Below are 144,179 nucleotides of genomic sequence, written 5' to 3' on the forward strand. Positions count from 1 at the left end.
TTTCGACGTCTAGTGGTCCACCTATCCACAGTTGGTTTTACAGTGGTCTCGTTGTGTCTTAAAGAGTCCTTGGCTATGCTGACTTGGGGACGCTTCATATGTCATGTGCACTGACTTGTACATGATGGTGCTGTACGATCGAGCCTGTGTGGGCCCCACCGCCAAAACTTCGGACGAAATCTCTATCATATGTTTGTTCCAGCTTATTCTGCAAGCCAATCCTTTGTTTTGTTTTGACTTGTGGTATTCGAGTTGCTTCAATGTCAAGTGTTGATTCCATACCTTCCCTAAGTGGTATTCTCATACTTCTATGTGAATACCAATCCTTCTTGATCATCAAGGTTGTCTTTTCAATTCTTTCCAACCGATGTTTGTTTCATCCGTCCCCAATTGCCTTCGTTTTCCCGCCCATCCACCCCTTTTTTCTTCAAGAACTCAGATTTCTTAATCAAGTATCGATCTTATTGATGTGAAGTCTCTTCATTCTTTTCTTCTATGTTCTTATCGGGTGATTCTTAGGAAGATTCTAATGGAGCTTCTCCATTATCATTCCTTGTTCTCTTATCTTCCCTCATGTTTTCAATGCAATCTTTCGGTGTTGATCATATCCTTCTTCATTATCATTCCTCTTTCTTTTTATTATCATTTTGTTACTGGAGTTCTTCATGGAGGCTCTACATCTTGGTTCGTGAAGGATTCCTTTCATTCTTCAATTGTCCTCAAGATTTCTCTCAAAGTTATGATGCGCCAAGCTTTACTCTAAAATGAACGTGGTGCTCAACACATGTTTGTTTTTAGGAGATCAATTATTCCTCTTCTTGCATTATGAAGTGAGATTCTTTCTACCTTATCTTTTGAGGTGGTGCTATATCTTTTCTTGAAAATTTCTATTTTCGTTTCGTGATTCACGTGTTGTCAAGAATGAGATAGTTAAATCCATCAATTTGTTCGAGCATGAGCTCTTCTTAACCCATCAAACTCTTCATTGGAGTTATCTTGGGGTTATATTTTACCTAAAGCTTTCCCTAAGGATTGTTGCTATTTATGGTGCTTATAAATGATCCAAGTTCTTCATTTATCCTCCTAGTGAAATAAGTTTCTCGTCTCCTTGTTGATAACAATCCTATCTATTGTTTTCGTTAGTGGCAGAATTTCACCTCAAGATTTCGAGATGTTTTACATAAGCCCACAACAAGCTTACTCTTTCGTTGTTGGTTTTCCAACAACTCCGTTCGACCCTTCTCCTAAAGATGCTTTTTCAAGCTCATTTGAGGTAGAAGATGTTGTTTTCTCCTCCGTTCTTTTGATTCCATTCTTACATTTGTTCCGGAGGCATTGTGATGTTGCTCTCTTCGACCCATCATCTTGTTTTGTCAAGATTATGTTCAATTCCTCCCATTTATAGTCAGAGTGCTATCCAAATTATATCATTCTTATTCCTTCTCTATCTTGTTTTAACCTAAGTGTTGTGTCTATCATTCCTATTCTTACCGGAGTCTCATCCAAGTTCTTTCATTTTGCCAAGTTCATATTCTTTACCTTCCATTTCCAACCGGAGTGTTGTCGTAATTGATCTTTATCGTTCCTTGTACATCTCGTTTCATTCAGAGTGCTTGTATGTACCTCTTGTCAATTGTAAAACTTTTCTTATGTTTTTCAACCTATCATGGTTCTCATAATGTTCCTTGTTCCTCTTTTCTAACAGAGTGTTTTCAAATTTCTTCATCTTTGTTACATTCTTTTTTTCAATTTGTTCAACCTCTCAAGGTTCGTGGTTTCACTCCTTTGTCCAAGAAGAAACTTAGTTTTACCTCTTCCTCTTCCTCTTCCGTTTTCTCTCCGGTGCCATCCTAGATCTCTGGACAAGATCCTCTTGTAGTGGTGGAGTGTTGTGATGCCCCGAGACCGACGCGCCAGGTGTCTTCCAATTACTCGCTGTTGTTGCCATGTCATTCGCTTGCGTGTTGCATCTTGTCATGTCATCATGTGGATTACATCATCATGTTTTCAAAACTTGCATCCGTCCCGGTCTCCAACTTCTTTTCGTTGTCCGTTATGAGCCCAGACACACTTGCACGCGCCCGCGACACGTCCGAAATATTATTTTATAAGTGGCCGGAAAATGTTCTCGGAATAGGATGAGAGTTGGTGTGCGGTCTTGTTATGTTGGAGGTAGGCCGCCTGCCAAGTTTAATAGCATTCGGAGTCCGTCTGATGCCCCAACAAATAACTATAGCGGCATTATAGTCGGTCAAACATCGGACGTTTTCGGTCTCCAGAAACCGTGCCGGGCTGCATTTCTTCCCTCTCCTCTCAGCCCAACCCTCTACACAGCCCTTCTAGCCCATCTACCTAACCCCCTCTGCTCTGGACCGTCCGATCGCGATCGAACGAAACCCCCCTCTCCTAGACCCATGCCTATAAATGGACGGCCTTCCTCTTCTATTATTGTCTAAACCTAGCCCCTACCCTCTCCCCTAACCTCCAGCCACCGCTTCCTCCTCGTTTTCAGCGTGGATCCACCCCGCCGCCACAACTTGGTGCATCCCCACTTGCTGGCATCGCCGTAGCCGCTGGCCTCCACCACTCCCGCGCCTCCACACGTCCTCCTGCCCGCTCCCTGCCGTCGCGGCCCTGGAGGCCCATCGTGGGCCTGCCCCGGGCCCGAACCGAGCCAAGCCAGCCCGCTCGCTGTCGCTACTCCCGCACACGAGAGCTCCGCCAGGAACCGAGCTCCCGCTCGACCCCGTCTCCCCGCGCCGCCTGCCCGACCCCGCTGCCTTGCTGGAGGCCGCCGCGCACCGCCACCAGCGACCAACTCTGGTGAGCCCCGACCTCGCTGCCCTTCTTCTCCCCTGCCTCACTAGCTCTCCCTCTCGCAGCACGCCGCCGCAGCCATGAACGTCGCCGCCATGCTTGCAGTCGTCGTCGTTGCCGCGTCACCAACCCGTCCTTTGGCCGGATCCGAGATCCCCATCGCCAGATCTGTCTGTTCCCGTTGTCGCTGACCTCTGCCTTTGCGGTCCCCGCCACCAAGTTCCCAGCGTTGCCACCCCTGGCTTCCCTCGATCCAGCAGGATCAGGGATGAGGACGACATGCCTCTGGGCCTCGTGGACCACAAACCACCTGAGGCCCAACGCACTAGCCAACCCACCTCCACCGACTTGGGCCATGGCCCATGGACAATGGTGAGGTCACTCACCCCAGCGCCCAGACCACTGTTTAGGTTTGGCCCAACTCTATTATTTTTTTTGCCAGCGAATTTATCTATTATCCAGTGAATTTCAGTTTTGCAAAATAGTCCCTAGACTTCATGCATTTACTAACACCACAACCGTGCATCGGGTTAAAATTATTTATATATGAAAAATGACTAGAATTTCATCTAGTTTCACAATATCCAACTTCCATGCATGTTTGAGATGTTTAACTTGTTGTTTGCATTAATTTGCTCATATGCCATGTTAAAATGATTTAATTCATAACTAAATAACCGTAGCTCGGTTTTAAATAAACTTTATATGTAAATGGGGTGGAAAATGCCTAGTTTAACATGGTGGGAGTACTTTCAATGTTTAACAACTCTAAAATTGTGTTTAGGTCAGAATAGTACCAAATTGATAATATGCATACGAGGATTTTCCGGACTTGTTGCTTGTTGTTCCGGCCTTATTTAAACTTGCCTAGATAGGTAGTTTTATTATTGTTTCACCTCTTGCCATGTTAATAACATTTAATATTGTTGGGTACATAACTGAGAGATAACTAAATAAGTCATGTGGTGTTTCGTCAATATGCAGCTGGTTGCATATTGAGCTCCAATTAATTTGTAGTATTGTTTGTGCACTTTCCCATGCCATGCCTCATTAAACCGGACATGCATCATACTTGGTTATGCATCATGCCATGCTTATAGGATGGTTGTTTACTATGTTGTTTGCTTCTTTCCGGTGTTGCTTCTTCGGGTTAGTTCCAATAACATCACGTTTGTGAGGACCCATTCAACTACATCCGTTTGTCTGCTTCATGGACTCATTCTTCTTCCTTGCGGGATCTCAGGCAAGAAGACCATACCCTCGAAATAACTTCTATCTTTGCTTGCTAGTTGGTCGCTCTATCGCTATGTCGCGCTACCTACCACTTGTTATATCATGCCTCCCATATTGCCATGTCAAGCCTCTAACCCACCTTCCTAGCAAATCGTTGTTTGGCTAAGTTACCACTTTTGCTCAGCCCCTCTTATAGCGTTACTAGTTGCAGGTGAAGTTGAAGTTTGTTCCATGTTGGAACATGGATATGTTGGGATATCACAATATCTCTTATTTAATTAATGCATCTATATACTTGGTAAAGGGTGGAAGGCTCAGCCTTATACCTGGTGTTTTGTTCCACACTTGCCGCCCTAGTTTCCGTCATACCGGTGTTATGTTCCTTGATTTTGCGTTCCTAATGCGGTTGTGTGTTATGGGAACCCCTTGACAGTTCGCTTTGAATAAAACTCCTCCAGAAAGACCCAACCTTGGTTTTACTTTTGTCTAACAACCTATTACCCTTCCCTTGGGTAGGCCAACCCGAGGGTCATCTTTATTTAAACCCCCCAGGCTAGTGCTTCTCTAAGTGTTGGTCCGAACCGAGCCACCTGCGGGGCCACCTCGGGGAAACTCGAGGGCTGGTTTTACTTGTAGCCTGTCTCATCCGGTGTTGCCCTGAGAACGAGATACCGGCGACTACTATCGGCATTGTCGGCACATCGGGTGGCTTTGCTGGTCTTGTTTTACCATTGTTGAAATGTCTTGTAACCGGGATTCCGAGACTTATCGGGTCTTCTCGGGAGAAGGAATATCCTTCATTGGTTGTGAGAGCTTGTGATGGGCTAAGTTCGGACACCCTTGCAGGGTTTGAACTTTCGAAAGCCGTGCCCGCGGTTATGTGGCAGATGGGAATTTGTTAATTTCTGGTTGTAGAGAACTTGACACTTGACTTAATTAAAATGCATCAACCACTTGTGTAGCCATGATGGTCTCTTTCCGGCGGAGTCCGGGAAGTGAACATGGTTCTTGTGTTATGCATGAACGTAAGTAGTTTCAGGATCAATTCTTGATGACTTCTAGCTTCTCGACCATTGCATTGCTTCTCTTCTCACTCTTATTTGCATGAGTTAGCCAGCATATATGCTTAGTGCTTGCTGCAGCTCCACCTCATTACCCACTGGTGAGGCCCCCTGGTGTGTCCTTAGTGCCAGAAATTCTCAAATATTTTATAAAAAATCATACTAAATTTCCACAACATTTGGAGAACTTTTATTTTCGGGACATTTTTATTGCATGGACAATTCAGAAAATAGACAGAAAAAACTATTTTCACTTTATGTAATCTAACTAACAGAAAGTAAAAGATGGGTACAGAAAGTTGTGCTTTCTAGATTCATCCATCTCATGCCCATCAAAAGGAATGCATTAACAAGGTTGATCAAGTCTTATTAACAAACTTCTTCCGAATGACATGAAACCGGAGAATTTTTTAATAACAAAAGGTTACCTCAACGGGTATATGCATGTCCCCAACAATAAGAATATCATATTTCTTTTGGACAGTAGGAAGAGGGAATTCAAAACCTTCAATAGTAATAGTTGAAAATTTTCCAATAGAATTGATACTATGAACTTGAGGTTGTTTCTTCAGAAAGTCTACCGTATACTCATTACCATTAACATGAAAAGTGACATTGCCTTTGTTGCAATCAATAACATCCCCTGCAGTATTCAAAAAGGGTCTACCAAGGAGATCGACATACCATCGTCCTCAGGAATATCAAGAATAACAAAGTCCGTTAAGAATGTAACGTTTGCAACCGCAACAGGCACATCCTCACAAATACCGATGGGTATAGTAGTTGATTTATCAGTCATTTGCAAAGAGATTTTAGTAGGTGTCAACTTATTCAGTTCAAGTCTATGATATAAGGAGAAAGGCATAACACTAACACCGGCTCCAAGATCACATAAAGTAGTTTTAACGTAGTTCCTTTTAATAGAGCATGGTATAGTTGGTACTCCTGGATCTTCAAGTTTCTTTGGTATTCCACCCTTAAAAGTATAATTAGCAAGCATGGTGGAAATTTTAGCTTCAGATATTTTTCTTTTATTAGTAACAATGTATTTCATATACTTAGTATAAGGAGGAATTTTAAGCATATCAGTCAAACGCATACGCAAAAAGATAGGTCTAATCATTTCAGCAAAGCGCTCAAAATCCTCATCATCCTTTTTCTTGGATGTCTTAGGAGGAAAGGGCATGGGTTTCTGAACCCATGGTTCTCTTTCTCTACCATGTTTCCTAGCAACAAAGTCTATCTTATCATAACGTTCATTCTTTGATTGTGGATTATCAAGCCCAACAGCAGGTTCAATCTCTACATCATTATCATTACTAGGTTGAGCAGCAGCATGTTCATCACCAGATTGTGTCTCAGCATCAGCAATAGAAATATCATTAGGATTCTCCAGTGTATCTATAACAGGTTCACTAGAAGCATGCAAAGTCCTATCGGTTTTCTTTTTCTTTTTATTACTAGGACTAGGTGCATCAGTATTAATTCTATGTGAATCTTGGTCAACTCTCTTAGGATTGCCCTCAAGATACAAAGGTTCCTCGGTCATCTTACCACCTCTAGTCATAACCCTAACAGCATTATCATTGTTCTTATTACTCAACTCATTAAGCAAATCATCATTGGCCTTAAGTACTTGTTCTATTTGAGTTGTGACCATGGAAGCATGTTTACTAATAAGCTTAAGATCATTAATAATCACCCAAGTGGTCAACCATCTAAGCATTACGTTTCAATTGTCTACTAACATAAGCATATCAAACTCATCTAAGCATTGACTAGCAGACTTATTATGAGGAATACCACCTTATCAAATCTACGGAGAGAGTTTACCTCTACTACTTGTGTTGGGTTATCAAGACCATGTATTTCTTCAATAGGTAGTAAATTCTTAACATCTTAAGATTTAATACCTTTTCTTTCATTGATTTCTTTGCCTCTTGCATGTCTTCAAGACTAAGAATTAGAATAACCCTTTTCTTCGGAGTTGGCTTAGGAATTGGTTCAGGAAGTGTCCAATCATTATCATTACTCAATATATTATTCAATAGCAATTCAGCTTGCTCAACAGTTCATTCCTGAGAATTAAACAATAACTTAGCATCACCCTTTAACGAGAAAGGAAACAACTTAAGAATATAGTAATAGCAATTTTTTTCCTCATGAGCAAATAGGGTGGCTATATCATTCAATTTAGTAAGATGTGCCACAACAGTTTCAGATTCATAACCATAGAAAGGATCAGATTCAACCAAAGTAATTAACTCAGGATCGACAGAGAATTCATAATCCTTATCAATAACGAAGATAGGCGAAGTAGCAAACATAGGGTCATATTGCATTCTAGCATTGAAAGACTTTTCTTTCAGCTTAGCCAACAGTTTCTTAAGATCATCCCTATCATTACAAGGAAGAAAGTCTCTAGCAGTTTCCTCGTCCATAATATAACCCGCAGGTACAACATGCAATTCATATCTAGGGGGAGAATCATAATCTTAAGTTTCAATAATATCATTAGTTTCGGTAATTTTGTTCTCTCTAACCCTAGCAAGTTGTTCATCAAGAAATTCACCAAGTGGCACAATATTATCAAACAGAGAAGTAGTTTCATCATAAGCATCATGCATAGAAGAAGTGGCATCATTGATAACATGCGACATACTAGAATGAATAGAAGGTGTAGGTTTCGCAAGTTTACTCAAAATAGAAGGAGAATCAAGTGCAGAGTTAGATGGCAGTTCCTTAACTTCCCTCGTAGTTGAGGGATAGATCTTGGTTTTGTTGTCTTTCAGATTCCCCATAGTGATCAACAGATATAAATCCCATGTGACTCAGACAATAGAGCTATGCTCCCCGGCAACAGAGCCAAAAAAAGGTCTTGATAACCCACAAGTATAGGGGATCGCAACAATTTTCGAGGGTAGAGTATTCAACCCAAATTTATTGATTCGACACAAGGGGAGCCAAAGAATATTCTCAAGTTTTAGTAGCTGAGTTGTCATTTCAACCACACCTGAAACACTTAATATCTGCGACAAAGTATTTAGTAGAAAAGTAATGGGGAAGTAATGGTAATAGTAGAAAAAGTAATAGTAGCAGTTTTGTAGCAATCTTAACAGTGGCAGCGGAAAAGTAGTGGAGCAAAGAACAATATGAAACGAGCTCGTAGGCAATGGATCAATGATGGATAATTCTGCCGGATGGCATTCATCATGCAACAGTTATAACATAGGGTGACACAGAACTAGCTCCAATTCATCAATATAATGTAGGCATGTATTTCGTATATAGTCATACATGTTTATGGAAAAGAAGTTGCATGACATCTTTTGTCCTACCCTCCCGTGGCAGCAGGGTCCTATTGGAAACTAAGGGATATCAAGGCCTCCTTTTAACAGAGAACCGGACCAAAGCATTAGCACTTAGTGAATAAATGAACTCCTCAAAGTACGGTCATCACCGAGAAGTGTCCCGACTATTGTCACTCCAGGGTTGCCAGATCATAGCACGTAGTAGGTGACTATAACTTGCAAGATCGGATCAAGAACACAAATATATTCATGAAAACATAGTAGGTTCAGATTTGAAATCATGGCACTCGGGTCCTAGTGACAAGCATTAGGTATAGCAAAGTCATAGCAACATCATTCATGAGACCCTAACAAAACTAACTCGATTACATGGTAAATCTCATCCAACCCATGACGGTCTAGCAAGCCTACGATGGAATTACTCATGCACAGCGGTGAGCAACGTGAAATTGGTGTTGGAGGATGGTTGATGATGACGATCGCGACGATTTCCCCTCTCTGGAGCCCAAAACGGACTCTAGATCTGCCCTCCCGAGGAAGAACAGGGCTTGGCAGCGGCTCTGTATCATAAAACGCGATTAATCCTTCTCTTTGATTTTTTCTTCCCCAACATGAATATATGGAGTTGGAGTTGAGGTCGGTGGTGGTCTATGGGGCCCACAAGGATAGAGGGTGCGCCCTCCACTCTTGTGGACAGGGTGTGGGGCCCCTTCAGTTGATTCTTTTGCCAATATATTTTTATTTATTCCAAAAAATATCTCCATGTAGTTTCAGGTCATTCTGAGAACTTTTATTTATGCACAAAAATAACACCATGGCAATTCTGCTGAAAATAGCGCTAGTCCGGGTTAGTTCCATTCAAATCATGCAAATTAGAGTCCAAAACAAGGGCAAAAGAATTTGGAAAAGTGGATAGGATGGAGATGTATCACGTAGACCTATATGGTATTTTAATTACAGGAAATTCAGACGGAATCTGGACATCATCAAAACGGCATGTAGCCGTGGCGTGTTCTCAGGACCCCGTGGAAAGAATTGGTGAAGTTTGGCACAAGTTTTGATGATCACTGCTTGCAAACAGGAGCATCTCACAAGAAGGATCATGGTTTCCAAAAGGAGATGCGTCAATTCAAACTCGAGTGGCCGATGACTTCATCGTTTGGCCTCATAAAACTTTCACTGTATGCAATCACCATTATACCACGGGTTTGATTTTCTAATGCATTTCAGGTATCATTTTCTATATTTAAGACATTTTTTCAATTTAATATGCAATTTGTGGATATAAATAAAATCACAACCGGTATTGCATGTGCTGTCGAAAGGGATGAGGATTGTCGTTTGATCTGGGGGCATCCAACGGTGTAGACGTACGATCTGTGGGGTTTGGGTTCTGGCCAATTAGAACGCACAACTCATATTGCTTGCGCGGTTTTGTCAACACACGGCTTTCATGAAAGAACCATGTGCTATTCGCAAACCAGATTGCATATCTTCTATTCATACATACTGGAGTGAGATTAATTGAGTGTGCGACTTCTATGGTATAATAATAATAATAATAATAATAATAATAATAATAATAATAATAATAATAATAATAATAATAATAATAATAATAATAACAATAAATAATTCATATTCATTGCCTGAGCTGAGAGCATATCAAGGTCAACATATTAACGGTTCTTACATCAACAGAAAACTAGGCATAACTCAAAAATTCAGCACACGTGACAGTTCTAAGTTGAACTATTAAGTTGCAGGTGTCGGATTTTGGGTTCCGGCAAAACCCTTGAGGTTCGAACACTAGGGTGCGCACAAAGACCTCTCCCCCCCTCTAACTTGCACACATCATGATCTCACGGCCTAGATCGACGAACCTAAAGAACAAGAGACACAAGAGTTTATACTGGTTCGGTCCACCGATGTGGTGTAATACCCTACTCCAGTGTGGTGTGGTGGATTGCCTCTTCGGCTGAGGATGAATAGTTACAAGGGAAGAACAGCCTCCTAAGGAGAGGTGTTCTTGTGCTTGGTCAGTTGATACGGTCCAGGATCCTCCCCCTTTCTAAGGTGGTGGCTAGCCCTATTTATAGAGGCCCGGGTCCTTTTCCCAAATAATAGGCTGGAAGGGATCCCACAACGGCCAGTTTGAAGGGGGACAGCTAGTACAAGCTATCTTGACAAAAGTAGTCTTCGCTTGCCAAAGGCTCCGGTGGTGACGCCGTCTTGGGCTCCACGGTGACCTCCGTCCTGCTGTCCTGCTAGTCTTGGTCTTGTGGCACTGATATGGAAACCTTTTCCTGATGAATTGGGACTCCTCGTCTGCGCATGCCCCTTTAGTACCAAAGAGGAAACAAGGACACTCCGCGCGCTGGCGCCCGCCTGGTTCCAGTCGTCATGGCTTGCGTCACACAAACCTCGTGAGGTATCCCTTGCCTTGATATCTCCGCCCCTCACGAGCCGGCCTGGTGGGGCCGCCCCTGAGAAGGCCTTTCTTCGTCCACCTTGTGAGGCTTGGCCCCTCGCGAGGGTCTTGAGCGTTTGTTGGTGAAGATGGGCCGTACAGGGCTGTTGATGGAGCCAGGCGGCGGGCCGCAGGCGGGCAAGTCTGGGGACCCCTATTCCCAGAAACCTGACAGTACCCTCCAGGCCCAAGGCGCGCTCGGGCTTGGCTTCGAGGCGAAGCCAAAGGGCAAGTGCGAAACACCGCGGGCCCCAACAGCATGCGGCTACGGTTGGCGCATGGCGACTGATTGGACGTGGGCGTCTTCGCTTCCCCACGCAGCCTCGGCAACTACCCGTATAACAAAAAGGTCGGGCGGACAACGCTTGCCTTCATTGCTTTCCTTCGCTTTGTTCCAGATCCCCTCTCCCACTCCTTGCTTCTGAAATCTCCAGATCTGCTTCAATCCCCTTCCGAGCTTCCGACCAATGGCACCCCGAAATCCTAAGGTCGTTTCACCGCCTGCCTGGTATGAGCCGGCTCTGGACGCGCCCAACATCTCGGAGAAGAACCTGGCCGCCACGCGCCTGCTGATGTCGGGGGAAAACAACGAGAAGGCGAAGACCGAGCTCTGGGCTGGCTCCGCCATGTCGGAAACTTCGAAGAGCTCCTTCTACCCCTTCTTTACGAGCAGCGTCCTCGCTGGCCTGGTTCCCCCCTTCTCCGAGTTCTTCTATGCAGTCCTCCAACATTACAGGTTGCAGGCCCTCCATCTCCATCCCATCTTCGTTCTTCTTTTGTCGATCTTTGCCTTCTATTTTGAGGCGTATGTCGGGGTGATGCCGTCCGTGGCACTGCTGCGCCACTTCTTCTTCCTCCGAATCAATGGCGGATGCACCTCGGGGTGCGCCAACTTTGTCGCGACCGGCAAGGCCAACGCGATCTCGAAGGCCGGAAAGAAGGCCGACGGCTTCAGGAGCAAGTGGTTCATGATGGACACCAAGTGCGTCCACGCACAGTTGAAGTTGCTGATGGAGATGCCCCAGTCTACCGAGGGTGGTCCCGCGCAAATCTTACTGATGATCGGGCAAAGGCGGTGCTGCAGAAGATGACCGCCGACCTCAAGCTGGGCAACGTGAAGGCGGCGGAGCTGACAGGGGCCATGCTCCTGAGGGAGTTCATGAAGCTGTGAGTGGCTGCTCTCCAAGCACGCTCGCGCCCCTTCTAGACGCTCGGGCACAGAGAGGACAAGCTTCACCTGAGCCCGGAGGCCTTGTCCAAAGGGGAGCTGGCCATGGCTCACCGCCTCTTGGTCAGGGATGACCAAGGGTATCCGCCGAGTGTCCACGCTCCCTTGTTCCTTCAGAAGGATGGGGCGCTAGTCGCGGCTGCCATGCCCACCTTTTACGGGCGCGACCTGGTGTCGCCGGCGCCCCCTGGAGCCCCAGTGGCGACGGCGACGGTGGACGTGTCTTCTGGCGATTCCCGCAGGGATGGGGAAGAGGAGGAGGACGAGGAGCGCGACTCAGAGGCGATCCCCAAGGGGATGGGGGAGACCTCCTCCTTGCACAAGGCCGACATCCTCCACACCCTGCCTGATGACGACGACAAGGCCGGCGTCCTCCCGGAGAGGGAGGAGCCGGACGTGGTTCCGATGAAGGGTAGGTCAGCGCTGCACTCCCGGGAAGACACTCTTGCCTCGACACCGCCTCGAGCTGCTTCCGGTCCATCTGCTGCCCCTACTTCTGCTCCTGGAGCCTGCGCGCCTGCGCCTCAGGCTGCATGGCTCTCCGCCTTCAAGCTCACGAAGCAGAGGGAATACGCCGTGGTGGACCAGTAAGTGTTCCTGTCATGCCTTGTTCTTGCTTCTGCTGCTCGTCCTTGACTCTTCTTCATTGTGCAACTAGGCCGACGCCCGTGGCGAAGAGGAGAAAGGGGGACGATTTGGTACTGCTCGATCCCAGATCACCTCCTGAGGTCGCACCCCTCTCCATGGATAAGGGCAGCGACGGCGCTCGTGCTACTCCAGCCCGATCATCCTCGTGAGGCTTGGTGGAGCATCCTCGGGAGGAGTCAGCCCCCGAGGCCCCGCTGGCTCCTGAGGTGCCAACGTCCGGCTCGAGCGCTAGGGTCCCAGAGGCTCAGGAGCCTCTGGCCTCCCAGGCCATGGTGACGATGTCGCCTCCTCCTCCTTATGCCGCATTGCTGCCTCTGGGTTCTTCTGCCTCTCCTGACGTCCTGGAGCGCGCTCTTTATGCGATGGTCCTGCTATGAGAAGATCTTCAAGGCATTGAATGTCGCCTGGTGGCCGGGTGCCTGGAGCTGGTCTCTGGGTAGCTTCACTCCGATGTGTCCGTCCGGGCGACACTGAGCCAGGCTGTTGTCGACTCCGAGAAGGACAGGGAGGCTGTCGCCTAAGCTATGGCCGCCCGCGAGGTGGTGTTGAAGGATGCCGGGGCTGCCCAGGACCGCTGCCGGTCGCTGGAGGCCAAGCCGGAGACCATGCAGAGGGAGCGCGCAAAATAAGCCCGAGGCCACAAGGTGGAGGAGGAGAAGATGAAGGCCTAAGAGGACGCCGTCAAGCATCGCAACACCGAATTGGAGCAGTTGGCGAAGGCACAGGCCAAGGAGCACAGCCGGCTGGAGGAGCTGGAGCAGAAGCTGAAAGCGGAGAAGGCCGAGCATGACGTCAAGGCAAAGGTCCTAGCTGAGGACCACGCGGCCTTCAAGCTCCTTGAGGAGAGGTCTCAGACGGCACTGTAGCCACTCTACGAGAAGGGCTTGGAGGAGCCGCTAGCCGCCGATGACGAGGGCCCCACCGAGCTGCTTCCTTATCTGGTCGGTGCGTTGGAGGACGTTGTGAGTGGCATCGTCCCCATGGCAGAGGAAGAAGCCCGCGTTCTTTCCACAGCTACACTGACGCGCGTCTTCGACCACCTCCATCTCCACGATCCTGCCGCCCGCCTTTACGAGCTGGTGGAGCCTGTGAAAGACGAGCATTGCAAGGCCGCTGCTGCAGGTGTGAAGGGTCAGGTGGAGGCCCTGCTGAAGAGGTTCCACGCCTTTGCTCCCGCGCCCCCGACCAGCGGTGCTATTGATCCTGCAGCTCCGGCTGGTGATACAGGTGCAGGCAATGCCGTTGAAGAAGAAGCATCCCTTGTAGGCGACTGCGGTGTCCAGGGATGAAGGGACAACTTGCTGGTGGTTCCTTTCCTGTTTTTAGTTTCTACAATATGCATCATGCCTCGTGTGGGTGTTAAACTGGCATTTGGTTTCAGGAGAACAATATGTCTTGTAATATTTGCTTTGAAATGCTGTGATTTCCTTTCCATTTGCTTTCTGTTCTACGTCGGCAGGGCCCAATCCCGTGCATACCTCAGACATCGTTGGGCCCTCTGGATCACCAGGACGGACCAAGGAGTGAGGGGCTACGTGATCAGTTAGGCTCCTGAGTCGCGATTCTCAGGAGTCCCCTTTAACACGCAAACAACCTATAGAAAGGAGATCTGGGAGTAGGCCTAGTGTTCTACGTCTCCAGGGCCCGACCCCGCTCATACCTCAGCCGCCATTGGGCCGTCCGAACCACCAAGACGGACCATGGTGTGAGGGGCTACATGGTCAGTTAGGCTCCTGAGTCGTGATGCTCAGGAGTCCCCCTTGACGTTCAAACGACCTTCATGCCTTCGCTCCGCTTGGGAGGGCGCGCGACGACCAGGTCCGAGGGACCTGGCAGGGTGGCGTGCGCTTGGGTGTGAGGCAAGCGCAGCCCCCATGCCCAGCCCCCTCACGAACTTCCTCGAGGGGAGGTGTTGCAATGGGGCCAGACACTGAGCTCTGAGGCTCCCTGAGGTTGATACGGCCGTGAGGCCACCCTCAGTTGTTTATCACCAGCGCAGAGCATGGCGCTTCCGCACTTGCACGGGCATAGCCACTCCTCGGCAGTGTCGACTGCCAGCACAGAGCATGGTGCTTCCACTAGCACGCGGGAGGGGACTCCCTACTACGGAGAGCCCCCGGGGCGTGTATAGCCCTGCCCTGACGTGTGGCTTGCACGGTGCGGCCAGACGAGGTGTGTCTGGGCACTCGTGAGCCAGCGCGGGACTCACGAGGCCCTACCTCAAGGGGGTTGCACCTGGTCTTGATTCTTGATGGCTGTCACGTTCCTGCGAGATGGTTAGACAACCTGCGCCGAATAAATTTCCTGAGGTTATCACACGAGAAGGCCGAGCACCAACGACCCCAGGAGGTGACATGAACACGGCCGGCCCGCCAAACAGAGCTCAGCCTTTGGATTTATCAACGCTGCGGGGACGGGACTGAGCACAGACGCCATGCCTAGCCTTCTTATGCAGAGGATCCTGAAGAAATACGATCGGCGTGCGGCTCCCATGGTGGGTGAAAATCAAGCAGGCAGTGATGACCACAGATAGATTATGCATGAAGAGCGAACTAGCTTAGGTAAATGCAAGGACGATACATGCCACTGTGTCGAACCCAAGCGGCCTGGGGATGACGCTGCCCGAGGGGCGCCCCCAGCAGGGTGAACTAAAGATGCAAGCGGATACATGCCGCAGGGACAGACCCACGTGGCCTGGGAATGATGCAGCCCAGGGGGTGCTCTCAGCTTAATAAACATGGAAAATGTCACCTGGTTTGGTTGTCGAAGGAGTGTTGGGGTAGCTAAAGACACGTGGAGAAGGAGTCGCTCCTCACGAGCCGTCGAGACCCAGAGCCTGGGGAGGCTCTAGAGGCTCAGGTGGCCTCCCGAGGACCGTCTCCATCTCCGCCAAGACCACATGATGCCTGGCCTCCTGACCCGCCAGGATGCTCCGTAGCTTGTGCCGGAAGGAGGCTGCCATGCCTGGCAGGTCGAACGGCATGCGAAAGTAGCTGTGAGGTGGACCCTCACACCGTCTAGCACGTGAAGGCCAGAAGCGCTCCTGAGATGCGGCCCTCTTGAGCCCTGGGATGTCGATGCAGACCCGCAGCTCACCACCCTCGCCGGGGTGGGTAGCAGCGCCAAGTGGGCGGCGGTCGCCGCGTATTGCTCTTGCTTCCTAAAGCTCCTGAGTGGTCTTGGTGATGAACTCCTGAAGGTCGTGCACTCCTCGCCAGGTGTCCTCCCGAGGGAAACATGCCCCGAAGCACACCTCCACGTGGTGCCCGAGCACCTCCCTCGTGATCCTGCCCAAGGAGGACGCCGGGCACGCCTCCCTATGTGAGGGAGGTAGGCGCGCGTGCATTGATCCTGAGGTGGCGCCGCTGGAGGCGCTGCTCCCCTGAGGCCCAGTGCGGAGTAGCTGCTTCTTCTTCTTGGGGTTGGCCTTAGGAGGGTACTACATATATGCGCTGCTAGGGTCCTCAATTGCTGTAGCTTGGAAGGCGCACTCGAGGGAGCACACCGTGTCTCTTTCTTCGCAGGGGGACTGTGATGATTCCGCCGCTTCCCGGCATCTTGAGGACATTGTAGCCCTGGTGGGTGACTACCATGAATTTGGCTAGTGCTGGGTACCCAAGGATGGCATTGTACGGCAGGCGGACGTGGCCGACGTCGAAGTCAACGAGCTCGGCGTGTGTCGAAGGTCACAGGGAGACGAACTTGCCCTATCGGGGTGGTGGAGCCGTCAGTCACTCATGAGAAAGGATTGGTGGGCTGGAGCTGATCGTATGGCACTAGAAGGCGGTTGAACGTCTCGACAGACAGGACACTGAGCCCTGCGCCGCCATCAATGAGGGTCTTGGTGAATTGGACATTGCTGATGACGGGTGAACAGACCATCGGGAGCACGCCGGCGGTTGCCGCGCATTTGAGGTGGTCCACCGAGCTAAAGGTGATGGCGTACTTGGACCATCTGAGCGGGCGTGTAGCCTCGAGCTTGGGGAGGGCTGCATTCACCACGCGAGAGAACTGCTTGAATATATGCTGGGAAGCTGGGGCCTGAGTGCCATCCAAGAGGCAGGCGATGGCGCGCGGCTCCTGGAAGCTCACAACCCCTTCGTCCTGCTGATGGTCGTCGTTCCTCCTTGGTGGTGGCGGAAGCGGTGGGAGACCAGGGTTGCCCCGAGGACGATCCTCGCAAGGCTGGTCGCGCCACTCTTGGCGAAGGCCGCGATCATCCCAACGTCCTCCACCTCGTCCACCTCCTTGGTCGTAGCCACGGTCCTTGCGCTTGGGACGTCGAGCGAAGCGTCCATCTCAAATGGCCCTAAGCTCTTGACAATCGTTGGTGTTGTGGCTGCGCATGTTGTGGAAGGCGCAGAACGTACGACTGCCCTTGGACGACTCGGGGAGGTCTCGGCCGCACTTGGTATCTGTCTCTGCCGCGAGTACAACCACCCCTTTGCGCTTCACATCATTGACCTTGGCCTTCTTCTCCTTCGGATCCATAGCAGGGAGCTCGAGGAGGGAGAGACGCCCCTCCTCAGCTATTGCTCACTTGGTTGCTATGTTGAACAACTCCAAACTCGTGCACGACTCCTCATGGATGGCGAGCTCCTCCTTCATCTTGATGTCACGGACGCCATCAGAAAATGCTGAGATGATGGCCTCGTCCGTCACCTTGGGGATCTTGAGGCGCACGCTGTTGAAGCGCTGGATGTACTTCTGGAGGGTCTATACTGGGTGTTTCTTGATGCGGCGCAGGTCACCCGCGGTCGGGGGGTGGTCGCGAGTGCCCTGGAAGTTGGCGACGAAGCTGTCGCGCATCTGATCCCAGGAGGAGGTCGAGCCCGGGGGCAGGTTCAGGAGCCATGAGTGGGTGCCGTCCTTGAGACCCATGGGAAACCAGTTCGCCTTGACCTTTTCATCACCGTTGGCCGCATCGATGCTCCGCTCGTAGAGCTGCAAGAACTCCACTGGGTCGGGGGTGACATCATAGCGATGAGGCAGATCTGGCTTGAACTTTCCCCGCCAGACGACGCTACGCAGCTCAGGAGTGAAGGCGCGGCAGCTTGCCGTGGCCACCGGGACCCGCCGGGGAGGCGGAGCTTAATCTTGGTGTCCCTGCGCTGCCACGGCAAGCGGCGCATGGCTCTGCCGCGGCAAGCGATCCTGACGTGGCGGTGCTGGAAGCGGTTGAGCGTTTTCTTGCGGATGGGGGATCTCTTGGCAAGTTCTTTCTTTATGAGGGGGCACACAACGCGGTGGATCACGCCGCGGGACCGCACATCTTGGAGCGAGGACACCGTCTTGACACGGAGGAGGCGGAGGCTCTCCATGAGCCGCACGCCTTGGCGCGAGGGCACCATCTTGGTGCGGAGCGGGCGGAGACGCTCCGTGAGCCACATCGCCCGCAGCCGGGGGCGGGCGAGGCAGCGATAGGGATGGTGCAGGAGAGCCCCTAGCGGCGCTGACGAGCTCAGCAATGCGGTCCAACCAGACCTTGTAGAGGTCGTCGACCGAGCAGTAGCGCAGGAGCTCGCGTGCCATGAGCAGTTCGGCCTGCGCGTCCGTGGGTGCGCAGCGAGCGTGAGACGAGGAGCCGGCCGGAGTCAGCGACGGGGTGGCGGTGTGGCCGTCTCGCCATACATAAGGGTGTAGTTAGGAAGCTTCCTGCTCATTTGCCACCGGGCCGGTGGCGGCGTTGGCGGCGGGTGATGGAGAACGACGGGGAGGTCCGCCAACAGGGGCTGTCTGAGCGATGCGGGTGGCGAGAGTGGCCCGGCACTCAGTGCGCGGCCGGTGAGCGTCGGCCATGAGCTTGGTGGAGTGACAAAGCGAGGACTGACGAAGGGGAAAGCTTAAGCGCACCCCTACGTGGCGCACCAAATGTCATATTTTGGGTTCCGGCAAAACCCTTCAAGTTCGAACACTGGGGTGCGCACAAAGACCTCTCCTCCCCTCTAGCTTGCACACATCATGATCTGATGGCCTAGCTCGACGAACACAAAGAACAAGAGACACAAGAGTTTATACTGGTTCGGGCCACTGATGTGGTGTAATACCCTACTCCAGTGTGGAGTGGTGGATTGCCTCTTGGGCTGAGGATGAATAGTTACAAGGGAAGAACAACCTCCTAAGGAGAGGTGTTCTTGTGCTTGGTCATTGATGCGGTCCAGGATCCTCCCCCTTTCTAAGGTGGTGGCTAGCCCTAGTTATAGAGGTCTGGTTCATCTTCCCAAATATTAGGCGGGAAGCGATCCCACAACGGCCTGTTTGAAGGGGGGCAGCTAGTACAAGCTATCCTGACAAAAGTAGTCTTCGCCTACCAAAGGCTTTGGTGGTGACGGCGTCTTGGCCTCCACGGTGACCTCCGTCTTGCTGTCCTGCTGGTCTTGGTCTTGATGCACCGATATGGAAACCTTTGCCTGATGCCTCGGGACTCCTCATCTACGCTTGCCCCTTTAGCACCAAATAGGAAACGAAGACACTGAGTGCTAGCGCCCACCTGGCGCCTGCCTGGTTCCAGTCGCCATGGATTGCGTCATGCAAACCTCGCGAGGTATCGCTTGCCTTGATCTCTCCGCCCCTCGCGAGCCGGCCTGGTGAGGACGCCCCTAAGGAGGCCTTGCGTCATCTGCCACGTGAGGCTTGGCCCCTCGCGAGGGTCTTAAGCGTTTGCTGGTGAAGATGGGCCATACAGGGCCGCTGATGGAGCCATGTCGCGGGCCGCGGGCAGGCAAGTTTGGGGACCCCTGCTCCTAGAACGCCGACAACAGGGTAGGCATAAAAACTAGTCTTATGGCTTAATTCCCATGTACATGGGGGAACTGGGATCATTACGTTGACCCCAAATGAACTTGGGTTTTCTAATGATTTTACGCTTCTCTGTTAGAGTGGTGCATGATCCCTTGGGTGGCAACTCAGCAAATTCATCGTACTCGTCCTCATCGCAACATCCTCGACAGCCCGTACCCTCCTCTTTCCATGCATCACTACATGGCAGTTCTTATGCAAGGGGTCTTCCGTATAGAAAATCTGGGTAGCATCGCTGGCAAGAATGAATAGGTCCGCGTGATATGCCATCATTGTCCTGTTAACACAGGTATTCCTGTAATCGTCAACCTTTACCTGACTAAGAGGGATACATGTGCACCTGAATAATGCCACCTTAACTTTCACATAGTTAAGCTCCCAAATCTCTTTGATGGTTCCATAGTATATCCTTTTATCAGCTTCATTTACATTCATGCATTCTATTCGAACAGAGTTGTTCTCATATGAGGTCTTCTCATCGCGTTCCTTAGCGTAGAACGTGTAGCCATTTATTTCATATGCTTGGTACATCAACACCGTAGGTGATGGCTTTTGTGCCAACCACGTAGCAATGTCATCAATGGATCCTTGTGCCAAATAAATTTTTAGCCATTCAGTGTAGTTAGTGTGCTCCTTCATCTCCACATCTGATGGATACACCATTGTTAAGAAACTTTGGCGTATCTCCGCCAATTGTTCTTTGACGTAAGCACTAAGAACTGGGCTGTTAAGCAGTACTGTCTGGCCGGCTTTCTCTGCCAATTCTGAGGTGCAGCCTTTTGCGCGCCAGCAATGATGGACTTACCATTCAGCCTTCCCTCGTGGCGAGATAGGGGCAAACCTATAGGTCTTTGTTTCATGTATTTGGTGCTAAACTCAACCACCTCCTCTGCGGTATAACCTTGTAGGATGCTTGCCTCTGGATGGTTTCGGTTCCAACAATAACGCTTCAGTATTCCCATGAACCTCTTGAAGGGATACATGTTGGAAAGAAAGACAAGACCACAATACTTTATCTCGTCGACAAGGTGCACCGTAAGGTGGACCATGGCATCAAAGAATGATGGTGGGAGAAACATCTGTAGGTTGGACAATATTCTTGCAATATCCTCTTGCATATGATCCAACTCTTCAGGATCTAAAACTTTCTGCCATAGTTGGTTCAAGAAATCACAGACCTAAATGAGTGTGTTTCTTATATCATTGTCCATCAGATTACTAAAGACTAGTGGGAGGATTTGTGTCAACATTACGTGGCAATCATGTGTCACAACTTCATTTTACCTGAGATCACATCCACGAGACTTCTGATGTTTGCGGAGTAGGAAGAGGGTGTATTAACAGAGAAGAAATAGGTGAAGAACTATGTTGCTTCTTTTGTACTAAAATTGTAACTCTGGCGAGCGTTGATGAATTTGTTATCATCTTTTGCTTCACTCTTGTGTTTTGATATCTCAGGAAGCATATCGAGCCATGCACTGTCACCATCCTTTGTTTTACCTTTAATCTTGAGCAGAGTACCAAGGATGCTTTCGCATACGTTCTTCTCTACATGCATGACATTGATGTAGTGACGTACATGTGGAATCTCCTAGTAAGGTAATTTCTAGAACATTGATTTCCTCTTAAACACATGACCCTTGGGTGTTTGTTTCATCGTCAAAGCGTTCTTCTTGTCAAGCACAACATTAATTTGTTTAGCCATGTTGTGGACCACCGCCCTAGCACAGAGTCTCGGGCCCACATCTACCGCTCCTGTACCATCAAATTGAGCTTTCATCTTTCGGTATGGGTGATTTCTCTGTAAGAACCTACGATGATGCAAATATACGGTTTTGCGTGAGTTGGGAAGAAATATGCTAGCAGTCCAACCCATGCATGTGACACACCCTACATCTTCCTTTTTTTCTGCCCCGATGTGTTGCCTAATGCCGGCATATCTTGAATGGTGTGCAGCAGCATTGCATGTAGATCGAAAATCTCCTTTTTGTAAGCATCAGAACATTGTACAACAGGCGCATCTATCCACACTGTCAGCAGTTATTCTACCAGTAGCTGAAAGTAAATGCCGATGTCATTTCCAGGTTGCTTCAGGCCTTGCATAATCATTGACATCATAATGTATTTTTTCTTCATACACAACCAAGGACCTAGGTTATATATGCACAGAAGCTCCGGCCATGTGCTGTGATTGGTGCTCATATCGCCAAAAGGATTCATCCTGTCAGTACACTCCCCGAGCCTTATACTTCTAGGATCCTTGGCAAAGTCTTCAAACTTGTTGTTGATTAATTCCCACTAAGCCCCATCTTTCGGGTGCCTCATATATTTATCCGCAGTTCGCTCATCATGATGCCACTGTAATCTCTTTGCCTCTCTAGGGTTTGCAAACAAACGCCTCAACCTTGCAATTAAAGGCAAGTACCAAACAACCTTGAACGGGATTCCTGTCTTGATCTTGTCGTACAATTTGTACTTGTACTTTGCTATCCTCCACTTGTATTGTGCATGCTTGCATGTGGGACATGCACGCTAATCTTTGTACTCACCACCGTACAATATACAATCATTAGCACAAGTGTGTATATTCTGTACTTCAAGTTCCAACTGGCAAACAATTTTCTTCGCTTTGTTCATGCTTCTAGGGAGCACATTATCTTCCAGAATAATTTCTTTGAAAATACCTAACATCTTCGTGAAGCCCTTGTTTGATAGACCATTTGCTGCATTAAATCTGAGAAGCGCCAAGGTGGCATTCAACTTGGAATATTTCATTTTGCAACCTCGATACAATTCTTTCTTGGAGTCTGCATGAATGGTTGGCAGATCCTTGTTGTGATGCCCGGATATTTAAGCTACAGTGAACCTCTGCTAATGATGCCACGTCACCTTGATTACTGTTGCTAATCTCGTGTTAGTTCGAAACTGGTTCGAATTCAAATTCAAAATCAAGCAAACAATAAAAGTTTTCAAATATTAAAATTAAAATGTTCGGAGTGAGCCAAATTATGTATCGGTAATTATGGTGGAGAAACCACACTTTTATAAAATGTTTAAATTCTCAAATGGGAATGAGACAATAGCATAACCAATTTAATAAATGCCTTCTATTAATTATAAAATGTTAAAATATTTTATTAGGGGGTTTAAACATTGGTAACAGAGGTATAATTAGTAATACTGATTTTAGTACAACTTTTATGTTTTTATAAAACTTAAATAAGATGAGACTAAAAATAAAAAAGTAAAAGGTAAAATAAACAAAAGGAAAAAGAAAAGTAAAGAAAAGTAAAAAAGTAAACAAAAATTAATAATTTAAAAGGCTCCCCCCTCCACTGGGCCGAATGGCCCTGCCGGCCAAAGCCGGCCCAGCTCGCCGGCCAAGTCGACCATGGCCTATATGGCCCTCCCCACCCCTGGAACCCTAACCGATCCCCCACTCTCCCCACTGACCCTCGTATGTTCCCTCTCGCCTCTCGCTCCTGATCAGGATCGAGAAGGGGAGGAACGAATGCCAGACACTGCTCGCCGTCCTCCCCGTCACTGGCGTCAAGCACCGTCGCCGGATCTCCTCCCCACTGTTGCCGCCTCGCCTCCTCGTCCACTCCCCCATGCCGCTTCAACGAGCCTCGCCACCCGTCCCCATGCATCAGGGGTGAGCGCTTTCCCCCTCTACCCATCCCCATCGCTCGTCCCGGCGACCACGCGCCCGCCTGCCTCCCGCTCGAGCTCGCCATGCGCTGGCCCCAGCCGTGAACCCCGCGACGGCCGCTTCCGCGCACATGCGTGCCCCTATCATCGTTCTACATTGCCCTGTCACCACGGGAGGCATGACCCCTCACCCGCGCACGCTCTGCGGCTGCCCCCTCCCACGGGCGGCCCCACTCCAGCCACTGCGCCGCTCATAGCCACCCGAGCACCTACTGTCACTGGCCTCACTAACGTGCGCACGCAGATGCTTCCCCCGTGTGCTGCCCAACATTGCCACCGCTCGTCGACCTGCTGCCCTCCGCCGGCACCGTCCACGACCGGGTCACCGTGGCCGAGCTCCGGCGAGCCACCCGCCGCGCCATGGTTTTGCCCGTTCGAGCACCCACTTCCCGCTGGCGCCCGTCACCTGTTCGGGTATTACCTGATGCCTGCACCCGCTAGGGCCTTTGGCCCATTGACAGCCGGGGCCCACACCCCAGAATGATTTTAAAATAATCATAAAATAAATGTTAAAATAAATAAATAAGTAATTAATTAATGAGTTAATGAAGTTAATTTATCATGTTTAACTAATCTAATTAAAATGAATTAACCTTGTCACTTAGTTAGTCTAAAAACATGCTTAGTTAGTCTGAGAAAATGACGAACGGGACCCACGCGTATGTTGACCCAGTCAACAGACGGTCGACTGATGACATCAGGCTGACATAATAATTATGCTTTATAATTAATTTAATTATGTTAATTATAAAGTTGAATTAAACTTTGATCAATAATATAAAATAAACAGTTTATTAGATGAAAATACTTTGTACATGAAAGTTGCTCAGAACGACGAGACAAATATGAATACACACTCTGTTCATCTGTCACATGCCTTGTAACACCCACAATGCGGCTATACCTCCCACGTGGTGTGGCACGACTTAGAGGCATTGCCGCATGGTAGGCTTGTCGCAAGAGGGGTAATCTTCACAAATCCCATTGATTGAATAAGAAATGGATAAAGAGTTGGCTTACAATCGCCACTTCACACAAATACAAGTTTAACATACATCATCCAGAATGCAATCAAGGTCCGACTACGGAACCAAAATAATGGAAGACAACCCCAAATGCTAGATCCCCGATCGTCCCAACTAAGCTCCTCTACTGATCAACAGGAAACGAAACAAAACAACGATCAAGATCTTCATCGAGCTCCAACTTGAGCTTGGTTGCATCATTTGCACTGGTATCATTGGCACCTGCAACTGTTTGGAAGTAATTGTGAGTCACGAGGACTCAGCAATGTCACACCCGCGAGATCAACACTTGTCGGATTTCGGGTTCCGGCAGACCCTTGAGGTTCGAACACAGGGGTGCGCGTGGAGATTTCGCCTTCTACCTACCTGCACCCCTCCACCTTGCTAAGATCTAAGCTATGGAAAGAACAGCACAAGAGACACAGGGTTTATACTGGTTCGGGCCACCGTTGTGGTGTAATACCCTACTCCAGTGTGTGGTGTGGTAGATTGCCTCTTGGGCTGATGATGATGAGCAATACAAGGAAGAACAGCCTCGCGAGGGTCTCTTCTTGGCTGGGGAAACGAACTGCTAGGAGGAGTCCAGTCACCCTTCTCTCTCTCTCTTCTCGATTACGATCCGATCTCCCCTACCTTGTGGGTGGCCAGTCCTATTTATAGGCAAAGGCCCTGGGCCTCTTCCAAAAATATTGAGCGGGAAGGGCGCCAACAATTGGCCACTTTGAAGGGGAACATCTGGTACACTTATCCTGACTAAAGTTGGTCCTCGCCTGCCAAAGGCTCTGGTGGTGACGCTGGCTTGGGCTCCACAATGACTTCCTCCCTGTCGTTGGACTGGTCTTGGTCTCATTGCACCAAAACGGGTGCCTTTGCTTGATGCTCTTGCCTGCGCCCTTGCTCCCTTTGCACCAAAGAGGAAAGAAGGACACTGCGCGGGATGGCGCCCGCCTGGCACCCTTGGTCGTCATGGCTTGCGTCACGGGCACCTCGTGAGGTACCCCGCCTTGATCTCTCCACCTCCTCGTGAGCCAGCCTGATGAGGCCCTGCCTGAGAAAGCTCCGTGTCGTCTGCCCCGTGAGGCTTGGCCCCTCACAAGGGTCTTGGGTCTGTGTTGATGAAGATGGGCCGTGCTAGGCCCCCCTTTGAGCCACGCCGCAGGCCGCAGGCAGGCAAGTCTGGGGACCCCCGTTCCCAGAACGCCGATAGTAGCCCCCGGGCCCAAGGCGCGCCTGGACTTGGCCGTGTAGGGAGGCGAAAGGGCAAGAGCGAAGCGCCGCGGGCCCTAACAGCATGTGGCCTTGGGCGTCGCATGGCGGTTGATTGGACGTGGGCGTCTCCACTTCCCCACGGCGCCTCGGCAACTACATGGATTGGACAAGTCCCTGCATGCAAAGCGGATCATGATTACCTGCGATCGTGGAGGTCGGCGGTTGACATTCGCCGACCATAAGCACAGAACGGCGCGCGCCCTTCCAATCCACCCTTCTTGCTTCTCCTTCTTCCCGGTCCTTGCTCCGTCTTGCTGCGATGGCTCCGATCCGCCAGTTCTCGACGGCAGAGAAGGGAAACACTCCCCGAGAGGAACCAGACCCGCTCCCGCCGAAGAAACGGCTCGCCCTCCGCGGTCGGGACGAGAGGGCCCATCAGGTGGTGTCGAGGCCCTGGTGCGAGTGGCCACCGCCGGGTTCCCGCTTCCCTTGTACGCCCACATCGAGGGCTCTGAAGGGGTCGATGCCGATCGCCACGGGCGGCGCCGCCGTCGGCGCCGACGAGTCACGAAGGTGTGGGTCGTCCCCCCTACGGTCCACACCGAGGGCTCCTCCCGAGAGTTCGTGCTTCATGCCGCCATGCCTCCTCGGTCTTGGATTCGCCTTCCTCCCTTCTCCACCTCCATCATCCCGTAGGGAGAACTCCTGGAGCTTTGGCTGCAGCACGCCGGCTGCAAGAACCCTCGCGACTGAGGCAGAGGTTGCGGTCGTTGCCCCGGGCGAGGTCTTCATGACTCGAGGCTGGAGCGAAATCGCCCGGGTCTGCAGGACAAGAGGCGCCTTCGCGATCCACTTGGAGTACGACGGTGCTTCGGTGATGTTCTTCAAGGTCTTCGATGCGAACGGGCGCCGGCTGGAGTGCTGCCCCGGGAGAGGTGGTCGGGACCCTCCTACAGCGAGGACTGGGCCCGCTGACCGCTCCCTTGGCGGCTCCTCAGGCGGCGGAGGCGGCGGAGGTTCCAGCGACTCCTGCGAGCTCTTCGCGACTCTGGAGACGAGCGATGACAGCTACGAGCCCCCAAGCCGGCGCTGCTCCTGGAGCGGGGCGGGCTCGTCAGGCCGTCGCCGACTCTGGTCTGGATGGGGTTGGCACCGGTGCTTGATGGCCCACTGTTGATGATGTCGTCTTTTGCAGGGGCGCGTGTAGTTAGCGTCCTTTTAGGATCTATTCCCTGCGAGGAATCAAAGACGCGTCCCGTGGGGGCTTGTAAGGTGCCTGTGATCCTGTTTTGTTAATATAACCCTTGTCGTAGAATTGTGCGAGTTGCTCATTCCGTCTTAGCTCAGTTCTCCCTTTTCGAACCTCACGAGGGCTTGGTGCTCTGCGCCGACAGGTCCCAGTCCCAAGACGGCTTGGTATGCCAGGTCACGATGCCGTGGTCAAGGCCAGGAGGTGAGCGACCCGGGGTCCGGTAAGAGCCCCTGAGTCGCGATGCTCAGGAGGTCCCCTTTGGTGCTCAAGCAGCCGTCGTTCGGTGAGAAAGGAGAGCAGCGTCGCTAACACGGGATTATATTAGGTGCGGGGATGATGTGAAGGTAGCTGGTGCTTCCGGGTGGTGACTTATCTCAAGAATCAGGGGTCGCTCACTGGTGTGTCGCCGGGTCCGTGCATCGGGAGGCATGAGGTTGCTCGGCGAGGTCCTCGCGGTCCCTCCCCTCTCGCCTTTGCTCCCCTTTCTGCTCTATGTCCTCGGGTCCCGGCCCTCGAGCAAGTCTTAGCCGTCACTGGTATGCCAGGTCGCGATGCCGTGGACAAGGTCAGAGGGTGAGGGCTGGAGAGCCAGGAGGAGCCCTGAGTCGCGATGCTCAGGCACCCCCCCTTTAACGTGCAAGCGGTTCGCGCGGATGAGAGTGAAGGAGACACCGCAAGGGCCTCGCCTGATGCAGCTCCTTTAGGAGATCCTGTAGACCCATCATAGAAAGAACAAGGGGTTGCCATGACAATTGACAGTCAGCCGTTGGTTGCTTCCGAGGGGCGGTGAGGCACTGAAGGCTTGACGAGGTGGCGCCATGTGGGGTTGCCGCGGCCAGAGCTCAGCCATTCAGGTTTGTCGGCGTTGCAGGGACGGACCCATGCGCAAGCATCGTGCCGTTTGGGAGCAGCTCCGTCAGTTGGCGTTAGTTGAGCGGGCAACTAGGTCAAACACATTAGCCGCGAAGGAGTGGATTCATTCAAATAGATGCTGGGAAGGCGGACATCACTGGGTCAGGCCCGAGCGACTTGGGGATGATGCAGCCCGTGGGGCACCCCCAACAAAGTAAGCTAACAACATGAAATAAAAGGGATACATGCCGCAGGGACGGACCCACGCAGCCTGGGAATAATGCAGCCTTGGGGGGCTCTCCCAGCTGGAAATGAGACTTGAAAGATGTCACCTGATGATGGTGAGGATGAAGGAGTGTTGGTGTAGCAGACTCGGTGGGCTGCGGAAGCCTATCCTCACGAGCCCCCAGGCCCAAGGGCCTCGGGAGGCTCCGGAGGTGCTGGTGGTTCCTCGCGGACCATCTCCATCTCCGCCAGGGCTGCGGAACGCCTGGCCTCTTGAGCCTCCATGATACCCCTCATGAGGCGCTGGTACGTGGCAGCCGCGTTCGGCAAGCCGTAAGGCATGCGAACGTAGCTGTGGGGTGGACCTTCGCAGCGCCCCAGTCGTGAGGGCCAGAGGCGCTCCAGAGAGGCGACTCGATTGAGCCCTGGTATGTCGATGCAGACGCGCAGCCCACCAGACTCGCCTGGATGGGGAGCCACAGCTGGTAGGCGGCGGCCGCCTTTCATGACTCTTGACTCCTGTACCTCCTGAATAGCCTTGCTGACGAACTCCTGAGGGTCTGGCTCTCCTTGCCTTACTCCTTCTTGAGGGAAACGTGCTTCGGAACATGCCTCCATGTGGTGCCCAAGCGCCTCCCTCGTGACCTTAGCCAGGTCGGTGGCCCTCCAGGGGAGAGCCCCCAAGTCCTGCCTGAGGAGGGCGCCGGGCGCGCTTTCCTATGCGATGGAAGGAGGTTCCCCCTGGGAAGGCGCGGGCCCTGAGTGGCCTGCCTCCTGAGGGGCCGGGCCGGACGATGTCTTCTTCTTCTTGGGGGCGGTCTTGGGAAGCCTCCTGCTTCCGCAATCTGGGTCTTCCAGTGATGCGGCCTGAAAGGCTCGTTCCAGGGAACACACCGCGTCCTTCTCTTCACAGGGCACCGTGATGACTTCGCCACTTCCTGGCACCTTGAGGACGTTGTAGCCGTGGTGAGTTACGGCCATGAACTTGGCCAGCGCTGGGTACCCAAGGATGGCATTGTACGGCAGGCGAATGTGGGCGACGTCGAAGTCGATGATCTCGGTGCGGTAGTTGTCGCGTGCCCCGAAGGTGACAGGGAGGCGGACCTGCCCAATCGGGACCGTGGAGCCGTCGGTGACTCCGGAGAAAGGCTTGGTTGGCTGAAGCTGGTTGTAGGGCACTTGGAGATTGTTGAATGTTTCCACGGACAGGACGTTGAGCCCTGCCCCGCCATCGATGAGGGTCCTGGTGACCACCACGTTGCTGATGATTGGGGAACAAAGCATCGGGAGGACTCTGGCTGTGGCCGCACACTTGAGCTGATCTGCTGAGCTGAACGTGATGGCGCACGCCGACCACCTGAGAGGGCGCGTGGCTTCAAGCTTGGGGAGGACTGCATTCACTTCACGGGTGAACTGCTTGAAGATGCATTGAGAGGCTGGGGCTTGAGCCCCGCCCAGGATGCAGGCGATCGCGCGCGGCTCCTGGAAGCCCCCAACCCCCTCGTCCTGATGGCGGTCCTCGTTTCTCCTTGGCTGTGGCGGCAGCGGAGGAAGGCCTGCATTGCCTTGCGGGCGATCCTCATGAGGCTGATCCCTCCAGTCTCCCTCGCGAGGTGGGTCTTGCCAGCAATCCTCGCAAGGTCGATCGCGCCACCCTTGGCGCGGGCAGCGGTCTTCCCAGCGTCCTGCGTTCCTTCCTCCTCCTCGACTGTAGCCCCGGTCACCGCGGTCGGGGCGACGGCCGATCCTTCTGTCTCGCACGGCTCGGAGCTCTTGACATTCGTTGGTGTTGTGGGTGTGGAGGTCGTGGTACACACAGTACCGACTGCCCTTGGAAGATTTGGGCTGATATCTGCCCCGCTTGGTGTCTGGTTCTGCCGCGAGCACGGCAGCCCCCTTGTGCTTCACATCCTTGGCCTTGGGCTTCTTCTCTTCTGAGTCTGCGGCAGGCAGCTCGAGGATGGAGAGACGCCCTTCTTCAGCCCTGGCGCACTTGGTTGCCAAGTTGAACAACTCCAAGGAAGTGCACAGGTCTTCATGCATCGCCAGCTCCTCCTTCATCTTGACATCGCGCACGCCGTCGGAGAAGGCTGAGATTATGGCCTCCTCGGTCACCTTGGGAATCTTGAGGCGTGCGTTGTTGAAGCGCTGGATGTACTTCTGCAGGGTCTCTCCGGGTTGTTGCTTGATGCGGCGCATGTCGCTCACGGCGGGTGCCGGTCGCGAGTACCTTGGAAGTTGGCGATGAAGCGGGTGCGCATCTCGTCCCAGGAGGAGATCGTGCCTGGAGCCAGGTTCAGGAGCCAGGTGCGGGCCCCGTCCTTGAGCGCCATGGGAAACCAGTTCACCATGACCTTCTCGTCTCCATTGGCAGGTTCGATGCCCAGCTCATAGAGCTGTAGGAACTCCGCAGGGTCGGCCGTGCCATCGTAACGAGGAGGCAGGTCTGGCTTGAACTTGCCGGGCCACGCGACGCTGCGTAGCTCGGTGGTGAAGGTACGGCAGCCTGTTATGGCCACGGGAGGCATTGGGTGACGGAGAGCTTGGTCTTGCATGTCCCCACGCGCTGCAGCTTGGAGCAGCACGGGGTCTTGGCGTGCGGGAGCAGGAGCATGGTCGCGGCGTGCTGGAGCAGGGAGCGCCCGGGCAGCTTCTTGCGGGCGAGGGACTTCTTGGCAGCTCTGCTCTTGCCGCGATGCCACCTGACGGAGCGGGTTCCGCCCAGGGGCCAGGCGCCTTGGAGCCATGGCGCCTTGTTGAGGAGGAGGCAGCTGGGGCGCCCCCGGAGCTTCGTCACCCACTAGGGCGGGGTGCGGTGCAGTGGAACGGACGGCGCGGGAGAGCCCCCTACGGCGTGGACGAGCTCGGCGACGCGGTCGAGCCATTCTTCGTAGACGTCGTCGACGGGACGGTAGCGCAGGACCACGTTTGCCGCGATGAGCACAACTCGAGCCTCCATGGGTGCGCGGAGCGCGTGGGATGAAGAACCAGCTGGGGTGAGCGAGGGAGTAGCGGTGCGGCCGTCTTGCCGCACGGACGGATGCTGAGACGACGCTTGCTGCTCGTCCCCCGCCGGGCCAGTGGCGGTGTTGACGGCAGGTGATAGGGAACGGCGAGGACGCACGCCGACAGGAGCCGTCTGGGCGACGCGGGAGGCGAGAGCGGCCCGGCGCTCGGCGCGGGCCCGACGAGCGTCAGACATGGACGCGATGGTCGGAGGAGAACAGGGTGGTGGAGGACGAATTCCGGTGCACCCCTACCTGGCGCGCCAAATGTTGGATTTCGGGTTCCGGCAGACCCTTGAGGTTCGAACACTGGGGTGCGCGCGGAGATTTCGCCTTCTACCTACCTGCACCCCTCTGCCTCGCTAAGATCTAAGCTATGGAAAGAACAGCACAAGAGACACAGGGTTTATACTGGTTCGGGCCACCGTTGTGGTGTAATACCCTACTCTAGTGTGTGGTGTCGTGGATTGCCTCTTCGGCTGATGATGATGAGCAATACAAGGAAGAACAGCCTCGCGAGGGTCTGTTCTTGGTTGGGGCGACGAACTGCTAGGAGGAGTTCAGTCACCCTTCTCTCTCTCTTTCTTCTCGATTGCGATCCGATCTCCCCTACCTTGTGGGTGGCTAGTCCTATTTATAGGCAAAGGCCCTGGGCCTCTTCCCAAATATTGAGCGGGAAGGGCGCCAACAATTGGCCACTTTGAAGGGGAACATCTGGTACACTTATCCTGACTAAAGTTGGTCCTCGCCTGCCAAAGGCTCTGGTGGTGACGTTGGCTTGGGCTCCACAATGACTTCCTCCCTGCCATTGGACTGGTCTTGGTCTCGTTGCACCGAAACGGGTGCCTTTGCTTGATGCTCTCGCCTGCGCTTGCTCCCTTTGCACCAAAGAGGAAAGAAGGACACTACGCGGGCTGGCGCCCGCCTGGCACCCTTGGTCGTCATGGCTTGCGTCACGGGCACCTCGTGAGGTACCCCGCCTTGATCTCTCCGCCTCCTCGGAGCCAGCCTGATGAGGCCGTGCCTGAGGAAGTTCCGTGTCGTCCGCCCCGCGAGGCTTGGCCCCTCGCGAGGGTCTTGGGTCTGTGTTGATGAAGATGGGCCGTGCTGGGCCCCCCTTTGAGCCACGCCGCAGGCCGCAGGTAGGAAAGTCTGGGGACCCCCGTTCCCAGAACGCCTACAACAGTATTTAAGCTTATGGGTAGTATAGGGTAATGAGGTGGAGCTACAGCACACACTAAGCATATATGGTGGCTAACATGCGTAAATAAGAGCGAGAATAGAAGCAACGCAATGGTCGTGAAATAGAAGTGATCAAGAAGTGATCCTGAAACTATTTACGTTCAAGCATAACACAAGAACCGTGTTCACTTCCCGGACTCCGCCGAGAAGAGACCATCACGGCTACACACGCGGTTGATGCATTTTAATTAGTTTAAGTGTCAAGTTCTCTACAACCGGACGTTAACAAATTCCCATCTGCCACATAACCGCGGGCACGGCTCTCGAAAATTTATACCCTGTAGGGGTGTCCCAACTTAGCCCATCACAAGCTCTCACGGTCAACAAAGGATATTCTTTCTCCCGGGAAGACCCGATCAGTCTCGGAATCCCGGTTACAATACATTTCGACAATGGTAAAACAAGACCAGCAAAGCCGCCCGGATGTGCCGACAAATCCCGATAGGAGCTGCACATATCTCGTTCTCATGGAACACCAGATGAACACTAAGTACAGCTAAAACCAACCCTCAAGTTTCCCCGACGTGGCGCTGCAATTGGCTCTGTTTTGGACCAACACTCAGAGGAGCACTGTCCCAGGGGGGTTAAAATAAAGATGACCCTCGGGCTCCAGAAACCCAAGGGAAAAGGCTTAGGTTGTTAGTCAAATGTAAAATAAAGGTTGGGCCTTGCTGGAGGAGTTTTTTTCAAAGCAAACTGTCAAAGGGGTTCCCATAACACCCAACCACGTAAGGAACGCAAAATCAAGGAACATAACACCGGTATGACGGAAACTAGGGCGGCAAGAGTGGAACAAAACACCAGGCATAAGGCCGAGCCTTCCACCCTTACCAAGTATATAGATGCATTAATTAAATAAGAGATATTGTTATATCCCAACATATCCATGTTCCAACATGGAACAAACTTCAGCTTCACCTACAACTAGCAATGCTATAAGAGGGGCTGAGGAAAAGCTGTAACATAGCCAAACAACGGTTTGCTAGGAAAGGTGGGTTAGAGGCTTGACATGGCAATATGGGAGGCATTATATAACAAGTGGTAGGTAGCGCGACATAGCGATAGAACGAACAACTAACAAGCAAAGATAGAAGTAATTTCTAGGGTATGGTCATCTTGCCTAAGATCCCGCAAGGAAGAAGAACGAGTCCATGAAGAAGACAAACGGGCGTAGTCGAACGGATCCTCACAACTCAGAAACGAAATCCGAAGCTAATGAGAGAAGCAACCCTGAAAGAAGCAATCAACATGGTAAACAACCATCACATAAACATGGCATGATGCACAATCAAATATGATGCATGTCCAGTTTAATGAGGCATGGCATGGCAATGTGCACAAGCAAAACTACAAGTTAAGTGGAGCTCAATATGCAACGAGTTGCATATTGACGAAACACCACATCAATTATTTAGTTCTCTCCCGTTTATGTACCCAACAATATTAAATGTTATTAAACATGGCAATATGGTGAAGCATAAGTAAAACTACCTATTAGGGCAAGTTTAAATTAGGCCGGAAATATCAAACAACAATTCCGGTAAATCCTCATGTGTAATAGCAATTTAATGCAAAAACAATTTTAACCATTTTAATTGTTGTTATCATGATGCTGATGGCATATGCAAGTTTATGCAATTTTTATGAAAATGTTGACATGAGCATTATGAAACATTTGTCATCGTGGCGGAAATGAAAGGGGTGCCACGGCAACGATAATGGGAATGGTGCCATGGCAACATTCCGGTTCCGGTAACTCGATTGAGATGCCGGTGCAAAAAAAAATGTGACGAGAGCGTGTGATGCAAGGATGGTGGGGTGATCCCGGATACAGGGTTCCCACAGGTCGACGATGGTGCCAAGCGAGGGAAACAACTAATGTTCACGGAAGGATACAACATCCAAACATGCATCTCATACAACACATGCATTCGTTCACGGGCGGTCGTCCCGGGGTATACCTTTGAAGCGTGCGTTTCGAGGCGATTCAAAAATGTCGAGGGAAGTAGTCGTTCATGGGTCGTAGTGGAAGTAGTGGCACAAGTTTCGTAGTTGTACATAGTTCGTAGACGTTTGGGGTCACGGGGAGGAACTTGACGTCCACGGGATCGACGGTAGAGATACTTGGCAAAATGCACGTTGACGGTAGTTGTACTCGTATCGTCGTGGAAGTAGTCGTTCACTTGACGGTCTTTGGCAACAGTCATCATACACAGTTTTTAGACATTCGAGTCTCCCATAGAGGTACTAGACGCATCCCAGATGTGTAACCATACACGCACGTAAATGAACTTGACGGGTCCTCGATATCCTGGTACTTAGCGTTCGGTGCGGTACTTGTCGAGCAAGAGGCGAAGTCGTTGTTCGATGGTCTTTGCCGCAAAGGTGGTAGCAGCCACGAAAGGCCGTCGGAAAGGTAGCAGGGGCGCGAGGAGGGCCATGCACGGGTCTACCGGACCTGCAACTGCGGCTAACGACGACAACAGAGGAGACCTTGGGGTCAGCCTTGGCGTCAACTTGACCATGGAGACGACGGAGGTTGGTGGCTGGAGGTGGAGGGGAACACGACGAGGAGGACTACAGCAGCCTGCTCGCTGGTACGGCTGGTGGCGGAGGTCGCCAGGTGACGGAGTCGCGGCGCTGGCAGAGGAAGGACATGGCAGAGAGGCGGCGAGCTTCAGGCCGAACGGAGGGAGGAGGCGCTCGCGAGGATACGCAGCACCAATCGCTGGACGGAGGTTGCGGGCGATGGGCAGAGACGCGCGACGAGGCGGAGCAAGGGCCGGCGACGAGGCGGGGCACTTGAGGGTGCGGCGTGGTGCAGGAATCCGGCGGCAGGAGCAGGGAACTTGGTGCGGTGACGGCAGAGGCGTTGGAGGAGGTCGGGCGGCGGCTCCTGCATGTGTGAAGGCGGAGAGGTGCGGGGCGACGTGGCCATTGCCGGAGCAAGACAGTTAGGGCGGCGCGATCGGAGGAAACTGGCGCGGGGATCTCCTCCCCTGTGCGCGAGCGAGGAGATGGTGAGAGATGGGGATCGGCGCGCTGACGGTGCTGAGGGGGGAGCAAGAGGGAGAGACCGAGAGGATGGGTCTAGGCCTAGGGTTAGAGCTGGGTGCTGCTTGGCCTTAGGCGCAGATGGCCCAAGGGAGGTTGGGCCGATTGGGCAGGGAGATGGTTGGGCCGGCCTGTGGGAGGCCCAAGTGGCCAGCAGTGCAGGCCGCCTCTCTCTCTATTTTTCTTCTTTTTCTTTTCTTCAAACCAAAAATTGGAAGAAAAGAAAGGCGAGAGTAGATATTGAATTTGGCAGAGATGAAGATATTTATGGAGTCCTGGTAATATGCAGAATTTGATAAAAATGTTTTGGACATTTTAGAGATAGACAAATAATTCAAGTTCGAATTAAATTCAAACTTGAGCCATTTTTGAGCCTAACCAAGACAAGTCCAATTGAGATAAGAAGTTACACAGAGGGTATAGCATCATTTAGGATTTATAGGGATAGGTTGAACATTTTTCCGAACAGGGAAAATGCCACAAGAAAAATAAGTGGAATAAAGTAGAAAAGAGAAGTTTGGATGGGATAGAAACTTGGGTGAAACCAAGTTGAAGTTGAGCAATAAGTAAAAAGGAAGGATCAAGGACAAGAAGAAGGAGTTGTAATGCACATGAACAAGTAAAAGAAAACAAGCACAACAATCATATGGAGATGAATGCATGATGCAAAAATAAATAAATAATAATAATAATAATAATAATAATAATAATAATAATAATAATAATAATAATAATAATAATAATAATAATAATAATAATAATAATAAAAAAAAAAACATCACAAGCAAGCAAGCAATCATGAACATGATGGATGCAAATGCACATGGCAACAACAAAAGAAATGGAAGACATCTGGAGCATCGGTCTCAGGGCGCCACAACACTCCACCACTATGAGAGGATCTCATCCCGAGATTGTCAGGACCGGATTTTCAGGGTAGTAATTTCCTAGAAAATAGCCCTTGTGCTCACCAGCCCTAGGATTACTGTTAGCTGATGAGACACCTACTTGATACAGAAACTCCAAGAAAATACAAAATGTGTAGTACAAGACCATTCTGGCCTATGAGTACAACAAATGTTCTCTAGTGGTTGATGGCGGAAGCGGTTTATGGTACATCAGCGTCTATGGGACTCCATTTCCCACAGGAACAGCTGACCTGGATAACTCCTATCTTCGCGAGGCTGCTATCACCATTGCGTAGGTTCCGGGGCTGTCATCGCAAGCTCCTCTCCATGCAAGAAATCTGGCCAAGACAATAGCCAGGGACAAGCCAGTGAGTACTTTGAATGTACTCGCAAACATTATGAACACATGTATAATATAATAATAATCATGCTCTAAAATATTTCATGATCACAACGTTAGTCACACAATAAGAATCCATGATGCACGCAAGCAGGTTATTCATATACAACATGAATATGCAATAGGGGAGTAGAAATAGAATGCACTAATCGGGTGTCTGAAGCGACGTCTCGAAGGATAATAATATAAAGCATGCCTTAGTCGGGCGTCTGAGCAACGTCACATAAAGGACTTATAAAGGAAATAAGTGGCAAACATGCCACAGTCGGGCGTCTGTGCGACACCACATAAAGGGCTTCTAGAGTAAGTAAATAATAGTCATGCCACAGTCGGGCGTCTCAGCGACACGACATAAAGGGCTTATAAAGTAAATGAATAATAAGCATGCCACAGTCAGGCGTCTCAGTGACACCACAAAAAGGGCTTATAAAGTAAATGAATAATGAGCATGCCACAGTCGGGCGTCTCCGCGACACCACATAAACGGCTTATATGAGAGTAGTCATAGTGAATATCCAGGAGGTAGAACCGTCCCAGGGATATTCAATAATTCAAATAGTGTAAATGGTTAGTCCATAATAATAGTAATCATAATCATCATAAGTCACAAGTCATGATCCATGTTCCGATTTAGCAGTTTTTCCTTCGAAGACCGACACTAAGACCAACTGTAGTCCTTAACCATGGACACGGCTATTCGAATAGGTATAATCTCTGCAGATGGTGTACTCTTTACCCACGAGTAACGGATTCCTTTAGTCCATCGGGACTAATTCCGTCTATGGTCTTTTAGTTGAAAACACACCTGACCGCACACACCAGGCTAACTTACCGGTGTCTGGAATCACCCACGACACTCGTTAAGCGAAACTCTAAGTGGGGAGGCTACAACCTCGACTAGCATGGGATCACAAATTTATAACGCGCGCAAACTAGGGGAGCTACCCCCTCGGCTCCAACCGAAAACACCCATGCCCTCGGACCAGGTGGCATGCCTACCGGATGCAGCCGGTATCTTCCACCATGGCCTCTCTGTATGATGTGTGCTAGGAAGGGGTTGACAACTTACTGAACCGTACCCTACCTATGGCAGGGACAAGTGGTAGTACGAAACAAGTATGGGGGTTACTGGAACAAGACTCCATCTATGGTCGAGTCAGGAGGTTAAATCATTTCCTGCATGATAAGCATAAGAAATATATTTCACACCAATCAGACAGAATCACCACTCATCATACCTCACCATGCCTTACCGGACATAACCGTCTCGACGAAGAACTACAGACAAGCTCGTGTCTACCCAAGACAGAGACTTTCCCGGATTCCTTCCGGTAGGCATGAACGATATACGAGGGTCATTACTATCACAAACATATCAAATTCCAATAGCACGGAATCATCAATATGCACTCATGAGTATGATCATGTCATCACATAAAATAACGAATACACCGAGTCAAGGTGGTGTTGTAACCGTATCAAACAACACACAACAATATTATGCCAGGGTTCAAAATGCTTTCCTTCAAGAGCATGCAAGTGGGGGTGCATTTTTTGAAAGTTGCCTCCCTCTCCAAAATCCTATTTAAGAAAAATTCAAATTAACACATAGTTCCAAAGTAGTACAAAAAAGTTGTTTGAATTTTTTTGAAATAAATATGAAAATAAACTAGACAAAATTTGAGAAACAACATAAAAAGAGTCAAATCAATTGGACTTTTATTTTAAAAGTTATAGAGAGTCAAAGTATAGTCAAAATCTGTTTTTAATAAAAATCAAAAAAAGAAAACGGTTCGGCAGCACTTATGTTTTCTTCTAGCGAAGGCGTATTTGGTGGAATGCGCTTCTAGTTAAAACACGCTTCACCGGGGCTGGGTCACTGACAGTGGGTCCATCGGGCCCACTGGTCAGGTTTGACCAGTCGCCCGAGCCTCCTTCCTCCTTTGGCCAAGCAGAGGCGGGGCTCCGGTGATCGCCGTCGACGAACGACGGCTCTCCACGGAGTTTCGAGGGCAGGGATGGATCCGCCAGTCTAGGGCGGTCCTCCCAGTGGTCGAAGGGCTGGCGGGGATGAAGGGAGTCGCCGGCGGCGAGCTCCGCGGCGGATGGTGGTTTCGGGAGGATTGGGGTCTCGAGCTACGGTGGCTCCCGATCGCGTTTGAGAGGTGGGGTGGCTCCGCAGGATCGAGGGGAATAGGATGGAAGCACGAGAGGGGTTAGGGGCCTCAGTCTTGGCCGGATTTTACCAGAATGTGGAGGCGGCCGAACCTGCTGGAGATGGGAGAGATGATGGCCTCTGGCCAAATTGGGGAACGAGGGGGCTTCCTACCACTTGAATAAGGCTGCTAACGAGCTCAGGCGTGATCGGGAGGGCTATTTATAGCCTGGAGAGGTCGGTTCCCGTGGCCGTGGATAAGAACGCCGGCGAACCGCTGTTCTGTAGTCAGGGGGGCGCGTGGCGATGGCTGGCGGGGTTTGGCGGGGCGAATGGCTGAGCTCGGGTTGTGGCTCGGGCGGCGCCGTCAATGGTAGGAGCCTGCTGTGGCGCCAGCGTGCCGCCAAGGGAGCTCTGACGGCGGCGTTGTAGGGCGCCAGGGTGGCTTGGAGGGTTCTGGTGAGCGGTCGAGGGCAGGGCGTGGCTCTGGGGGTGAGCAAAGGTCAGGGGCCAGACGCGGCGACTCAGGCGCACGCACGGGCAAAACGCGCGCTTTGGCCGCTGCCAGAGCACGCACGCGAGGTGCTCGGCAAAATGCCAATGCCTGTCAGGGGGCTCTAATCCACATGAGGTTTTAGCAGGGTGGGGCTATAGACTAAGGTAGAGCCATGAGACATGATGTTTAGGCAAAGCAAGCATGTTCAAAATGCAAAACACTAAACTGGACCAGAATGAAGATGAGGATGTTTTGCTCAAATTTTTCAAAGAACACCAATGGGTTTTTGCATAAAGTTGAATTATATACTCCTACTAACATCTCCCAACTTTGGTGGAATTTTTAAAGAAATATTTAAATAGGTTGTAGTGCAAACCACAAACTGATCCAGATTTGAAAACATGAAGTAGGGCTCAAAATTTCCAAATGACTAAAAGAGGTTTTTGCATAAAATTGATGTGGGAACCTCACATGACATCCCAAAATTTTGGTAGGGATTTTAAAGGAGTATTTGAAAGGGTTGTAGTGCAAATGGAACCCCAAAACTTATGAAAAACCATTTTTAAAGGTATAAAGCTCAGGAAAAATAATTATAGAAACAATTCCACTGATAAAAGAAATGGTCTTGGAAAGATATACAAGTCCAACAATATTTTGAAAGGTTTTCACTTGGGTGAAAACTCCACAATTCAGGAGAAAAGGGTGGTTCTGAAATAAAAGAAAATCCAGAAAATAAAAATTTAATTTACCATGACCAAATTTTGATTAATAAATCATGGTTAAATTTTTGGGGTGTTACAACACTACCCCCTTAAGAAAAATCTCGTCCTCTAGATTTGCTAGAGGCTGTTTTGAAAAAGAATTACTCCTACTATCTCAGAATAATATCACAAAATAACCATCCTACCCATGCAATAAAATGTGGCTATAGTGAATGGGCAAATAAGTGGTGTAAAACTACAGTGTGGAATACTGGCGCTGCGTGGAAAAAAATCCATGGTTGGGGGAAAACGAGAAATTCCTACTTTTGGTTACAGTAAATTTAGAATAAATTTCTAAATTTCTATGATAAGCTGGTCGTACCCGAGAGTAGAGTGCTCTCTCTAGCTGACAGATGGACCCGGGGCCCACTGTCAGTCTCTTCTTCTACCTCTGGTTCTTTCTTCTTCCTCTCTCTCACGCACTTTCCCGCGCTTTCTCCACTGGCGACGTCTAGCGTGTAGGGCATCTAGGTCATACTGTGGTAGTGCGTGGCATGCTAGCTGCCGGTGTAGCATGCACTCACCTCGCGGGCCAGTGCACTATCGGCACTGCTCGCGGATTTTCCTCCGAACACCGGCGATCGAGCGACAAGCAGCGCTGGTGGACTTCGCCCACCGTACACCGATCTCGAGCTATAAAATGACCGAGGTTCTCCTTTCTTCTTCCTCACACCTGGCCTCGCTTCTCCTTCTCCTTCCTTCTCTTCCATTTATGTATGCAGGAGCTCGAGATGAGGCTCTAGTGGCGGAGGTGATGCCGGACTGGTACATGATCCTGGTGTGCGGAAGGTTGGCGGCATTGCTGGGGTTCTCCGTGCTCTTGTGTGCGATGATCCTCGATGATCGTCGTGATGCTGCTGCTCGAGTGTTAGCTCTCCACGGTGGCGGTGATCATGCGGATTAGGTGCTGGTGTCGGGTGCTAACTGTTGCCAGTGTGCTGTAGGCAACTTGCACCCGAATAATTACCCACAAATCTCTCCTTCAGAGACTGTGATGTGCAAGGGGGGTGATCAGTTAGGTGCAACATGTACACGTGGATTTGCAATTAGTGCAGGTGGTCGAGGGGTTGGGGTTGTGAGTCTGCTGTCGTGGTGCTGCGTGAATAAAAATCTATGTCATGAAGAGGCATATGCTGTAAACTCAGGGAAAAAATCTCACTTCAGAAATTACTGAGAGTGAAATTAGTTAATAAAAATTAACAGCAGTAAAAACTACTCTCGTTAATTGAAACCAAATACTTAATTCATCGCACAAATTTAGGATACCACGCATAAGTTGCAACACAGAACGATGCTCGGGCAATAATCAGAGCAGTAATGTCTACAATGAAAGCGGCAGAAAGGCAGGGTCCTGAGAAAACGTCTCTGGTACTGGGGTACACTCTTCTTCTATCGGGGGAAGTGGATTGACTAGTCGATGAATGTGTCTCTCCTGGTCGGGCCTCAGTGGTCTGCCAATAGCGATCCGAGGGTTTAAATCAGCGAGGCTCTAGAGATAGCCCATCACCTGCTGGGTCAAACACTCTTGAGGGATGACATAATTGGCAAGGTTGGCCAGCACTGGGAATCTCTCAATTCGTCCACCGGGAAAAGATGCTACTTCTCCGAGTGTTGCACGACTCGGAAAGTAATAATACCCTCGTTCGCTAGCATAGGGCACCGCGAATCGAAGGCGAGCAAGTGCTTCACACGCAGCAGCTTCTACGGCCATTTGCGGAGTCGGCATAGATTTCCCCATGAAGGAGACTTCCGTTGGGTCTTGGTTTGGGTTTGCGGGAAGGATGTGCACCACTGCCCAATATTTCGAGGTGGAAGGGGTGATCCTCAATTTGAGCAATTCGTACTGGGGTGGATGGGTAGAACTCATGGTACTGTAGGTAAAATCCCACAATATTTTAACAAAACTACCTGGCTTTGCATCTGGAGTTCTCAGATAGATACTAGGGCTCGGCATGGCAAAGGAATGGTTGTGAGAGTTGTGCATGAGGAAAGGGATGCTTGGTAAGGTCACGAGGTGGCCTTTTATATAGCATCTGGGCTGGGTCATTTATCACAGCGAGGGGCAACTAGTTTGTCAGTTCTGCTTTATGGGGTCAGGGTCAATGCCACAGATACACATATCTCACAAAAGTGATGTATCACCGTGGGTGTCGTCGGGGTGGTTTTTGGTAGCTATGCCTGGAATTAAAAATGAAATCGTATGCCAACATACTTATGCATGGCTATAAATTAAAAATAGCGACGCATAAGTAGACAGTATTTAATTATGGCCATACAAGATCATACAATTACAGGGAGTGGACATACTAAGACTCGGTACTACTCGAGTGACTTAGTCTACCTCGTTTATATCTAAGTGGGCGTGCCTTGTGGACGTCGAGGCTTCTCCACGGGTTTCACCGTGGGGGTTAGCTGGATGGAGTTGAGGGGCTGCAGGGTCGGGGTAGCGATGATGACCATCGCGGGGGTTGTTGGCCACAATCCCGTTGGAGCGTGTTCGCAAAAGGCGACGAAGCACTTCTGGGGACACTAAAGCATTTTGGTCGATGGCTGGGGCAGACCTCAAGGACTCGATCGGTTGTCCGAATAGCACGACTGGTTTGTCGGCGTCGGGCTCATCTTCTCCTCTTGTCGGGGCTCGGCGTACTAGTTCTCCACGGGCTGCTATCAGAACAAGGGTGATTTGATCAAACAGTTCCTCTAGGGCACTTACATAGCGCACCAGATGCAACAATGCAGGATCCGTCTCGTGATCTCCGTTGGCAACCTGGGGTGGTCTACCATACCCGTCATGGATGGGGTAGTAGTAGAACAAGCGACAGTGAACTCTGGGCGACAAGTGCCGGAGTTGAACTATAGCCTCTCGAGCAGCTAGTTGGATGGCTTGTGGCTCAAAGGAAGTTGTCCTTCCGGTGAACCTGTAGGGGCGTTCTGGCGATAGACCCCTACCATAGACGTGCACAGTGGCCCAGAATTGACGGCTCCCACCTCTCATAGGCCCTTGGTACACAACATATTCTGGGGGCTCTTCTAATGCAAAGGCACGGCGGGTGTGGTTTGCCAGCACGGTCACAAAACCTCCTAGGTTGAATGCTGTAGTCGCATTCTGAACAATGGGTCCAGGCATTATAGCTCGGTTTGGGGTAGAGGCTGTGTTGTGCTGGGTCGAGGCTAGCGTGCCCTTTTTATAGAAAAAGGGGACAGAGTCTTCCTTCACACGCTTGTGAAAGAGACAATTTAGGTGTCGGTCACTGGCGCGTGATCGACAGGCTAGGCTGATAGGTTGGGCACCGACTGCCAAAAGGTGTCGGGGTCACTGTGTGGCTATCTTACACGAGAAGCTTGGCCGGGGTTAGGTTAAGGTCTGGTGGGTTGATTAACCTAGGTTTATTGACCTGGCCAAGATAGGATTAGCAAATGGTCAGCCTGGCTGTGATACCAAGGTTGTCAGGACCGGATTTTCAGGGTAGTAATTTCCCAGAAAATGGCCCTTGTGCTCACCAGCCCCAGGATTACTGTTAGCTGATGAGACACCAACTTGATACAGAAACTCCAAGAAAATACAAAATGTGTAGTACAAGACCATTCTGGCCTATGAGTACAACAAATGGTCTCTAGTGGTTGATGGCGGAAGCGGTTTATGGTACATCAGCGTCTATGGGACTCCATTTCCCACAGGAACAGCTAACCTGGATAACTCCTATCTCCGCGAGGCTGCTATCACCATTGCGTAGGTTCCGGGGCTGTCATCGCAACGCTCCTCTCCATGCAATAAATCTGGCCAAGACAATAGCCAGGGACAAGCTAGTGAGTACTTTGAATGTACTCGCAAACATTATGAACATAGGTATAATATAACAATTGATAATCATGCTCTAAAATATTTCATGATCACAACGTCAGTCACAGAATAAGAATCCATGATGCACGCAAGCAGGTTATTCATATACAACATGAATATGCAATAGGGGAGTAGAAATAGAATGCACTGATCGGGTGTCTAAAGCAACGCCTCGAAAGGATAATAATATAAAGCATGCCTTAGTCGGGCGTCTGAGCGATGTCACATAAAGGTCTTATAAAGGAAATAAGTAGCAAACATGCCACAGTCGGGCGTCTTTGCGACACCACATAAAGGGCTTATAGAGTAAGTAAATAACATGCATGCCACAGTCGGGCGTCTCAGCGACACCACATAAAGGGCTTATAAAGTAAATGAATAATAAGCATGCCACAGTCGGGTGTCTCAGCGACACCACAAAAAGGGCTTATAAAGTAAATGAATAATGAGCAAGCCACAGTCGTGCGTCTCAGCGACACCACAAAAAGGGCTTACAAAGTAAATGAATAATGAGCATGCCACAGTCCGGTATCTCCGCGACACCACATAAAGGGCTTATATGAGAGTAGTCATAGTGAATATCCAGGAGGTAGATCCGTCCCAGGGATACTCAATAATTCAAATACTGTAAATGGTTAGTCCATAATAATAGTAATCATAATCATCATAAGTCGCAAGTCATGATCCATGTTCTGATTTAGCAGTTTTTCCTCCGAAGTCCGACACTAAGACCGACACTTGACCCATCCCAGACTGTAGTCCTTAACCATGGACACGGCTATTCGAATAGGTATAATCTCTTAGACGGTGTACTCTTTACCCACGAGTAACGGATTCCTTTAGTCCATCGGGACTAATTCCGTCTATGGTATTTTAGTTGAAAACGCACCTGACCGCACACACCAGCCTAACTTACCGGTGTCTGGATTCACCCACGACACCCGTTAAGCGAAACTCTAAGTGTGGAGGCTACAACCTCGACTAGCATGGGATCAAAAATTTATAACGCACGCAAACTAGGGGAGCTACCCCCTCGGCTCCAACAGGAAACACCCATGCCCCCGGACCAGGTGGCATGCCTACCAGATGCAGCCGATATCTTCCACCATGGCCTCTCTATACGGTGTGTGCTAGGAAGGGGCTGATAACTTACTGAACCGTACCCTACCTATGGCAGGGACAAGTGGTAGTATGAAACAAGTATGTGGGTTACTGGAACAAGACTCGATCTATGGTCGACTCAGGAGGTTAAATCACATCCTGCATGATAAGCATAAGAAATATATTTCACACCAATCAGACAGAATCACCACTCATCATGCCTCACCATGCCTTACCGGACATAACCGTCACGACGAAGAACTAGAGACAAGCTCGTGTCTACCCAAGACAGAGACTTTCCCGGATTCCTTCTGGTAGGCATGAACGACATACGAGGGTGATTACTATCACAAACATATCAAATTCCCAACAACACGGAATCATCAATATGCACTCATGAGTATGATCATGTCATCACATAAAATAACGAATACTCCGAGTCAAGGTGGTTTTGTAACCGTATCAAACAACACACAACAATATTATGCCAGGGTTCAAAATACTTGCCTTCAAGAGCATGCAAGTGGGGGCGCATTTTTTGAAAGTTGCCTCCCTCTCCAAAATCCAATTTAAGAAAAGTTCGAATTAACACATAGTTTCAAAACAGTACAAAAAAGTTGTTTGAAATGTTTTCAAATAAATATGAAAATAAACTAGAAAAAATTTGAGAAACAACAGAAAAAGAATGAAATCAATTGGACTTGTATTTTAAAAGTTATAGCGAGTCAAAGTTTTGTCAAAACCTGTTTTTAATAAAAATCAGAAAAAGAAAACGGTTCGGCAGCACTTCCGTTTTCTTCTAGCGGGGGTGTATTTGGTGGAATGCGCTTCCACTTAAAACACGCTTCAGCAGGGCTGAGTCACTGACAGTGGGTCCATCGGGCCCACTAGTCAGGTTTGACCAGTCGCTCGCGCCTCCTTCCTCCGCTGGCCGAGCAGAGGCGGGGTTCCGATGATCGCTGTCGATGAACGGCGGCTCCCCACGGAGTTCCGAGGGCAGGGATGGATCCGCCGGTCCAGGGCGGTCCTCCTAGTGGTCGAAGGGCTGGCGGGGATGAAGGGAGTCGGCGGCGGCGAGCTCCGCGGTGGACGGTGGTTTCGGGAGGATTGGGGTCTCGAGCTACGGAGGCTCCCGATCGCGTTTGAGAGCTGGGGTGGCTCCGCAGGATCGAGGGGAAGAGGATGGAAGAACGGGAGGGGTTAGGGGCCTCGGTCTTGGCCGAATTTTACCGGAACGTGGCGGCGGCCGAACCTACCGGAGATGGGAGAGATGATGGCCTCTGGCCAAACTGGGGAAGGAGGGGGCTTCCTACCACTTGAAAAAGGCTGCTCATGAGCTCAGGCGTGATCGGGAGGGCTATTTATAGCCCGGAGAGGTCGGTTCCCGTGGCCGTGGATAAGAACACCGACGAACCGCCGTTCTGTAGTCAGGGGGCACGTGGCGATGGCTGGCGGGGTTTGGCAGGGCGAATGGCTGAGCTCGGGCTGTTCAGGGGCGAGCTGGCGCGTGGCTGTGGCTCGGGCGGCGCCGTCCATGGCAGGAGCCTACTGTGGCGCCGACGTGCCGCCAAGGGAGCTCTGACGGCGGCGCTGTAGGGTGCTAGGGTGGCTCGGAGGGTTCTGGCGAGCGGGCGAGGGCAGGGCGTGGCTCTGGGGGTGAGCAAAGGCCAGGGGCTAGACGCGGTGACTCGGGCACACGCACGTGCAAAACACGCGCTCTGGCCACGCCCAGAGCACGCACGCGAGGTGCTCGGCAAAATGTCAATGCCTGCCAGGGGGCTCTAATCCACATGAGGTTTTAGCAGGGTGAGGCTATAGACTAAGGTAGAGCCATGAGACATGCTGTTTAGGCAAAGCAAGCATGTTCAAAATGCAAACTAGGTTTCATGCCAATTCTGTTCATGAACTCAAGGTATTCGACAGAATGCTATGGTCATCTAGGCATCTCTTGGGGTGGCCAAAAATTCCAGATCAGAGTCTCTTTAGATGATAAAGAGGGTGACAAGGTTAGTTTGACAAAAACAAAAACTCCCTAGTGCAAGTTTTTGAGAAAACCAAATCTGGATAGAAAGTAAATGGCATTATTGCATGGACCAAAAATACTCCAATGGCTCCAATCTCCTGGACTTAAGGGTTTGGTAGAGTGTACTTCAAGCAGGACAAATCCCAAGGCAACAAGAGCAAGATAAAATATGGTTGCAGTGCAAAACACTAAACTGGACCAGAATGAAGATGAGGATGTTTTGCTCAAATTTTTCAAAGAACACCAATGGTTTTTGCATAAAGTTGAATTATATACTCCTACTAACATCTCCCAACTTTGGTGGAATTTTTAAAGAAATATTTAAATAGGTTGTAGTGCAAACCACAAACTGATCCAGATTTGAAAACATGAGGTAGGGCTCAAAATTTCCAAATGACTAAAAGAGGTTTTTGCATAAAATTGATGTGGGAACCTCACATGACATCCCAAAATTTTGGTGGGGATTTTAAAGGAGTATTTGAAAGGGTTGTAGTGCAAATGGAACCCCAAAACTTATGAAAAACCATTTTTAAAGGTATAAAGCTCAGGAAAAATAATTGTAGAAATAATTCCACTGATAAAAGAAATGGTCTTGGAAAGATATACAAGTCCAACAATATTTTGAAAGGTTTTCACTTGGGTGAAAACTCCACAATTCAGGAGAAAAGGGTGGTTCTGAAATAAAAGAAAATCCAGAAAATAAAAATTTAATTACCATGACCAAATTTTGATTAATAAATCATGGTTAAATTTTTGGGGTGTTACAGAGATCTAGGATGGCACCGGGGGAAACGGAAGAGGAAAGGGAAGAGGTAAAACTAAGTTGCTTGTTTGACAAGTGAGTGAAATCAAAGAACCTTGCGAGGTTGGACAAATTGAAAGAAAGAAAACAACAAAGATGCACAAAGTTGAAAACACTTCGTTGGAAAAGAGGAACACGGAACATTACTAGAACCTTGTAGGTTGAAATACATAAGAAAAGGATTGCAATTGACAAGAAGTACATGTAGGCACTCGGGTAGAAAGGAGATGTACAAGGAACGATAAGGATCAATTACGACAACACTCCGGTTGGAAATGGAAGGTAAAGAATATGAGCTTGGCAAAATGAAAGCACATGGATGAGAGTCCGGTTAGAAGAGGAATGATAGACACAACACCCGGTTGAAACAAGATAGAGAAGGAATTAGGATGATATAATTTGCAGCATTCCGACTGTAAATGGAAGGAATTGAAGATGAGCTTGAGAAGATGAGAAGATACTTGATGAAATCAACAACACACTACCTCCAGAACTATTGAAAGAATGGCACAAGGGGTAAGAAAGATTTCAGACGGCACTCTGGTTGAGAAGGGAGGCAAACTTGATAAGATGAGAGAACTTGAATGAAGGACATGACACTCTAGTTGAATGGATAAGCAAAAGGAAAGAACATGATCTTTGGCAAAAATGGGATGATGGGTGAAGAGAGTGACATCACAATGCCTCTGGAACGAAAGAATAGAAGTTGGATCGTTGGAAAGGAAATAATTGAGAAGAAAATGACAACTTCCACCACAAATGAGTTTGGAAATCACCATTCCAAGAAGGTTAAAATGGAGTTGTTGGAAAACCAATAATAAAACGAAAATGCTTGTAGTGGGCTTATGGAAAACGTCTCAAAACTGAGGTGAAATTCTGCCACTGAAAGCAATGATTGATCGGGAACAAAGAAGAGACGAAAACCTTCTTCCACCAAGATGATAGAGAGATAACTTGAATCATTGATAAGCACCACAATAGCAACATTCGTTAGGGAAGGCTTTAGGTGAAATATGACACAAGATAACTCCAATGAATAGACCAATGGATTTAAAATACCTCATTCTTGATAAGTTGTGAATCATGAAACACGAAGGGAAATTATCAAGAATGAAGTAACACCACCTCAAAAGATAAGGGAGAAGGGATTGAACTTTTAAATGCAAGATGAAGAATACTTGAGCTCCTCTGAAAAGAATCTCGATGAACACTTCGAGAAGGAATTAAATCCTTGATGGACCACCATTTTGATCCTCCGTGAAGAACTCCGGTAATAAAAGAATGATCAAACGAAAGGAAAAGTTAAAAAAAACTCTGGGAGAAGCCTTGCAGTGATTTAGATGGAGCTTCGTGCCGATGTAACCGAGAAAACTTGGAACTCCAGAAAAGAAAGATGAGCAATTGAAACCAATAATTTTGATGAACCTCCGGAATAAGGAATTGAATTTACTCGATTAAACAAGAATAAAAATTGCATTATGCTTATCCTTCACCAATTTAAATTGTTGACAAGCAACAGATTTGGCATACTACTCATTCTCATTGGAAATGATTAAGAGAGATATAGCGCAAACTTAGGAAGCTCTTCAACGAATCACCGGTAGAATTTGGAAACAACGAATGAATTGATATGATAACGAAGGAAGAGAAATCTTTAAAGAACCATCGTAAGAATTGAAAATGAAAGTAGCAAAGACGCAACTCACCAGGAAGAATTGGAAAACGAATGAAGATACTTGAGGGAATTTAGATACATGAGAACGAAAGGATCATGAACCGATTAGAGGATGTTTGAATGATGCACCGGCCGGTAGAATTGGGGAATGAGAGCTGAATGTTGAGGACGAATAAATCTTCTGATATGATGGCCTCCGGAGAATCAAACTGAAAAATACTCCTGAATTTCTCCGGATGGGTGAAAAGAATTCTCGCAATCGAAAACAATTATGAGAGGATGGCATAATGCTAGAACCATGAATCTTCGAGAGAACGGACCAAGATTTACAGGAAACACTTCCTCACTCTTCAAATGCAGAGAATGACGATGAGAAACACCACCACAAATTGTTGAGACACTCCAGAATAATGAAGAATATAAATGTTGAATCAACAATGAACATAATTTGAAAGATCTTGGAGAAAGACATTTGACTGATGATAATTCATTTTTACATCAAACTTGGAAAAGAATTTGAGAGTAACACCGGGAAAATAGAAGAGTCAGGTAAGATCCTGGGAAAGACCTGTGGGTTAGGGCCCACTCAAAAAAACACCATTGAACGATTACTTGAAAGGGAGATTGTGCCGGTTGAATTAAATGGCTTGAATGAGATAACAACCTCGAAATAGGTTGAAAGGATCTTGAATGAAAAGACGAGCCTTTTGAGATATCTTGAGCACTCCAAAACAAAAGAATAGTGAGAAGTGAATGATTAAGAGGTGCACCGGCATGAGAAAGCATTTGAACTGAGGAAATCATATGATCAACAAAGCTTGACTTAAATCAACCGGAGAAGAAAGAGAACGAAGAATGATGAACTTGAAACTCCGTTATTATCTTCCTGAGAATGACCGGATAAGAACATTGAAATAAAAGAGAGAAGAGACTTCACATCCATAAGATGGATACTTGATTAAGAAATCTGAGTCCTTGAAGAAAAAAAGGGTGGGAGGGCGGAGAAAACAAAGGCAACTTGGGACGGATGAAACAAATAACATTGAGAAAACTGAAATTAGATCTTGCAAATGGGAAAAATGATAGGGTCATCTTGAAGAGAATCACACCGGTTGGAAATAGAATTGACATGACAATCTCGATAACGAGAAGGATTAGTATTCATATAGAAGTGTGAGAAGACCAGGGAAGGTATGGAATCAACACTTGACATTGATGCAACTCGAATACCAAAAATAAAAGCAAACAATGGATTGGCTTGCAGAATAAGTCGGAAACAAACATATCATAGATCCCATATTATATCATGTGTCTGTTGGAAAGATATTCTAGGAGCTACTTGAATTTCCACTTATAAACTCCCGAAACTTTTTGGTTATGCAATCAGGTCTTAGGGATACAGGGGAAGCATAATATCTCACCAAATGAACAATTCCTACATTCAGCTGTATCCATCCTTCAACATATAACCAAGAAACATTCGGAAATAATGTACCTCAACCTTCGAAAAGCATCCGTTATACGAGCTATGTCAATACTCCCGAACTCCCGCCCCAGTACTGGGTGGTGTTGAGGTTATCTCACCAACAACTGCATAAAAGAGATTTTCGATGTCAGTGAACTCAGGTATTCCAGAACTGCAAAGATAAAATTGTGACCACAACACCTCAGAGCTCAATTCCCCGGGACACTGCCACAACCCCTCAATGTCAGGAGGCATCAAGAGCAATGTTCTCGTCACAACAATATCGGAACGATCCCAAGATTCCCGCATGATCCTAAAAAAATTCATGAAATTTGCGGAGAGGAGAGTCAAAACTTCTACGTCAGGAGGCATCACCAGAGTGACAAAGGGACTGGGGAGTAAAAAGAATCCAACTCTCCGATATATATATAAACCTAAGACTCAAAACATTTTGTTCTAGACTCAACAACATCAACGATTCTATCAAGCAGGGGGCTCCTAAGTCGGGGATGGCTCTGATTACCAACTTGTAACACCCACAATGCGGCTATATCTCCCACGTGTCGGGGCACTACTTAGAGGCATAGCCGCATGGTAGGCTTGCCGCAAGAGGGGTAATCTTCAAGAATCCCATGTACTAAATAAGAAATGGATAAAGAGTTGTCTTACAATCGCCATTTCACACAAATACAAGTTAAACATACATCATCCAAAATACAATCAAGGTCCGACTATGGAACCAAAATAAAGGAAGACAACCCCAAATGCTAGATCCCCGATCGTCCCAATCGAGCTCCTCTACTGATCAAGAGGAAACAAAACAAAACAATGATCAAGATCTTCATCGAACTCCCACTTGAGCTCGGTTGCATCATATGCACTGGTATCATCAGCACCTGCAACTGTTTGGAAGTAACTGTGAGTCACGAGAACTCAGCAATCTCACACCCGCGAGATCAAGACTATTTAAGCTTATGGGTAGGATAGGGTAATGAGGTGGAGCTACAGCATGCACTAAGCATATATGGTGGCTAACATGCGCAAATAAGAGCGAGAAGAGAAGCAACGCAACGGTCGTGAACTAGAAGTGATCAAGAAGTGATCCTGAAACTACTTACGTTCAAGCATAACACAAGAACCGTGTTCACTTCCCGGACTCCGTCGAGAAGAAACCATCATGGCTACACACATGGTTGATGCATTTTAATTAGGTTAAGTGTCAAGTTCTCTACAACCGGACGTTAACAAATTCCCATCTGCCACATAACCACAGGTACGACTCTCGAAAGTTTATACCCTGCAGGGGTGTCCCAACTTAGCCCATCACAAGCTCTCACGCTCAGCGAAGGATATTCCTTCTCCCAGGAAGACCCAATCAGTCTCAGAATCCCGGTTACAAGACATTTCTACAATGGTAAAACAAGACCAGCAAAGCCGCCTGGATGTGCCGACAAATGCCGATAGGACCTGCACATATCTCGTTCTCAAGGCACACCGGATGAACACTACGTACAGCTAAAACCAACCCTCAAGTTTCCCCAAGGTGGCACTGCAAGTGGCTCTATTTTAGACCAACACTCAGAGGAGCACTGGCCCAGGGGGTTAAAATAAAGATGACCCCCGGGCTCCGGAAACCCAAGGGAAAAAGGCTTAGGTTTTAGGCAAATGTAAAACCAAGGTTGGCCCTTGCTGGGGGAGTTTTATTCAAAGTGAACTGTCAAGGGGTTCCCATAACGCCCAACCGCGTAAGGAACACAAAATCAAGGAACATAACACCGATATGATAGAAACTAGGGCGACAAGAGTAGAACAAAACACCAGGCATAAGGCCGAGCCTTCCACCCTTTACCAAGTATATAGGTGCATTAATTAAATAAGAGATATTGTGATATCCCGACATATCCATGTTCCAACATGGAACAAACTTCAGCTTCACCTCCAACTAGCAATTCTATAAGAGGGGCTGAGCAAAAGTGGTAACATAGCCAAACAACGGTTTGCTAGGAAAGGTGGGTTAGTGGCTTGACATGGCAATATGGGAGGCATGATATAACAAGTGGTAGGTAGCACAACATAGCGATAGAACGAACAACTAGCAAGCAAAGATAGAAGTGATTTCGAGGGTATGGTCATCTAGCCTGAGATCCCGCAAGCAAGAAGAACAAGTCCATGAAGAAGACAAATGGACATAGTCGAACGGATCCTCACAACTCCGAAACAAAATCCGAAGCTAACGAGAGAAGCAACCCAGAAAGAAGCAAGCAACATGGTAAACAACCATCACATAAACATGGCATGATGCACAACCAAGTATGATGCATGTCCGGTTTAATGAGGCATGGCATGGGAAAGTGCACAAGCAAAACTACAAGTTAAGTGGTGCTCTATATGCAACGAGTTGCATATTGACGAAACACCACATCAATTATTTAGTTCTCTCTCGTTTATGTACCCAACAATATTAAATGTTATTAAACATGGCAATATGGTGAAGCATAAGTAAAACTACCTATTTAGGCAAGTTTAAATGAGGCAGGAAATATCAAACAACAATTCCGGTAAATCCTCGTGTGCAATAGCAATTTAATGCAACAACAATTTTAACCATTTTAATTGTTGTTATCATGATGCGGATGGCATATGCAAGTTTATGCAATTTTTATGAAAATGTTGACATGAGCATTATGAAGCATTTGTGATCGTGGCGGAAACAAAAGGGGTGCCATGGCAACGATAACGGGAATGGTGCCACGACAACATTTCGGTTCCGGTAACTTGATTGAGATGCCCGTGCAAAAGAAAATGTGACGGGAGCGTGTCATGCAAGGATGGTGGGGTGATCCCAGATACCGGGTTCCCACGGGTTGACGACGGTGCCAAGCGAGGGAAACAACTAACGTTCACGGGAGGATACAATATCCAAACATGCATCTCATACAACACATGCATACGTTCATGGGCGGTCTTCTCGGGGTTATACCTTCGAAGCGTGCGTTTCGAGGCAGTTCAAAAACGTCGAGGGAAGTAGTCTTTCACGGGTCATAGTGGAAGTAGTCGCACACGTTTCGTAGTTGTACACAGTTCGTAGACGTTCGGGGTCACGGCGAGGAACTTGACGTCCACGGGGTCGACGGTAGAGGTACTTGGCAAAATGCATGTTGACGGTGGTTGTACTCGTATGGTCATGGAAGTAGTCGTTCACTTGACGGTCTTTGGCAACAGTCATCGTACACAGTTCTTAGACATTCGAGCCTCCCGTAGAGGTACTAGACGTATACCAGATGTGTGACCGTACACGCACGTAGATGAACTTGGCGGGTCCTCGACATCCTAGTACTTGGTGTTCGGTGCGGTACTTGTGGAGCAAGAGGCGAAGTCGTGGTTTGATGGTCTTGGCCGCAAAGGTGGTAGCAGCCATGAAAGGCCGTCGGAGAGGGAGCAGGGGCGCGAGGAGGGCCATGGCATGCACGGGTCTACTGGACCTGCAACTGCGACTGACGACGATGGCGGAGGAGACCTTTGGGTCGGCCCTAGCGTCAACTTGACCATGGAGACGGTGGAGGTTGGCGGCTGGAAGTGGAGGGGAACACGACAAGGTGGAAGATAGCAGCCTGCTCGCCGGCACGACTGGTGGCGGAGGTTGTCAGGCGACGGAGGCGCTGCGCTGGCGGACGAAGGCCATGTCAGAGAGGCGCTGCGCTCGCGAGGATACACAGCACTGCTCGCTGGACGGAGGTTGCGGGCGATGGGCAAAGAGGCGCGACGAGGCGGAAAAGGGGCCGGCGACAAGGTGGGCCACTTGAGGGCACGACGCGGTGCAGGGCTCCGGTGGCAGGAGCAGGGAACTTGGTTTGGCGACGACAGAGGTGTTGGAGGAGGTTGGGCAGCGGCTCCTGCTGGCGCGAAGGCAGAGAGGTGCGGGGCCAGGTGGCCATGGCTGGAGCAAGACAGTCAGAGCGGTGCGATCGGTGGAAACTGGCGTGGGGATCTCCTCCCCTGTGCGCGAGCGAGGAGATGGAGAGAGATGGGGATCGGCGCGCTGACGACGCTGAGGGGGGAGCAAGAGGGAGAGACCAAGAGGATGGGTCTGGGCCTTGGGTTAGAGCTGGGCGCTGCTGGGCCTTAGGCGCAGATGGCCCAGGGGAGGTTGGGCCGATTGGACAGGGAGATGGTTGGGCCGGCCAGGTGGGAGGCCCAAGTGGCTAGCGGTGCAGGCCGTCTCTCTCTCTCTCTCTCTCTCTCTATTTTTCTTCTTTTGCTTTTCTTCAAACAGAAAATTGGAAGAAAAGAAAGGTGAGAATAGATATAAAATTTGGCAGAGATGAAGATATTTATGGAGTCCTGGTAATATGCACAATTTGATTAAAATGTTTTGGACATCTTAGAGATAGAAAAATAATTCAAGTTTGAATTAAATTCAAACTTGAGCCATTTTTGAACGCAACCAAAACAAGTCCAATTGAGATAAGAAGTTACAAAGAGGTTGTAGGCATCATTTAGGATTTATAGGGATAGGTTGAACATTTATCCGAACAGGGAAAATGCCACAAGAAAAATAAATGGAATAAATAAGAAAAGAGAAGTTTTGATGGGATAGAAACTTGGGTGAAACCAAGTTGAAGTTGAGCAATAAGTAAAAAGGAAGGATCAAGGACAAGAAGAAGTAGTTGTAATGCACATGAACAAGTAAAAGAAAACAAGCACAAAAATCATATGGAGACGAATGCATGATGCAATAATAATAATAATAATAATAATAATAAAAACATCACAAGCAAGCAAGCAATCATGAACATGATGGATGCAAATGCACATGGAATCAAATGGAAGACATCTGGAGCATCGGTCTCGGGGCACCACATGCCTCTAGCATAGCGAACATGCTACCGTCTCCCTCCGTTTCATCTGCCCAAAAATGCCTAGCACCGGGAATATTTTCCTGGATGTTTCCCCCCTTCGCCGGCATCGCCTAGTACCGCGTTAGGGCATACCTAGCACCGCGTATTGCCTGGTTATGTTTTGTGATGGTTTGTTTGCTCCGTATTTACTGTTTCTCCCACCTCTTCTTCTCCAATAGACACCGTGACCGGCGCTAATGCCACTGATTACGACTACGTCACCGATGACCCTTCTTCCTGTACAACAGAGCTTCCAGGCAAGCAAACCCCCCTTGATCACCCTAATATCGCCTATTCTTTCCCTCTTCTTCTTGCATTAGAGTATTGTAGTTGTTACTGCTTTTGGTTGAACCTATTCTGCTGCATAGCCTATCCTTGTTACTACTGTTGATACTTTACCTGCAATCCTAAATGCTTAGTATAGGTTGCAAGAATTACATCAGTGGCCCTACATTCTTGTTCGTCTGCCATGCTATACGACTGTGTTGTGATCACTTGGGAGGTGATCACAGGTGTATACTATACTATTACATACTTATGTTGATGATTCAGAGATGGGGGCTGAAGGGGCAGGTGGTTCCACCCAGGTAGTGGTGGGCCTGGGTTCTCGACAGACCCCTGATGGTTACTTTGTGGTGGAGTGACAGGGGATGTTGCGACCACCTAGGAGACATGTGGGGCTGGTACCTGGTCGTCGTCTGTAGATACTTCAAATAACACGCTTCACGAGATCTAGATATTTGATCTGAGTCTGGTCACTGGAATATTCGCACTAACTAGCTACACGAGAAACGTTATGGGCACTCGACGTCGTGGTATCAGCCAAAGCCTTCTTGACGTCAGCGACTGAGCGGCGTGCGCCGAGTAGGACTGGAACGCCTGCTCTTGTATAAGGGGTGCTAGGTCTTCTCATCGGTCGCATACACAACGTGCAGGTGTGCAATCGGCGATGGGCCCAGACCCCTACGCGCTTAGGATTTAGACATGCGTGCTAACCTCTCTATTGTACCTAGGTAGGGCTGCGACATGTTGATTTTCCGAGGCCGGACATGACCCAGGAAAGTGTGCCCGGCTAGAGGGATCGAGCGTGGTGGGTAATATGGTGCACCCCTCCAGGGAAGTTTTTCTATTCGAATAGCCACGTCCCTCCATAAAACGACAACCCAGAGTTGTATTCCGACCTTATGACAACTTGAACCGGATACTTAATAAAACACATCCTTTCAAGTGCCAGATACAACCGAGTGATCGCTCTCTCACAAGCGACGAGGAGAGGATTGTCCGGTAGGATTATGCTATGCGATGTCACTTACTACTATACTTGCTACTCTCTTCTTCATGCTTTAAGATGGAGGTTACCAGAAGCGTAGTCTTCGATAGGACTAGCTACCCCCCTCTTATTCTGGCATTCTGCAGTTTGGTCCATAGATACCACCCTTTTCATTGATACCAATGCATATGTAGTGTAGATCATTGCTTGCGAGTACTATGGATGAGTACTCACGGTTGCTTTGCTTCCTCGTTTCCCCCTTTTCCATTCTTCTCAGATGTCACAACCAGATGTTGGAGCCCATGAGCTAGATGCCACCGGCGACGACGACCTCTACTGCACCGAGGGTGCCACTACTACGTGCACGCCGCGAACGACAAGGAGTAGTTAGGAGGATCCCAGGCAAGAGGCCAGTGCTTCTTTCGAGCTGTATCCGAGTTTCTGCTAGCAATCTTATGGCAACTTGTTTAACTTACATCTGTACTCAGATATTATTACTTCCGCTGGCTCTTGTGTCTTCGAGCATTTGTATTCGAGCCTTCGTGGCCCCTGGCTTGTAATATAAAGCTTGTATTATTTTATTTATGTCTAGAGTTGTGTTGTGATATCTTCCCGTGAGGTCTTGATCTTGATCATACACATTTGCATGTATGATTAGTGTATGATCAAATCGAGGGCATGACACTTGTACCCAATCATATCATTTGTTGGGCCCTTGAAATCTGCAATCATAGCAGCAAAATCTGGCATATCAAGATCGTCATCGTCTGTGTCGCCTTCTTGGTTTTCCAGTGGGCGTTTCGGCTTTCCAGTGTTCCATTGGTAGCTTAACGCCTCTGCCCTGATGTTAGGTTCAACATCCATGTGACACTGACAGGGGTTTGGCATCTCGCAGCCATGGGTATATTCATCCATGACCCGCACTTCACCGTGTCTGGTCCAACGTGTATATCCGTACATGAATATCAGAGAGAGTAAGTGCCACTGGACATCTGCAACTTCATGTGACTCAGTATTGGAACAATAAGTACATGGACACATGACGTAATCCGCATCACCAATTCTCCTCTTTCTACTTTCAGCAAAATTCATGAACTCTGTCATGCCACTGATAAAATTTGTGGTTCTCCGATTCATCATCCATTCAGATCGTTCCATCTGCACCACACGAATGGTAATTAAAAACAAACAACAACATTAATACACGGATTAACTGATGCCCAAAGATGTGTGCATAAATTACAAGGTTTTATTTTCATAATTACCGAGGGCACTCCATATATTTATCCAGACGTGCAATGACAAAAATTAATGGCCAGTCAATTTACACGCAGAGTACTATAGCACTACCCTTATGAATTGAGCCACTCACGAAAAGAATACCTTAATTAATTAGCCGCACGGCGACCTCCACCCAGCAGATAGAGAAGCGCGATGCGGTAGCACACCGAGACAACAGGGTCAAGGAGCAAAGCTTAGTGCGGCCGCCGCCTGAAGTTTGACCTCCACTTTCCCGCCATCGACCGCGATGGATGTGCTCCAATCACATTGCCGCCGACCTCGATGGTTGAGCTCCTCCTATCTCCTACCTCAAACCGAGGATTGACCTCCTATGATGCCGCCACCACCACCGACCGAGGATTGACCACATATCCGGTAGCCACTGCCTAGGCCGCCACCGCCATCTCTATCTGTAGAGAGGCTGTTTTATTTTTTGATGGATATCCACAGAGCAGCTATTTACACGGTAGCACTGTAACTCAATTATATGTATAGGGTAGTACATCACATATGGTTATGTCACGACAACCGTGTCTCACCTACATTGTCTTCTCACACGGTTTGGTGTAGAAACCGTGTGTGAAGTTGTAATACCTAACACAAATGACATGTATAAATAGTGTGTTGTATACAACATATAGTGCCATAAGTAGTTCCCGACCGTTAGCTTATCCCCACAGTTTCCCGATTTCCCCCAAATACCTAGATAGCCTCCAAATTCCCTCGCGTTGTGCTGACACTGAGGGAATGCGGACAAGTGGTGTTGATGGTTTCCTTGCGGCTACTCCTGCTCATATCACCTCTCTCAGCAGCGCCGCCATGACGGCGGTCGCCTCTGAGCACTTGCCTAAGGTCATCAGATGGCAGGTGTACTACGGATCTGAATCGTCCCATTAGGTTCCAATCTATCCCGATCTTTTTTAGCATGTCCAAAGTAGCTCCTTGCTGAATCCGTCCTAAATGAGCCCCCCCCAAAGGAAAGCGATCTGCCGCCGGATCCGGAGCATGACTCCAGACTCCCGCAACACGAGTTCGACTCCGAGTTTTGCGCAGCGAGAAGTACCAAAAGCTGAGTTGTGTGTAGGGCACACTCCCGCTTGACGTGTATGCATGGAGGGATTCAACATTAGCAGGCGGTTCCTCAGTTGCCCCTTAGAGATTAGTGCTAAGTTCATCATTTTACTTGAGTTAATGCCACCGCTCATCTGGAATACTATTTAACATTGGCAGGGATATGAGGCTTGTGCCTTTTTTAACTGGCTGGATGAAGAATGGCATGGCAAGGCTCGGAGTGTTATCATGAAGGTCATAGAAGATAACATAAAGCTGAAGAAGAAACTGGCTAATCTGGAATGTACAATCAGTACGACGAAGCAAGAAAGAATGAAACACAGGCAACAGACAAAAGCAAGAGGCAAGAAGGAACTTGCATGTGTAGTTGTGGTTGTCACATTAGCCTTGTTCTATGTGTTGTTTGTAGATGATTAGGGGTTTTGTTTGAAAGTATTGCTAAAGCGCATCCAGATGTGCTCTAAGTAATGCACATCTAGGTCCCTGATGTTACACGAAGATTCGTGCAGATATTTTCCTTTGTCTTTTTTCTTTTCCTTTGTAGTTTGATTATTATTGGCTTCATCAATAAGAAGAGATCAATGTATTGCTTGCCAAATGTCCTACTCCATTCATTCCGGTACCGGTGCATAATCCCAAAACTCGTTCCTTGTTTTTGTCATGAAAAAAAAATCAGCCAATAGGAGTCCTGCGGCTAGTATGCATTCAGTGAGTTCAGACTACTTAACATAACATGCATGCAATGGTCAATTCTCTCATGCAATGGTATTGATTACCAAATAACCCCTCCGTCCCAAAATAGGTTACTCAAGTTTGTACTAACTTTGTACTAAAGTTAGTGCAATGTTGAGTTACTTATTTTGGGACAGAGCGAGTAATCATCAAGTTCTCTCGTTTGCCCCCACCTAGATCGTCGGTACAGAGGGAGTAGATGTACTACGAAAAATGCTTGTTTCATTTTTGGACGCTCCAATTCTTATGCATAGTTAATTATCACATTGAGAACTATGCAACCCCGGGAATTTGGAGCGACTGGGTACCAATAATTGCAGTTAATTAAATCAGCGGTTAGATAATATGTCAATACCCGCTTCAATTGGCATTCCTCTTCTCTGCATACCCCGCTTAAGTGTCCACCATCTTCATCATCCCTGGCAGGCTGCGCTACACACTTGCACACACTCTGCAATCACGGTTTCTCACGATTTTATACGACTGCAGCCATGTTGAGCCACAGCGAGGACGACAGTTCAGCCAGCAGTCTGGCGCATGATGATAGGTTAACTTCAGAATCATCCTGCTCGTCTTCATGAGTCCGGCGTTGAGCCCGGACCTCGATTATATCCGGATCATGGAAGGGACGCCGCCTCCGGAGTCGTCAGAGGACAACCAGACGGACAAGGAGCCATCGGAGGACGAAGAAGAGGACGACGATGATGATGATGAGGAATGATCGAACGAGAAGGAGGAGGACAATGACAGCAATGACGATGACTACGGCGGCGGCGATGAAAAGCCAACAGTCAGTGGCAAGAAGCATCCACGCTAAGACGATGCCATGGGGCCATCCAACAACAACAACAAGTGGAAGAAGGACTAAATTAAGTAGGCTATATATATCTATGTTTCTGTCGCTCATATTAATTTGTTATCTCTATTTATCCTGTTAATCTCATCGAAGACAGTTAGTAATATGTATTCGACAGAGATCTTCTACATTATCGCCCACATGTTGGTTTCTTGAACTGTGTGCCCTGACGAGCACAAAATTCACAAAAAAATACCATATGGGTTGTCTATAATGATCGCACACAATTCTAATAACCGACCTGTTCGCCGGGTATCACACAAATCTTGTTACACCGAATCATTTGTGTTCAACTCAATCATCACAAATGGTTCATCGGAGCGAACTGTATGCCATATATAACACACACCTTGATCTGGCTGCCCATTTCTATTGTTCTATCTCATCACAAACAGTTCATATGGATCAACCGTATGCTCCACATTGCACACGCAACTAAAATCGGAACCGTGTTTGATGTATCCTTCATCGCAAATGTTTTCCATATTTTTTGACAGGTTTTTTACATCACCCTTTGCGATTAATGCATCGCACACAATTTCTTCAAAGGGTCTCTGATCGTAGTGTCGTGTTGGTAGCATAATGTATTAGTGATTAGCTCACTGGATGAATGGAGAACCCAAGCTTATGAAAATGCTAAACTATTTAAAGAAAAGGTAAAAAGATGGCATGACATAATAATCCAAAAGCGGTAATTCAAAGTTGGTGAATATGTCCTATTGTACAATTCTCGTTTTAGATTTTTAGCAGGAAAGGTTCTTTCCAAATGGGAAGGACCATATATCATCAAAGAAGTTTATCGCTCTGCAACTATCAAGATTAATAATGCTGAAGGTACCAACCCGAAGGTGGTCAATGGACAAAGAATTAAGCACTATATTTCAAGTACCCCTATTAATGTTGAAACTAACATTATCCAAACCATGACACCAAAGGAACACATAAAGAAACCTTCCAGAACACAATGGAACCCTGAAAAGGAAGAGGTATGTGATACGATAAGTAAATGGACTCCGAAAAATCTGCAAAAAAAATTATGTTAGTTTTGGAAACAAGAAAATAAGAAACAATTGAGAACACAACATATGTGCCCACAAGACACCAGGGCACGCCTGCCCCACATGACGCGCCCTGCTAAGTAGTGGGCCCCGCGGGCACCTTTCCGACTCTGTTTTCCTTCCGTATACTTGTTTCCCAAGATAAAAAATATTTATATATCCCCCGAGCGATTATAGCACCGCATCGCGGAGAAACCCTCTGTTCTTGTTTTGTGCTATTTTTCCATCAGATCTATCAAGCCAGGCATCAGGTGTTCTCCCTCCCCCAACAATGTGGAAGGCGATACTTGGCTGCAGAAGATGGAACCAAGGAGAGAAGAACCAAAAGAAGGAATTAAGGAGGACAAGGTCAAGGAAGTTGCGGGGGACCAGGCTCAAGAAGAGGAGCAAGCTATGCTCGCAGGAGAGGCTGAGAAAGTGGAGGATATCCTTCAAGCTCAGTACGAACATCTCACCCCCACTGAACTCGAAGCCTTTACGATTTTAGAGATAGTTTGTGTTCAGAATAAATATTTCACTCATGAAATTATTTTGCTGGAAGAGTAGAACATCACCCTCCAAAGTATCGATCTTAGATTGGAGTACCTGCTCAAGCTGAAGTGTGATGCCCCTACCTCATCTATACCACCACCATCTTCTTCATCACCAAAGAAGGAGACTTGAGTAGTCGGGTATGGGCACTCCCCTTGGCTTGTGCCAAGCTTGCGGGAGATGCCCCGGTATCATATCACCATCACTTTTATTACCTTTACCTATCTCAGTTTGATCATTTGCTATTCCGTGATTTAGTTGAATACAAGTTTAGTATGATCTATTTTCGAGTGCTAGTTTCGTGATCTATTTATGTAATTGAGTGAGAGTTATATAATAAATTTTAGTTTGAGTTTTTGCTTCTTTATTTTTTCAATCAAAATAAAGGAAATATGAAAAGGATCATATGCTAATGTTATGGTAAGTAATGACATCACATAAGGAAAAGTATAAGTGGTAAAACTTATTGAAAGTTGACAAACATAGCATTGGTCCATGATGCAATTCATGAAACAATTAATAAGGGAAGAGAAGATTTGTCGGGACCCCAATCCTAAGTCACACCGATCTAGCATGTAACACATCATATCACTTTGCGGCTTCATGCACATTATTCCCACAGGTGCCACCTTACCTGGCCCGGGACCGTTTGTGCGTTTTGGCTCACGTATATGATAGTGTCACTAGCATCCATATGACAGAGTACCCGGGCCGACATGACTAGTCATAAACCCAAGGTGGCAATAACTTACAGGGACATGCATACATGACCCAACAACGAACGTGTCGGTCATCAACGTATGAACCCAAGTCATAGCAAGCTACAAGGACTTAAAGGAACAATGCATGACATATCCCCGAAGGGACAGACACAGGAACGAAGGACACATGCCGGCCGGCCTAAGTGTTCCAGAGCAGTAGAAAGCTACCATGGCTCAGCGGAAGCACTAGGAGACATTTCCCACTAAGAGAGGCTACCAAGAATAAACAACTAGGTTGTCGGATCTCACACATACCAAGCATTTCAAAATCATACACACAATATGCATGATATGTGCAAATACAACATGGCATCACAACAAAACTCTACGACTCAAAGTATTTATTCATTAGGCTTCGAGGATCCAGGTAATACAAGTAATAAGCACATGCGGAAGCTTAACTTGTCTTAGTACAGACAACTACAAATGAAAAAGGCTGAGAAGCCTGCCTATCTACAAGACCCTGCCGAGGGCACAAGATCATAGTTGAGGTAACAAGCTAAACGTCGAAGTCCGCGTGGAACTACTAGTGAGACGGAAGTATCTCTGAAAAAAATAAATTAAGCAAACGTGAGTACCAATGTAACCAGCAAGACTTACATCAGAACTATCTACATATGCATCAGTATCAACAAAGGGGGTGGTGGAGTTTAACTGCAGCAAGCCAGCTTTGACTCAGTGGCTATCCTGAACTACGTCCACAAGGAACCTACGGGGAGTTGAGGCTCACACACATCCATTGAAGCTAGCGGCAGCAGCTGGGGTGGCCGAAGGAGATGGTGGGTAGCTCGACCGTTGTGGACGGAGCTCGGGCATGAGTGCGGGCGGCGCTACGGGGTGCAGGCAGGGGAGCTAGCGCGCTAGGTAGGGCGTGCGTGAAGCGGTGAGTGCGATGGACACGAGGGGCGGACCAAAAAGTCGCCGGAGTCATGTCGGCAGTGAGCGCAGGCAGCGACGCATGAGGGTGCGAGCAGCGTGGTGGCTATGGCGTACGGTAGCGCGAACGAAGAGGGGAAGGACGGTGAGTGGCTCACAGCGGTCGCGGCAACGCATACGGAGGGCTCGAGGAGGAACCAGAGCGAAGCAGGGCAGCGAGGGGATCTCCAGCGGCCGAACAAGGAAGTCGGTGGCGAGGGCGTCATTGCAGCATGTCCGGCATCGCGTGAGTCATCGAGGAGGCATAGACGACAGAGGCGGAGCCCATGGACATGTCAGAGGGGCACAAGGGTGGCTGTTGCTACGACAACAATGAGCGGCGGTGACGTGCACGCTCGGTGGTTCCATGGGAGAGAGGCAGAGGAGGCGAGAGCGCTCGAGGGAGATAGAGGAGAGCTGCAGGGGGTTGAGGGGAAGTGTGTGGCGTCATGGGAGGCGTCTAGCGCAAGCAGGTGGGCTGGAGGTGGCCTGACGCGGGCGTGCGTGTGTCGGGCACACGCCCTCCTGCCTTCTGGCAGGAGGTTGAAGACGGTGCGGTGGTTGGCTGGGCCTAGCACAATAGTGGGCCGACAGGTAGGCTGTCAGGTAAGTGGCCCGGTGGCCTTCTCTCTCTCTCTCTCTTTGTTTCTATTTTCTATTTTTTCTGTAGGTTTGTATTTACTAAAAATACTAAATCATTTTTGTTGCTCTTGAAAATATTCAGGTGGTCTGTAGATATAATACCAGAGCCACTCATAAAGTTTTAGGATTATTGGTCATGTATCTGTTTTATAAAAGAAATAAATCCAATTGAAATAGTTTATGATTTAAATCAAAGGCCTACAATAAATATTTTAAAGCCTCCAAAAATATTGGTTTGAATTTTATTCTTCCCAATATTTTTCAAGGCTTAACAACAACATTTTATTGGGCTCCTTTGATGAGATTTTAATGTTGATTATTTCTGAACTAATTTCTAAGGGTTTCAACTAACCTCAAGTCAACTTTCATGAACTTAACATGATGAGATGCAAAGATAAGCCAATGCTAATTCTAGGGCTGTGACAACTCACCCCCACTAAACAAGAATCTCGTCCCAAGATTCAAGACGTGAGGTAAAAGACAGAGGGGACACAAGGCCACACAATCTTCATGATCTGGATTGCACTTCTCAAATATGTTGATCCATTGCATCATATTGATATTGGCGTCTCTGATTCAAGATGTGAGGTAAAAGACAGAGGGGACACAAGGCCACACAATCTTCATGATCTGGATTGCACTTCTCAAAGATGTTGATCCATTGCATCATATTGATGTTGGCGTCTCTGATTTCGAGATCTTTGTTCAATACGATGACAATAGGAAGAAGCTCTACAGGAATTGACCTTCTCAGAGATCGAGCAACTCAAGATCAACTCACGGAATGAGACATTGAAACATCTCTTAAGCTGAGGCGTAAAACATACATTGTGAGAGATGAAAGATAACAGATGATGAAGGTTCAGTTTGGTAGACAACAATTCCATGACTAAAAGGATGGTGAATGAGTTTCAATGTTGCGAGGAGATAAATTGCCATGATTCCATAACTGGGCAGCTCAGGGAAGGCGACTCGTAAAATTATTCTTTGATGTGGCAGAAATAATTACTTTTGATTCAAAGATCATTGTTACTCTTTATACCAACCCGAGGCAATCACAATTGATCGTTTGAAGGAGTTCGGAGAAATGGCATACTCAGCTTGGAAAGAAAACTAGAGTTATAAGACAACTCAGCAAACAAGAAGCACATTCTAGATGATGCTGAGGATATAACCCAGTGACTGAGCGTGCTCTCAAGAACTTAAGCATTTCCTTACTCATCAAGGTCTTACCAACATCTGTGCCAAGGATCCTACTACCATGATGAATAGTTATGGATGATGCAGATGCAAAGGAAGAAAACACTTCCTCAGATTTTTCCTTAGCAATGCCAAGGAACAAAACTTGGGTGATCGACCGAGAGACATTTAGCACTCAGCTTCTAATGTTCTCCTTGATGTTCTAGCTACCACGGCCATGCTTAAAAAAACATCAACATGTCCATCAAGTAATTGTCTGACTTCGGGAGCACAACATCCATAACGAACAACTTCTAGAATAAGTCATGCGAAATCCTCATGGGAAGTAAGCAAACGGCTTAATCAAGATACTACAATAATAGTGCTTCCATCTAGGTGCATCAACTTCACTTGAACCTATATCATAGTTCTTGGGAGAAGTTCCAACCATCTTATCTGCCTGAGATTCAAATCTTGTTGGTAACAGGATAATTCAGACAACGTTCCTGGAAAAGAAAGTTTGCAACACAAACCGACGAGATGACGTTGCGAGTTTCTCGGGAGATGAACTATGATAGCAAGCTCCAAAACATGAGTTGGTTCTGCTACATACATGTGAACTCGCTATCCAAGACAAGCATGACCACGTAGAAGTCTTACAACAAAACACTATAGGGTTTAGGTGGGGAACTATCATCGAGGATATCGATGTCCTTGCATAAGTCTTGCTCTTAGGAAGGAACTTCTTCTCCTTGGACAAATCAATCAGTAGCTTGGTGTGCTAGGAACACATATGAAATTGAGGTAATTAATCTACCGAACCACGGAACACTTCGCACATATGCATGACTAACTCGGGATGATTCTGGAGGAAGCGGAACAAACTTTCTCAAATTCATGGCGGCAACTTGCACCAAATGCACATGAATTAGAGGAAGTCACTTCTTTCGTTCAAACATAAACTTCATGAGCTAGCACGAAGAAAATGCTTTCAAAAGTTTCCAACACTAACTTAGATGTTCAACATGAATCATGGACAAGATGAAAATGTTGTCAATGGGCTCAACAACAATCCATTCAGGCTTCCATATAGATGGAATTCCACAATCAAGTGAACATGGTGATAACATTGGTCAGACCAAAGGATGTAATGGTGTATGCTCAAGGAAACAACCATCAGTAACACAACATTATGAACATCGTTGGTTCTGATTTGATTTGAGGATAACCCATACTCAAACCAAAGTTTGGATAGGACAATAGGTCCTACAATTGATCACAAGGATCAATCGATGAAGATATCATATTTATTCAACACACACACACATAATATATCCCTTAGAGATGAACTAAGTCGGATAAATCTTTATATTCCAACTCTCCAAGTTGTTGTTTAGCTTATCCAACTAGCTCAGGGGTATTCAACACAGATTCCTGGAGAATGGGTGGTTTATAAGAAAACCAACTTGATCACGAGCTCAACATAACGGCCAAGGGAAAACCTGGTGATACTTCCAAGAGGATATTCAGAAAAGCACGAACCCCCGATATGTTATTAAGCGCAGGAACAATCTTTCTTCTCAGGGCAAGACGATATGATCAAAAGAGCAGGGATTGACACAATCCTAACTCATTGATCGAAGAGTGCACCGGAAATAAGGACTAGGTAGCACGATCAGTCTTAGGATGATGATTCAATAAGCAGCACGCTAAGAGGGAGAGTATTGTCCATTAACTACCAATCAACGAGGGTGCTAGGAGTATTGATTTCACACATCACAGTTGACTTGTCGGCATTCCGGTTACAACAACATAGGACCGAGGAATGAATAATGATGGCGAGAAGTATCACTGCGTCAAGAATTCATAAGAGGTGGTGCAATTCCCAAGGTAGAACAGAACAAAAGCTGGATTGCCATTTTGATTTGCGGAATACAACTTCTTTGACCCAATCCTAGATATGGATGAGGTACTGGAGTTTGTTTCTCCTAGTCATTCAAGAATAGAATGGCTCGATGGACCACAAGAATAATAGGCATCGATGAACACAAATGCAGTACTACTCCTAACTATCAATTGATTGATGCAGGTCAGGATTCAATTGAAGAGGGGCAACTCAAAGGAACATATAGTTCTTCTAAGTTGTGGATGCATAGATTAACATGTCAAACAAGGACAACATATTTCTTCCAGATAACCCATGCAAAAAGAAGGACTGGCAGATTCACAATGTGGAATGGAGAACTCATCAAGAACACTCTTGTTGTGACCTTTTAGTTCAAGAACTTCTGCCGTAAGCAGTTCATGGTATTTGGAAGAAGGAAATACCATAGACCTCGAGGACTATCGCAAAGTTTACTAATTTCCTAAAGGAACTAGCAAACACTATCAACATGAAGTGAGTAGAGTGATTCTTGGGTTCAAGATCCCATAGATGGAATACCTACATACTAAATGGCATCACGGGATGCTCTCAAGAATGATGGCCAGAATCATCACACTGGGAATATAAGTATTCCTAGATTACTAGGTGATCCTCTAAGACATCTAGGGTCATAATAATAGCTCCAACATATATGTCGAGGCAACAGAGTACCTCCACTCACCGATTAGTGTGGATAAACTTGCCCAAAGAAACATCGGGAACAGAAAGAAGGGAGTTGCAAATGGTTCAGACTATTTCAAAACCTGGGATGACTCGGACAACATAACGGCTATAAATGGTCAAAAAGATTTTAGGCATCCTGCAAAATGGTGGCATAACCACTCAACAACATCACAGTATCAAGGTTCCGAGACCAACTATCAACACACAGAAGTAGTAACTAAACTGAGGTTTGAATCCATCAATCCTATAAGTCTATGGATTACTAACACATGATCCTGATAGAAAGACGAGAAATCCTAGTTTCTTAACCCCATAGAAGAGAATAGGATGACTCGGATCAGAAGGGCATAAGGTAAAGGACTAGAAAGAGCCTTACGTTCCCTTCCACAATCAATTCCCTTATATAACTAAAGCATTTCTAGACTCAACTTCGACCAGTTTGGCTTGGTAATCCTACAAGCAGTCAAGCTCTGATACCAAAGTTGTCGGGACCCCGATCCTAAGTCACACCGATCTTGCATGTAACACATCATATCACTATGAGGCCTCACGCACGGTATTCCCATAGGTGCCACCTTACCTGTCCCCGGAGCGTTTGCGCCTTTTGGCTCACGTATATGATAGTGTCGCTAGCATCCATATGACAGAGAACCCAGGCCAACATGACTAGTTGTAAACGCAAGGCGGCACTAACTTACAGGGAGAGACATACATGACCTAGCAACGAACATGTTGGTCATCAACGTATGAACCCAAATTGTATCAAGCTACAAGGACTTAAAGGAATAACACATGACATTTCCCCGAAGGGGCAGACACAGGAACGAAGAAGGACACATGCCGGCCATCCTAAGTGTTCCAGAGCAGTAGCAAGCTACCATTGCTCAGGGGAAGCAATAGGACATCTCCTGGTAAGAGAGGCTACCAAGAATAAACAACTAGGTTATCGGATCTCACACATACCAAGCATTTCAAAATCATACACACAATATGCTCGATATGTGCAAATACAACATGGCATCAGAACAAAACTCTACGACTCAAAGTATTTATTCATTAGGCTCCGAGAAGCCAGATATTACAAACATGGGTCTGATGACCCAGCGTTCAAGTCATACAAGCAATAAGCACATGCGGAAGCTTAACTAGTCTGAGTACAGATAACTACAAATGAAAAAGGCTGAGAAGCCTGACTATCTACAAGGCCCTGCCGAGGGCACAAGATCGTAGCTGAGGTAACAAGCTAAACGTCAAAGTGCACGCGGAACTTCTAGTGAGATGGAAGTCTATCTGCAAAACATAAATTAATAAAACTTGAGTACAAATGTACCCAGCAAGACTTACATCAGAACTATCTACATATGCATCAGTATCAACACAGGGGGTGGTGGAGTTTAACTGCAGTAAGCCAGCTTTGACTTAGTGGCTATCCTGACCTATGTCTGCAAGTAAATCTTTTGGGGTGGCGCACACGAGTCCACATATTGACCAATCAATACACCACTAAGGAACCGCTCCCGTCTTCCTACGAGAACGCCATCCATAGCACTCACGCTTGTCTTGTGCATTTTAGAGTATCCACTTTCACTTGTCTATGAACTATATAGGCAACCCAGAGGTCCTTTACCACGGACGCGGCTATTCGAATAGATGATGTTAACCCTCCAGGGGTGTACTTCTTCAGACACGGTCTCACCACTTACCGCCATGTACACATTATGTATCTCGGGAACCTTCAAGCGGAAGCCTGGCGAGGGTGTCAGCCACGACCTGACTAACCACACAAGTCCCTAGTCCAGGTTTATCGCCTATTCGTGTTCCATCCGCAGGGAGTCCGGCCAAGGTTTCCACATACTACCCCGAACGATGTGTGCAGGGTTCCCGAGGCACCAAACGGGCGTCCTGATACACCGTGCCACTGCCTACCGCATCACAGCCCACCCCCGGGTCAGCGCTACACATGGCCTCCAGCATACCAGAAACACCAGAAACTACTTGCAACTCCCAGGCAGAGGACAACGGCGGTTAATAAGTCTAGAGGGGCACTTAAGCATTCCAATGCGTGGTAGTAGCTGTTCATGGATCACAACACACAGAACTCAGTTCCCGAGGACAGTTTCAATGAGACAACCCACCATGTACTCCTACATGGCCTCTCACCCCTACCTTTACCAAATCGTGTTCACACACTTAGCTCACATACAGTAGGACATGTTCATCACCATTCCAATTCAACCCTGATGAATCATACCTGACTCAACTCTAAGCAGTAGCAGGCATGACAAACAAGCATGAATGAGTAGGCAAATTGGGGCTCAAACAACTTCTACTCATGCTAGTGGGTTTCATCTATTTACTGTGGCAATGATAGGTCATGTAGAGGAAAAGGGGTTGAACTACCGCTGCATGTAATAGATGAATCGTTGTTGTCCTAATGCAATAAAAGAGAGCAGGAGTGACAGAGTGGGATTGTATCGGAATGAACAAGGGTTTTTTGCATGCCTGGCACTTCTGAAGATAGTATAGTTCTTCATCGGTGTCATCGATCACATCGTCGGAACAATGTCTACTGAGGGGGAACAACACCGGCAAATAGAGAAGGAACACAATCAATGCAATGCAACAATATGATGCCTGATCATGACATGCCAATATTATGTGATTTGAGCTAATGTAGCTAGCAATAGTTTAAATGAAGTTGGTTTGAATCCAAGATTCAAATTCAAACTCCATATGTGGATATTCAAATGCCATTTATATGATTGCTCCTATACAGCAGCTATAAGTTGTTCTAACATGCATGACAATGGTACAGATGGATAGATTGGATTTTTCTAATCATTTCTCATATATAAATCTTTTCATTTTGAGTTACAAATTAATTTCTATGATTTTTTTGAAGTTTTGGGTACTTTCTGAACTAAATAAATCATGATGTCATCAAGTCAACTGGGGCGGGTCCAAGTTAAACCTGACAGTGGGCCCCGCATGTCAATGTCTCAACTAGTTAACTAAGTTAATTAACACTAATCAAACCTAACACTAATTGGTCAGGGGCCTGGGCCCACATGTTAGTGAGATAGGGGAGGTCAAACCCCTGGTCAACTGGGTCAAACTCACCAGTGTTTAGCCGCCGGCAGGGTCAAAAGCGGCGGTGTTGCTCGGGATTGCTCCTCCGGCGACCAAATTAACAGCGAAGGGAACCTACGGGAAGCTGAGGCTCTCCCGCATCCATTGTAGCTAGTGGCAGCAGCTGGGGTGGCCGGAGGCGACGGCGGGGAGCTCGGCTGTGGCGGACAGAGCTCGGGCATGAGGGCGAGCGGCGCTACGGGGTGCAGGCGGGGAGCTAGCATGCTAGGGAGGGCGTGCGGGAAGCGGCGAGTGCGATGGACACAACGGGCGGACCAAAAGGTCATCGGAGTCGTGTCGACGTCGAGCACAGGCGGCAGCGCGTGCGGGTGCGAGAAGCACGGTGGCTATGGCGTACGATAGCGAGAACAGAGAGGAGGAGGACAGTCAGTGGCACGCAACGGTCACGGCAATGCGGATGGAGGGCTCGGGGACGAACCGGAGCGAAGCAGGGCGGCGAGGGGATCTCCGGCGGCCGAACGAGGAAGTTGGCGGCAGGGGCGTCGTTGCAGCGCGTTCGGCGTCGCGTGAGTCGTCGAGGAGGTGTAGACGACGGAGGCGGAGCCCATGGGCATGTCAGAGGGGCGCAGGGGTGGCTGTTGCTACGGCAACAACGAGCGGAGGTAATGTGCATGCTCGGTGGTTGCGTGGGAGAGAGGTCGAGGAGGGGAGAGCACTCGAGGGAGAGAGAGGAGAGGTGTAGGGGGTCGAGGGGAAGTGTGTGGCGTCGTGGGATGCGGCCACCGCAAGCAGGCGGGCTGGAGATGGCCTTGCGCGTGCGTGCGTGCATCGGGCACGTGCCCTCCTGCCTACTGCCAGGAGGTTGAAGATGGTGTGGTGGCTGGCTGGGCCTAGCACAGTAGTGGGCCGCCAGGTAGGCTGTCAGGTAAGTGGGCTAGTGGCCTTCTCTCTCTTTTTTTGTTTTTGTTTGCTATTTTTCTATAGTTTTGGATTTAGTAAAAATACTAAATCATTTTTGTTGCTCCTGAAAATATTCATGTTATTTGTCGATATAATACCAGAACCACTTATAAAGTTTCAGGATTATTGGACATGTATCTTTTTTATAAAAGAAATAAATCCAATTCAAATAGTTTATGATTTATATCAAAGGCCCAAAATAAATATTTTAAAGCCTCCAAAAATATTGGTTTGAATTTTATTCTTCCCAATATTTTTAATGGTTTATCAGGAACATTTTCTTGGGCTTCTTTGATGAGATTTTATGTTGATTATTTCTGAACTAATTCTGAGGGTTTCAACTAACCTCAACTCAACTTTCATGAACTTAACATGATGATGACATGATGAGGTGCAAAGGCAAGCCAAGGCTAATGCTAGGGCCGTGAGAAGATTCACATGCAAATACACTATCTTGGACATCTTTTATGATTGTGACCCCCCATTAAATATCTTATGCCAAACTCCTTACGTTGGACAAGGAAGACAACATAATGATTTATGTTTGTTTGAATTCACATAAAACTTATAGTGTCATAGATCCTTCAACGTGTGGTGTTTACCCAATACCTTTGCTAGCCAAAAATCCGCACTAAGTAGACATACTACATGTGCATCCAAAAGCCTTAAACCCAAATTCATGTTTTGAGAGTCTGTAACGCCCCGGACACACCCGCCGGTGGTCGTTACTCCTGGTGGGATCTAGACTGGCCCCACAAATCAATACTAGTCTTTTCTGCGCACTATGTCCTCACTCGTGCGCACCCGGGAGCTACTTCCTGGTTGGTCATCCATCCTAAAACTACTCCGAGCTATGCACGCTTAACTTTGGAGTTCTGTCCAAATGGGCTCCTAGAAAATAAGGAATTCCTTATTGATATGAGTAGTCGATCATCCCTATTAAGCCAGGCTATCACATACACCCCCACTCAGAGGAACTGACGTCCTCGTCGGGCCACAAGAACGCTCCCACTTGGCACATACGTTTATGCTTCTAGTCCAGCACATGTGCCATGCCGTGTGCCACGATGGGTCACAAACGTCATGCACAACATGATCGCGCACCTGTCCGCAACCATCCGTGTAACCATGAGGGTCGGCTCTGATACCAACTTGTAATAACCACCATGCGTTTATGCCTCTAAGTCGTGCCTCGACACATGGGAGAGATAGCCGCATCGTGGGTGTTACAGAGTCCACCATACCTACCTATGGATTGAGTAAGATCCTTCAAGTAAGTTGTCATCGGTGCAAAAAGGCAATAAAAATTTCTCCTAAATGTGTTTGATCTTTTAGTGTAAGGAAAATAAGCGTTGTGCGAACTTGTGATGGTAAAGTAATAAATGCGACTGCATAATGAAGGTTTCTACCATAAGGGGCAATATAACATGGCGTTCTTTTGCATTAAGAGATTGTGCATACAAAACCAAAAGGCACATGACAACCTCTGCTTCCCTCTGCAAATGGCCTATCTTTTACTTTTATGCAAGAGTCAAAGATTTTCCTCTATTCCCTTTTATTTTCTCTATGGTAAGCATCATGTGGTGGGGATAGATCCAGGCAGATATACCCAGTTGGATATGAGTGAGCATGATTTATTACTATTGACATCACCCTTGAGGTGAATAAGTTGGGAGGAAAAACTACAAGCCCCTATCTTTCTATGTGTCCGGTTGAAACTTGTTGCTCATATATATGTTGTGAGTGTTAGAAATCATAGAAGATTAAAATGATGGTTGAGTATGTGGACTTGCCAAAAGGCTCCGATACAAGACCCTTCCTAAAAATATGATGAATTGTAGTTGCAAAGTTCACTGAGAACATAGTTTGTGGGTTTTCAATAAAGTTTATGCTTTTTACTTCGATGTTGTGATGAATTGTTACTTGTTCATGTGAAGTTATATGATAAAGTTTGTTGTGGTTATAATAATAAGCATGATGCTACTATGTCTGTATTTTGTTTATATCGACACCTCTCGCTCTAAACATGTGGACATGATTATCGATTTTGGCTTTCGCTTTAGGACAATCGAGGTCTAAGCTTGGGGGAGTTGATACGTCCATTTTGCATCATGTTTTCCTACTGTTATTGATAGTGTTTTTATGTATTATAACACTTTGTGGAGTAATTATAATGTCTTTTATCACATAGTATGCAATGTTTACATAAAGAGGGAGAATGCCGACAGCTGGAATTCTGGACCTAAACAAGCTATGTCAGAGATACCTATTCCGCATATCTCCAAATGAGCTGAAATTTTCCGGAGAATTATACTGGAGATGAAGAACTATCAGAGGGGGCAGCCAGGTGGCCACAAGACACCAGGGCACACCAACCTTTCCAGGCATGCCCTAGTAGGTAGTGGGCACCCTGGGCCACCTCTGGTGCCCATGTTCTAGTATATAAGGTCTTATGACCCAGAAAAATAAGGGGGGGACTTTCGGGACAGAGCGCCGCCATTTTGAGATGGAACTTGGGCAGGAACACTTTTCCCCTCCGACAGAGGGGGAAATCAAAGCCATCGTCATCACCAACAACCCTCTCATCTTTGGGAAGCCAACTGTCATCAACATCTTCAACAACACCATCTCATCTCAAAACCCTAGTTCATCTCTTTTGTTCAACCTTTGTATCGGAACCTCATATTGGTACCTGTGGGTGACTAGTAGTGTTGATTACATCTTGTAGTTGATGCTATATGGTTTATTTGGTGGAAGATTGTATGTCTAGATCTATTATGCTATTTAATATCCCTCTGATTTGAGCATGGATATTATTTGGGAGTAGTTGTTGAGGGAGTCCTGGATTAGGGGGTGTTCGGATAGCCGGACTATACCTTCAGCCGGACTCCTGGACTATGAAGATACAAGATTGAAGACTCCGTCCCGTGTCCGGAAGGGACTTTCTGTCGGAGTAAATAGCCATGGGTAGCCTAGCCGACTTCCCCTGGCCCTTCTGAAAAAATTATGAGCCCGTCCGGCTCTCAGGAATCCAAGACGTGGGGCCGCCTTCCCCTCGCTGGCTGTCACCCAGGCCAGCTCGAAGAAGGCGGCCCGACTTTTCCCCTCACGAAGAAAACCATGGGAGGCCGACTCGAAGAAGCTGGCTCCAAGAAGCCGGCCGTGAGAAGGCCGACTCCAAGAAGCCGGCTCCCGTAAAGCGGTCGAGACCGTACCCTCAAAGTTTGCATCCACCTAGCGGCGATGAGACGGGGCGTGGCTATAGTAAAGCCTGTCACCCCCGAATCCTGGAGCACGCCTGGCACAGTGCACCGTACAGAGTGGCCATGACACATCCGGCGCGGCACTGTTGCCATGTTGACCCTGATGTCATCCATGATGGGCTACCAGTACGGCCCACGGGCGGTGGGCTCCTTCGGGCAGAGAGACACCCGAAGGTGGCCTGGCCTCCCCCAGTCGGCCTGAAGGCGGCCTGGCCTCCCCCAGTCGGCCCGAGACGGAGCCGGCTCCCCGCAGCCGGCTCGCTTCCCCTCTCGAAGAAGACGCCCCATTAAGGAGACAAGACGCGGTGAGGCTACAGTAATCGCCCGCCGGACGGCAGCACTGTAGCCACGCCTACCTCGACGAAGCCCTCGTCATCAGGATGAGGCAACAGTCACCAGCTATCGACAAGACCCTTGGCAGTGGGGCATGTCTGTTGCCAAGGAGTTGGTAGCCGGCGGGACCCACCAGCCGGCGGGCCCTAGCGGTCGGCGCAGAAGCCGGCGAGCACGGTCACAGACGGCTGGGCCCCGCGCCCAGTCGGATTACCATTATACCCCCGGGGGGTAGGCCTATATAAACCCCCCGGGGCACCCATGCAAAGGGTTGGACCCCCTGCTAGTTCTAGACACCCCGCAAGGAGAAGAAGCAGGCTAGCCGTGCCCTTCTTCCTCCTCCCACCAAAACCGCTCGAGGAGCATTGTGTACCTACTTGTTCATCTAGTGATCATGCGGAGACCCCGCAGAGCAGCAGTAGGGGTGTTATCTCCACGGAGAGCCCCGAAGCTGGGTAAGATTCGCCGGTGTGCATGTCTTTGCCTTATCCCGTTTCCAGGCACCGGCGATGTCTTACTGGCTCCCACAATGATAAGCCACCCGTTGGCATATGTCGCCCCTACCACCCGACATTTGGCCCCCACCGTGGGGTCAGGTGCACCGTCGTCCGGAGACCTGTTTTGGACGGGAACCCTCTCCCTCCCTAGCGAGCGTAGCCAGCCCGGCATGCCCGATGGCGCATGCCACAACGCGTTGCAAGGCGTCACCAGCATCTGCACGGCGACCAGCCTCGCCGATCTCCTCGACGAAACCCTCATCTCCGACGAGCTCGCCTCCGATGCGGGCACCGACCACCTCGCCAACCTTCTCGGCCGGCTCCATGTCTCCAGCGAGCCCGCTGCGGACCTGGAGTCAGTTGGCTCCACCGACCCGATGCCTGTCGACCCCGACGCGGCCTCCTATGACACCTTCCCCACCAACGTCACGATCTACAACGACCCGCTTCCTCGAGCCGACGGCTGCGATGCTGTCGCCACCGAAGTGATGGTTGTCAGCCACGGCGGCCCGGCCGATGAGAGCGCCCACGATGCCTCGCACGCGGCAGCCCACGACTTGTCCGCTCCCCTCCCGGCTAATGCCGACGACGAAGCACTGGAGGCACGCCGCCTCGCCCTCCTCGCAGAGGGCCGGAGGCTGGCTTCCGTAAGACGCCTCACTGAGGCCTATCAGCGCGAAGCTGACCGCGCCGCCTTCGGCACGCCGGCCCCGAGCGGGCTAAGCCGGGCCGTCCTTGTCAAGCAACGCGGAGCCGTCATCGCCGACACGCTGGGAGTCGACCGCCCGGTCTATGCCACTCCACTCGAGAACTTGCATGCCGCCCAGGCGGCCGTAGACGAGCTGGACGGCCTGGAGGCCGAAGACCTCACCCACATGACCCGGCGCATCCAGCAATTGATTGACGCAGCCGCGCAGCGACACGAAGCCGACGCCCGCGCGGAAAGCCCTCCCCCGCGCTGAGAACACAGCGCGACGTCTCGGACGCCGACTACGAGCAACACAGGGTCTGCCATCTGTTAGCCCTCAGCCGGTCTGCCATCTACCAGCAGGGTTTGCGCCACTACCACAGCCGGAAGGTCAGGCCAAGATCTTTCCAAGAGGGCGATCTTGTGCTCCGGCTGATCCAGCGAACAGCTGGCCAGCACAATCTCTCGGCCCCTTGGGAAGGCCCCTTCGTCATCAGCAGAGCTCTAGGCAACGACTCCTACTACCTGATCGACGCACAGAAGCCGAAGGCACGCAAGAGAGACGACTCCGGCAAGGAGTCAGAACGACCATGGAACGCCAACCTCCTTCGAAGATTTTACAGTTGAAGCGCAATATGTATCACGCTAACTTTTGTATTAAGTACGAGACAATAGGCCCCCCGAGGAGGACTCGGGGACTGCCATCCCTTATTTATGAACAAAAGGTATCATGCTTATGACCTTGTCATCTCATTTACTTGTTCCGTCTGGCACCGGGTTCGACTAGTCGGCTCGGGGACTGGCCGACTGGAGTTATATTAGAAGTCCTACCCGCAGTTAGACAAGTAGTGTGCCGGCTCCCAAGCCTTCTCTTGCCAAAAGTCGCAGTTCAAAGAACCGGCTATCCGGCTAGCAAGAGTTAAAAGCAGGAACGGACGCCCACACGAAAAACGGCTAGGGACTAACGGACTAATATAACAAAAGCCGGTTTTTTCTCCCACCGCCGACTGGTTACCAGAGTAGCCAGCCGTCCGGTTTCCATTCACTTCACTTCAATCCAAGAAAGCTCAAGTACTTGCCTCCCCAAAGAGGGAAGGCGGCAAAGGAAAAGGCCTAAGGATAAAAAGCATACGCGAATGGAAACCAAACATGCACATAACAATATTTACATAAAAGACCTCCGAGAGGCCAGCATTCAACATAGTTTGGATACACCCCCAGTGGGTGGAACTGTGAAAACTTAATGAAGATTGTTCAAAAGACAACAAGCAGGAAAGATAAAGACGGCATGTCAAGCTGGCGGAGCGACCGACGAGCCGGACTGGTTGGCGGAGATGGTCGTGCCGGCTGAAGGAGCGGCCGGCTGGTGAACTTCGGCTTGGTCACCGCCTCCCGTAGAGGGCGCGCTTCCACGCGCCTCGTTGCTGGAGGCACGGTCGGCCTGAGGTCGGCCGGTTGTTCCACCAGCCGGCTCGACGTCTTCGCCGTCCTCCTCTTCGTCATCCTCGCCCTCGTCGCTGGAGGCAATCTCCTCCGCCGAGTCCTCGCCCACCGCCGGGTTCAGCCCGAACCACTCCTCCGGCTGAGCAACACCATCATCATCGATTTCGGGTGCGAAAATGCTGATGTCGGTGCACTTGGCGATCGTCGAAGCTCGATGGGCGATAGCCGGCCTCAACTCCTCCAGCTCCGCGTTGGCCTCCATCCGCCAAGTGTGCAGCTGGTCAAGGTTCAACCCTAGGTACCAAGCCCGAACGAACTCCAACGCCCGCCCGGCTCCGAAGCGGGCCGCCGACGCCTTCCAAGCCTCAAAGCGACAGACTGCAACCTCTAGCCAGTCGGCAGTTCGGCTTGGGGTGCGAGGGATCGTCTCGCCGGGCCAGAGGGCGGCCAACACTTGCGCCCCGGCACGTTGGAGCCGGCGAAGCATCCGATGAGCCGGCTGCAACCGCGCTTGGACTGCCAAGAGCTGCTCCTCAAGCGTCTGGTTCGCATCCGGCGCGATGTTGGCCCCCGCCTGACGGCGCGCCTCGCGATGGGCCTCAATGCTTTGGGCGGCGAAGGCGGAATAGCTGGGGAAGTAGTCTGCGCCAAAAAACAAGCAGCAGCTCAAGATAAGCCAAAAACCCAGGCCGCAAGGGGCAGGGGAGGGCCGAGGAAGGCGGCTTACCATCGATCAAATCCTCGATCCAGCCAAAGCCTTCATCGAGGGCTCGCCGGGTCTCAGACCAGCTCGCCGCCTCGGTCTCATACTCCGCTTTCAAGGCGGTTTCGCTATCCTGCGCCGCCTGCACGGCCGCCTTGTGGCTCTCCTCTTGGTCGGCCAGCTTCTTGGCTAGGCAATCCCGTTCCTAGACCAAGGCGGCGTACTCGGCCTCCTTGGTATGAAGGGCGGCCTTCGCTTCGCCGAGCTCCTTCCTCAAGTCGGCGTTGGCCCTTGAAGACAAAGAAAGAGAAAAATCAATAAGGAAAGAGTCGTCAAGAAAGATCCGACCCGACTGCACGGCAGTCGGCCCGAATCTCAGGGACTACACCCAGTGGGTGCGCTGACGCGCCCCCACATGAGACAAACAAGATCAAGTACTTAATTCGGCTGTCGGCCAGGTCATCGGTCCTCCGGCTCTACTCCCGAGCCTGGGAGTTAAAGGCGGCAGCATGGAGGTTGTGATATTCCTGAAAGTTCAGAAAAAAAGCAAAGTAAGGTAGCCGTCGAGAAAGATCCGACCCGACTGCGCAGTAGTCGGCCCGAATCTCGGGGACTACACCCAGTGGGTGTGCTGACGCGCCCCCAAGGAAGAAATCAAGAAATCATAAGCGGCCAAGAATGAAGGACTTACCCGGATGGTGGCTCGCGTCGTCAGGAACTCCTAGGTGAACTGTTGCAGCAGGGCGGCCTGAGCTTGCAGCTGGCTCCGGACCCCTTGAGCCGCCACATTCAGCTCGCCAGTCCCCCCGCTGGGAGTCCACTCGGACGTGGCGGTGCTGGCCGCCTCCAGATCTTCGGCCGACTAGCCTGCGCCCGCGACTCGACGCAACTCCGGCAGAGCAGCGCCCCCCTGCGCGCCGGCTCGTCGCCGACTGCACCTCGAGGCCGGCTCTGTTCTCTGGCTCACCTCCGGTCGGCCCCTCTGGCGCCGCTGACGATTGGCCGCCTTGGCCCGCTCCGGTTGGCGCTGCTGGCGGCGCTCTCCTCGTGAAGGCCACGGGGTCCTCCCCCCTCTCCATCAGCGGCGGGTCTTGGACGATCTCCTCCGCCAAGGGCAATGGGGTGTCGGGGGCTACGGCTTGGAGAGGAATGGCGAGCAGCGGAGGCTGGTTGCGCGAGCTTTCCGCCTCCGTCTCCGTGGTTGCCGCCTCCGTCCGGGCCTTGGCTGCCACATCGGCCTGCTCCCTCGCTGCCTGGGCGGCCGCCTTTTCCGCCGCCTCACGCTCCTCCCGCGCTTCGCGGGCGTTCCGCTCTGTGGCCTCCCTGAGATCGGCGCGGGGGTCCACGCGGAGGGAGCTCGAAGACCCTCCAGCCGGCCCCACGATGGAGCCGCCCGGACCCCGCTCAAGGGAAAGCGGCGCCCAGTCCAGCAAGCGAGAAAAAGTTAAGAAGGATATTCGAAGAGAAAGAGAATGATGAAGGGCATGCGACCAGGCAATCAACGACTTACGCTGAAACCGCCTGAGGCTGCTTCACCGCCTTGCGGAAGCGGGCCGCCTTCGCGGCCGCCTCATCTCGTTTTGTCGCGGTGGAGAGCTTGGACTTCTTCGGCCGACTGCCGAAGAGGCCTGAAGCGGCCCGGCGCTTCTGCGCGCCGCCGGCGGCCGGTGCGATGGACGAGCCCGCGCCCTGATAGTCGGCCGCCGGCTGGCGACGTGGGGCGACTTCGGCTTCAGCATCGTCCGACCAGTCCTAGAAGCTCGCGGTGAACCTTGAGCCTCCGGGCTCGGCGTTGTCCCCCACGACGGCGTCTTCCATGGCGGCCGCCCCCAAGTCCGGGTCGTCAACGTCGTCCACCGTGCGGTCGGGGGCATACTGGCGTTCAATCCCTGCCGCCCCGGCCAGCGGCGGAAGAAGAGGGTTCTGCTCAAAAGAACCGACTGGTCAGAAGCCGGCCGTCACGAAGCCGGCTGACGGCAAAAAGAAGATAGAGAAAGAAGCTTACCACGGGCGGAGGATTGGCGCGAGAATACGGCGCCTTGCCGTATTGCCAGTCCCCGGCGAGCTTGCAGTTGGCGATGTAATTAACCATGAGCGCCACCTCCGCGTGGGGCATTTCCCATGTGCTCAGCCGGCTTGGGTCGAAGCGGCCGCTCATCTGACACATCATATGGGGCCGGCTTTGGAGAGGAAGAATCCGGCGCTCCACGAAGGCGGCCACCAAGTCGGCCCCGTGCAGGCCTTCCGACTGGATCATCACCCGAAGCCAGGAGACGGCGGCGTTCCCGGCCGGAGACAGTGACCGGGACAGGAAACCCCACGAGGGCTGCCTCCCAGCTGGCGGGCCGACTACGTAAGCCGGCAGGTTGATGTAGTCTCCTTGCTCGGCGACGTTCCTCACGTAGAAGTACGATTTTTGCCAGGCCTTCACCGACTGGATTAGGGGGATGGATGGGAATGGATTGTTCTCGCTCGCCCTCCTCATGGCGATGAAGGCCCCACAGTGTGCGGGCACGCCGGCGACGACAGTGCTGAGTTTGCTCTGGAAGAACTCTCCCCAGAGCTCCAGCGTGGGAATCAGCCCCAAGAAGCCTTCGCAGAGGGAGACGAAGGCCGACAGCAGCATCACCGCATTGGGCATGAGGTGATGCGGCTGGAGGTTGTAGAACTCGAGGAAGGAGCGCGGAAATCCGCTCGCCGGAAGGCCGAAGCCGCGCAGGCAGTGCGAGCGGAAGACGACCCGCTCGCCCTCCTACGGCGCCGGCGAGATCTCCGTCTCCGGCGCCAGGCGGACCTGCACGAGGTTCGCACCGGGCAGGCACCGAGTCTGGCGGAGGAACTCCACATGATCTTCATGGACGTTGGAGCCGTCCCACGAGCTTGACAACGCCATGGGAGCGAGGCGATGTGGAGACGCGGCGGCGCTGAGACAGGAGGCTGCGGCGGCAACAAGAGGAAGAAACGAGGATTAGGAGGGGCGGAGCGAGAGAGAGTGTGCGAACCTCTGTCGCTCTCCCTCCTCCCCCTACTTATAGGCTCGCGTGGCGGAGCCGAGGAGGCACGGCATGGGGAAGCGTGGGGATCGATCGTGCCCACTCCCCACGTCCCGCGATTATTGAGCCTTAACGGCGAGACAAAACCGCCGCGGGAAGGCGAGCGGCCCATGTGGGCCACGGAAGATCCGCGCTCGGACCGAGGCCTGCGAGTGGCGGGCCCGGGCCTGCGGTGATGTCCCGTCGCGCGCGTGCGTTGGCAGGATTTCCTCGCCACGTGGTCCGCATTCCCGCCTACGAGAACCGGAACTCTCTGAAGTCGGCGTGCACAAGCAAAGCCGGCTCTTCAGGATAGGAAGCTAACCGAGCCTCTCGTCCCTCTGTCCGCCTCGAAGCTCGATCAGCTTCGGGGACTACTGTCGGAGTAAGTAGCCATGGGTAGCCTAGCCGGCTTCCCCTGGCCCTTCTGAAAAAATTACAAGCCCGTCTGGCTCTCAGGAATCCAAGACGTGGGGCCGCCTTCCCCTCGCTGGCTGTCACCCAGGCCAGCTCAAAGAAGGCGGCCCGACTTTTCCCCTCATGAAGAAAACCATGGGAGGCCGACTCGAATAAGCCGGCTCCAAGAAGCCAGCCGTGAGAAGGCCGACTCCAAGAAGCCGGCTCCCATAAAGCGCTCGAGACCGTACCCTCAAAGTTTGCATCCACCTAGCGGCGATGAGACGGGGCGTGGCTACAGTAAAGCCTGTCACCCCCGAATCACGGAGCATGCCTGGCATAGTGCGCCGTACGGAGTGGCCATGACCCGTCCGGCGCGACACTGTTGCCATGTTGACCCTGATGTCATCCACGACGGGCTACCAGTACGGCCCATGGGCGGTGGGCTCCTTCGGGCAGAGAGACACCCGAAGGCGGCCTGGCCTCCCCCAGTCGGCCCGAAGGCGGTCTGGCCTCCCCCAGTCGGCCCGAAGGCGGCCTGGCCTCCCCCAGTCGGCCCGAGACGGAGCCGGCTCCCCGCAGCCAACTCGCTTCCCCTCTCGAAGAAGACGCCCCATTAAGGAGACAAGACACGGTGAGGCTACAGTAATCACCCACCGGATGGCAGCACTGTAGCCACGCCTACCTCGACGAAGCCCTCGTCATCAGGATGAGGCAACAGTCACCAGCTATCGACAAGACCCTTGGCAGTGGGGCCTATCTGTTGCCAAGGAGTTGGTAGCTGGCGGGCCCCAGCAGTCGGCGCAGAAGCCAGCGAGCGCGGTCATAGATGGCTGGGCCCCGCGCCCAGTCGGATTACCATTGTACCCCCGGGGGGTAGGCCTATATAAACCCCCCGGGGCACCCATGCAAAGGTTTGGACCCCCTGCTAGTTCTAGACACCCCACAAGGAGAGGAAGAAGGCTAGCCGTGCCCTTCTTCCTCCTCCCACCAAAACCGCTCGAGGAGCATTGTGTACCTACTTGTTCATCTAGTGATCATGTGGAGACCCCGTAGAGCAGCAGTAGGGGTGTTATCTCCACGGTGAGCCCCGAAGCTGGGTAATATTCGCCAGCGTGCATGTCTTCACCTTATCCCGTTTCCAGGCACTGGCGATGTCTTACTGGCTCCCACAATGATAAGCCACCCGTTGGCATATGTCACACCTACCACCCGACACTTTCCTTGGCGTGGAAGGCAAGCTTGGCGATACGGGTGTTCAGATCTCCTACCATTGTAACCGACTCTATGTAACCCTAACCCTCTTTGGTGTCTATATAAACCGGAGGGTTTTAGTCCGTAGGACAACATACACATCAACAATCGTACCATAGGCTAGCTTCTAGGGTTTAGCCTTTCTGATCTCGTGGTAGATCTACTCTTGTACTACCCATATCATCAATATTGATCGAGCAGGACGTAGGGTTTTACCTCCATCAAGAGGGCCCGAACCTGGGTAAAACTTCGTGTCCCTTGCCTCCTGTTACCATCCGGCCTAGACGCACAGTTCGGGACCCCCTACCCGAGATCCGCCGATTTTGACACCGACAGTTGTCCTTGTTCTTTAGGCCATGGGACAAGACATGTTGCAACTAATCATGTAAATTTGATATTCGTTTGATACTTTGATGATATGTATGTTGTGATTACTTTAGTGGTATTATGTGAACATCGACTACACGACACTTCACCATCTTTGGGCCTAAGGGAATACATTGTGGAGTAGTTATTAGATGATGGGTTGCTAGAGTGATAGAAGTTTAAACTCTAGTTTATGTGCTATTCCGTAAGGGGCTAATTTGGATCCATATGTTTAATGCTACGATTAGATTGTTATCTTAGGGACTCCTTTTAATAGAGAACCGGAACAAAGCATTAACACACGCTGAATATATGAACTCCTCAAACTAGTTTCATCACCGAGAGTGGTCCTGACTATTGTCACTCCGGGGTTGGCAGATCATAACACGTAGTAGGTGATTATAACTTGCAAGATCGGATCTAGAACATAGATATAATGGTGATAACATAAACGGTTCAGATCTGAAATCATGGCACCTGGGCCCAAAGTGACAAGCATTAAGCATGGCAAACTCATAGCAACATCAATCTCAGAACATAGTGGATACTAGGAATCAAGCCCTAACAAAACTAACTAGATTACATGATAAATCATATCCAACTCCTCACCGACCGGCGAGCCTACGAAGGATTACTCACTCCCGGTGGGGAGCATCATGGAATTTGCGATGGAGAAGCGTTGGTGATGATGAAGATCAAACATCCCCCTCTCCAGAGCCCCAAACGGACTCTAGATCTGGCATCCCGATGGAGAACAGGAGGTGACGGTGGCTCTGTCTCGTGGAACGCGATATTTCTTTCTCCCTGATTTTTTTCTGGAAAAATAGGATTTTATAGCGTCAGTTTCAGGGTCTGCAGGGCCACCAGTTGTGGACAACCAACCTGGGTGCGCCTGGAGGGGGGGCTTGCCCTGGTGGGTTGTGCCTACCCAGGTGCCCCCTTCGTCGGTTCTTGGCTCCCGAAATTCTCTTTATTGACATAAAAAACCCTGCAAAATGTCGTTCCATTCCGAAAACTTTATTTCATCACAAAAACAACACCATGGTAGTTCTGCTGAAAACAGCGTCAGTCTGGGGTTAATTTCATTCAAATCATGCAAACTAGAGTCCAAAACAAGAGGAAAAGCGTTAGGAAAACTAGATACGACAGAGACGTATCAGGGCGGTCGGCCATCACAAGGGGTTGGGCTAGAGTGGTGCGTGCCTTCAGCATGGAGGAGGGCACAATATGGGCATTCCGCTTCACCTTCTCCAGCAACCAGAATATATTTCGTCTATTTCTTTAACGTCTTTAATAGTACAAGTATACAATAGTGGTTCATCATTCTTTATTTGGTTATCATGTAATTCTTGAACATATGTACATATGAATCGAATAATGCTTTGGTTGTTGGAACCTGATGGATATGAATAAAGCTATAGCATACATTCAAATTCAAATCCTGTATAATTTGAAATAGCAGCAATTAAATTACGGTAAAACTATGCTCTCCAGGTCGTTACAGTACACACAGTTGGAAAAATACAAATGTTTGCGATATACACCATAATCTGACATGGTTCACAGAGAGGAAATGTGTGCAAGCATGCACACAGTTGCCGTTTGCAAACCGTGTGCTATGTCAGACAATATCACAAACTGTGCGGGCAAACTAAAAGTTTGTGATAGTTGCCTTATCGTACACGATTCGCAGCCATGAACTATTTCTGATGAAGTATGCATCGTAAATGTTGCACCACAGAATAGCATGTGCGATAGTTGTCGTGTGGGACAATGTTACGATGTCCAACGTTTCATAATCCTGTCCGACACACGTACAACAATTAGCTAATCTTCTTAATTAGTTATCGCATACGGTTCGGGAAAATTGAATGTGTGTGATTGTATGCTTATCATACACGTTCTATAATAGTGATCTGTTTGTGTTGGGCAGCGCATCATAAACGTAGCACCACAGAATACCGACTGGGATGGCAATGCAAGCACAAACGAGTAGGGGTATTGTATATGCATCTTTGCTCCCTATCCCCGATGGTTTCTGGGTCATGTGGGAAGGACCCCCTATCGTCCACACTCACTTGGCGATGGTTCCAAATGCCGTCGCGAAAAGGGCTTAAAACCATTTGTATAGCACCGACGCGTACCAGTGGGCCTCTTTGACATGTACATACTCCTATACTGTGCATATACGTAACACAAACCAAAAAAGAACCATCCTTGTTGGTCAACCTCTCTCTCATTGTATGTTCAACTGGTCGACGAAGAACTCGTGGGCCCACACAGAGAGGCACACACAAGTGATGTCATAGGACAAAACCACCGCGTGCATGCGCCCATGTGTTATGTGATGTTTGAATACCCAATGCACAACTTTGATGTGGCACATGCTTCACAAACCGGAAACACACTACACCACGATGCGTGTAGCCCCCTCACTTCTAGCGGTGGAAGTGTGTACACGCGTGATTGAACTCTGATATGGAATCCCACCATGATCCACACCACACACATGCCAAGATGAATCCACCTTTTGGTCAAATGCCTCTCGTTCTCAGTTGAAACTGAAAACCTTTGCGGGCTAACGAATGGGCATATCACTGATAATCGCAGAAGAGAGAGTGTCTGTCGGATTCGGGGTTCTGCAAACCCTTGAGAGGTTCGAACTCTAGGGTGCGTGCGAAGAACTCGTCCTCCCCAATTTTCCTGCTCAATGATTCCAAATCCTAGCTTGACGAACCCAAGGGACAAGAGACACAACAGTTTATCCTGGTTCGGGCCACCTTGAGGTGTAATACCCTACTCCAGCTTTGTGGTGGATTGCCTCAAGGGGTTGTGGATGAACTAGTACAGTGGTGGAACAGCCTCAGGAGGTGAGGTGTTCTTGCACTCGATGAGCTGGTGAGCTGGTCAGGGTGGAATGGATCCCATCTCCTCTATGGTGGTGGCTAAGTCCTATTTATAGGGGCATTCATCATCTTCCCAAATATAGGCGAGAAGGGATCCCACAATGGCCAAATTTGAAGGGAGACAACTAGTACAAGTTATCCTGACATAAGTGGTCTTCGCCTGCAAAAGCCTCTGGTGGTGACGCTCCAATGGGCTCCGCGATGACTTCTATCCTGTCGTCCTGGCGGTCTTCGTCTTGTTGCACTGATATGGAAACCTTTGCTTGATTCCCCGGGACCCCGCGCCTAGCACCAAAGAGGAAACTGGTACACAGCGCCCGCTGGTGCCCGCCCGACCTTGGTCTTCACGGCTCATGTCATATGAACCTCGTGAGGTGCATCTTGCATAGATATCTCCGCTCCTCGGGAGCCAGCCTGGTGAGGCCACCAGCAGGGAGGTCTTGGTGTTGTCCGCCTCGCGAGGCTTGGCCCCTCGCGATGGTCTTGGGTTGTTGTCGCTGAAGTTGGGCCATACCGGGCCATCGACAGAGCCACGCCGAGTGCCGTAGGCAGGCAAGTCTAGGTACCCCCGTTCCCAGGACGCTGAGTGTAGCCCCCGGGCCCAAGGCGCTCTCGAACTTGGCTTCGAGGCAAAGCCAAAGGGAAAGTGCGGAGCGCCGTGGCCCCCAACCGATTGCATCCTCATGTCACATCCCTGGTCCTCTCATGCACTAGGCTAGACCCTCATGTGTGCATCATGTTTAAATTCAAATGAAATTTGAATTGAGGAATTTTCAAAAGCCTAAGGAAACCTCTAAAAATAACCAACATTTAAATCTTCTCAAATGAGTCCAAGAAAATGTTCCTGTTATTCCATGGAAATATTGGTAAGAGGTAAAATTCAAACCAATATTTTTGGAGTCACAGAGATAATTATTTTGGCCATTTGAATTAATTCAATGACTATTTGCTTTGGATTCATATTTAATATATATTAAATATGACTCCAATAATTCTGGAAGTTTGTGAGTGGCTTTGTATACATTTTAGCAAGCCACATAAAAACCTACAGAATTTATAAAAAAATGATTTAGTGTCTAAAACTAAATCAAAACAAACTGCAGAAAATAGAAAAGAGAATGAAAGAGCAGAGGGACTACCTGACGCTCACCTCTCAGCCCACCGGCCCAGCTCCTGTGCTGGCAGCCCACCGGTGCGGCCCAGCCCACCAGGCGGCCCCCTCCTCTGTCGTCTTCCTCCCCGACAGGAGGACAGGCGCGTGCTCGACACGCGCGCGCTCCGCCGCGCCACGCCACCAGCCTCTCTGCCTGCCTGGCGCCCTCCTCGTCGCCCTAGAACGCCCGGACGTCGCCACGCCCCCCCGTACCCTCTCACCCTCCCCCGATTCTTCCTTTCCTCTCCCTTGCTCCCTCTCTCTCGTGTCCGAACGCGCCGGTCGCCGTCGTTTGCCATAGCCGCAGCCACAGCCTCCCCCTCACCTCTCCGACACGCGCAGAAGCTCCGCCTCGACCCCCTCGTCCTCTCCACCAAGCCACGAGGTCCCGGACGCGCTGCAACGCTGCCACCGTCGCCTTCTCCACCACCGGCCGCCGAGGATCTTCACCGTCGATTCGCCACCGTCGTCGCTTCCCCGAGCCCGCTTCGACGCCCGTTGCAACCGCGGTGAGCTCCGCCACCGTTCCCCTCTCTCCGTTTAGCTGCCGCACGCCGTAGCCCTCCTCCCCACCATGGCCGAACCTTCGCCGCCGCCGAGTTCGCCATCGACGCAGCTCCGGTTGGTCACCCCGGCGAGTCCAACAAGCTCGTAGGGCCACGTAGAGCATCCATAGTGCGTTGCTTCTCCCGTTTTCGCGCTCCAAACGCGCTCTCGTGCACGACCGAACTCCGGCAGCCGCAGCCGAGCTCGCCGCCGTCGACTCCGGCCACCCCAGGCCCAGCCACGGCCACCACCCGACGCGCCATCGAGCTAGCTCTCCAACGCGCCTAGCCGCGCGCCATTTGGAGCACCACAGAGGAAACCCGGAGCACAAGTACGCCGTGGATCTCGCCGGCGACTAACCGCCGGCGGGTTTGACTTGTTTGACCTGGGGTTTGACCCCCCAGGGTCGCTGACTAGTGGGGCCAGGCCCTGCTAATTTTAGTTAAATATTAACTAAACCTAATTAGCCACTAACACTGACCAGTGGCCCCCGACCCCCCTAATCCTTTAATTAAGCAGATAACCCCCTGTTAACTAACTGTGACACTGACGTGTGGACCCCACACGTCAGGTTTGACCCGGACCAGCCCCTGTTGACTTGCTGACGTCATGATGATGTCAGGCTGACGCAGTAATGTTTTCTGGATTTATTTTTATTCAGAAAATTCCAGAAAATTGTATAAACTTCTAAAAATCATAGAAATTCAACCGTAACTCCAAATTAAATAATTTATATATGAAAAATTATCAGAAAAATTCAAGGAATCCATCTGTACCATTTTCATGCATGTTAGAACAACTTATAGCTGCTGTCTAGCACAAATCAACTAAATGGCATTTAAATAACCATATATGGAGTTGGAATTTGAATCATGTATTCAAACCAACCTCATTTAAATCATAGCTAGGTGCATTAGCCCAAAACACATTCATATTGCCATGTCATAGCATGCATCATATTGTGCATTGCATTGATTGTGTTCTTTCTTGTTTGTCGGTGTTTGTCCCCTCTCGATAGACGTGACTCCGACGACGAGATCGATGACACCGATGAAGAACTATATTATCTTCAGAAGTGCCAGGCAAGCAAAACCCCCTTGTTCATTCCGATACAATCCTACTCTCTCGCTCCTGCTCTCTTTTAATGCATTAGGACAACACCGATTCATCTGTTACTTGCTGCGGTAGCTGAACCCTTTATCCTTTGCATGACCTGTCATTCCACAGTAAATAGATGAAACCCACTAGCATGAGTAGGAGTTGTTTGAGCCCTGTTGTGCCTACTCATTCATGCTTGTTTGTCATGCCTGCTACTGCTTAGAGCTGAGTCAGGTCTGATTCATCGGGGATGAATCAGAGGTGTGTGAACATGTCCTACTGTGTGTGAGCTAAGTGTGTGAACACGATTTGGTAAAGGTAGCGGTGAGAGGCCATGTAGGAGTACATGGTGGGTTGTCTCATTGAAGCCGTCCTTAGGAACTGAGTTCTGTGTTTGTGATCCATGATTCAGCTACTACCATGCATTGGGCCCTGAAATATGACCCCGCTCGACTTCTTATTCACCCTTGTCCTCTGTCCAGGAGTTGCAAGTAGTTTCTGGTGTTTGTAGTATGCTGGAGGCCGTGGACAGCGCTGACCGTAGGGGTGGGCTGTGATGCGGTAGGCACGTGGCCGGGTATACCGGGCGCCCGTTTGGTGTCACGGAACCCTGTTCACATCGTTTGCGGCTGTGAGCGAAACTCCGGCCGGATCTCCTCATGGATGGAACCCGAATAGGCGATAAACCTGGACTAGAGACTTGAGTGTTTAGGTAGGTCGTGGTCTACACCCACGTCGGCTTTCGCTTGAAGTCTGCCGAGCACATGTCATGTGCAGACGCTAAGTGGTGGAAACATGTATGAAGAAGTACACCCCTGCAGGGTTAACGTCATCTATTCGAATAGCCGTGTCCGCGGTAAAGGACTTCTGGGTTGCTTATATCAGTTCATAGACAAGTGAAAGTGGATACTCTAAAATACGCAAGATAAGCGTGAGTGCTATGGATGGCGCTCTCGTAGGGAGACAGGAGTGGATCCATAGTGGTGTATTGATATGGTGAATATGTGGACTCGTGTGCGCCACCTCAAAGAGTTACTTGCAGTTGTAGTTCAGGATAGCCACCGAGTCAAAGCTGGCTTGCTGCAGTTAAACCCCACCATCCCCTTTGTTGATAATGATGCATATGTAGTTAGTTCTGATGTAAGTCTTGCTGGGTACATTTGTACTCACGTTTGCCTATTTTATGTTTTTGCAGAGAGACTTCGGTCTCGCTAGTAGTTCCGCGTGGACTTCGACGGTTAGCTTGTTACCTCAGCTACGATCTTGTGCCCTCAGCAGGATTTGGTAGATAGTCAGGCTTCTCAGCCTTTTTCATTTATAGATGTCTGTACTCAGACATGATAGCTTCCGCTTGTGCTTTGATATGTATGCTCTGAATGTTGGGTCATGAGACCCCTGTTTGTAATATGCCGCTCCTCGGAGCCTAATGAATAAATACTTGAGTCGTAGAGTCATGTTGTGATGCCATGTTGTATTTGCACATATCGAGCATATTGTGTGTATGTTATTGAAATGCTTGGTATGTGTGGGATCTGGCTATCTAGTTGTTTATCCTTAGTAGCCTCTCTTACCGGGAAATGTCTCCTAGTGTTTCCATTGAGCCATGGTAGCTTGCTACTGCTTCGGAACACTTAGGCTGGCCGGCATGTGTCCTTCTTCATTCCTGTGTCTGTCCCTTCGGGGAAATGTCACGCGATGAATACCGGAGTCCTTTTAGCCCGCTACAGCCCGATTCACCGGAGTCCTGCTAGCCCAGTGCTACAGCCTGGATTCACTCGCTGATGACCGACACGTTCGATGCTGGGTCATGGATGCCTGACCCTGTAAGTTTGTGCCACTTTGGGTTTACGACTAGCCATGTCAGCCCGGGCTCCTTATCATATGGATGCTAGCGACACTATCATATACGTGTGCCAAAAGGCGCAAACGGTCCCAGGTAAAGGTAAGGCGACACCCGTGGGAATACCGTGCGTGAGGCCGCAAAGTGATATGAGGTGTTACATGCTAGATCGATGTGGCATTGAGTCGGGGTCCTGACAGCGTTTGGTATCAGAGCTTGACTGCCTGTAGGATTACCAAGCCAAACTGGTCGAAGTCGAGTCTAGAAATGCTTTAGTTATGTAAGGGAATTGATTGTGGGATGGAACGTAAGGCTCTTTTACTCCTTTACCTCATGCCCTTCTGATCTGAGTCATCTTATCTTTTCTACGGGGTTAAGGAACTAGGCTTTCTCTTCTTTCTATCAGGATCACGTGTTACTAATCCGTAGACTTATAAGATTGTTGGATTTAAGCTTGAGTTCAGTTCCTACTACTTCCGTATGTTAATTATTGATCTCGAGACCTTGATATTGTGCTTCTGAGTGGTTATGCCACCATTTTTGTGAATGTCTCAAATCTTTCTGAGCATTTACAGCCGTTATGCTGTCCAAGTCATCCCAGGTTTCTAAATAATCTGTTGCAATTGCAAAATCCTTTCCCTCTGATTTCGATGACCTTTCTGGCCAGGTTAACCACACTAATCAGTGAGTTGAGGTACTCTATTGCCTCGACGTATATGTTGGAGCTATTATATTGACCCTAGGTGTCTTAGGGGGATCACCTAGTAATCCAGCCATGCTTTGTGTTCCCAGTGTGATGATTCTGGCCATCATTCTCGAAAGCATCCCATGATGCCACTTAGTAGTAGGTATTCTACTCCTGGGTTTTGAACCCGAGATTCACCCTACTTGCTTCATGTTGATAGTTTGCTCGTTCCTTTAGGTTATTAGTAATCTTTGCATTAGTCCTCGATGTTCGTGGTATTTCCTTCTTCCAAATACTATGAACCGCTTATGGCAGATGTTCCTCGCTGATCGAAAGATCACAATCAGAGTGCTCTCGATGAGTTCTCCATGCTATATTGTGACTCTGCCAGCTCAATCTTTCTGCATGGGTTATCCGGAAGAATTATGTTGAACTTGGTTCAACATACTAATCTATGCATCCACAACTCAGAAAACTGTATGTTCCTTTGAGTTGTCCCGCGCTAGTTGTCTTCTGGCCCTCGTCTATCAATTGATAGTCAGGAGTAATTGTGTATTCGTGTTATCAATGCTTATTATTCTTGTGGTCCGTCAAGCCATTCTATTCCAGCATGACTAGGAGAAACAAACTCCAGTACCTTATCCATTTCTAGGATTGGGTCAAAGTAGTTGTATTCCGCAGATCAAAATGCCAATCCAGCTTTTGTTCTGTTCTACCTTGAAGTGTTACCCTCTTTATGTCAGGATTGTCATGAGAATTGCACCACCTCTTATGAACTCTTGACATAGTGATACTTCTCTCCATCATTATTCATTTCTCGGTTCCCGTGTTGTTGCAACCGGAATATCGACAAGTGAATCGTGATGTGTGAAATCAATACTCATAGTAACCTTGTTGCTTGGTAGTTAAATGGACAATAACCTCATTCTTAACGTGTTGGTTCTTGAATCATCATTCTAAGATTGATCGTGCTACCTTGTCCATCTTCCTGGTGCACATTTCGATTGATGAGTTAGGATTTTGTCAAGTCCTCGCTCATTTGATCATATCGTCTTGCCCTAAAAAGCAAGGTTGTTCTCAGGCTTAGTAACATATCGGTGGTTCGTGATTTTCCGAATATCTTCTCGGAAGTATTATCAGGTTGTTCCCTGACTGTTATGTTGAGCTCGTGATCAAGTTGGTTTCTTGAGAACCACCCTCTCTCCAAGAATCGGTGTTGGATACCCTGAGCTAGTTGGCTAAGCTGAACAACAACTTGGAGAGTTGGAAGATGGAAGCTTGTCTAACTTAGTTCATTTCAAAGGGATACCCTTTGTATGTGTGTGTTGAAGAAAAAGATGATATCTTTATTGGTTGATCCTCGTGATCAGTTGTTGGATCTATTATCTTACCCAACCTTTGATTGGAGTATGGGCTATCATCCAATCAGACCATAACCAACGATATTCGTAATGTTGTCTTACTCGTGGTTGATCCCTCGAGCATACACCATTATATCTTTTGGGTCTGACCAATGCTATCACCGTGTTCACTTAACTATGGAATTCCTTTTATATGGAAACCTGGATGAATTGTTGTTGAGCCCATCGACAACATCCTTGTCTCCTCCATGATTTTGTTGAACATTAAGCTAGTGTTGGAAACTTTTGAAAGCATCTCTTCATGCTAGCTCATGAAGCATATGTTCGGATGTAAGAAGTGACTTCCTCCAGTTCATGTGCATTAGATGCAAGTTGCCGCCGTGGATTCGAGAAAGTCAATGTTGTTTCCTTTGGAATCATCCCAAATCAGTCATGCATACGTGCGAAGTATTCTGTGGTTCGGAGACTTGCAACCTCCATTCTATATGTGTCCCTAGCACACCAAGCCACTGACTGATTTGTTCAGGAAAAGGAGTTGATGTGCTAATCCTAGGTCATGCACAAGACTTCGATATCCTCGCTGATGGTTCCCCCTCCTGAACTCGGTAGTGTTTTATTATAAGACTACTTTGTGGTCATGCTTGTCTTGGACAACATGTTCACATGTTGTAGCAGAACCGGCTCGTGTTTTTGGAGCTTGCTATCATAGTTCATTCCCCGAGAATCTCGCAACGTCATCTCGTCGATTTGTGTTGCAAACTTTCATTTTTTTTCCTAGACTCGATGAGTCTGGAATATTCTGACACCAACCAGATCTGAATCTCAGGCATATATGATGGTTGGAACATTTCCCCAAGAACTATAATATTGGTCCCTCTATAACTGGTAAAGTGGATGTCGTGGCCAACACACCCCGCCGGGAGACCTAATATTGTAGAACCTTGATTGGAGAAGTTGGCCACCTCCCCATAGGGATTTCGTAGGATTTACTCCAATAAGTTACTCCTTATGGATTTTTGAGATCTCGAAGTCCGACCTTTTACTTGATGTTCTAGATACCAGACCATTTCAAGGAATGGGATACGCTAGTACATCAAGGAGAACATTAGAAGCGGAGTGCTAAATGTCTCTCGGTCGATCATCCAGATTCTGTTTCCTTGGCCTCGCTAAGGTGAAATCTGAGAAGCTGTTATCTTCCTTTGCATCTGCATCATCCATCATTATTCATCATGGTAGTATGTTGTGCTGCCAGGATCCTTGACACGGATATTGGTAAAACCTTGATGATTATGGAAATGCTCAAGTTCTTGAGAGCACGCACAAGCGTTAGGTGTTACCATCGACACTAACTAGGTTTGCTCTCAACTTCCTCGGTTATGCTATAACTTCTCAAACAGTGGATTCACTCTCTATTGTTGGGTTCTTCCCCAGTTACCAGAATCATTCCCAGCATTTGCATTTTGTTCCCAGCTTGCACCGCCAATGTGCCATTCTACCATGGGTCTCTTCCATTTCCGGTGGTAAGCAAATTCATCCATTACGTTGTCTTCAACAAGGTAATCCACCTCATCCATTCTAATCCGGGTATGCCATTCTACCGGACCCCTCCAAACGATCGCTCGAGAATTGCCTTAGGCTGGTATAAAGAGTTTCAATGATCTTTGAATCAAAGGTAATTCTTTTTGCCACTTAAGGGGATATATCTACGAGTCACCATCCCTAAGGTGCCTCGTTGTGGTATCATGGCAACTCAACTCCTCGCTACGATGACAATCGTTTACCACCTTTTTAAGTGTGAAATTGTTGTCTACCTAGTGAACCCTCATCATCTGTTCCACTCCATCCCTCTAGAGGTGTGCTTCGTCTCTCAGCTCGAGAGATGTTGCTACGTCTCATTCCGAGAGTTAATCCTGAGTTGTTCGACCTTCGAGAAGATTGATCCTTCTAGAGTTCCCTTCTCCTCTTGTTGTCATGTTGGTTGGAATTCCCAGAGCAAGACGTCGAGACCAGATGATGATCGAATCAAGGTTCTTATGAAGTGCAACCTGGATCGTGAAGATTGTGCTAGTTTGCGTTCCCCCTTCACCTTACCCTACGCTTGAATCTCGGGACGAGATTTTTGTTTAGTGGGGGTGAGCTGTCACATCCCTGGTCCTCTCATGCACTAGGCTAGACCCTCATGTGTGCATCATGTTTAAATTCAAATGAAATTTGAATTGAGGAATTTTCAAAAGCCTCAGGAAACCTCTAAAAATAACCAACATTTAAATCTTCTCAAATGAGTCCAAGAAAATGTTCCTGTTATTCCATGGAAATATTGGTAAGAGGTAAAATTCAAACCAATATTTTTGGAGTCACAGAGATAATTATTTTGGCCATTTGAATTAATTCAATAACTATTTGCTTTGGATTCATATTTAATATATATTAAATATGACTCCAATAATTCTGGAAGTTAATGAGTGGCTTTGTATACATTTTAGCAAGCCACATAAAAACCTACAGAATTTATAAAAAATGATTTAGTGTCTAAAACTAAATCAAAACAAACTGCAGAAAATAGAAAAGAGAAGGAAAGAGCAGAGGGACTACCTGACGCTCACCTCTCAGCCCACCGGCCCAGCTCCTGTGCTGGCAGCCCACCGGTGTGGCCCAGCCCACTAGGCGGCCCCTCCTCTGTCGTCTTCCTCCCCGACAGGAGGACGGGCGCGTGCTCGACACGCGCGCGCTCCGCCGCGCCACGCCACCAGCCTCTCTGCCTGCCTGGCGCCCTCCTCGTCGCCCTGGAATGCTCGGACGTCGCCACACCCCCCGTACCCTCTCACCCTCCCCCGATTCTTCCTCTCCTCTCCCTCGCTCCCTCTCTCTCGTGTCCGAACGCGCCGGTCGCCGCCGTTCGCCATAGCCGCAGCCACAGCCTCCCCCTCGCCTCTCCGACACGCGCAGAAGCTCCGCCTCGACCCCCTCGTCCTCTCCACCAAGCCACGAGGTCCCGGACGCGCTGCAACGCCGCCACCGTCGCCTTCTCCACCACCGGCCGCCGAGGATCTTCATCGTTGATTCGCCACCGTCGTCGCTTCCCCGAGCCCGCTTCGACGCCCGTTGCAACCGCGGTGAGCTCCGCCACCGTTCCCCTCTCTCCGTTTAGCTGCCGCACGCCGTAGCCCTCCTCCCCACCATGGCCGAACCTTCGCCGCCGCCGAGTTCGCCGTCGACGCAGCTCCGGTGACCATTTGGTCACCCCGGCGAGTCCAACAAGCTCGTAGGGCCACGTAGAGCATCCCTAGTGCGTTGCTTCTCCCGTTTTCGCGCTCCAAACGCGCTCTCGTGCACGACCGAACTTCGGCAGCCGTAGCCGAGCTCGCCGCCGTCGACTCCGGCCACCCCAGGCCCAGCCACGGCCACCACCCGACGCGCCATCGAGCTAGCTCTCCAACGCGCCTAGCCGCGCGCCATTTGGAGCACCACAGAGGAAACCCGGAGCACAAGTACGCCGCGGATCTCGCCGGCGACTAACCGCCGGCGGGTTTGACTTGTTTGACCTGGGGTTTGACCCCCCAGGGTCGCTGACTAGTGGGGCCAGGCCCTGCTAATTTTAGTTAAATATTAACTAAACCTAATTAGCCACTAACACTGACCAGTGGGCCCCGACCCCCCTAATCCTTTAATTAAGCAGATAACCCCCTGTTAACTAACTGTGACACTGACGTGTGGACCCCACACGTCAGGTTTGACCCGGACCAGCCCCTGTTGACTTGTTGACGTCATGATGATGTCAGGCTGACGCAGTAATGTTTTCTGGATTTCTTTTTATTCAGAAAATTCCAGAAAATTGTATAAACTTCTAAAAATCATAGAAATTCAACCGTAACTCCAAATTAAATAATTTATATATGAAAAATTATCAGAAAAATTCAAGGAATCCATCTGTACCATTTTCATGCATGTTAGAACAACTTATAGCTGCTGTCTAGCACAAATCAATTAAATGGCATTTAAATAACCATATATGGAGTTGGAATTTGAATCATGTATTCAAACCAACCTCATTTAAATCATAGCTAGGTGCATTAGCCCAAAACACATTCATATTGCCATGTCATAGCATGCATCATATTGTGCATTGCATTGATTGTGTTCTTTCTTGTTTGCCGGTGTTTGTCCCCTCTCGATAGACGTGACTCCGACGACGAGATCGATGACACCGATGAAGAACTATATTATCTTCAGAAGTGCCAGGCAAGCAAAACCCCCTTGTTCATTCCGATACAATCCTACTCTCTCGCTCCTGCTCTCTTTTAATGCATTAGGACAACACCGATTCATCTGTTACTTGCTGCGGTAGCTGAACCCTTTATCCTTTGCATGACCTGTCATTCCACAGTAAATAGATGAAACCCACTAGCATGAGTAGGAGTTGTTTGAGCCCTGTTGTGCCTACTCATTCATGCTTGTTTGTCATGCCTGCTACTGCTTAGAGTTGAGTCAGGTATGATTCATCCGGGATGAATCAGAGGTGTGTGAACATGTCCTACTGTGTGTGAGCTAAGTGTGTGAACACGATTTGGTAAAGGTAGCGGTGAGAGGCCATGTAGGAGTACATGGTGGGTTGTCTCATTGAAGCCGTCCTTAGGAACTGAGTTCTGTGTTTGTGATCCATGATTCAGCTACTACCATGCATTGGGCCCGGAAATATGACCCCGCTCGACTTCTTATTCACCCTTGTCCTCTGTCCAGGAGTTGCAAGTAGTTTCTGGTGTTTGTAGTATTATGGAGGCCGTGGACAGCGCTGACCGTAGGGGTGGGCTGTGATGCGGTAGGCACGTGGCCGGGTATACCGGGCGCCCGTTTGGTGTCACGGAACCCTGTTCACATCGTTTGCGGCTGTGAGCGAAACTCCGGCCGGATCTCCTCATGGATGGAACCCGAATAGGCGATAAACCTGGACTAGAGACTTGAGTGTTTAGGTAGGTCGTGGTCTACACCCATGTCGGCTTTCGCTTGAAGTCTGCCGAGCACATGTCGTGTGCAGACGCTAAGTGGTGGAAACATGTATGAAGAAGTACACCCCTGCAGGGTTAACATCATCTATTCGAATAGCCGTGTCCGCGGTAAAGGACTTCTGGGTTGCTTATATCAGTTCATAGACAAGTGAAAGTGGATACTCTAAAATACGCAAGATAAGCGTGAGTGCTATGGATGGCGCTCTCCTAGGGAGACGGGAGTGGATCCATAGTGGTGTATTGATATGGTGAATATGTGGACTCGTGTGCGCCACCTCAAAGAGTTACTTGCAGTCGTAGTTCAGGATAGCCACCGAGTCAAAGCTGGCTTGCTGCAGTTAAACCCCACCATCCCCTTTGTTGATAATGATGCATATGTAGTTAGTTCTGATGTAAGTCTTGCTGGGTACATTTGTACTCACGTTTGCCTATTTTATGTTTTTGCAGAGAGACTTCGGTCTCGCTAGTAGTTCCGCGTGGACTTCGACGTTTAGCTTGTTACCTCAGCTACGATCTTGTGCCCTCAGCAGGATTTGGTAGATAGTCAGGCTTCTCAGCCTTTTTCATTTATAGATGTCTGTACTCAGACATGATAGCTTCCGCTTGTGCTTTGATATGTATGCTCTGAATGTTGGGTCATGAGACCCCTGTTTGTAATATGCCGCTCCTCGGAGCCTAATGAATAAATACTTGAGTCGTAGAGTCATGTTGTGATGCCATGTTGTATTTGCACATATCGAGCATATTGTGTGTATGTTATTGAAATGCTTGGTATGTGTGGGATCTGGCTATCTAGTTGTTTATCCTTAGTAGCCTCTCTTACCGGGAAATGTCTCCTAGTGTTTCCACTGAGCCATGGTAGCTTGATACTGCTCCGGAACACTTAGGCTGGCCGGCATGTGTCCTTCTTCGTTCCTGTGTCTGTCCCTTCGGGGAAATTTCACGTGATGAATACCGGAGTCCTGTTAGCCCGCTACAGCCCGGTTCAACGGAGTCCTGCTAGCCCAGTGCGTGAGGCCCAAAGTGATATGAGGTGTTACATGCTAGATCGATGTGGCATTGAGTCGGCGTCCTGACACCTCATTTGACGCATGGTGATTAATGGGATGTGGGCGGCTCCACTCCCATGCTTCCTCGGCAACTGCTCCTGGCTGACAAAAAGGCTGGAATCTACCATGAAGCCTTCATTGCCCTTCCTTTTTCTTGCTCCAGATCCCGTTTACCTTCTACTCAGAAAACCTCCAGATCTGCCAATCTCATCACGAATCACCGACTAATGGCCACCGATAAGGCTGGATCCTCCGCCGCGTCCGGGCGTCAAGCCTCCTAGTTCGAGCCAGCCTTGAGCGCGTCCACCATCATCGAGGACAAGCACCTCACCACCGTGCTCTAGGTGATGGCCGCCAGAAGCAATGAAAAGGGAGAGACGGCACTCTAGGTCGGCTCCGCTAAGCCAAAAATCCTGGTCCGCACCTTCTACCCCTTCTTTCAACACAGCGTCTTCGCGGGGCTCGTTCCTCCTTTCTCCGACTTCTTCGCCATTCTTCGCCACTACAAGCTCCACACCCTCCATCTTCACCCTAACTCCGTCCCCCTCCTGTCGATCTTTGCCTTTTACTGTGAGGCGTTCCTAGGGGTGATGCCCTCCGTGGCGCTGCTCTGCCACCTCTTCTACCTCCAGGTCAATGGCACCCATTGCTCGGGGTGCGCCAACTTCGTCGCGGTGAATGGCAGCAATGCGATCTCGCGAGTTGGGAAGAAGGTGGAGGTTTTAAGGAACACGTGAATCTTCATGCAAGCCAAGCGCACCCACCTCTGGCTGGTGCTGCCGACCTCGCAGCCGATGCCTCAGGAAGCATGGACTCTCGAGAAGCTCACGGATCCCAGGGCGGAGCCGTTGCTGGAGAGGATGGCGGCAGACCTAAAGACCGATGACCCGAAGGCAAAGAAGTTGACGGGGGCCATGATCGTCAAGGAATTCCTGACGCAGCGCCTGGCTCCGCTCCACGCACACTCGCCACCTGTGGAAGTTCAAGGGCACAGGAGATGACCTCCGGCTGGGCCTGGATGACTTGTCCCAGGACGAGCTGGACCAGATTGTGGCGCACCCTGCTCGTGAAGGACCAGGACTGCCCCCCGGACTCCCATCTTCCACTGTACTACCGCCCGGACGGAGAGAAGATCGCTGCCTCCATGCCTATCTTCAACGAGCGCAGGCTCGTTCCTCTGGAGCCTTCCCAGCTCCCGGGCCTGATGGTGCCGGTATCTTTCGGCGAGTCTGAACCGGAGGAGAGGGCGGACTCGGAGGCAACCCGGGAGGGGGCAGGGGAAACCTCTCCCCCGCGCTAGACCGATCTCCTCCGCACCCTCTCCATTGATGACGACACCGGCGAGCACCCTGTCAGGGAGTCACCACGTTCTGCCGGGGTCTCCACGAGGTCCAAGGGCACCCCTTCGAAGGAGGTGAAGCAAGGGGTGCCGAAGAAGAGCAGGTCAGCGCTGATCACGTGAGGCGGTGCCTCCGCCTCGTCGCCGGCCGAGACTGCCGCAGACCCGGGCGCATCGCCCTTGTCCGCCACTGGGGCTCACACGCCAATGCCCCGGCTCGCGAGACCTATGGGCATGGTACTTCAGAAGAGGGTGAGGGACTATGCTGCCGTGGACCAGTAAGTGCTCCTTCATGGTCTTCATTCCTTATTCTTTCAGTTATGACTTGATGCCTCCCTCTTGTACGGCTAGGCTAATGCTGGTGGCGTGGAAGAAGAAGGATACGGCTGGGACTACTGTCTGCGTCCTGGGAACGGGGGTACCCAGGTTTTCCTGCCTGCGACCCACGATGTGGATCCGTCGATAGCCCGGTACGATCCTGCTTCAGCATCAACAACCCAAGACCCTAGGGAGGGGCCAAGCCTTGCGAGGCGGATGACGCCAACACCTCCCTGGGGGCGCCCTCACTAGGCTGGCTCCCGAGGAGCGTATATATCTATGCAAGGTGCACCTCACGAGGTTCACATGACATGAGCCATGATAACCAAGGCCATGCGGGCGCCAGCGGGCGCAGTGTACTAGTTTCCTCTTTGGTGCTAAGGAGGCTAGCGCAGGCGCGAGTTCCCGAGGAATCAAGCAAAGATTTCCATATCAGTACAACAATACCAAGACCACCAGGACAGTAGGACGGAGGTCATCGCGGAGCCCACCACGGCGTCACCTCCAGAGGCTTTTGCAGGCGAAGATCACTTTTGTCAGGATAACTTGTACTAGTTGTCTCCCTTCAAATTTGGCCATTGTTTCCCGCCTATATTTGGCAAGAGGACCAAGGCCACTATAAATAAGACTTAGCCACCACCATAGAAGGGGGGATCATTCAGATCATCCTCTCACCCACCAGCTCATCATGCTCCAGAACACCTCACCTCATGAGGCTGTTCGACCACTGTACTAGTTCATCCCCAGCCCCTCGAGGCAATCCGCCCGAAAGCTGGAGTAGGGTATTACACCGCAAGGTGGCACGAACCAGGATAAACTGCTGTGTCTCTTGTTCCTTGGGTTCGTCGATCTAGGCCTTGGAATCATTGAGCGGGCAGACTGGGGAGGACGAGTTCTTCGCACGCATCCCAGAGTTCGAAGCTCTCAAGGGTCTGCGGAAACCAGAATCCGACATTTAGCGCGCCAGGTAGGGGTGTGTCGGAGCCTCTCTTCCACCGATCGACTCGCTGCCGCTCCACCACTTCCATGACTGACGCTCGTCCTGCCCGTGCTGAGCATCGGGCCGCTCTCACCGCTCGCGTCACCCAGACGGCGCCCACCGCCGAGCCTCCCCGTCGTTGCCCATCGCCTGCCGCCAACGCCGCCACTGGCCCGGCGGGTCACGAGTAGCAAGCTTCATCACTGACTCCGGCTGGTTCATCATCTCACGCTCGTTGCGGGCCGACGGACGCGTAGGCTGCGCTGCTCATGGCACGCGAGCTCCTACGCTACCGCCCGGTCGACGACTTCTACGAAGACTGGCTGGACCGCATCATCGAGCTTGTTAGTGCCGCTGGGGGCTCTCCTGCATCGTCCCTCTCGCTACCTCGCCCGCCGCCTGCCGCGGACGATGTAGCCCATGGAGTGCCTCCACCACCTCCCCATCAAGACGTTGCCCTTGGACCAAGGCGTGCACTCCCATGGCGTGACCCACCGTGCAGGGCACCCGTGCGTGAAGAAAAAGCTACCAGGAGGTCCAGCAACTGCAAGAAGATGCTCCAGCGCTCCCTGCACCACCACGTCAAGACCGTGTGCCTCCTACGGTGTTGGAGCATGAGCGCCAAGATCAAGCTCCACCTTCACGTCGGGCTCCTGTGACCACCACGGGCTGTCGAGCCTTCACCCCCGAGCTATGCAGCGTCGTATGGTCGGGGAAGTTCAAGCCCGACCTGCCTCCACGCTACGATGGCACCCCCGACCCTGCCGAGTTCCTGCAGCTCTATGAGCTGAGCATCGAGGTGGCCAATGGCGATGAGAACCTCATGGCGAACTGGTTTCCCATGGCCCTCAAGGATGGCACTCGCTCGTGGCTCCTGAACCTGCCAGCAGGATCTATCTTCTCCTGGGGCGAGATGCGTGAGCGTTTCGTCGCCAACTTGCAGGGCACTTGCGACCGCCCGCCTGCCGCATGTGACCTGCGGCGCATCAAGCAACAGCCAGGGGAAACCCTGCAGAAGTACATCCAGTGCTTCAATAGCATTCGCCTCAAGATCCCCAAGGTGTCGGACGATTCCATCATATTAGCATTCTCTAATGGCGTCCGTGATGTCAACATGAAGGAGGAGCTCGCTATACAAAAGGACTTGTGCACGGCTCTATAGATCTCCAATATGGCGACCAAGTGCGCGGGAGCTGAGGAAGGACGCCCCTCCCACCTCGAGCTCTTAGGGGCCGACCCAGAAGACAAGAAGGCCAAGGCCAAGGACATGAAGCGCAAGGGGGCGGCCGTGCTCGCGGCTGAACTAGAGATGAAGCGCAGCTGTGACCACCCAGAGTCATCCAAGGGAAGCCGTCCATTCTGCGTCTTCCAGAATATACATAGCGACAACACCAATGACTGTCAAGAGCTCAGGGCCATCCGCGATGAGCCCCTCGGTCATCGCCCCGAGCGCGGCGATCAAGGCTATGGTAGTGGAGGAGGTCGAAGTGGAGGGAGCTAGGATAACTGAAGCCCCCGGTAGGAATGGCGCAACCAGTCTCATGAGGACCGCTGGCAGGGCCAGCCCTCGCGAGGGCGCCTTGTAACGCCCATAATGCGGCTATATCTCCCACATGTCAGGGCACGACTTAGAGGCATAGCCGCATGGTAGGTTTATCGCAAGAGGGGTAATCTTCACACAATCCCATGTACTGAATAAGAAGGGGATAAAGAGTTGGTTTACAATCGCCACTTCACACAAATACAAGTTATACATACATCATCCAGAATACAATCAAGGTCCGACTACGGAACCAAAATAAAAGAATACAACCCCAAATGCTAGATCCTCGATCGTCCCAACTGGGCTCCACTACTGATCAACAGGAAATGAAACAAAACAACGATCAAGATCTTCATCGAGCTCCCACCTGAGCTGGGTTGCGTCAGCTGCACTGGCATCATCAGCACCTGCAACTGTTTGGAAGTATCTGTCAGTCACGAGGACTCAGCAATCTCACACCCGCGAGATCAAGACTATTTAAGCTTGTGGGTAGGAAAGGGTAGTGAGGTGGAGCTACAGCAAGCACTAAGAATATATGGTGGCTAACTTACACAAATAAGAGCGAGAAAAGAAGCAAAGCAAAGGTCGTGAACTAGAAGTGATCAAGATGTGATCCTGAAACTACTTACGTCCAAACATAACTTCAAAGCCGTTTTCACTTCCCAGACTCCGCCGGAAAGAGACCATCACGGCTACACACGCGGTTGATGCATTTTAAATAAGTTAAGTGTCAAGTTCTCTACAACCAGACATTAACAAATTCCCATCTGCCCATAACCGCGGGCACGGCTTTCGAAAGTTCAAACCCTGCAGGGGTGTCCCAACTTAGCCCATCACAAGCTCTCACGGTCAATGAAGGATATTCCTTCTCCCAGGAAGACCCGATCAGACTCGGAATCCTGGTTACAAGACATTTCGACAATGGTAAAAAAATACCAGCAAAGCCGCCCGGATGTGCCGACAAATCCCGATAGGAGCTGCACATATCTCGTTCTCAGGGCACACCGGATGAGCCAGACGTCCGGTTGGCATAGACCCTGGTTGCTCAGGGGGCGCCGGACATCGCTCAGGTTGGACCAACACTTAGAGAAGCACTGGCCCGGGGGGTTAAAATAAAGATGACCCTCGGGCTCCGGAAACCCAAGGGAAAAAGGCTAGGTGAGGCAAATGTAAAATCAAGGTTGGGCCTTGCTGGAGGAGTTTTATTCAAAGTGAACTGTCAACGGATTCCCATAACACCCAACCACATAAGGAACACAAAATCAAGGAACATAACACCGGTATGACGGAAACTAGGGCGGCAAGAGTCGACCAAAACACCAGGCATAAGGCTGAGCCTTCCACCCTTTACCAAGTATATAGGTGCATTAAAGTAAATAAGATATAATAATGACATCCCAACAAATCCATGTTCCAAACATGGAACAAACTTCAACTTCACCTGCAACTAGCAACACTATAAGAGGGGCTGAGGAAAAGCGGTAACATAGCCAAACAATGGTTTGCTAGGAAAGGTGGGTTAGAGGCTAGACATGGCAGTATGGGAGGCACGAAATAGCAAGCGGTAGGTATCGTGACATAGCAATAGAGCGAACAACTAGCAAGCAAAGATAGAAGTGATTTCGAGGGTATGGTCATCTTGCCTTAGATCCCTCAAGGAAGAAGAACGAGTCCGTGAAGAATACACATGGAGGAAGTCGAACTAATCCTCACAAACGCGACATTATCGGAACTAACCCAAAGAAGCAACACCGGAAAGAAGCAAACAACATAGTAAAAAACCATCACATAAGCATGGCATGATGCGCAACCAAGTATGATGCATGTCTGGTTTAATGAGGCATGGCATGGCAAAGTACACAAACAAAACTACAAATTAAGTGGAGCTTTGCATTTTGACGGAACAACACATTCAAGAATTTAGTTCACTCTCGTTTATGTACCCAACAATATTAAATGTTGATTAACATGGCAAGAGGTGAAGCATAATTAAACTAACTACCTAGTCAAGTTTAAATGAGGCCGGAAATAACAGACAACAATTCCGGAAAATCCTCATGTGCATTTAGCAATTGAAGCAAGCAACAATTTAAACATTCTTGAAGTTGTTATCATGATGCGGATGACATATGAAAGTTTTATGCATGTTTACGAAAATGTTGATAAGAGCATGTTATGAAGCATTTGTCATCGTGGTGGAAACAAAAGGGCGCCACGGCAACAACGACAGGAATGGTGCCACAGGGGCGAAACGGAAAATGATGTCGCGGCAACATTCCGATGATCCGGTAGCTCATGGGGATACCAGTGCAAAAGGAAGTGTGTCATGAGCGTGTCATGCAAGATGGTGGGGTGATCCCGGTAACCGGGTTCCCATGGGTTAGTGGCAAACGAGGAGGGCCGAGAAAGCAGCGATTCAACCATGGTGCAAACATGGGCATCTCATACAATACATCACATGCATACGGTCCACGGGCATCGTTTCGGTGGTTATACATTCCAAAGGTGCATTTACGGAGTGGTTCGAGTTCGGTAGATGAAGTAGGCGTTCTCACGACGGTAGTGGTACACGGTCGTCGCGGAAGTAGTTGTTCACGGGTCGTTGTGGGAAGTTGTCCTTCTCGTGGTGACGGTAGTGGAAGTAGTGGTACATGTTTCGTAGTCGTTCACATTCCATAGATGTTCGGTGTCCTAGTGAGGAACTTGACATCCATGGGTTCTTCGAGGGTCAACGGTAGTAGTACACACGTCATCGGAGTAATTGACGGATCCGAGAGGTACTTGTCGGAATGCACGTCGACGGTAGTGGAACTTGACGCATCGTCATGTGGAGTCGTACTCGGTGTCACATGTAGTCGAACTTGAGGTGGTCTTGGTGTTTTGGGTCTCGTAGTGTAGTCGAACTTGGTGGCCTTGATGAATCCAAGAGCATTGGTCGTACTCGGTGTGCAGTCAGCGATGATGGTCTTGACGATCCCGTGCCCGTTTCTCTAGGCATCCGTGGTCATCTCCAATAGAACTTGGCGGCCTTGGGTCTTGGTGTTGCTTGGGTTGGATACACACGGTAGTGCTCGTAGTTTGTAGGTCGTCGAGGTGCACATAAGCTAGGGGTGCCGATGGCCGAAGCAAAGGAGGTCAGTGCATGGACGTGGAAGCACAGGGAGGCGGCTTGTCGGCGCAAGGGAAGGCAGCGACGCAGGCGAGGAGGAGTCCCAGCAGCGGAGCTCCATGGGAGGCGCAAGACTTGGGCTCCGGCGGGAGGGTCCCCGGCCGAAGGGCGCGGCCGGCGGCCATCGCGCTCGGGAAGGCGCGGGGAGGTGAAGGGGTGTCATGGATGGGGCATGCAGAGGGGAGGAGGCACGACGGAGAGGAAAGCTTGGGACGCCGGGGAGACAGAGATGGCACGGCTGCGGGATGGAGCTTCAGCGGCTCTATGGATCGAGGAGGAGGGACGCTGAGGAGATCGGGCGTCAGGTCAACATCCGATGGCGACGGAGCTAGGGCTCACCGGAGCAGGGGGCCACGGGCGCCACGGGGGTCGGGGTCGCGGGGAAGGAACCGCATCGACAGGCGGCGCTCGGCGGCGGGGCCGACGTCGAGAAGGAGGTTGGTTGCGGGGCAGCAACGAGCCGAAGGACGGCGGGGACAAAGGAGCTCCTCCCCTGGCGCGAGAAGGAAGACGAGTGGAGGGGAAAAGGGGATCGAGCCGTGGATCTCCCTGGTGGCGCAAGCGAGGGGAAAAGGGAGAGAGCATGGTGAGGGGATAGGGTAAGCAGCGGGGCTGATTGGGCCCGGCCTTGGGCCGGCGCGTGAGGGAGGGAGGACCAGCTGGGCTAGAATGGCTGCTGGGCCTCTTCTCTCTCTCTCTCTCTTTAAAAAACTTATCTCTTTAACAGAAAATAAAATAGAGAGAGAAAAAGAAAGAGAGGGTTAGGGAAGGATTTTGGGCATGGGGATAATTTTCCCGAACTCACAAAAATATGCTTGTTCCGAGAAAATAGAAAAGGCGAAGAGTGAAAGATGTAAAATTCAAACTCGTTTGAATTTAATTCCAACGGGTTTGAACTAGGACTTGGTTTTTGAAGTGACCAAAATTGTTGAAAATTTAGGTGGAGCTCCAAAAAATGACGAAAGGATATATGGCAAAGTTAGAGGCCAAGAGATGTGATAACAAAGGCATTGGGATTTTGCAAGTGTGTTATGGTGAATTTCAAATTAAATGAATATTTAAAATACCTCCCTACTATCGGGAGGATATGTTATAAACAGAATTCACCCTTCCCTCGATTTAAATAGATCAAAGATCTATGCATTTTATTTAGATGAGTTTTACAAAATTAAAAGACATGATGACATGGTGCAATGTGAATGATGCAATGATGAAAGCAACAAACCAACAACTCACACGACGAAACTCAGAAAACATGGAAGGCGTCTGAAGCTCCGGTCTTGGGGCGTCACATGCCTAGAGTGATTAGCCTCGTGAGGAAATTCCTCAGGGCAACGCCGGCCTCCCTCCGCTGCCACCACCACCAAGAAGGAATGACGACCACCACCAAGACGAGTGGGCCAGGGGCTTCCAAGAGCCTTGTGCCATTTCCTGCATCTTGGGCGGCGTTCAGGCCCCAGCCTCTCAATGCATCTTCCAGCAGTTCGCCCGAGAGGTGAATGCGGCCCTTCCTAGGCTCGAGGCCACGAGTCCGGTCAGGTGGTCCAAGTGCACCATCACCTTCAGGTCGTCCGGCCAGATCCATTGTGGAGCAACTGTTGGCGCATTCCCGTTGCTTTTCGCGCCCTTCATCAGCAATTTCCTCGTCACCAAGAGCCTCATCGATGGTGGCGCGAGGCTCAATGTTCTTTCCATAGAGACGTTTGATCGCCCCCAAGTTCCCTATGATCAGTTGCAGCCCACCAAGCCTTTCTCAGGAGTGACTAGCGGCTCCACCACCCCAATAGGGTAGATCCACCTCCCTGTCACCTTCGGCTACAACTACCGCACTGAGCTCATCGACTTTGACGTCACCCACATCCTCCTTCCGTACAATGCCATCCTTGGATATCTAGCCATGGCCAAGTTCATGGCGGTTACTCACCATGGTTACAATGTCCTCAAGATGCCAGGGAACTGCAACATCATCACGATCGCCTACGAGGAGAAGGATGCGGTGTGCTCTCTCGACCGTGCGTGCCAGGCTGTAGTAGTCGAGGACCCAGACAACGAGGCCACCATCTACCCTCCCGAGGTTGTCCCCAAGAAGAAGCTGCTGCTCCGCCAAGAGCCTCAGGAGAGCGGTGTCTCCAGCGGCACCACCTCAGGACCTGCGCCCATGGATGGGGCGCCTCCCTCTCTGTTGGAGATATGCCCTAGAGGCAATCATGTATGATGATACATCCTATGAATAAAGATAGTCCTTGGACATTATCAATGATGTGTACCAGCAAGTACGTGACTTGTTTGTGGGACAATGCATTGTATGATGACTGTCCTAAAAGGTCCCTAGTCGAAAGGGCTATGTGAACGTGCAGCCGACTAGACTAGCATATGACACGATCGATGGCTTGGTCTCACCAGCCATGAAGCATTAGATGCTAACTGGTTAAGAAGGACAAGGAAGGATCTGGTCGGATTCGACATTGTCGGATCCGAGTTGAGATTAGGTTTGAGTCGGACAGACCCAACTATGAGACGCAGCAATATGTCATCTGTGAGTCTCTAGTACAACATACGTTCTATGTCCTAAGACCTGAGCTGGCGCATGTACTCGGGATGGTGACAGACTTGCTTTGGGCCAACCAAACGCTACTCCATGACTGGGTAGTTACAAAGGTAGGTTTTGGGCTTGTCCATACCCATGCTGCGAGACATGGTCGAGCAAGATGGGATTTGCCCCTCCGATCAGGAGAGATATACTCTAGGCCCCTCTTGTGATCCGACCAGGATAAGCGTGGCCATGCAATAAGGATTATGAGATAATCTGCTTTGTGGTTGGCATCACTGGAACAAGAAAGAGGTCGGGCTAGCACAAGGATAACAGACTGGCCTTGATCCCGACAACATATATCGCGTGGCAAAAGGAATGGATATGATGTACAGGTTCGCCTAACCAGCTTCATAGTCTGCTTGGTGTTTGGCATGCTTTGCTAGGAGCCGCTACCAGCCGTGCAGTTCGGAGGTGATCCGAACTGCGACCAAGCCGACATGAACCTAAGGGGTCGCGCGCTTAAGGGAAGGAACCTACGAGGTCGAATCCGAGGACACTAGTCGGATGTGATCTGAGATGTGTTTGGATTCTTCCTGAGTAGACTTATGGGCTTTAGGGTCCATGCGAGGCCCAAGTGTTGAGCCCGCGACAAACACCTATATAAAGTGGGGGTGTGACATAATCATGCGGTTGATCGCTTCGGCGCTATCACTAGGGTTTGCACGTGTTGTAAATAGACACCTCCACTCGCCGTCGGTTGTGTGATCGGACCTAGCAGTCCGCCGCACGACGTTCCTCCTGCACGTGCGAATACCGTTAGAGGTGGTGCACTTGTTCCGCTCCAGCGAACCTATACGTGGGAACCGACTACCGGATGTTTGAGGGAGATCGGACAAGGAGGAGACGAGTCACGTGGACGCGCTGCCCCAACTCTTCTTCTGCTGCACGGCACTTCGCGTCTAGTGGTAACTAAGGGACTCCTGGACTAAGGGGTCCTCGGACGACCGTCCTGTTGTCTATGGGCCGGACTGATGGGCTGTGAAGGTACAAAGACCGAAGACTACACCCGTGTTCGGATAGGACTCTCCTTGGTATGGAAGGCAAGCTTCGCGAACAACTATGAAGATTCCATCTTATGTAACCGACTCTATGTAACCATAGATCCCCCCGGTGTCTATATAAACAAGAGGGTGTAGTCCGAATAGGGGATACTCAATACCGTAGTCATACAGGCTAGACTTCTAGGGTTTAGCTATTACAATCTCGTGGTAGATCACCTCTTGTAACACTCATATTCATCAAGATCAATCAAGATCGAAGTAGGGTATTACCTCCATAGAGAGGGCCCGAACCTGGGTAAACACCGTGTCCCTTTCTCCTGTTACCATCAACCTTAGACGCACAGTTCGGGACACCCTACCCGAGATCCGCTGGTTTTAACACCGACATTGGTGATTTCATTGAGAGTTCCTCTGTGCTGTCGCTGAAAGGTTTGATGGCCCCTTCAATCATCAATAATGGTGCTATCCGCGGAGAAACTTTCCTCCTCGGACAGATCTTTGTGTTTGGTGGCTTCGCACCGCGGGCCAACTCGTTCGAACATCTGGAGCAGATCGAAAGCTCCGCTGCCGACCATCAGGTCAGATTTGGGAGCTTGAACTACATCGCAGACATCCGTGGAGACTTGATCTTCGCTGGATTCGATACCGCAGTAGCCACTCCCGATCACCCCGATGATCATGACTTAAATCTATCATTGGTCCGCATCCAAAGATGGGAGGATTAACCCCACCACAGAGGCCCCAGATTCCACGGTGTTGGAGCCGCACATGGACCTGGTCTCACTCGATGCCTATGCCACCGGAACACCGGACTCGTCTCCGGCTGTAGGTTCCGAACCACGCGAGCCCCTGGACGCCGAGCTTGATCGTTTATCGATCTTCAAATTCAGCGCCACAAACATCTTCCTGCACTCGCCTCTGGGCGATGTGCTAAACTCATTAAAAAGTCTGTCCTGAGGGGAGGACTCTCAGTCAAACTATATCCGACTTGAACTAGGGGCTGACGATGGAGAATTTCGCTTCCCACCCGCCACCCACTTTATAGCCACGATCGAGGATTTGACCGACAAACTTGATTACGACTCCGAGGACATCACGGTATGGACGACAATGCCAGAAAATAAGACGACCAGAACCCACCGTTCACCAGACGCTGGACGGCCACTTCCTCGTATGACGTATACATGGTGGATGGACCAAAGGAAAACAGCGGCGACGACAAGGAAGACCCATATGAGGATAAACCTTCTGAAATACAGTCCAAGCGGCGGCGTCAGCGGCGGCGCACTAAGCCAGCCGCAGTAAAGATAGCAACACGGGCACAGGAGAAGATGACACTCGGGAAGGTGCCGAAGACAATGAAGACCCCGCCGATACAACAAACGAACAAGATGAATGGGAAGATGCGTAGGTTAGCCATGTTAAATAGGCCACTCACAAAGATTCGGAGGATGACAATTACCTTCCACTCTCCAAGGATGAGGTGAGCCTTGGCACCGAGGATTTCAAAGTGCCCAAGGAACCTCTTGAGCAGGAGCGCTTCAAGCACCAGCTAATAGCCACTACAAGGAGCCTGAAAAAGAAGCAACATCAACTTCAAGCTGACCAGGATTTGCTCAATGATAAATGGACTGGTGTCCTAGCAGCTGAAGAATACGGCCTCAAGCGCCCAATCAAAAGTTACCCAAAGCGTAAATTGCTACCTCAATTCGATGAGGAGGCGCTGGACTATATACCACCATCGTACAATGCGGTTAACCAGCCACCGCATGGCCGGGACAAAACGGCAACCCATGCCGAACATCAGCCCGCCCCACCTCGTCACTCAAGCAAAGGTAAATTCGCCCACGGCCATACATATGACCTCCTGTAGAACCTGAACAATAAAGCAGGACCTACAAGATCAATCTACGGATCGCGAGGACGCACCTTGACATGTGACAACGACCACCTGTTCGACGTGACAAACCCAGTCATGCGCAGGCCGAACACCGCGGACGGACTTCATCAGAGCCGCGTCACGATACGGCCTGATACAGAGGCCCCGCACACCCTCATTGCTTCACTGATGAGGTCCTGGATTACGAATTCCCTGAAGGATTCAAGCCCGTGAACATAGAATCATACGATCGGACCACGGACCCCGTGGTGTGGATCGAAGACTTCATTCTCCACATCCATATGGCACGCGGAGATGACCTCCATAGCATCAAATACCTCCCTCTCAAATTCAAGGGGCCCGCTCGGCATTTGCTAAACAATCTGCCTGACAATTCCATTGGAAGTTGGGAGGACTTGGAACAGGCTTTCCTCGATAACTTCCAAGGTACATATGTTCGACCTCGGGACATTGTTGACTTAAGCCATATAGCCCAGCAGCCCGGAGAGTCCGCCGGGAAATTCTGGACAAGGTTCCTAACTAAAAAGAACCAAATCGTTGACTGTCCGGACGATGAAGCCCTAGCAGCTTTCAAACATAGCATCCGCAAGGAATGGCTCGCTCGCCACCTCGGCCAAGAAAAGCCAAAATCCATGGCGGCCCTCACGGCACTAATGACCCTCTTTTATGCGGGCGAGGACATTTGGTTGGCCCGTAGCAAAAACAATGCAAGCAATGCCGGCACCCCTGTAGTTAAAAATAACAAAGACAAGTCTCAACGCAATAGATACAAGCGCCGAAATTGCGGTGACAACACCGAGGATACTGCGGTCAATCCCGGATTTAGTGGCTCTAAGTCCGGTCAGCGGAAGAAGCCGTTCCAAAAGAAAAATTCGGTCCCATCCATCTTGGACCTCATACTTGATAGTCCATGCCAGATTCACGGCACCCCCGCCAAGCCTCCTAATCATACAAATAGAGAGTGATGGGTTTTTAAACAGGCCGGCAAATTAAATGCCGAGAACAGGGAAAAAGGATCGCAAAGCAAGGACGACGACGAAGAGCCACGGCAAGCGAACACAGGGGGACAGAAGAAGTTTCCCCCTCAGGTCAAAATGGCGAACATGATATATGCCACCCACATCCCCAAGAGGGAGCGCAAGCGTGCGCTTAGGGACGTCTACGCGATAGAGCCAGTCTCCCCAAAATTCAACCCATGGTCGTCATGCCCGATCACTTTTGATTGTCGGGACCACCCGACCAGTATCCGTCATGGGGGCACAGCTGCACTAGTCTTAGACCAAATAATTGATTGGTTTCACCTGACTCGCGTCCTTATGGACGGTGGTAGCAGCCTAAATCTGCTCTATCAGGATACAACACGGAAAATGGGCATTAACCCATCAAGGATCAAGCCTACAAGGACTACCTTTAAAGGCGTCATACCAGGTGTAGAGGCCTGTTGTATGGGCTCAATCACATGAGAGGTTGTCTTCGGATCTCCGGACAACTTCCGAAATGAGGAGTTAATCATCGATATCATCCCACTCCGCAATTGCTATCATGCACTGCTCGGACGAACTATGTTTGCTCGATTCAATGTAGTGCCACACAATGCTTATCTCAAGCTCAAGATGCCCGGTCCACGCGGCATTATAATAGTCAATGGCAATACAGAACGCTCTCTCCATACAGAAGAGCACACAGCTGCCCCAGCAGCAGAAGTACAAAGCGGCCTTCTCAAGCAGATCCTTTATTCGGCTGACGAGCCTGCGGGCATCCTTAAGAGGGTCTGAACTACTCTGCAGCAGGAGAGCTCGGCTCGTCAGGAGCTCGACTAGAAATCCGGCTTCCGTCTCAGTCCCGATCAAGTGGTGGCATTCGTGTCACGCGTACATAACTACGCACTTAAAATTCCATGGGCATTGACGGAGGCACAAACAACTTGTGATCCATGGCACGGCTCAACCGACATCGGATACACACATACTTTCACTTTTACTTGTTTTCCTTTCAGGTCTCAATCCCACAGTCCCCATCGGGCGGTCTGGTCATCGGTCCTCTTGTAGGATAAATACACCAAGACGGCGAGAAAGGGGACATATGGGGAACTTTCTAGGTGATTCCGTTAACGATAACTCTACCTGTTTTCCAGGACCCATATGCAGCTCTCCCCTGGTTTCAGCATGTTAAATAGCCTATTGCTTACTGCACTATTTGTATCAATGTGCCTTGACGTACTAATTATATCACAACGAAAATAGTTTGTAGCTTGAGCTTTAGGACCCCAGCTTTTCACCTTTACGTCTTGTCTGTTTTATTTCTCTCTTTTCTTTTTCAGATTCCCTGTGGATAACCCCATTAGGCAACACCCGTACACTTTGGTATGTTTGACGTTTGCCAGGGGCTTTATAGCACCTTACACTACGACAACAAAAGTCCGAACACTTTCCATAAGTATAGTTCGGCACCCCGAGTTTAGCATTATTTACATTGGCTCCGAATCATGTCTTTGGTCAATAGTTGGGTTGCCCGGCTCCTGTGCTTGCTACCCTGCATTCCGCTACATCGGCTAGGGTAGTAAAGGGAGAACTACTGCGATTGTGTCCTGGTCTAAACCAGATGAGCACCTCAATAGAGAAAGCCAAAAACTAAATGTCATGATGCGGCGAGAGCTGGTCAGCTGTTCGGAGGTCTCAAATCGTTGGAGATTTTTCCGCATTTCGTGAAGGATCGGTACTCCCTGATCAGACGCTGACAACACTCTGGTTCGTATACCAGGGGCTACGCCTATGTTTTATTACAAAACTCCTATGGCTAAGTGAGGGCGTTCAAGACGTATAGTCCGGTAGCCTGGTTCATTGCGCTAAACAACTCCTTCAAGGACCATATAATTGGATCAAGATTGTTTACATTCCATGCCAACCACCTCCGTACTACCTACGTGAGGGCTGAAGCCGACGAGTGGTTAAACCTCGGATTTCATACAAAACGGCCGCACAGGAGGAAACAATCAAAACATAATAAAAATTATATATTACAAAGAGGATTTGTTGTCATCATACAAGAAAAAAAACGAGTGTATTCACTCGAAAATAATGTCCTTCCCGCACTGCGTGGCTACAATAAGAGACCCCTTGAGGACATCCGCAAAATAGAGCTCGGGTGTACGGTGCTCCTTGCCCTTCGGCTGCCCCTTGGTCAGCTCGATGGTGTCCATTTTCGCCCACCACATCTTGCAGCGAGCAAAGGCCCTCCGGTCATCTTCAATATAGACCGACCGCTTTAGGACCTCAAGTCATGGGCATGCATTAACAAGCCACCTCACACGCTCGAAGTAGCTGCTGGGTACCAGCGCGGCAGGTGTGATGCCCCGAGTCTTACGTGTTAGGTGTCTTCCAGTTTTTCGCTTTTGTTGCATTGTCATTCGCTTGCGTGTTGCATCCTGTCATGTCATCATGTGCATTGCATCATCATGTTTTCAAAACATGCATCCGTCCTAGTCTCCTAGTTTTTTCCGTTGTCCGTTCTGAGCCCAGACACACTTGCATGCGCCCACGGCATGTCCAAAATAATATTTTATAAGTGGCCGGAGAATGTTCTCGAAATGGGACGAAATTTGGCGTGAGGTGTTGTTGTGTTGTAGGTAGACCGTCTGCCAACTTTCATCGCCTTCAGATTTCGTGTGACGCCCCAACGGATACTATAGCGGCATTATAGTCGGTCCAACGTCGGATGTTTTTAGTCTCCAAAAACTGTTGCCGAGATTTCCCTCTCTTTCCTCCCTAGACCATATACACAGTCCGCTATCAACCGCCAGGCCCCGAAACCCCTCCTTGCACAGTGCATCGACCCCCTCACGTGCGCGTCTGGAAGCTGTCCCGAACCTGACCAGGGCAGTTGTCACTGTTGGACTCAGATCATCCCCAAACATCCCTAAAACATCTCCGTTTTCTTAATTGGATTTCCTAACCTATTTATTCTCGACCCTCAGATTTCAATCATATGATCCGAACTCCCCTCTTTCCCTATATATATAGACTCCCTAGTATAATTTAGGTCAAACTATAACTTCTAGGGAGTTTGTCCCATCGAGCCGCTGCCAACCATTTCCCGTCGGGATCCATCCCCACCTATAAACATCTAACCCCTAATCCCCTCCTCTCGATCTCGTTCGGATCGACGCCACCGCCGCTCCTCCCGTGCACCTTCCGCCACCGTGAGCCGCCGGCGAACAGCAGCGCCAGGCCAGCCGGCCCTGTATTCCCTCTTCTTCCCCTGCTCCTCTTCCTTTCTCCCATCACACTGCTCCTCCCTGACCATCCCCCTCGTCTTGTTCCTTTTCCTCACAGTGAACCAGCTCCACCGCCGAAGATCGAGTCCACCTTCATTGTTGCCTCTAGCCCCGCCTTGGTTCAGGCGGGATCTGGACGAGAGCATGGTCCGCTGCCCGTTCTCGGTCTCCCCCGCATCCAGCTCGCCGCCTCCTTCTCGGGGCAGACGTCGTCCCCACTTGCCAGTGCCCAAGTCCCCGCATTGCCGTCCAGGACCTGGCTATCCTCCCCTTCTTCTGCTGCGCGAGGAGGACGATGCGTCCAGCGAGCGCCCGCTTCCCTCGCCTGCGTCAACCGCCCCTGCTCTTCCGTGCCAAGCCAGCGGCGCCGTGGCCTTGCCTCTGCTTAGAGCAGGCGATGGAGGCATGCCAGCCTCGATCCGCTTCCGCCTCCTGCTCGTGGCCGCCTCCAACCACTCCAACGGCGCCTCGACCTCGCCACCTCGTCGTTACTCCTGCCAACTCCGGCAAGCCGCCGGCGAACTGGCCACCCAAGACGCCCCTGCCATCGATTTCTGTATTGCATGGATGTGTTGATGTTTCTGTCTTCAGAACGAGCAGTTTGCCCGCTCGCCTGCGCCTCGCGTTGACAGAGCACGACGCCCCAGCTCTCGCGTCTGGGCCACCTCTACTCCGGCCCAACCGCTCCCCTCCATCGCGCGAGACCCAGCGCCCAAGCTGGCCTCCTACACAGATCTGGGCCATGACCCATGGTGAGAGCCCAGCGCTCAACTTTTCAGCCCGATCATGTTTTTTCCTGTCTAGCGGATCTAGTTATTATTCCAGAGACAATAGTTTTGCAGAAAATCCCTCCAATATCATGCATTTAATAACTCACCTAACATGCATCATATTAAAATAAGTTATATATGTAATATGCTTAGAATTTTGTGTAGATTAATAATTTCCAACTTTCATCCATGTTTAACATGTTTAAAATGTTGTTTGATTAATTTTGCTCATATGCCATGTTAAAATGCTTTAATTCATAACTAAATAACCATAGCTTGAAATTTAATAAACTTTATATGTATATGGGGTAGAGAAATGCATAGTTTAACATGATGTACTTACTTTTCATGTTTAACAACTCTAAAAAATATGTTTAGGGCAGAACAGTACCAAATCCATAACTATGCATATGAGGATTTTCCAGAATTGTTGTTGTTTCTGGCCTCATTTAAACTTGCTTAAATGGGTAGTTTACTTATGCTTCACCTCTTGCCATGTTAATCAACATTTAATATGGTTGGGTACATAAACGGTAGTGAACTAAATGTTTGGAATGTGGTGTTTCGTCAATATGCAACTCGTTAAACCAGACAGGCATCATACTTGGTTGTGCATCGTGCCATCTTTATGCTTGGTTGTTTACCATGTTGTTTGCTTCTTTCCGGGTTGTTTCTCTCTTAGCTTCGGTTCCGGAGTTGTGAGGATTCGTTCGACTACGTCTGTTTGCCTTCTTCATGGACTCGTTCTTCTTCCTTGCGGGATCTCAGGCAAGATGACCATACCCTTGAAATCACTTCTATCTTTGCTTGCTAGTTGTTCGCTCTATTGCTATGCCACGCTACCTACCACTTGCTATATCATGCCTCCCATAATGCCAGGTCAAGCCTCTAACCCTCCTTTCCTAGCAAACCATTGTTTGGCTATATTACCACTTTTGCTCAGCCCCTCTAATAGCGTTGCCAGTTGCAGGTGAAGATGAAGCTTGTTCCATGTTGGAACATGGATATGTTGGGATATCACAATATATCTTATTTAATTAATGCATCTATATACTTGGTAAAGGGTGGAAGGCTCGGCCTTATGCCCGGTGTTATGTTCCTTGATTTTGCATTCCTAACACGGTCGGGTGTTATGGGAACCCCTTGACAGTTTGCTTTGAATAAAACTCCTCCAGCAAGGCCCAACCTTGGTTTTACATTTGCCTAACAACCTATTACCTTTCCCTTGGGTCGGACAACCCGAGGGTCATCTTTATTTTAACCCTCCCGGGCCAGTGCTTCTCTAAGTGTTGGTCCAAACCGAGCCGCCTGCGGGGCCACCTCGAGGAAACTCGAGGTCTGGTTTTACTCGTAGCCTGTCTCATCCGGTGTTGCCCTGAGAACGAGATACGTGAGACTCCTATCGGGATTGTCGGCACATCGGGTGGCTTTGCTGGTCTTGTTTTACCATTGTCGAAATGTCTTGTAACCGTGGTTCCGAGCCTGATCGGGTCTTCCTGGGAGAATGAATATCCTTCATTGACTGTGAGATCTTGTGATGGGCTAAGTTGGGACACCTCTGCAGGGTTTGAACTTTCGAAAGCCGTGCCAGCAGTTATGGGTAGATGGGAATTTGTTAATATCCGGTTGTAGATAACTTGACACTTAAATTAATTAAAATGTATCGACCGCGCGTGTAGCCGTGATGGTCTCTTCTCGGCGGAGTTCGGGAAGTGAACACAGTTCTTGTGTTATGTTTGAACGTAAGTAGATTCAGGATCACTTCTTGATCATTTCTAGTTCACGACCGTTGCGTTGCTTCTCTTCTCGCTTTTATTTGCGTATGTTAGCCACCATATATGCTAAGTGCTTGCTACAGCTCCACCTCACTACCCTTTCCTACCCATAAGCTTAAATAGTCTTGATCTCGCAGGTGTGAGATCGGTGAGTCCATGTGACTCACAGATACTTCCAAACAGTTGCAGGTTCCGATGATACCAGTGCAGGTGACGCAACCGAGCTCACGTGGGAGCTCGATGAAGATCTTGGTCGTTGTTTTGCTTCTTTCCTTTTTGATCAGTAGTGGAGCCCAGTTGGCACGATCGGGGATCTAGCATTTGGGGTTGTCTTCTTTTATTTTGGTTTCGTAGTTGGACCTTGATTGTATTCTGGATGATGTATGGTTAACTTTTATTTGTGTGAAGTGGCGATTGTAAGCCAACTCTTTATCCCTTTCTTATTCAGTACGTGGGATGTGTAAAGATTACCCCTCTTGTGACAAGTCTACCATGCGGCTATGCCTCTAAGTAGTGCCCCGATACGTGGGAGATATAGCTGCATTGTGGGTGTTACAGCAGGCCATAGCCGGACTATCAGTGCCCTCATAGCCAGCTCGGCTGCCTTGTGCAGCTCGGCCAACTGTTTCAGCTGGTCGCTGAAGGATACCAGATGTTCTGGTTCAAGATTGTAGCGACCCGACCTTAAACGGTCAAGTCTCTGTGCTTCAGTGTCATCCCTGGATCGGTAATGCTAACACACATAGTACTCGAGGATTTATAACAGAGTAGCAATCACACACTTATTACATCGAATGTCTCCAAAGAGAACTTATTACAATAAATATGGCTTAAGGCCATCTAATACGATAACAGCGGAAGGCTTGTGTCGGGACCCCTATTCTACGTCACACCGATCTAGCATGTAACACCTCATATCACTTTGCGGCCTCACGCACGGTATCCCCACGGGTGTCGCCTTACCATTGCCCGGGACCGTTTGCGCCTTTTGGCTCACGTATATGATAGTGTCGCTAGCATCCATATGACAGAGAACCCGGGCCGACATGGATAGTCGTGAACCCAAAGCGGCACAGACCTATGGAGACAAGCATACATGAATCACATCGAGCATGTCGGTCAGCAGCGTATGAATCCGGGCTATAGCACTGGGCTAACAGGACTCCAGAAGTCACCGGATGACATTTCCCCGAAGGGACATACATAGGAACAAAGTGGAACACATGTCGGCCATTCAAGTGTTCTGAGCAGTAGTGCTGGGCTAGCAGGACTCCGGTGAACCGGGCTGTAGCGGACTACTATGGCTCAAGGAAGCACTAGACTACATTTCCCCATAAGAGAGGCTGCCAAGGATAAACAACTAGATTGTCGGATCCCACACATAGCAATACACGTCACACGTACGCATAACATGCAAGTATGTGCTGTACAACATGGCATCATAACATAACGCAACTCATATAGATAAAGGCCCAGAAGAGCCACATAGCATTAAATACAAACAGGAGTACAGACAACTACAAAAGAAAAAGGCCGAGAAGCCTGACTATCTACAAGTCCCTCCAAGGTACAAGACCGTAGCTGAGGTAACAAGCTACTCGTCGAAGTCCAAGCGGTACTACTAGTGAGACAGATGTCTCACCTGCAAAACACAAATAAAGCAAACGTGAGTACAAAGGTACTCAGCAAGACTTACATCAGTTCCTATCATACATGCATTTGTATCAAGAAGGTAATGTGGGGTTTAGTTGCAGCAAGCCAGATTTGACTCAGTGGCTATCCTGTTCTACGACAATGAGAAACTTCTTTGAGGTGAGGCAGCGCACATGAGTCCACTAATCACCACATCAATACACTACTATGGATTCATCCCCGTCTCTCCTACGAGAAGGCCATCCATAGCACTCACACTTGTCTTGAGCATTTTAGAGTATCCACTTTCAGTTGTCTATGTACCACGTAAGCATCCAAGAAGTCCATAACCGAGGACACGGCTATTCGAATAGATCATGATAACCCTGCAGGGGTGTACTTCTTCACACACGCTCTCACCACTTATCACCATATACACGTCATATATCTCGGCAACCTTCAAGAGGAAGCTTGGCGAGGGTGTCGTCCACGACCTGACAAACAACGCAAGACTCTAGTCCAGGTTTATCACCTATTTGGGTTCCATCCGCAAGGAGATCCGTCTAGGGTGTCGCTCACGGCCCCAAACGGTGTGAGCAGGGTGCCACTTAGTACACCGTGCCACCTGTGCCTAGTCTGTCCCGAGCCCACTCTGCCGGGTGCCACTCGGTAGAAAAAATAGCACTACCTACAAACAACAGAAACTATTTGCAACTCCTGGACAGAGTTCAAGGCGGTTAATAAGCCGAGAGAGCTTGGAGCACCCGGAGCCCAATGTATGGTAGTAGCTAGTCATTGGACAACTTACACAGAACTCAGTTCTTAAGGACGGTCCGAATGAGACAACCCACCATGTACTCCTACATGGCCTCTCACCGCTACCTTTACCAAATCGTGTTCACACACTTAACTCTCAGCACCAGAACATATCATAACACTCCAATTCATTCCCGATGAATCAGACCTGACACAACTCTAAGCAATAGCAGGCATGGCGTGGTAGGAACACAACATGGCTCAAACAACTCCTACACATGCAGAGGAATGGGTTCAACTACCGCAACATAAAGTAGCGGTTGAATCGTTATTGTCCTAATGCAATAAATGAGAGCAGGAGTGAGAGAGTAGGATTGTATCGGAATGAACAAGGGGGGTTGGTTGCCTGGTAGATCAATAGGGGGCACTGCTCCACTGATAGGTGCTCCCGAACACTTTCCGGAGCAGGACCTATCGAGAAGGAACGGTGTCGAAAATCAAACACAAGTATATGCAACAATATGATGCATGATCATGGCATGAATATGTGATGTTGTTTGAGCTAAAGAACCTAGAATTTATTTGGTTGAAGTCCATTTGAGCCAAGGGTTCAAATACAACTCCAAATTAAGCTCTTAAATATGCCATAAGTGTGTTTTCATACATACGACATGTATAGGTTGGTTTGTCATGCATGAAAATGGTATAGATGTATAGATTGAATTTCTCTGATCATTTTTCATATATAAATTATTTCAATCTGAGCTACAGTTGAATTTCTATGAATTTTTGAAGTTTATATCATTTTCTGGAATTTCCTAATTTATTTTAATACCAGAAAATGATATATTGCATTAGCATGACAGCAGCATTGCGTCAGCAGGTCAAAGGCGCTGACCAAGTCAAACCTGACGTGTGGGGTCCACACGTCAGTGTCATAGTTAGTTAACAGAGTTAATTAGATATTAAACTAATCCTAACAGAAACATTAGCAGGGCCGGGCCCCACCTGTCATTGACCTTGGGTAGTCAAACTCCAGGTCAACTGGGGGGGGGGGGGTTAGACCGGTCAACCCCACCAGCGTTTAGCCGCTGGCGAGGCCGAACGCGACGGAGGGCCTCGGGATCACCGTTCCGGCGACCAAAAGGACGGCGGAGAGCACCGGGGTGTAGCCCGTGCTCTCCCGCATCTAGTGGGCTAGATAGGAGGAGGAGGGGTGGCCGGAGCGAGGCTCACGGCGGCGGCCAGAGCACGGGTTCGAGTGGAATCGAGCTACGGGGCATGGCAGGGGCTGCGGAGGGCCTCTACGGCCTCCTGGTGTCACCAGGAGCAAGGTGACGCGCACGGGAGCGGCTGGCTCGGCCTCTGGCCACGGCGGCGCCATGGCCGGCCGCGAGGAGCTCGCGGGCGCGGTGGTTGAGCTAGCTGGACGAGGCAAACGAGCATGGGGAGGAGGGGGAAACGAAGTAGAGCTCACGGCAGATCTAGCGGAGGCATCAGCGAGCTTGGGGAAGCACTGGTGTGGCCGGAGCATCGTCGGCGATCTCGGGCAGCCGGTGGCGAAGACGATGGCGATGGTGGCAATGGAGGCCGTCCGGAGGTGCGTGGCCCGATGAGGAGGTAGCCGGCGATGTGGTGGAGGTTCTGAGCACGACTGGGAGGCGAGGCCGTGGCAGTGGGCGCGGCAACGGCGTGCGGCGGCGACGGAGCCGCTCGGTGCGTGCGAGGGAGAGAGAGCAAGAGAGAGACGGGGGGTAGCGTGGCGACGCCAGAGGCGTCCAGGCCGTCGAGGGGGCGAGGCAGGCAGGCAGGAGGTGGCCGGCGCGTGCACGCGCGTGTCGGGCACACGCGTGCCGTCCTCCTGGTAGGAGGTAGGCGATGACTTGGCCTGGGCCAATAGTGCTGGGCCGGCATAGGTAAGGCCCAGGTGAGTCATTCTCTCTCTGTCTTTTATTTTGTTTTTGTTTTGTATTTTCTGACATTTGTTTTGATTTGATAAAAAATACCAAATCATTTTATTTAATTCTAACAATTTTTGCAGGGCCTAAGGGATTATTCCAAAACCCCTCACCAAAATTCAGAATTATTGGACAATATTTCATATATATAAAAATATTTATCCAACGCAAATAATTACTGGATTAACTCCAAATGTCCAAAATAAATATTTATGAGTTCCTTAAAATATTGGTTTGATTTTTACCTCTGACCAATATTTTTAGAGAGTAACATGAACATTTTCTTGGACCCTTTTGGAGAAATTTTTATCTGGATTATTTCCAGAAATGATTCTGAGGGTTTCACAAATCCCCATTTCAAATTTAAAGGGAATTTAAACATGATGCACAAATGGCTAGCTGGTCTAGGTCATACCAGAACTAGGGATGTGACAACTTGGAAGATAAAGTGAGTCCATCAACTCCAACGGCATAGCTGAGCTGCACGAGAAAGACCTAACGAACCTTAATCCTCGTCTAAAAAGTCGGCAACATAATACGTTGCAGCCCGAAAACGGGTCAGCACGTGGTATACGCTGGAAAAATAACACAGTAGAGCAGGAACGGAATAATGCTATCACTACATGCATATTTGGCTGGTGGAAAGCTCTATGGTTATAGTTTTGCGAAAAGCCAATTTTTTCCTACAACAAAGGAATAGATTTTAATTTAACTATCATGGTAGTTGAAACATCATTGAGAAGGTTCCTCCAACTCAATCCCAATTAAGGTGATTAACAACCCAACAATATTATTTTTAGGGTGATGAGATACTTAAGATACTCCAAGTACTAGATACTCAAGATTGTCCATAACCGGGGACATGGCTAACCATGATTATTTTATACACTCTATAGAGGTTTGCGCACATTTCCCCACAATACTCGATCTCCTCCGTTGGTTTTCTCGCACTATAGGGTGTTTGAGAAACGGATGACCGAGACAAGTCTTTCAGAAACATTAACTCTCTACTCCGGGCAGACCATACCAAACCTACAAACCCACTACCTATTGATCCACCTCTTCAAGAGCTTCACATAGCTTACTCAACTATGCTAGAGCCCATAATAGCTTGTGGCTGCACACGTAAGTTTCTAGCATGAATAATCTCAGCTCCCTTTGAGCATGGGTGGCGGTCCATAGGAAGATCACACGGGTACTCCGGGATTTCCAGAAATACAGGCAGCACTGGGTACTCCAGGTGCCTCAATCCACCCAGATGTGTATATAAGTTGCCACCTTAAGTTGAGCCATTAATTAACAATCTCACATCTGTCATGGATTTCACTCACCCGAACCATGTCTACGAGCATATCATAGCAATATAAGCAACGCGTAGAAGTAAATCCCAGGGGTTTGAATGTAACAGGGTAATAGGTTCTACCTCATCAGCTACTTCCCAACCCACATGTTAATGACATCCTAACCATGCAATGTTTGAGGATTGGAACTAATGCATAAAAACTAAGTGATAAAGGGTGAGGGAGTCCTGGATTAGGGGGTGTCCGGATGGCCGGATTATACCTTCAGCCAGACTCCCGGACTATGAAGATACAAGATTGAAGACTTCTTCCCGTGTCCGGAAGGGACTTTCCTTGGCATGGAAGGCAAGCTTGGCGATACGGATATGCAGATCTCCTACCATTGTAACCGACTTTGTGTAACCCTAACCCTCTCCAATGTCTATATAAACCGGATGGTTTTAGTCCGTAGGACAACATACAGAACAACAATCATACCATAGGCTAGCTTCTAGGGTTTAGCCTCTCCGATCTCGTGGTAGATCTACTCTTGTACTACCCATATCATCAATATTAATAAAGCAGGACGTAGGGTTTTACCTTCATCGAGAGGGCCCGAACCTGGGTAAAACTTCGTGTCCCTTGCCTCCTGTTACCATCTGACCTAGACGCACAGTTCGGGACCCCCTACCCGAGATCCTCCGATTTTGACACCGACATTGGTGCTTTCATTGATTGTTCCTCTCTGTTGTCGCCGTCAGGCTTGATGGCTCCTACGATCATCAATGGCGATGCAGTCCAGGGTGAGACCTTCCTCCCCGGACAGATCTTCATCTTCGGCGGCTTCGCACTGCGGGCCAATTCACTTGGCCATCTGAAGCAGATCGAAAACTATGCCCCTGGCCGTCAGGTCAGATTTGGAAGTTTAAACTACAGGGCTGACATCCGCGGGGACTTGATCTTCGATGGATTCGAGCCACTGCCAAGCGCGCCGCACTGTCAGAAGAGCATGATCTAGCTCTGCCCCCGAACAGTGCCCTGGAGGCCGCACCGCATGGGCTTCGACCCTTAATTCGGAGCCAACTGCGCCAATCGAGGATGGGTGGTTGGACGCCGCCTCGGGGGCTGCGATCCCAACGGCGATCGAGCCGAACACCAGCCCCGCACTCTGCGAGACTCGTGACTCCAAGGAGCCGGACTCCTCTCCGGACTCCGAACCCTCCGCGCCCCTGCCGATCGAATCCAATTGGGCGCCGATCATGGAGTTTACTGCCGCGGACATCTTTCAGCACCCACCTTTCGGCGATATTCTGAAGACACTGAAGTCTCTCTCTTTATCAGGAGAGCCCTGGCCGGTCTACGGTCAGCAAGGTTGGGATTCGGACGATGAAGAAATTCAAAGCCCACCCACCACCCACTTTGTAGCCACTGTCGACGACTTAACCAACATGCTCGACTTTGACTCCGAAGACATCGACGGTAGGGACGCCGATGAAGGAGACGATGAAGAACCAACGCCTATCAAGCCCTGGAAAGCCACCTCGTCATATGACATATACATGGTGGACAGCCCGAAAGGAGATGGCGATGGAACAGCGGAGGATGACCCCTCTAAGAAACAACCTAAGCGCGGGCGTCAGCGGTGCTGCTCAAAATCCCGCCAAAACAAATACGGTGATTCCAGCATGGGAGATAGTAATACTCCGGAAAGTGCCGAAGAAAACCCCCTCCAGCAAGATTTAGCACAGGAGGATGGAGAAACCAGCCCTCATGAGAGAGCGGCAGACAGAGAGGTCGAGGACGATAATTATATGCCTCCCTCCGAAGACGAGGCAAGCCTCGATGACGACGAATTCGTTGTGCCAGAGGATCCCGTCGAGCAAGAGCGTTTTCAACGCAGGCTTATGGCCACGGCAAGAAGCCTCAAGAAAAAACAGCAACAGCTTAGAGCTGATCAAGATTTGCTAGTCGACAGATGGACCGAAGTCCTTGCGGCCAAAGAGCATAAACTCGAACGCCCCTCCAAGAGCTACCCAAAATGCAGGTTGCTACCCCGATTAGAGGAGGAAACACTTGATGCGGCCGACCGGCCACCTCATGGCCGCGACAGAGAGGCCTATCGGCCCTCCACTCAAGCCGCACCCCGTACCAAGGCACGGGAATATGCGCCGGACTTACGAAATATGTTGGAGGACAAGGCAAGGCAAACAAGATCGATCTACGGATCGCGTGGGCGCCCCACGGCTCGAGACAGTGACCGTCACGCCGGCCACAAATTCGGCAGGGCCGAACATAGTAGACAAAGCTCATTGGAGCTATGTCGCGAAATAGCCCAGTACAGAGGCGCCGCACACCCACTATGCTTCACAGATGAAATAATGGATCATCAAATCCCCGAGGGTTTCAAACCCGTAAATATCGAATCATATGATGGCACAACAGATCCTGCGGTATGGATCGAGGATTATTTCCTTCATATCCACATGGCCCGCGGCAATGATTTCCACGCCATCAAATACCTCCCACTCAAGCTTAAAGGACCAGCTCGGCATTGGCTTAACAGCTTGCCAACAGGATCAATCGGTTGTTGGGAGGACCTGGAAGCCGCATTCCTCGACAATTTCCAGGGCACTTATGTGCGACCCCAGACGCCGATGACCTAGGTCACGTAATTCAGCAGCCAGAGGAATCGGCCAGGCAATTTTGGACACGGTTCCTAACAAAGAAAAATCAAATAGTCGATTGTCCGGACGCTGAGGCCCTAGCGGCCTTCAAGCACAATATCCGTGACGAGTGGCTTGCCCGGCACCTTGGACAGGAAAAGCCAAATTCTATGGTAGTACTCACGACACTCATGACCCACTTTTGCGCGGGAGAAGACAGCTAGCTTGCTCGTAGCAACACTATGACCAAGAATCCTGGTAATTCGGATATCAGGGACAGTAGTGGCAGGTCGCGTCGCAACAAGCAGACGCGCCGCATTAACAGTGACAATGCTGAGTATACGGCAGTTAATGCCGGATTCAGAGGCTCTAAATCCGGTCAGCAGAAAAGTCCATTCAAAAGGAATCCTAGGGGCCCGTCCAGTTTGGACAGTATACTCGACCGCTTGTGCCAGATACATGGCACCCCCAAAAAGCCGGCCAATCACACCAACAGGGATTGTTGGGTGTTCAAGCAGGCAGGCAAGTTAAATGCCGAAAATGACGACAAGGGGCTACATAGTGATGATGATGAGGAGCCCCGGCCACCGAACAACAGTGGACAGAAGGGTTTCCCCCCACAAGTGCAGACAGTGAACATGATATACGCAACCCACGTCCCCAAAAGGGAGCGGAAGTGTGCGTTAAGGGACGTATACGCGGTAGAGCCAGTCGCCCCGAAGTTCAACCCATGGTCCTCCTTCCCGATCACCTTTGATCGAAGGGACCATCCCACTAGCATCTCATGGCGGATTCGCCGCATTGGTTCTAGACCCAATTATTGACGGATTTCATCTCACTAGAGTCCTTATGGACGGCAGCAGCAGCCTGAACCTGCTTTACCAGGATACTGTGCGGAAAATGGGCATAGATCCCTCGAGGATTAAGCCCACCAAAACAACCTTTAAAGGCCTAATACCAGGTGTAGAGGCCAACTGTATAGGCTCAATCACACTTTAAGTGGTCTTCGGATCTCCGGATAATTTCCAAAGCGAGGAGTTAATCTTCGACATAGTCCCATTCCGCAGTGGCTATCACGCACTGCTCGGGCGAACCGCATTCGCCAAGTTCAATGCGGTACCGCACTACGCATACCTTAAGCTCAAAATGCCAGGCCCTCGAGGAGTAATTGCGGTCAATGGAAACACCAAACGCTCCCTCCGAACGGAGGAGCACACGGCGGCCCTTGCAGCAGAAGTACAAAGCAGCCTCTCCAGGCAGTTCTCCAGTCCGGCCATTAAACGACCGGACACCGTCAAGCGCGCCCGGAGTGACCTACAACAAGACCTCCTGGCACGACCTGAGCAGGCGTAGCAATGCGGCCCCAACCCCAGCCCTCGCAAAAATGCGATACCAGTACTTCGCGTACATAACTACGCTCTAGAAATACCATGGGTATAGGAGGAGGGGCACCATCACGGCACGCCCAAAACACGTCTTAAACCGCACCAGGGGCTCCCGATTTTTTAATTTTCTCTTACTTTCAGGACTCCACTCTTCGGAAGGCCTGTTCGGCAGTTCAATTGCCGCACAAACGATGCAAGAACCGGGGAAGCAGACAAGCCACGCCGCATTACGGAACTCCCAGGTGGTTTCTATCACGAGCAGTATATCTGTTTTGCATACTATGCCGCAGCTTGCCCCTGGAACGGACATGTTACATAGTCCAACCTTTTGCTTATCGCATTATTTGTATCGTTCTGCTTTGATCGCAGCCCTCTTTAATAAACAATGCATAGCTTTTGTCTATTTTTGCATTACTCTTTTTTAATATATGTTCCTTAACGATATGTTGCATCCGTACACTTTGGTACGACCAAAATACGCCAGGGGCTTTAGTACCCCTCAATATGGTGTTAGAAGTCCGAACACTTTAACAAGTGCGGCACCCCGAACTTATAGCATTATATGCATCGTCTCCGAATCATGTCTTGGGTCAATAGTTGGGTTTGCACGGCTCCTATGTTTTGGTGCCTTACATTTCGCTATATCGGCTTAGGTAGCACTAGGAGAACCACTGCGATTGTGCCCTAGTTGAACTGGGTCGAGCACCTCAGTGGAGAAAGCTAAAACTGACTGTCATGATGAAGCGAGAGCTGGTCGCTGTTCGAGAGGTTTTTCGAGTCCCTAAAGACTTATGCCGCTTAGAGCGAGGAGCCGGCTCTGTCCGGCCAAGGCGTGGATAGTGCCCCGAACTCGGTCTTCTGAATACCAGGGGCTTCGCCGAAATTTAAAATTATAGAATTCTATGGCTAAGTGAGAGTGCTCAGGCATTATAGTCCGATTGCCTTGTTCGTTGGGCTGAGCGCCTCCCTCGAAGGACCCAAACATGGGAAAAAGAGCGTTCAGGTTTATCCCCGAACACCCCAGCACTAGCGGCACGGGGGCAGAAGCCGAGGACTTGCCATCTCTCAGAATTGATAAATAGCCGCACAGAAGGTAATACTTTAAATTCCAACAGCATTGCTTAGCGCATATGAACAAGTTTTCAGCACACAGGACAAAACGAGCAAGTTACACTCAAAAATTACATCCCTAGAACATTCATCCGCCACAAGGCAGGCACCCTTCAGAACATCCTTATAATAATTCTCAGGCTTGCGATGCTCTTTCCCCGGCGGTGGCCCGTCCTTCACAAGCTTCTCAGCATCCATCTTGCCCCAGTGCACCTTAGCATGGGCAAGGGCCCTACGGGAACCTTCAATGCAGACGAAGCGCTTGATGACTTCGAGCCTTGGACAGGCCTCCACTAGCCGCCGCACCAGCCCGAAATAGCTCCCAGGCAGAGCCCCTCCAGGCCACTACCGAACTATGAGGCCCTTCATGGCCTATTCGGCCGCCTTGTGGAGCTCAACCAGTTGCTTCAGCTGGTCGCTCAGGGGCACAGGGTGTCCGGCCTCAGCATACTGAGACCAGAACACCTTCTCTGTCGAGCTTCCCTCCTCAGCTCGATAGAATGCGGCGGCATCGTACACACTCCGGGGAAGATCTGTGAACGCTCCTGGAGAGCTCTGGATTCGGGTAAGTAACAAGTAACTCACGTTTATGTGTTTGCTTTGCATAAAGAATGCCTTACCCGCCGCTATCTTCTTCACCTCATCCAACTCCTGGAGGGTCTTCTGGGATTCGGCCTTGGCAGACTTGGCATTTTCAATAGCCACCATGAGCTCGGACGCTCGCGGATTTGAGTCAAGATCCAAACTCTCATGTTTTTCCATGAGAGCCTGGAGCTCTTGCCATACCTTGCCAACCTCGGCCTCATACTCTCCCGCTCGGTGCGCTTCGTGGCCGCCCTCTTCTCGGCCTCAACCAGCGCTTGCTTAAGGGTCGCCACCTCAGACGTGGCCCCTATAATAGCCACGATAATCCTGTCATTTTTTACAATTGCACCTTTTTATATATATTTAAACAAGGTATTTCTTACCTTCATTGTCCTCGAGCTGCTTCTTGGCATGCCCGAGCTCTTGCTTGGACCGCTCGAGGTTCTGCTTTAGCGTGTCCACTTCCGCAGTCAGTGCGGCGGATGCCAGCAGAGAAGCCTACATACGCATATTGACTCCTTTTTGTTAGACTCCTAAGAATTTTATTTGATCCTCTATTCGGCTTTTCTCCCCGAACGCGAAACAGAGCATCAGGGGCTACTGTCTATGCGGTAATATTATTTACACATTCTTTACTTACCTCAAAGCCTGTTAAAAGGCTAGTACAAGCTTCAGTCAGTCCTCTCTTGGCGGACTGAACCTTCTGGACCACCGCACTCACAATGGTGCGGTGCTCCTCGTCGATGGAGGCGCCTTGGAGCACCTCCAACAGATTGTCCGGCGCCTCCGGTTGGACGGGGGTCACCGGCACGGTGGGCTTGCTCCTCTTGGAAGGAGGTCCCCCGCCGGACTCTGGAACCTTTGAAGGTTCCAGAGCGGTGTCCGGCCTAGAGCCGGACTTGGAGCCCTGGGGGGTTTCATCCCCTTTACTCCTGGAGTCTGGGAGGTCGCCTTGCGGCGCCTCTAGGACCACCTCCTCCCGGATTGGAACTTGTTGGGACAACACTTCGGTGTCATCCGTAGGGCGGGGGAGGAAGCCGTCAGAAGCGAGTTCACATCCGACGAGTCCAGTGAGCCGCTCGACGACACATCGAGCCGGTCTTTGGGTGGGCTGCATAAACATATTCAACATAAGGGGAAGTTTTGCAGTAAACAAATACTATGAATTACTCTGGTATCCGGATACTTACGATTTTGCCAGGGGCTTGGCCCTGGGCGGCCACTCCTCTCCGCCGTCGTCGGCATCGGTGGAGTAGTCCGGAGGAAGGGTTTTCCCCTTCTTGGACCCTCCGGCCTCCCCAAAGAGGGCGGCCTTCCTTTTCTTCTCTCCTCCCGCTGGAGGGGGAGAGGTCTCTTCTTCTTCCTCCTCGTCTTCACGGGAGGAATGCGCCTCGGAACCGTTGGATGATGGATCTGACACCTCCTGGCGCCGGTCACTCTTTCGAGTTCCCGTGGCCTTTTTCGCGGCCTTCTTCTCCGGCACCACATAGGGTGCCGGAACCAGCAGCTTCGCCAAGCGAGCGTCCGCTGGGCCTTCGGGCAAAGGAGCCGGACAGTTGATCTGTCCGGAAGTCACCTGCCAATCCTGTCAAAGGTAAGGGAGCTTAGATCCCGCATGGAGTCAAACTATGAAAAACCGATACCTTGTAAAAGGAAAAAACAGCTTACCGCATGAGCGTGACGCTACGTACTGAATCCGCGATCCTCGGTAGCGGATGCGGGGGCCTCGGCGCCCTTGAAAAGCACCTCCAGGCATCTTTGTATGTCGTGTAGAAGAGCCTGCTCAGAGTTTGGTGCCGCGCCGGGTCGAACTCCCACAGGTTGAAAGCCCGTTGTTGACACGGGAGGATCAGGCGGATGAGCATAACCTGGACTACATTGACAAGTTTGAGCTTCTTGTCCAACAGGGTTTGGATGCATGTTTGGAGTCCGGTCAGCTCTCCTTTTTTACCCCACGACAGGCCCGTCTCCTTCCAGGAGGTGAGCCGTGTAGGGGGTCCGGATCGAAACTTAGGGGATGTGACCCATTCAGGGTCGCGCGGCTCGATGATGTAAAACCACCCCGATTGCCACCCCTTCAGGGTCTCCACAAAGGAGCCCTCGAGCCATAAGACGTTGGCCATCTTGCCCACCATGGCGCCTCTGCACTCCGCCTGGTTGCCGCGCACCACCTTCGGCTTGACATTGAAAGTCTTGAGCCATAGGCTGAAATGGGGGCGGATGCAGAGGAAAGCCTCGCACACGACGATAAACACCGAGATGTTGAGGACAAAGTTCGGGGCCAGATCATGGAAATCCTGGCCATAGTAGAACATGAGCCCCCGGACAAATGGCTGAAGAGGGAAGCCCAGTCCGCGGAGGAAATGGGGGAGGAACACCACCCTCTCATGGGGCCTAGGCAATGTCGTTAGACAAGTATCCGGCCTTCCTCAGTTTTTTGATGTGTCCCTCCGTGACGGAGGAGACCATACACTTGCCTCCTGCTCCGGACATGGCTAGAGACGGTTGAGGTGGGGAGTGCAGACTTGGGCGCTGGAGCTCAAGTGCGCGAGAATGGATAAGCAAGGGAGGAAGAAGGCGTAGGTGAAAAGGTGGATCCTTATCCCCTTATATGGGTGGACGCAACTACGTGTCCCCACCAGCCTCGTAAAACTCACTTATCTCTAAGTGCCGTAATCAATGGCGCGGTTGGGTTACCCACGCCCGTATTGATGAGAATCCTGGAATAAGGGGACATGATCTCTGCTTTAACAAGACGTGCCAAGGGAACCACCTCGCATGACGCGCTGAGGTGGGATAATGAAACGACTCAGATAAAGGCTTGGGCATGGTGTGTCACCCTACGGAATACGTCAGCAGATTAGATTTGTGTAAATATTATTCTCTCTATGGCAATATGTGGAAACTTATTTTGCAGAGCCGGACACTATCTTTGTGTTCAAAATCTTCTATGAAGTACTTGGAGGAGGAACCCACCTTGCAATGCCGAAGACAATCTGCGCGCCACACTCGTCGTCATTGAAGCCTGGTTCAGCGGCTACTGAGGGAGTCCTGGATTAGGCGGTGTCCGGATGGCCGGATTATACCTTTAGTCGGACTCCCGGACTATGAAGGTACAAGATTGAAGACTTCGTCCCGTGTCTGGAAGGGACTTTCCATGGCGTGGAAGGCAAGCTTGGCGATACGGATATGCAGATCTCCTACCATTGTAACCGACTTTGTGTAACCCTAACCCTCTCCGGTGTCTATATAAACCGGAGGGTTTTAGTCCGTAGGACAACATACAGAACAACAATCATACCATAGGCTAGCTTCTAGGGTTTAGCCTCTCCGATCTCGTGGTAGATCTACTCTTGTACTACCCATATCATCAATATTAATCAAGTAGGACGTAGGGTTTTACCTCCATCGAGAGGGCCCGAACCTGGGTAAAACTTCGTGTCCCTTGCCTCTTGTTACCATCCGACCTAGACGCACAGTTCGGGACCCCCTACCCGAGATCTGCCGGTTTTGACACTGACAAAGGGATATGATCAAAGTGTTTCTTGCCTTGCTGACGATCCGCATAACCTAGAGACTCCAAATAACACACTTCGAACTCCGGGAATTCTATCGTAAACAAACAATAACTTACTTAAGCAATCACACTAAGAAACACAGGTAAATCTCAAATAAGAAGATCTAACCTGAAGTTTCATCTTAAGAACTCCGGTTTGCAAAAAGAATCAAATCAAACGGAGCAACGAAACTCAAACAGCGAAAGAAACAAGATCTGTTTACTAATCTAGACCTATGTCAAATTTTACAGTAGCAAAAACTTGTGCAAGTTGGTTAAGCGGAAAGAAGTTCTCGAGACGAAGATCTAGGCACTTTAATTGCCTGATTCCGATTAACGAGCAAAAAGATAAACTAGAACGAAAATCAGATCAGAAATCACGATCAGAAATAATCACGGAATAATCCGAAAAAAGGAAACTGACAAACAGGCTAACGAACGAGCGTTCGTTGTCTGTAACTAACAGGTGAAAACCGTTCACTAAAACAAACATCCGGACGAACGTCCGCGAAAAAGAAAAACCGGAAAAAAAACTGGCGAACCGAAAAAAACAGGCTAGGGTTTTTCTAAAAAAACCAGATTGGTTAAAAAAACCGAACGGCGGCGAGGTAACTCCGGCGTGGCTCCGGCGAGGCGGCGCTCGAGAGGCGGGGCGGCAGGGCTCGCGGGGCAGCGGGGCGGCGGTGGCGCGGGGCAGCGAAGCGGCACCGGCGGTGGCTCGCGGGAGGCAGCGGGGTGCGGCTCGGGAGCGGGCTGCGGGGCGGCGGGGTGGTGTTGGTGGCGGGGCTCGGCGGCGGCCTTTAAAGGGGGCGGGGGCGTTGGATTGCTTGGGCGAGGGGCGCCGGGGGAGGAGTCCGGCTCGGACTCCCCTCGGCGTCCGAGCTACGAATGGCGGCACGGGCGCGAGGGAGACGGCCGGGACGGGCCAGCTGGGCTTCGGCCCAGCTGGGTCCGGAAACCTTTTTTTAATATATTTCCACCGAAACTAAGAAAAATCCTAGAAAATAAAATAAAAATCTAAAAATGCCAAAACAAATTTTCTCCATCTAAATAAAATATTTAGAACGAGATGAACATTTTCTTGGCCCTAAATTGCAATTTTGAAAACGTGCAATTTTTCTAATGCAAATAAAATCCAAATAAAATCAAATATTTGATTTTAATATTTTTCCTCCAATATTTCAATTATTTTTGAGAAGTCATATTATCTCCTCTCATATATTTTAATATGAAATATTTTCGGAGAGAAAATAATTAAAACCAAAAGTCCTTGTTTCAACATTTGATAAAAATCAAATATGAAATCTGGGAAATCCCGAACTCTCTCCAAGGGTCCTTGAGTTGCATAGGATTTCGAGGATCACGAGACAAAATGCAATAAAATATGATATGCAAGAATGATCTATGTATAACATTCCAAATTGAAAATTTGGGATGTTACAAACCTACCCCCCTTAAGATGAATCTCGCCCTCGAGATTCGGGTTGGCTAGAAAATAGGTGTGGGTGATCCTTGCGGAGATCATCCTCTCGATCCCACATGGCTTCGTCCTCGGTATGGTGACTCCACTGAACCTTGCAAAACTTAATAACCTTGTTGCGGGTGACTCGACTGGCAAACTCCAAAATCTTGACTGGCTTCTCTTCATAAGTCAAGTCATTGTCCAACTGAATCGCCTCCAAGGGTACGGTATCTCTTAGTGGTATGTCGGCCATCTCAGCATGGCACTTCTTCAACTGGGAAACATGAAACACATCGTGAACTCTTGACAGTCCTTCAGGTAACTCCAACTTGTATGCAACTTCTCCCATTCGTTCCAAAATACGATATGGTCCTACAAATCTCGGGGCTAACTTTCCCATAACTCCAAAATGTTTCACTCCCTGCAAAGGTGATACTCGCAAATATGCTCTATCTCCAATTTCATAGGTTACCTCCTTGCATTTCGAATCTCCATAACTCTTCTGCATGGACTGGGCTATCTTCAGTCTATCCCACATCAGTTTAACCTTCTCCCCAGACTCTTTGATCAAGTCTGGTCCAAACAACTGTCGGTCTCCAACTCCATCCCACATCAATGGCGTTCTGCACCTTTGGCCATACAGAGCTTCGAACGGTGCCATCTTCAGACTGGCTTGGTAACTATTGTTGTATGAGAACTCTGCGTAAGGCAGATTGTCATCCCAACTAGATCCATAATCTAGCGCATAGGCTCTCAACATGTCCTTCAGAATCTAGTTGACTCTCTCGGTCCGTCCATCTGTCTGCGGGTGAAATGTTTTACTGCACTCCAATCTTGTTCCCAAGGTCTGGTGCAGCTCATGCCAGAACTTTGAGGTAAACTATGTCCCTCTATCCGATACGATGGTCCTCGGAACTCCATGCAGACATACGATCCTAGTCATATATATCTTGGCCAACTTTGACTAGTATAAGTTGTTTTCACTAGGATAAAGTGTGCCACATTTGTTAAAAGGTCAACTACTACCCATATAGAATCATATCCTGATTTGGTCCTGGGCAATCCGGTGATAAAATCCATGCCAAGACTATCCCACTTCCATTCGGGTATCGGCATAGGCTGTAGCAATCCTGCTGGCTTTTGATGCTCTGCCTTCACTCTTTGACATACATCACATACGGCCACATACTCGGCGATATCCTCCTTCATCCCTGTCCACCAGAAATGTTCCTTTAAGTCCAAATACATCTTGGTGTTACCGGGGTGTATCGAGTATGGTGATTCAGGTGCCTCCTGAAGTATTAATTTCCTAATCTCTGCATTATTGGGCACATAAACACGGTCCTCAAACCATAAGGTGTCGTTCTCATCCTCACGAAAACCTTTGGCCTTTCCTTCGCTCATTTTCTCCTTTATCTCGGCAATCTCTTTGTCATCCTTCTGAGCTTCTCGAATCTTTCCCAACAATGTAGACTGCACCTCCATTGTTTCAACAAAACCTCTAGGAACAATCTCCAAACGTAGTTCCCGGAGATCCTCTACTAACTCCTTCGGCAATCCCGTGCTTATTAGGGTATTAGCATAGCTCTTCCGGCTCAAGGCGTCTGCTACAACATTGGCCTTTCCCGGATGATAATGAAGCTTCATGTCATAATCCATTATAAGCTCCAACAATCTTCTCTGCCTAAGGTTCAGCTCCTTCTGGGTGAAAATGTACTTCAAACTCTTATGATCCATATACACATCACAATGATTTCCAATAAGGTAATGTCTCCAAGTCTTCAACGCATGAACCATGACTGCTAGCTCCAAATCATGCGTGGCATAATTCAACTCATGTGGCTTTAGTTGTCGCGAGGCATACGAAACAACTCTTCCATCCTGCATAACCACACTTCGCGAGAGGCGTCGCAATACACTTGAAAATCCTTGCGTATATCCGGCAGTGTCAGCACTGGGGCTGTAGTCAAATGTTTCTTCAGCTCCTGGAAACTTGCCTCACAATCTTATATCCATTTAAACTTGGTATCCTTCTTGAATAATTCTGTCATGGGCTTCGCAATCTTGGAAAAATTCTCAATGAATCTCCGATAGTATCCTGCGAGTCCAAGAAAACTGCGGATCTCGCTAACTGAAGTGGTGCCAACCATTTAGTGACCGACTGAACCTTGGTGGGATCTACTGATATACCTTCTCCTGATATAACATGTCCAAGGAATCCGACTTCCTTCAACCCAAACTCGCATTTGCTAAACTTGGCATGTAACTGATGTTCCCTGAGTTTCTCAAGAACTAATCGCAAATGCTCCTTGTGTTCCTCTTCATCCTTTGAATATACCATTATATCATCAATGAACACCACAACAAACTTATCCTAATACTCCATGAACACCTTGTTCATCATGCTCATGAAATAGGCAGGGGCATTAGTCAGTCCAAATGACATGACCGTATACTCATGAGCAAGGCTTATTTTGAGCTCATGAGCTATACCTCCCTTGTCCATACCTCCTCTTACGGCTCTCAATCTGCTGTTGTTTCCCTTCAATCATAAGAGCCTTATCTACCAACTCTTGGTAGTTGGTGAATGTTGCCACCATCAACTGCATACTCATCTCATCATTCAGCTCTTCCATAAACTTCTCCTGCTTTGCGGCATCTGTGGCCACATCATCAGGGGCATACTGAGATAACTTGCTAAACTCATCCGCGTACTGAGCCACAGTATGGTTCCCCTGGCGTAGGTTGGGAAACTCACCCTTCTTCATACTCATTGCTCCAGTTGAGACATGGGCTGTACGGAAAGCTTGCTGAAACTGGTCCCATGTCACCGTGGCTATAGGGTAGGTGACAGTGTAATTCTCCGACCATGATGCTGTTGGTCTATCCAACTGATGTGCGGCAAAACGCACCTTCTCAGCATCAGTACATCCTGCAGTGGTTAACTCCCTTCCAATCCTGCGGAGCCAATCATCTGCTACTATAGGCTCGTTCCTACTGGAAAACACCGGCGGCTGCAACCTCAGAAAACGGGCTAAGTTGTCAACTGGTGGTGGTGGTGGTGGATTGTTGTTGTTGTTGTTGTTGTTGTTGCCTTGGTTCTGAACTAACAACCGCATCAGGGTATTTTGCTACTAGATCAACTGAGTGAGCTCGGGTGGGAAAGCAAATCCAGGTCACGTCTCGGAGACATCTAATGGGTTTAGAGGGGAGAGATTAGAATAGAATGAGGTCTAATGAGAAAGCACTACCCATATGCAAATGAGACAAACACAAACATTTCACTCAATCAATCAAGCAAGGCATACAATCAATCTAACTATCGCAAAAGTGCTCGGACTACTTTATTTACATGGTGGAATACTACTACTGATATGGTGGTCTACTAAAAATATTCCTCAGTTGAAGACTCCATGATATCTGCTCCAGCTTCGTCTTCAAAGTCATCATCGCTAAGGTTGGAGTCGGTGTCGTCGATGATGATGTAGTCCTCCGGGCAAATCTCCTTGGGTTCTTCATCTTCTTCTACTGGTGTGGGGTCTCTCATAAATATTCCGATCTTCTTAATCAGGTCGTCATTCTTCTCTAGTAGTGTCACAATTTCCTCCTGATATCCATCGCATGCAGACTTAAGTTCCTCTTCCAGCTCGATAATCCTTGTCTTCGCCTTCTTCAAATCTATCATGTCTGAGCACATATGATTCTCCTGATGTTGAATGTGCTAGTTTAACTCCTGGATGAAAGCTGCAATTGATCTATCCTTCTTGGTACTGATCATCTCCAATTGCTCGTCTCGGCACCCACATATCTGGTAGATAGTGTCCTTAAGATCCTTGTGATATACTTCTCCAATGCGTCCCATGGTGATGTGAGCTGCCATACTCTTTCCTAAACTCCAGGTTGGTGCGTCAAAGGAAAACTCTATAGGTTTAGTGACTAGCATGAAGGTCCTTCCTGGAACTTGAACTTGAATCATCCATTGCTCCTCTTCCGGCAAAGTGGCGTTGTAGGTCCCGGTGAAGCTTGGTATTCCTATGTTCAGGTACCTAGTGACTTCCTTCAGGTGTCGTCCAAAAGGTGCTTCTTCATCCAGTTGTGCAAACTTGGTCCTTGCGTACGCCATCCTAAAGAGTAGAAAATGGAGAGGAGTCGGAAGTGAGAAGAGAATAGTGATCTATGGCTTTAGCTTAGTGGTCGTGTCCTACACTCAGCGTGTTCTCTGATACCATCTTGTAGCGACCCGACCTCAAACGGTCAAGTCTCTGTGCTTCAGTGTCATACCTGGATCGGTAATGCTGACACAGGCAGTACTCAAGGATTTATAACAGAGTAGCAATCACACACTTATTACATCAAATGTCTCAAAAGAGAACATATTACAATAAATATGGCTTAAGGCCATCTAATACGATAACAGCGGAAGGCTTGGAATATAAAGTGAGTCCATCAACTCCAACGGCATAGCTGAGCTGCACGGCAACGACCTAACGAACCTTACTCCTCGTCTGAAAAGTCTGTTACATAATACGTTGCAGCCCGAAAACGGGTCAGCACATGGAATATGCTGGCAAAATAACATAGTAGAGCAGGAACGGAATAATCCTATCACTACATGCATATTTGGCTGGTGGAAAGCTCTATGGTTATAGTTTTGAGAAAAGCCAAATTTCCCTACAACAAAGGAATAGATTTTAATTTAACTATCATGGTAGTTGAAACATCATTGAGAAGGTTCCTCCAACTCAATCCCAATTAAGGTGATTAACAACCCAACAATATTATTTTTAGGGTGATGAGATACTTAAGATACTCCAAGTACTAGATACTCAAGATTGCCCATAACCGGGGACATGGCTAACCATGATTAGTTTATACACTCTGCAGAGGTTTGCGCACTTTTCCCCACAGACTCGATCTCCTCCGTTGGTTTTCTCGCTCTACAGGATGTTTGAGAAATGGATGACCGAGACACAGTCTTTCAGAAACATTAACTCTGTACTCCGGGCAGACCATACCAAACCTACAAACCCACTACCTGTTGATCCACCTCTTCAAGAGCTTCACGTAACTTACTCCACTATGCTAGATCGCATAATAGCTTGTGGCTGCACACGTAAGTTTCTAGCATGAATAATCTCAGCTCCCTTTGAGACTGGGTGGCGGTCCATAGGAAGATCACACGGGTACTCCAAGATTTCCAAAAATACATGCAGCACTGGGTACTCCAGGTGCCTCAATCCACCCACATGTGTATTTAAGTTGCCACCTTAAGTTGAACCATTAATTACCAATCTCACATCTGTCATGGATTTCACTCACCCAAACCACGTCTACGAGCATAGCATAGCAATATAAGCAACGCATAGAAGTAACTCCCGGGGGTTTGAATGTAATAGGGTAATAGGTTCTACCTCATCAGCTACTTCCCAACCCACATGTTAATGACATCCTAACCATGCAATGTTTGAGGATTGGAACTAATGCATAAATTTTGGATGATAAAGGGATATGATCAAAGTGTTACTTGCCTTGCTGACGATCCGCGTAACCTAGAGACTCCAAGTAACACGCTTCGCACTCCCGGAATTCTATTGTAAACAAAAAATAACTTACATAAGCAATAAAGCTAAGAAACATGGGTAAATCGCAAATAAGAAGATCTAACACGAAAGTTCAACTTAAGAACTGCTATTTGCAAAAAGAATCAAATCAAACGGAGCAACGAAACTCAAACGGCGAAAGAAACAAGATCTGTTTACTAATCTGGACCTAGGTCAAATTTTATAGTTGCAAAAACTTGTGCAAGTTGGTTAAGTGGAAAGAAGGTCTCCAGACGAAGATCTAGGCGCTTGAATTGCCTGATTCCGATTAACGAGCGAAAAGATAAACTAGAACGAAAATCAGATCGGAAATCGCAATCAGAAATCATCGCGGAATAATCCGAAAAAAGGAAACTGACGAACAGGCTAACGAAGGAGCATTCATTGTCTGTAACTAACGGGCGAAAACCATTCGCAAAAAGTAACATCCGGACGAACGTCCGCAAAAAAGAAAAACCGGAAAAAACAGACGAACCGAAAAAACAGGCTAGGGTTTTTCTAAAAAACCAGATTGTTTTTTTTAAAAAAAACTGAACGGCGGCGAGGTACCTCCGGCGTGGCTCCGACGAGGCGGGGCTCGGGCGGCGGGGTGGCAGGGCTGGCGGGGCAGCGAGGGCGGCGGCGGCACATGGCAACGAAGCGGTGGCGGCTCGCGGGAGGCGGCGGGGCACGGCTCGGGAGCGGGCTGCGGGGCGGTGGGGTGGTGGTGGCGGCGGGGCTCGGCGACGGCCTTTAAAAGGGGTGGGGGCGGCGGCTTGCTTGGGCAAGGGGGCGACCGGGGAGGAGTCCGGCTCGGACTCTCCTCGACGTCCGAGCTACACACGGTGCGCGCGCGAGGGAGACGGTCGGGACGGGCCTGCTGGGCTTCGGCCCAGCTGGGTCCGGCAATCTTTTTTCTAAATATATTTCCGCCGAAACTAAGAAAAATCCTAGAAAATAAAATAAAAATCTAAAAAATGCCGAACCAAGTTTTCTCCGTCTAAATAAAATATTTAGAACGAGATGAACATTTTCATGGCCCTAAAATGCAATTTTGAAAGCATGCAATTTTTCTAATGCAAATAAAATCAAATATTTGATTTTAATATTTTTCCTCCAATATTTTAATATGAAATATTTTCGGAGAGAAAAGTAATTAAAACCAAAAGTCCTTGTTTCAATATTTGATAAAAGTCAAATATGAAATCTAGGAAATCCCCAACTCTCTCCAAGGGTCCTTGACTTGCTTAGGATTTCGAGGAGCACGAGACGAAATGCAATAAAATACGATATGCAAGAATGATCTATGTATAGCATTCCAAATTGAAAATTTGGGATGTTACAAAGATATACTGAGACCAGAATAGCTTCTCTGTCGAACTCCCTTCCTCAGCTCGATAGAATTAAGCAGCATCGGATACGCTGCACAGCAAATTCGTAAACGACCTTGTGGAGCACCAAAATCCGATAAGCAAGAGGAGCGTTCCCTTCATCAACTTGCTTTACATACTGAAAAACTTACCCGCCGCAATCTTCTTATCCGCCTGGAGTTCCTGAAGAGCGCTCTGGCTTCGGCTCGAGCCTTCGCAAGTTCGGATGCCTGCGTCTTAGAATCACGCTCCAAGGACTCATAATTCTTAACGGCATCCTGAAGCTCTTGCTGCACCTCGCTGACCCGGGCCTCGTGCTTTTCGCGTGCAGCGCGTTCCTTGGCCACTTTGTCCTCGGCCTCGGCTAATGCCTTCTTGAGGGCCGCCACCTCGGTCATGGCCCCTAGCATAGTCCATGACACTTTAGTCAGCATGAAGTATTCATCCTTCCTAACATACACGCACAGGTTACTGCATACCTTTGCTGTCCTCCAGCTACGTCTTCGCAAGACTGAGCTCTACCTCGGCCTGCTCCAGGCTCCGCTTCAGTTCGGAGACCTCCACAGTATGAGCGGCAGCAGCCAGAAGCGACGCCTGCTTATTCACATAGACATCATATGTTAGACTCCTGCGAAACTTGTTTTGATCCTTTGTTTGGCTTTTCTTTCCGAACACTGAATAGAGCATCTGGGGCTACTGTCTATGTTGTGATATTCTTTCTACAATTATTATTTCCTCAAAGCCTGTTAAAAGGCTAGTGTAGGCTTCGGTCAGTCCACTTTTGGCAGACTAAAAAATTTTGATCACCGTACCCATGAGGGCACATTGCTCATCTACAATGGAAGCGTCTCGCAGCGCTTCCAGTAGATCATCTGGTGCCTCTGGTCGGACAAAGGTCACTAGTGTAACAGGCACACCCCCTCCTTTCGGGGAAGGCCGTTCACTAG

Source organism: Triticum dicoccoides, chromosome 4A (assembly GCF_002162155.2).
Source record: "Triticum dicoccoides isolate Atlit2015 ecotype Zavitan chromosome 4A, WEW_v2.0, whole genome shotgun sequence".
Taxonomy (NCBI): Eukaryota; Viridiplantae; Streptophyta; class Magnoliopsida; order Poales; family Poaceae; genus Triticum; species Triticum dicoccoides.